General features: G+C 40.5%; 2 protein-coding genes and 1 long non-coding RNA gene across 12 annotated transcripts in view; all 3 read left to right on the top strand.

The window, feature by feature from the left end:
* LRRC8D (leucine rich repeat containing 8 VRAC subunit D) overlaps positions 1–39411 on the top strand; it is a 55060-nt gene extending 15649 nt beyond the window's left edge. For 7 of the 9 annotated variants that reach the window (XM_054211829.1, XM_054211832.1, XM_054211830.1 and 4 more), the window contains one exon: positions 33612–39411. In XM_054211829.1, the coding sequence (XP_054067804.1) occupies positions 33614–36184 (2571 nt within the window). In that variant the 5' untranslated portion in view covers positions 33612–33613 and the 3' untranslated portion in view covers positions 36185–39411. Of the gene's footprint in view, positions 1–11073; positions 11186–23026; positions 23545–33611 lie in introns of those variants that run through there. The other 2 variants (XM_054211835.1, XM_054211837.1) reach the window with 2 other exon arrangements.
* Positions 39412–58492: 19081 nt separating this feature from the next.
* ZNF326 (zinc finger protein 326) lies at positions 58493–87951 on the top strand. 2 transcript variants are annotated; one of them, XM_054211331.1, is made up of 13 exons: positions 58493–58649; positions 59126–59200; positions 65367–65487; positions 67553–67958; positions 70707–70905; positions 72935–72969; positions 73915–74002; positions 76238–76352; positions 77164–77311; positions 77643–77742; positions 79116–79246; positions 80338–80433; positions 87218–87951. In XM_054211331.1, exons 1-13 carry the CDS (start codon positions 58634–58636, stop codon positions 87380–87382), a joined length of 1695 nt encoding a protein of 564 aa, XP_054067306.1. In that variant the 5' UTR covers positions 58493–58633; the 3' UTR covers positions 87383–87951. The 2 variants fall into 2 exon arrangements, with proteins under 2 accessions (XP_054067306.1, XP_054067307.1); XM_054211332.1 differs by lacking the exon at positions 59126–59200 and having other exon boundaries at positions 58497–58649.
* An 11180-nt stretch (positions 87952–99131) lies between these two features.
* Positions 99132–120223, top strand: LOC128913551 (uncharacterized). Its single transcript, XR_008468001.1, has 6 exons — positions 99132–99707; positions 99835–99901; positions 100256–100467; positions 103241–103294; positions 118801–118905; positions 119968–120223. It is a non-coding gene; the product is annotated as an uncharacterized LOC128913551 (long non-coding RNA).
* Positions 120224–144179: the final 23956 nt, after the last annotated feature.

Below are 144179 nucleotides of genomic sequence, written 5' to 3'. Positions count from 1 at the left end.
TTAATTGACAAATAATTTAAATTTATTTGAATTCCCCACAAACGGATAAACTGTTTTTTGCTTGCAACAATGTTATTGTCAAGGCTGCCTCAAGGCAGAAGTAAATTTTTCCTTAGGTGTAGATATGGATGTCATTTTGACAACTTCTCTGCAATGAAAAGGACTTCTGTGTATCTCGCTTCAGTGTTACAATTTTCATGTCAGGTTATCTTCTCTTTCCTCCTATCCTCCCAGCAGAATTTTCAGTGTTAACGTCAGACACGCAAACTGGAAAACAGCCCTACTGTGGTGGGTTTTCTACTGTTTTTGGTGCCGTGTTTTGCTGCCTGGGTGGGAGGCCTGTCTGTTACTGGTATCAGAAGCTGGTCCCCACAGCCACGTGGCCACGCGTCTGTGAGCTGAGCTGCCTCCCGCCAGCCTGTTCTCCTGCGAGCCTGGACCCAGCCCTGGTACCCACTGCAGCGCGGGGTGGGAAGGAGATGGCACTCATGGGCGTTCATCAGTGAACCTGCTGTAGCAGAGAACAATCTGAGCTGGGTCACAACGTGCTCTCTTTAAACCTTTGGCGGAGTAACGTCATGTTGCGCCTTTTTGTGGGTTTCCTGCTTGAGGTGTACCAAATTCAGTAGGCTGCAGTAATCTTAGCTGTGTTGTTTTGACACAACATGATGTTCTTTTGAAATATTTACCTGCTCTCAGTTCTCAACTGGAATCTCAGGAGGTGCATTTTGGGTAGATGGGAAGGGATTCTCGACATGTGGTCGCTGCCTCAAGCGTCGTCCCTTGTCTTTGGTAGGTGATGCTCTCTTGAGTGAAGGGAGCACCATCATAGCGTGCTTGTTCTCTTAGAGGCTGGCTGTGAATCCTGGAGCACCAAACCAGCATAGTGAGGTCCAGCAGCAAAGGGTGGGGTATGCCCATCCTTGGCCATACCTGATTAAGTTTCACAGGGAGGTGAAACGCTTTTAACAGTTGAGAAACCACAGAATGGATTGGGTGGGGAAAAGTTGGCCTTTCCAAAACCTGGTTTTCTTTGTGTTGGTGGGCCCAATGTTGTCTATTAATACTATATTTGCACCTTTTGATGGTGAAAAGGACATACTGTAAGAAGTTGGTGACATTATTGACTGGCGCCTCAGACAGTAAAGATGGGGGGAGAGAGGGAGATTTGCAAGGGAAAAAATGAACAAACAGCTCTTTGTTGCCCAATTATTTTAGTGCTGCTGTGGTTTAGCTGTAATATTGCGTTACTCTGTCCACAGCTTTTTATGGGCCTCTCTTAGAAAAATTTTAGATTTGAATTCAAGTGTTAGAGTTTGCTTGCAATTATAACATTCCACTGCCTCCAGTGATTGGATATATAAAATCCTGTCCTTTGTTTCTGAGCAATAAACTCACAAACTTTTCACTTATCTGACTTTGCATTTCATGAAGTAGCTCTTGCTCAGTGTTATTATTGGGAGCTGTGGAAAAGTTTTCTCTGCATAATTAGAATTGATTTGATCAATAAGGCAGCAGTCTCTTTCCCATTCAGTTAACTCTTTATGTTCTGCAGGAGGTGGGCAAAAAAAAGTAGGTTTTCTGCTCATAAACTGCATCTGCTACCTTTTGAAGTAGAATGTTTTTCCAGGCAGGCTGCAAAATAATTTTTATGGACATTTCAAGTAATTATGTAAGAAACTTTAATGATTGTTAACCTTTCTGATGTTTGAAATGTTGGGGGGGGGGAATTTCATGAAAAGAAATTTTGTGAAAAAGGAAACCCCAGACAGCCCCTGCCCACCAGCCCGACACCATGTGTTGTTTTGATGTCCTGTGGTAGTTAAGGAGAACACGCCCAAGGTTGGGTTTTTTTTTTTTTTCAATCTTTTCTATGGAGGAAGCGTGGTGCTTTGGGGCTTTAGAGGCAAAGCTCAACCACCACCACACCATCTCACCACCCTCAAAAAAAAAAAAAAAAGACAAGCAAAAAAACCCAGATTGTGGCTTGCACCAGAGCTACAGTTTGGGTCCGGCCATAGTTTCCGCTTGGATCTGGCAGTCTCACATGCCTTGCCTTTTTGGCAGGTCGTGCTGCGCGGTGACTTGCTGTCTCCCATCACACTGGGCTGGCTTGTTGGTAGTGCTGCTGTAGACTGGGGGTGGAGGTCATTCCTCTGGCACGGGGGAGGGCCGTAGACATAGGGATGTTGCATAGGATTTTCTTTAGATGCAAGAAGCAGTGGGCTGTGATAGAGCGAGACAGTCCCACATCAAGTTACCACCTTTAGGTTGATTGGTGGTAACCTGCAGTCAAGATCCACAGCAATGCCAGTATTTCATTTTCAGCTGAGGGAACGGGATGGGGAGCTGCAGGGAAGCTCTGCAGGATGTGGACGAGTGTTTGGGAAGGCAGAGGTAGGTGATGGTGGAGCAGGGAGGTATCAGAAGGGACAGCAGCATGGAGCAAAGAGCATGGGTAATGGTATGGGAATGTATTGGTCCATTCTGGCTTGTGCTGTCCTGGTATGTGTATTTAGACTGAGGCAATCCGGGCTAACTGGCTGCCAGCTTGGTAAAATAATCAGGTTGCCAAGAACTCCATCGTCTTGTTAAGCATCATTTCAGATTTATGGCATATTTGTCCATCTTTAATGCAGCTCATTTAAGATATGCAAATGTTTTTTTTAGCACTCTGTAGTTTCTCTCCCTACAGTTCGTGTAAATTTTTTTGTTTGTTTGGGTTTTTCACCGCTGCGCTCTCAACCAGGGTTCAGTCACAAGGCAAGAACTGAGAAACTCTTTCTTTCACTAAAGGGGTTTGTCTAGGTTGTAGAGGATGGGAAGATGAGAATTGGAGCTCTCATCCATAAACATTTACCAAAGCTTATTTCAACAGCCACTTCTGTCTTTGTTACAATAGCTGGAGCTATGCCAGTCTAAAAAGCCTAAAACCTGCTTTGCTTTGACATTTAGCTAGATCCTTATATATAATATCCTAGTGAGGGGTAGAGTTACTTCTGTTTTCCTTGCGTGTTGGATGGCACTTACATACAACTTTGGTAGAACTTGGGTGTGTTTTTTGCAGAGTCACTGAGTTTCTTTTGCTTGCGTGGGTTGCTCACATAGCTGTGTTAGCAGGAAGACAAACACTTGAAATAGAAAAATATGATGAGGTGGGGGCTGTCAAGTATTATGCATATATTCTGTACCTTGCATGCTGAGTCCCTGACCTACTTGAGGCCTCTAGGCACTTCTGCAATATAAGTGTTTAGCAATGATAAACTGCAATGTCTGGCAGAGGGATTCAGTGTGCAGGAACAACACCTGAAAAAACAACCTTTAATCCTTTCCCTGAAATAAGCCAGTTCCAAGGTTTCTGTTCTTTTGGGAGGGGTTGGACAGGGTGTTTCCATTCAGTGTATGCTGGCATGATATTCAGTGGCCAGCACCTTGTTTTAATACTTGTCAGCAAAGTAATATTGATAGAGCTGACTTATTTGACCTGTTTTTTTCCTGCATGTGTGCTGCAGTAATTCTTTAGTATTTTTTTTTTTTTCCCAGAAAGAGTCAGTATACCAGGAGAAGCCCCACTCACCAAAAACGTCTGAAAACAACCAAAAAGAGCAGAAGATCAGACAATCCCCAGATAGCCCCTAAACAACAATGAGCTGTAATGTGGTCAAGGAGAGAGCTGCTTGCAGCCAAGGGCACTTGCTAAGGTGGAGACAGGTTATGAAAACCTGACAGCTATCTTTGATTTTTGAACGAGGACAAAGGTAGTTGTGTTCTCCAAATAAATGCTCAGAGTGGCCATGTTAGTTAGTGTTCCATACAATATTAAATGGCTGAGTTTCACAGCTTGTCACAAAAGGCCTTGGAGCTTATTCTTGGCTTTCTGGATAGTCTGATCACAGATGATGGAACTAGGCAGGCTAAAGGGTCATGGCATTTTAGAAAGAGATTCTCTTAAAAATAACTCAATGACTTTTAGAGTTGGAGGTATGCCCAAGATAAGCTGTTTCTCATTGATCTGAGGCCAGGGATGTGAGTGTTTCCTCCTTATTAAAAGTATAAAACATGGGTAGATGTGTATAGGATTAAAAGGCTGTGTGGATCAGCACTGGTTTAAAATGTTTTATGAAGTTTGAATGGGTTAAACAGTGCTACTGACGTTTCTTGACACTTTTTGGGGAATATCGTCTACTGCACTAAAAGTATATTTAGGGGATGGACTTGTTTTCATTCTGTACAACCAGAGGGCACATAAGGAATGTGCATCTTGTTTTCAGAGCAGTCATAGACCAGTCCTCAGGAGCTGACTCACTGCTATTTTGTAAGCAGGGTTTGCCTTCCTTTCATGCGGTTCTGCATTTTTCCGTTCCCTAGTCCATGGTAATTTAGATCTTAAGTGTGCTGGTGTCAGAAAGCCTGCTTCCTAGAATAGTATCTTATCCCTGTGTGCCTGGTGTGTACTCGGCCTGATTTGATACTAGCAAACGTAATTATTGATTGTTTCATTTCTTTCTAGTTTGTTCTTCATCAAATTATGGTACAGAGGCACTTTCCCTGCAGCTAACACGATCATTAATACACGGTTATTAATCATTTGGGGGGGTATTGTATTTAGTCTGTTGTACTATCTCACTTGTATGGGTTTGTTTTCAATTTTTCCTACACAGTAGGTGAGACTTTCCCGAGTTTCAGATTAATTGACTTGTTCTGCTTGCATTTTAACTGAGCTTCACTATTGGGTTGCCATGGTAGGGTGAGACTGGGAAAAATGGGCCGCTGGAAAGAATCAGAGGGAAGGCCGTGGCTCCGTACAACTTGAGCATTCAAGTTACAATTTCTAGTATGTAGCATACCTTGAATTATGACACTGGGTTCCACTATTGACTTTCAAAATCACTTAAACTTACTCTCACGCCTTAGTAACACTTTATTCATGGCAGGTCAGGTGTTTTCACGTGATTGATAGTAAATTTTTATTACTTCCTTTTACTTGGATCAATTCATTTTTTAATTTTTTTTTTTTTTTTACTGGCAGCTTAGGAGGAGGTAAGGTGCCAGAAGTCTTCATCACTTCACTGTCATCGTTTTTATTTTTTAACTAAAAGCTTTTCTGAAAATAACCATGCACCAATGTGTAAATCAGTGTTCCAAGAGGTCTGCTACCTGTAATTTTTTTATAGCTTTGCTAGGTTAAAGTTGGAAGGTCTGATTTACTTTTTTTTTTGCAAAACTTGTGTGGCTGGAAAACTGACAAGAATCATGCGAATTTCACATTACTTCTGCATGATTAAAATCAAGGGCAGCAGTGTGGGCTGCCAATAGAAATATTCCCAGGAAAACCATATGGGGGGAGATAACCCATCAGAGGCTGCTTCTTCCTGTTCCTTCTCTTCCACTGTAGCTCCAAGGCTGAACATAGTAAATGGGAAAAATGGAAACCACTCTAATGGAGAAAGGGTGGAGTGATACCACTTTTCCTGATAGTAGCCAGAAGGCTGTGGAGAGGGGAGAAACAATAGGAAGCTTTTCGTTTCCTGGGTGGAGTTTCACATTTGACGCTGATAAGTGGGAGCCTGATAGACAAGGCACCGCACCAGGCTAGTAGAAAGGCAGCACCTTCCCTGGGAGCTGCTGGACTTCAGTCTGGGTGTTCCTGCAGGAAACTCCACCCTCTTGTCCTATCTCTGGTGCGTTTTCTAAGCCTTGATGTCGTCGTCTTGTTACTGCTGGCAAGAAGTTGCATGTGTGGGAGATATGCAAATGTGCTGCTATGTTCTGATACAATTTTAGCGCAGGAAAAGAGCAAGCTTTGTACATAGGTATCGCCAACTGAGCTCCAGTCTTGCAGCTTAGTTTATTTAATAGAGCTGTGAACTCTGAAAAGAGGTTTACATGGATGTGGGGTATAGGATCAAGTTGTTAATTTTGTAAGCTTAAAAAGCAACTCCTATCAAGCCATATTTCCATAAAACTAAATTCCTTTACAGACAGTAGGAACTGTCTGTATGAGTGTGAAAGAATTGGATTGTTTAATGGCATGATTATTGAGGATTTCTGATGATGTGAATTCTCTCATTGCTTGCAGTGTGTATCATCACTGGCAGAGCACTGGCTTTGCTATGAATAACTGAGGCGGACTTTATCTTTTCTTATTTCTCTCAATGTAAAAATTCTAAATACGTTTTGCCTTTTTTTTTTTTTTGTGTGTGATTTCCTTTTCAGGTTCCATGAGAACATGGTATTTTTGTGGGAGAGAGAAATGAAGCTACTAAAATCCTTTCTTATGTGCAGGGTTAAGTATTGCACTCAGGAGGGTAAAGCTCCAGTGGAATTCGCAGTCTTCTCATAACAATTTAGACTTTGGTAAAGAAAGTGGATGAGTCATTGCAGGGGTTTGATGGCTGAAAAGACTGATTAATAATTAATTTTAAAACAAGAAGCCCTCTACTCTGTGTCCCAGCTTTCAGCCATTCAAAAGATCATCAGATTCCCACATGTAGTTTAGCATTTGAGTACTATGGACATGTTTGTTTTATGTCTTTCCCTGAACTGCGAATGTTGCTTTTTCTTTGCTTTCGCTTACCCGTTATTTATAGACATAAATGTCAAATTTGGTTCGAGTGTTTTGATGAGGTTACAGCACTATGAAAGAGCCAAATGTTCCTATTATTTTGGTGTGAGTGTTAGGGTTAATTATACTTGCCTCATAACCTTTTCGAGTTGCACTGGTGTAGTAGGTGCTTAATGGGTAAAGGTTTTCCAGTTTTTCAGTGTTTGTATGCTCTTGCGTACAGGTTCATTTGCTTTTCCTCAACAGGTGTTTCTCACTCAAGGCCTTATATTTCTACAGGTTTGTGTTTGAGCTGGGTGTCTGTTATGGTTTGGAAAACCCATAACAATTTATTGTCGTTTAGACAATTATTTTATCGCCTGATGACCCCTCCCCACCTGGAAAGAGGAATTGGGCAAAGCAAGGAAACACGAGGGTTGAAATATAAATAGATTTAATAGGATAAGACTAAATAATTAACAATAACACTAAAGAACTAGTATTAATCCCAATACTAATATAAGATATACAACAATTATACTCAGCCAGTTATATCAGTAGGAAGCTTGGGTCAAATGCCTAGGCCTCACTCCTCATCCCTGCACCTGGCAGGGCTTGAAAATACTGAGGCCTTATGTCCCACGTAGCCTAGCTGGCTATAAAGTAAATGTTATTACGAATTCAAACACTAGAGTCTTCTAAAACTGCAGTCTTCCCCAGAAGATAAATTAGTCCTGTGTCACTCAACCCAGGACAGTGTCTAATGGGAAACCCTCGGTCCATGGTGCCGTTTTGCCTTTATGCTGGGGTAGTGGTAAAAGTGGAGAATGCCGCAGCGCGATCCTGAAGGGACGACTCAAAACTGGCCCTTTGAATTCAGTTAAATTGGCATAAATAATCTCTATTTGAGGAGTTTTTCAACTGCAGTAGGCTAAAGACCAGTTCATGAAAGGTGTGGAAGCTGCAGTGACCTTTTGAAATCCTTTAAGATGTAAATTGGTGCCCTCTGAGTGCTCCTGTCTGGAGAAGATCTTTGATACAAGGTAGGTCTTGTGGCTCTGATCCTAGAAGAGGTAATAAACTGGGTTTTGTCTTTTTATTAATTAAAACCATGTTGTGTGCAGTCCTGGGCATTTTTGGTACCAAATCTTGGATGTTTAGTGCATGGTGAATATACGTCAAGGCATTTGTTTGCTGACAGTGAACAAAAAGCCACTCTCCAACATTTCTTTCATTTTTATTTATAAGCATGAAAGGTGATGAAAACGTGTAATAATTTTACCTTGGGCTATCGCCATCATTCAATATAAACCTGAAATGCTTCACGTCTTCAGTTCAATAGTCTCCTTAGTTGTTAAATTCTGAATTATGGCTAGGCTATAGTCTTCTGACCAAGCTCTCTAATAAGAAGACGGCTGTTGGGTATTTGGCACTGAGATGTAGCTACAACCTTCTGGTGTTGGTGTTTGTGACATTGTATTTTGTCAGATACGTACAGTGCAGCAGCTGAACCTTGCACTTCTCAAGGCCTCAGTCTGTGAAGAGATGTCTAAATTTTCCAGCTTGCAGATAGCGATACACTTTGGCCTGCTTTAACCGTGAACTTTAATTTACCTTAGTCAGAAGTTAAGATTTAGTTGCACTGCTGTATAAATTCTTTATAAGATTTATCATGTGGTGCAGAGTTACCTTGAGTAGGGTTTTTAGAGTAGAAAAACAGAGCGTGCAGGGCTGCTTTGCAAGGATAGCACTGGAGTTAGACTCTAGTTACTTTTGTAAAAAGAGGTTGTTTCACCTTTGTAATAAAACAACTGTTTGCATTGGCACAAAATGTGGAAGGGAAAGCCTCTTTCTTTTCTTTCTTTTCTTTCTTTTCTTTCTTTTCTTTCTTTTCTTTCTTTCTTTCTTTTCTTTCTTTTCTTTCTTTTCTTTCTTTTCTTTCTTTTCTTTCTTTTCTTTCTTTTCTTTCTTTTCTTTCTTTTCTTTCTTTTCTTTCTTTTCTTTCTTTTCTTTCTTTTCTTTCTTTTCTTTCTTTTCTTTCTTTTCTTTCTTTTCTTTCTTTTCTTTCTTTTCTTTCTTTTCTTTCTTTTCTTTCTTTTCTTTCTTTTCTTTCTTTTCTTTCTTTTCTTTCTTTTCTTTCTTTTCTTTCTTTTCTTTCTTTTCTTTCTTTTCTTTCTTTTCTTTCTTTTCTTTCTTTTCTTTCTTTTCTTTCTTTTCTTTCTTTTCTTTCTTTTCTTTCTTTTCTTTCTTTTCTTTCTTTTCTTTCTTTTCGTGTTAAAAGGATTAAAAGAAGAAAATGTGAGGGTGATGAAGCAATTTTAGCTGCAGGGAAGGATATGCAATTTTACTTAGAAAACCAGACCTCCTCAAATGCTTGTTTTACTTCAGTACAACCTCCCTGGGTAAATGTCATGTGCAGGACAGAGTGGGTGTTCACCTGCTGGGTTGTAGAGAGAGGAGGACAGGAAAGCAGTTTGCTCTTGAGGGGTGCAGGGAAGAAGTGGATGATTTCATGGCTTCAAGTAGATAAAACTTGCTCTGGTGGCAGTATGGGCAGTGGAATTTGACGAGAAGTGGGAGGGGAGAAGGATATGTGTGACTAGGGTGATGTTTTGCGTTGTGGAAGGAAGAAGCAGGGTCTGGAATTCATAGTCTGACATTTTTGAATGTGTGAAGTAAGCCAAAGGAAGCTAGTGGGTGTTGGGACATAACTGATTCGCTCCAGTTAGTTGAGTAGGTGTGGACAGAAGGACAGCAAGAAATCACTGGGCTCTGTTTTAACCTAAGAGGCAAAAATTGTGCAACAGCACTGGTCAGAAGGAAATGTCCCAAGGCGCCTGGGGCTGCTCTAGGTCCTGGTGTGGGAACCTGGCAGTGCAGCTGTATTCAGTTCACAACTCCAGAGCTGCTTCTCTCTGGATTCCTGCCATTGGAAACCTCCTAATGCAGGGAAGGCCCTAAACAGAAGTAGTTGCAGTTACATTTGCTTTTCCTGTGGGATCACTGCAGAACCCCTGGACGGATGAGATAGGGTCAGAGATGACCTGTGTTTCCTCCAGACCTTAGTTTTTCCTACTTGCAGACTTGCCTGCGTAGAGAGATTTGTGGGTTGAGGAATGGTGCTGTGAGGGGATTCTGTGGCAGAGCGAATGGATCTGGCTGTTGAAACTTGCCCCAAGGAGCAGGGCTCACCGGGGCGGCTCATCTCATACACTTGGTCCAGAGCCTGTAAAGCAAGAGTTAACATACACAAAATATGTGGCTAGGCAATGCTTTTGCATTAAACCTTGGTACAGTGTATCTCCTGCTAATTATCTCACTGCAGAATAGGTGAGAAGTGAGATTGTTGGGGTTTTTTTCTTTTTGTTTAAGCTGAACTTGCCATAGTCCCTATAGGTTTTCAGGCTTGGCCACAAGAACATTACTTGTCATGAGGTGTCACATCAACTGAGAAATCCTCAGACAGTAAGTCTGCTCGGATTTTCTGACACTTGCCTTTTTCCTAGTCTTGTCGCAATTTTTCCATCATTCAAACTGACTTCTCTTGTATGTTTGGGTTATGGAGGGTGATAAAGCCTGTGAAACATGACTATCCATGAAAAATAATAGTCTGTAATATTCTTTCAGCTTTTCTAATGGGATAATTTTTCACGTGTACATTTGCATTAATAGCAGTCAGCTTCTAGTTAATAAATACAGTGTCCTGTGAAAATAATGGGTTATTAGGATTGGATGGGTTCCTATGGTGCCCTTCGTGCTGCAGCTTTCACTAGCTAGCCGTGCCTTTGCTTGTGTGCCCAGCAGAGTTGTTTACATGTTAGGAATATGCTGGAGGCAAGGAGAAAGGAACAGCTTTAATGTGATGCAGCTTAGATGCTCTGTGGGGGAGGCCTCAGAGCTGTTCATAACAGGATCAAATGTCGATCAATGTTTTAGAAAGAATAAAGTCACTGTTTATGAGAAAATTGAAGAATAGTATATTTCATGCTTTCCAGCCATCTTAAAGCCATCTATTTTTGATCCTGTCTAGGAAAATGTCCCTCTCCTGTGGTTCTTTTGAACCCTGTAGAGTATCAAGTGGTGCCTTATAGAAGCATCTATCCAAACCACTCCTGTTTGGCTCCAGCTGCTTCTCAGGGCTGCCTTCAGTAAGGAAACAAGATGCCAGCTTTTCTTTCAAGAAACGCCTGTTGATCTTGCTGTTGAGGGTGCTGCTGGAACATTGTGGCTACTATTAAATTTGTTTTAAAGGCAGATCTGGGGATTTACTTGCTCCACAGAGTAAGAAAACAGTTACTCTGACATCAACCCGTCAACATGAGAAGATGGCCTTATTGCAAGGTATAAAAGCTGGAAGGAGAGGATAAAGACAGAGGAAACGGCTAGAGAGGACTGGGGAAGAAAACAGCTGAAAACCTCCTCCTCTCCCTCCAGAGCTATTTTTTGTCAGTGACAGAGAGCTGTGGGATGAGCAAAGCTGATCTGTATCTGCAGCAGGCCATGGCTCTGATCTGAAAATGTATCCCCAGGAAAAAACAATGAGAGCCTAACTGCGGGGGAGAGAGCATCCGAAGTTGAGGCACCTCTCTGCTGGATCTGAACCTGCAATTCCTGCTCCAGGCTGCTTTGCATTGTATTCAGGTGATGCTTGAAATCTTACAGCAAGGGGCTGTCACATTTTGTGTTGGATTGTGCCCTGTGTGTCATCTGTCCGGGCAGCAGGTTTGGGAAAGAGCAGCTGGGGGATGCAGCTTGAGGGAAAGGGTAGGGACGGGGAGGGAGGGAATGGAGAGGAGTCTTGGAAAACTGTGTCAGAATAAAAGGCTTTTCAAACTAAGGCTAGGTGCCTGTTGGAAATGCTTCTCTAAAACAAACCTGGCAAATACACAGTCATGAATTTACCAGAATTCAAGCTTTTCTGATTGTGTGGTTTCTTGCATTCTTCTTAGAATGGTTTGGTGTTGAACCAGCATCCTGATGTGTTGTGTTGTCTGGGCCTGTCTCCCCGGGGAGATATTTTGGACAGTTACTCCTGAGTAAATCCCACGTGGTTCTGGAGTTAAGAGCTTGTCTTCACATGCCATTGAGAAATTATTTGAGTCAGCTGAAGGTGTGAATTTAAAGTTAATTGCTTCAACTGCCCTACCTTTCTGTGGCAGAGTAGTTGAGAGTAACTCTGATTCTGGAAAAGAGCATCTGAAGAGGGTCTCAAGCAGTTTAATCAATCAATTTTTTAATTTGTATGGGTTTTGTTTCTTAAGAAGTAATCCAAAGTGCCTTATGCAGACAAAGCCTCAAAGTGGATTATGTTATGTAGGAAGGCTGTTCTTAAGGACTTGGGAGGGTTTATGTGGACACAGATGTATTACTAGTCAGAAATAGCACTTGTATTTTAAAGTCACTCTGTACTTTCATCTGAATTTAATATTCAAGCAACTCCTTCAGACTCTGCTAACCTTAAGCAGAAATTATGAGAGGAATGTGAACTGACTTTAGTCTTTGCAATAGACCTTTGAAACACTGTTGTGGCATCTTAAAGCTGTCATTAACTGTGTGATGACTGAGAGTTTCCGTAGAAACTTCTAGATCACATATTTAATCCTTTGTAGTGAATGGTATGCACTTCTTAGGTGGGTAAAGCTGCTGATTTCTCATGAGATTTTCTAAGTTGATGGGGGGGAGGATGAAGGATGTTAGAGGAATACAAGCCCTCCCAGCAAATTTTGGACTTTCAGCCCAAACTGAGATTTCTTCCCATCCCATACAAAGCTTTTTTAGATATGTGTATGAAGCAGAGAACTTTGGTGAAACCTGCGTAGTAGAAAAAGGCTCAGTGTTTTAGTATCCGAGGCTTTTGGCAACCTGCATAGTTATGTTTACCTCAAGCCTGAGAGGAGGGAACAGAGGAATCCAGCACAGGGAGTGTATGCTTCAGACTGAACTGTCTGTGCAGATGGGTGGTTTTGAATATTTGCTGCCTAATTTAGGGGGAATTTTTTGCAGAAGGTATGGGTAGGGCTCTTCATTTTGCTTTTTAATGTACTGCTACAGTCTTTTTTTCCCCCCTCCTTCACATTCCTTCCTATTTTGCTGTTTTAATAGAAGAGGAATGACTGAACTACTGTATTTTTTTTTCCTTAGTCTGCAGTTGCAGTGGCTGATGTACAGCAAGAACCCAGGTTATTTCCTTTTCAGCTACTGAATTTAGACTCTTGCTAAACATCATAAAGAATTTCTACTGTAACTAAATGCATGCAAGTATGTGCTGCAGGAGCCATGTGGGACTCCGATAATGGGGAAAAGTCCATCGTGTGTGTTGAACTGCAGAATTACATCTGTAGACTGCTACCACCACGCTTCTAGGATACTTAACAGATCACTGTGTGTGAATAGTTAGCATATTTATTTAAATAAAGTTGTGAAACTGGAAGGCTCTGAATGTTTTTCCTACTATTGTGGCAATTACAAAACCAAATGTTGTGGTTTTCTTGCTGAATACATTAAGTTTTATTGCCCTGTGAGAGAATTGGTCCTAGAGGCTAAAGACTGATTCTGTACCAAAGTTTAATTGACTGCATGTGCAAATCCAGGTGCAGCATAGATGCTTCCACCTTGGGCAGGTAACGAATGTTGAAGCCACACTCACGAGTGTGGCTCACTGCCTTTCTTCTCTGCTGAGACTGCTGAGGAGCACTGCAGTTTCTGTGGTAGTGCCACCCTGGGATAGGACTGAGGTCAGTTCCTTTTGCCTTGTTCATCAAACAAGCAGCATATGGCTGCTATGGAGAAGCTATTAACCTGGGTGAGGGTCAGCCTGATGAGGAGGAGCCTGCATTATATGTTCATTGTCCAGTCTGGTTGACTCACCAGATGGGTGACTTTTTAAATGCCTTACCTTTACAATCAAGGAATAGGAGAAATTAATATAGATCTTTAAGTGATTTTTGGATCACTTTGGATTTTTGGAATCAGCAAACATGCAGTCTGTTAGATTTTGTTGCTTCCAAGGTGCTGAACATCCTGTTGGCATCATGGGAAGATGTTCAGTGCCCTGGAAATTCAGCCCATCGCAGGTCAGCTCCTGTTTCAGCTCTTCAGCTGAGACAGCTACTGTGGACTTTGGTATCACACAACTGGAAGTTGGTGGTTGCCATGGGACTATCAAGTGTGACCCAGTTACATACAGGGTGGACAAACAGAGAGCAGCCCCAAAGAAATTATACTTAATGCTTCAAAAGACCTTATCCGTCATCATGGAGAATTTGATGTTATTGTAGGAAGAAAAATGTGAATGGAGAGCAGAGATCTCTATAAGAAGATACTAAATAGCCCAAAGCTGAAATTCTGGTTTAAAGAAAAGAGACAACAACTACACTAACAGCCCTTTGGCTTCAGGACAAATCTAGAAATTTCAAAGCAAAATACAGCAATTAAGGGGACAATGGATACATGAGAATTAGTGTACATTAGAAGTCAGGATGTAAGTTAGAGAATTAACTCTGGGTATATTCTCCAACTGAAGTATGTTAGGAAATAAATAATTCCAGTTACTAGATGAACATAATAAAGTAGCTCATGCAAGAAAAGTAGAAATACTTGTTAATACGGTTCTGTATTTGGGAAGGTGCAGAATGTGATGCCATGAATGCCATTCCAACAGAGAATTAAGTCCATCTTAATGAATAAAGATTATTACCTTCTAGGGATAGATGTATGTAAATCAGCAGCACTATCGATTGCTTTGAAGAGTTTGCTGAAAAGTCTGCAGGCCTGCCGACAATTTTTAATAACTGTTGGTATTGAGGATCTTGAGATTAACTGTGCCAGAGTAGATGAGGGAATAGATGATTTAACCATATTCCAGCTAGCTTGACATTACTTCTCATCAAAATATTGGAAAATTTAATGCAATATTCAATTGATAAAATATTAGACAAACTAATATCAGTCTATATCACTTCAAGGGAAATGTGTCTTAGCAAACATGGTGACATGCTGGAAACTTAGGTTTTACTTGAGAGAGGGACATGCATGAGATGTAGTAAAGCTATGTCTTCTAAAGGGACCTGATGTAGGCGCAGGGAGATAGTCCAACCTTTGCGGTCCCCTACTACTCCCTGACTCCTTCCAAGTGCTTTCTCGGCACTTTCTCGGTTAGGTTTCCTAACCATGCCCCTTTCTCGGCAACAGCAGAGGTAGTCAGGTAAGACTTCGATATACCCCTTTGTGATTCCTGTCCTGACACGTTAGTGCTATGTGGTATTGCAAAAGTAAATGAAATAAGAACTGACTAACTGATACTTAAAAGTTAGTCACCGGTGGTGAATCATTATCAAATGGGAACGCTTCTAGAAATCTGTTTTAGGGATTGAGGTGAGGCCAGATTCCATTGAACCTTTTCATCAATTACCTGGAGACAAGGACAGGATCTGTACTGATACAACTGGCAGGCCATATCATGCTAGGCAGCGTGGTCAGTGAGGACAGGGCAGCTTCTACAGAGTAATCTGGGTATCCTGATAAGCTATTTCAATCATGAGTGCATTTTAACGTAGTTGGATGCAAGATCATGGATCCTGCCGGTGTTGTACTTCAACGTAGTGATAGAATAGGAGCTTGGGGAGAAAACTACTTGGGGGTCCAGTGAGTAAACAACTGGACATGACTGCCCTCTTGCAGAGCAGCAGAGGTGTTTTAAGTTTGGGTGATAGGTAGGAGGGACAGTGGGCAAAAGAAGGTGAATTGTGTATGACTCTGGGATTGTGAGCAGCCTGTTGAAAACAGGAGTGAGTTCAGGAAACAGTCAGAGGAGGTATTTGAAGTCTGGGTGGTGTTCAAGTACCGCAAGAAGAGCCTGAAAAAGCTCATTCTTTTGCTGGATCTGTTGTTTCTTGGTAGATAAACAGGGTGACTTGATAATTAGCGAGGAGCACGCTGGAGGCTAAAAGGCTAACAGAAACAGGCGTAACAGAACTGATGGCTGGGACCTGCAATCAGGCAATTAGAAATCAGACACGCATTTGTAATGATGGGAGAGCATAAGTGCTGGAACAAATAAATGACAAAGGAAAGTGGTGGATTCCACCCAAAATGTTCCAGGAATGAAAGCTTTTCTAGAAGTGTTATGTTAGGCAAGCAAACGTTTGGCTTAGTGTTACATGTGTTCCTCTGGGCTAAATACAGGAATAATTGACTATAGTGGTCTGTGGTATACCTCTGGCTTCAGTAATACATAGATGGGAATATACAAACCTGCAAAACAAAATGTTGCTCCTACGCTGATTAATTGAGCACCAGCTGGCCCCTCTGATACAAAGTATATATATTTTATGTATGTATACATACATACATGTGAGGCATATACATGGATGGTGCCTCTTGGCCTGAGATATGTAGTTCCTCTGTTGCATATTTCGAGAGCAACAGAAGAAACTGGAGTCCACAAGTGGTTGCTAGGAGTTTCCTCATCATGCATATGGTTCCTCGTGGACTCAAACCGCAAAATATAGGCGCATTTCCACTCTGCTTATGCTAGGAAGTAATTCCTCTCTGCAGGGTGGATTAGCTTGTGCATGGCACTGTCTGAACTCTGCTCTCCTCTCTCTGGAACTGATCTTTCTCACATATAACCAGTTTTGGAATCTTTGTGCTGCTCTTCTCTTGCAAAGTAGTAGCTCAGATCTTTCTGTTCCTCTTCTTGAAGGTGCATCTGAAGAAGTGACAAAGAAAATTAGAATGGAATGGAGTAAGTGCAGCAGGAGGCTCACAAGCAATGACTTTATAAGCAACATCTTTGGGGTTTCTTTGGGTGTTCTTTTTTCTTTTTATAGTGCACAATTAATCTCTGGAACTTGCTGCTGCATGATACGGTTATGGGTAAGAATCAATAAGACTCTAGGAAAGATTAGGCACCTCAGGGGATGAAATTATTCCATTTCATATAAATCTATAAAATCTCTTGTTCTAGGGTTTAAAACGTTTTGTAACAATGGGGTCTAACGTGGTGGGCAGATTATAATTGTTTACTAGGAAACTTCTTTTGCTGTAACATCTGTTTCTAGCTACTTCAACAACAGGAACTAGTGATTCAGAGGTCTGTTTCTAAATTTAATATGAGAAGGAGCGTAGTGCTGGCTGAAGGAACACTGAGGGTGTGTGTACGAAGGGGAGGTGGTGATAAAGGGAGAACGCACCCTGCGTGCTAGAATGTGTCACTGTGCCTCTGACTGTGGGGCATACGTGCTGATATACAAACAGAATATACATGGATCAGAGTAACAAACTGGTTTTGAGCATTCAGCTTTTCAGTCATCATACTTGTACTGTGTCCCTCCATTGTATTTAAAGTAATTGATCCGCAGAGAAAATGCATGGTCTTTATTGGAGGATTGATGTCTTTAGAAGTGGAGGGAGGAATGGGAATGAAGCAAGGAGATTTAAGATGTGGAAGGAAGAAGCCCTAGCAGTGTTTTTTATCAAGAAAACATCTCCAATTTCCTTTATTAACTACCTCCTGACACTTGTTTTGGAGAAAGCTTCTCTGCTCTTTGATGGAGAGTTACAAATGTTTCCATCTTCATTACTTTTTTCTTTCTTTTTTTTTTTTTTTTTTTCCCTTTTCCCCCTCCCAAGGCTACATGCAGGCACACCCGTGCACACCCGCAACTTTATTTGTGTATGACAATTGCCTCTGGTAGATACTAACGGACAGAAATTCATTGGTGGGGCAGTATAGGTACAGGCATAATAACTGTGAGGGTCGTTTCACTGCTTCTTCCCTTTGGTGGTCTCCAAGCACGGGGAGTAGCTGCTCAGCCTTGTTGGCAGTGTCTACCTCAATATGCTCCTGAGATGTCACTTGAAGAGCAGAGAGCTCTTCTGTGTTTGTCACTGTTTGTGTCCACACAGAAACACATGTACTTGCTCAAAGAAAACTAGTCAGCTCCTGGACGTGTCTTGTGACACACGTCTTTGCACTGTCCAAGAGTCTCGGTGGCAAAGAATCTGCAGAATTGCAAAGAGGGGGAGGGAAGTCTCAAAACAAGAATGGTAATACAATAAAAGTTTTGAAGCTTGAGCAAATGCAAAAGATCAAGCATTTTAGCATCTCTGTCTTTGTAGGTGGGAATGGTTATTTTGTGGTCATGCCATTCGTGGCCCAAAGATGGGACTTCCTTTGAAGCTCTGTGCGAGGATAAAAATAACAGCTCAGTCCTACCTCCCTGGGCTGCCAGTCTAATTTAATATAGCACTAATCTGGCAAAGAGTCAGGTAAGGATACTGGACCTTTGAAGAGAAGAAAATACATTGTTAAATTCATAGGTGCTGTGAATTAGCTCTTAAGAGCTGCATCAAGAAGCGCGGTTCATAAGTGTGATATTTTATGGCTTTTGTATGAATGCCATATTTTTCCCTGCATGCAGTCATTCCAACACAAGTTAAATTCTTTGTTGTAGAAAAACCTAAATATTTTGGAATGCTGAGTCTGAAACACAGATGATATACTGCAGCAAAAGACTCCCGTGGGATTTTTTTATGAGATGGATTTTATTTGTTAAATGAGTTTTCAGTAGTTCTTCAGTACATGCTATTGTATTGTTTGCGTGATGTCTTGCAGTGTCACTGGTCTGATCTGGACTGTGATGACTGAATAAATTGCATCACTTGCTAACTGTGGAAAGATGGCTTGATCTGTAAGACGCATTTGTGTATATGTGCATTTTGTAATGCAATTGTAAATCATAAATTAAAGATGTTCAGTTAATGACAAATACGAGCTGTGTCCATAGCTCTTGGTGTTCTTGCCTGCCCACAGGAGTTCCAAGAGTCAAAGGGAATCACAGAGGAAACTGAAGCTGCTTTTGTACTTTGTTGGGGGGAGGAATGAAATAAGTTATGTAGTCTAAGACATCTTGAAGATGGAGACTTTTAAGTGGTCTTTGGGCTTCTACCAAGGAACATGCTGCTGGCATTTTGGTTTTGTGTATTAGAGGAAAGAAAACACTAGAAATCCCTTGGCTTTCATCTACAGAGAAATAACTGCACTTTGCTGCTATGTTTTGGCCGTATTGGTTTTTGGCATTGGTTGCGGTAATTCATAGTTTTATATCCTGTGGGTTTTCAGTGACTTAAATTACTAAGAAGAAATAGTTTGTCCTGTGGTGGTTTGTGAGATGGTGTTACAGCTGGCAGGGGGACCTTGTCTAAGAGTTGGAGGATCAGACCTGTGGTCTGTTGCGGCTTTGACAGTGACAGCTATAGGAGAGACTTATAGTGCAGAAGACTATAAGAGAAGACTTATAGTGCAGAAGACTATAGGAGCTGGCTGTGGTGACACAACCTGGTTGATTGTTCCTTGCTGACCTTTGCCTTGGACTATAACAGTATAGAGGTCCTAATTAAAAAGCTTAAATGCAAGTCTAACCTGGAAAGTTTGAATAATTTCATGTTAATCTGCTTATGCTTTTGCCTATTCCTAGTAAACTTCCATTTTGAGTCTGCTATAGTCAGGGGGTAGAAAGATCTTTATTCACATCTCTGTTCAAATTGCAGCTATTCACAAACAGCAACTCGGAAGCAAGAAACCATTTTATGTAACTGGATAATTTCAAGCGTGCCATCATCACACAACTTTTTTTTTTTTTTTCCTGTTAACTGAAAGCAGTAAAGATTCCCTAATAAATGAGTCACGATAGCATTATTGCTCTTATTTATATAAGAGATCTTGTAGTCTAAGCCTGTTGGCCTCTACCTCCATGAGTGTTTTAATTATTGATGGGGGGTTTGTTTTTGTTTTAAGGCTACCTTGTGATTACTGATTTTGTTTGTGTTTTAGAATCATAGAATTATTTAGGTTGGAAAAGACCTTTATGATCATCAAATCTTGTACAGATACAGCCAGTTGTATCTTCTCCCTTTAGGGCTGGAAGTAAAGCTTTATTACAACTTGCTTCTCTTAATTTGACAAAGCAAGTGTCAGTGAATGTGTCCAGTTTCAGCAAGTAAGTCTATGCAGAGCACTAAGAAGCATTATCCCCAGATTAACTGTATGTGGAAACCTCAGCTACACTCCCTGAGGAAGAGTTATGATAACTGGTGAGAAACAGTTTTATTTGTGAATTGTACACCCACATGGAAATAGCAAAATTTCTTGGCAATTTATATGCTTCAATGATATCTTTGTTAAATCACTTTTCAGAATAGAGTCACGTATTAAGGAATAATTCCAACATGCTGCTAATACTTGCAAACTTTTTTAGGATGTCTTTACTTTGTGACTTTTTCCATGGTGAAAGTGTTGCTAACGTAGAAGATAAAAGGAGATTTATTCCCCTTTCTAGCCCACGGCATAGACTTAAAGGTTCTTCCTTTTATAACTGGTCAAGCTCGAAACTTTGCCTTCCTCAAACACTGTGCCGTGTTATACAGTATGAAATCTGATGCAATTCAACTGAATTTTTGGATGGTAATCTTTTTGAGACAGGATTACACAATGCATAATGCAGTAAGGCTTTGATACAGAGTACGAAATTGAACCTTTTATGCAATATAAATATCAAGTGATAGCAGTGTCTAGCTCTTTGTCCAAAAATCACTTTTTTGGGGGGGTGGGGGGAGGGGGTTTGTTTGAGTTTGAAGGAACTGTGACCAAGACCCGGGAGCTGAGCGCTACATGAGGAGCATAGAGCAAACAGTGCGAGTATTGTGAAAGGTAGCAGCATCTGATGCATGGCATGATGAGACAGGGAGGATGCCCCTAATGACTCAGGAGCAGGAGAGCAGGATTGCCGTAATGGTCCGTCATATTAAGAATGTCTTAACCCAACAGCAGCACTGACACTCGTAACAGAGCAAGCAGCACAATAAGCCATTAGCCCCATTTTGGGACAAGGCTGCAACCTTCCATCAAGCCTGAAGAACGATGTCTGTCTGACTGCCAGCCAGCTGTTGTACTGGCTTTTCCCTTTCTTGGCTTCAAACCCAAAGTAACAGCCATATCATGCCTGCGTATGTGTGGCAAGCGAGGATCCACCTTCAATAGTTCTGCAAAGGCTCTGTGACCCAGGGCCTCTTCATTGTCCATGTGGATGTGGCTTACAGCTGTAGCACATCACCTGCCTTCTTCAAGTCACTGTTTCAGGTCTGTCTTGCAAGGTCAATTGGTGCTGTGCGTGGATGTCCCAAGCTTTGTGATGGGGGTAAAGAACGGTCCTTCACTTTGGCTTCATAAAGCAAGTCTGTTCCTGAGAAATTGAAACTAGCAAAGGCTTAAAGGAATAATTTAATTAAGTTTTATTAATCCAAAGTCGCTTGGTGGTTTTATATCTACGAGAAAGGGTTTTTATTGTTAGCCTTTGAGGAACTTGAAACAGAGATTGGAATTGCTGATTAGCCTAACAGGGAACAAAAACTATGATAGAGTCCTGGGCCTTGATAACATTTATCTTATTTTTAAAAGTGTACTTGAGGCATAATTTGGCACGCAAAATTCTTGGTCAAATACGGGCTGTTACAAAACTTTATAATAAATGAAATGGATGGTTTTGTTCATGTTTCGGTCTGGCCATGACAAATCCTGAACTCTTAACTGACGGTTTATGGGAATGTAGTCATATGTATATTATTGCTGTACACCCACATGCACAGGCAGTAGTCCAAGTGTGCAGATGAGATAACAGGAAAGTATAAATAAAGTGGTTGGCTAGTTGTCCTAACATTCTTGTATAGATCCTTGTTAAAATAGTACCAGTCAAACTTATGAATAGATCTGGTGTATCGAAGACAACTTGCATTCGGCTATGACGTTGTACAGGTCACTGTGTGGGCAATTTGTGGGCAATTTTTTTTTTTGTTTTGTGTTGAGTCAACAACTTGAAATGCAAACTGAGAACTCGAGTAATGCCTGATAGTTGCAGGTTGCCTCCAGGCTACCCTGTTTCAAGTGAGAGGTGTGATTGCAAGCCCATAGGGCTGTGCCACCTGATCTCTTAGGAGTCTGAGGAGGTCTCTGCATGCCTGTGGGAGAGGAACACTGTAGTTGTCCTGTCTCCCACCACCACCACTGCACTGGAACTGGTGTTTTCTGGCACTGTTACAAGATAAAAGCAACATTTACTCCATTGTTCCTGCCTGCTTCATATATGCAAGTAGGCAATGCCCTGCCCATCACCCATACCTTAGAAATACTTCTGGAAATGAAGTTTGGGGTTTTTTTTAAAAATAAATCTTGGCATGGTGGAAGGGCTAGAAGATGATTTAGAAGGGACGGACCCTTCTCCCAGGTCAGTATGATGCTAGTGTTGCATGCTGAACTTGCCTTGCTGGTTACCCATGCTCGCACAGAGCTTCCTGGGGACTTGACTGGGGCGTACTGGAGGATGTGAAAATTACCTGGTTTGGCTGTGTATTGAAGCAATAGCAACTACAAAACCTGACTGTTTTGTTTTTCTCCAGTTAGAGGGCATCTCTCCTTTTATTTCCATAGCAGCTGGGGAGCGGCTGTTGTGCTGCTTTAAGTGATGAGTAACTTGCCAAAACAAGTTCAAATGGCGAGCACCTGGGGTAAGGAGAAGTGATGCCTACAGAATAAGAAAAGCTGCCTCCGGACTGACTTCCCCATTTGGCCATCCAAGCAGATAGCACGTTGGCTGAAGAAGTCAGACAGACAGTGACATGGTACATGACTGCATGACTGTGAAGCTGTCTGCCAAAAACGTTATTGCGAGTGCATGGGGAAGGCTGTAGTAATCACAGCAGGGTGGGAAGTCCTGGAGCAGGAGTGACATCTGTCTGTAGATGAGAGTGAATAAAATGTCTCCTTTTTTCTACATTTTTATTTTGTTTGAGTTGAAGTGAAGTACATGCTTGGAAAGCTTCATTGTCTGTTTTAAACCAGATTTGACTGGAAAGGAAAGCTTCATTGTTTGTTTTACTGGAAAGGTAGGATTCAAGAGCTGTTATGTTCAGTGCCTTATTTTTGAGATAGCATCACCCTCAAACCAGTGGGAAGGAGTACGGCTAAGTATATAGGAATGCTGTAACTGTAAACGGATTTATCTGGACATAATGTTAAGTCTTTTCAAAGACAACAGTGCATTAAAATGTTAAGTTTGATTATACTTTTAATCATACTGCTATCCCATTTTTTCTGTCTTTTTCTGGAAGCCCGATGGTTTTTGTTTTCTTGCTTCGAATTTTATGGCCACAAACATGCTTATCATTGCCTAACAAATAATCACTTTTAGATTGTAAGCCTTCAGGGGCAAGGGTTGTCTGCTTGCTCCCTGCTGGAGAGCCCTCAGTGCAGAGGTTACAATTCCAGCTGGAGCATTTGGGTCAAATCATAATATAAATTTAGCAATAGTAAATATTTAAATTGGAGGCTGTATGGATCTGTTAGTGCTGTGAATGGCAGCAAGCAACACAATTGAGCCTTACTGAACCTTTGTGCAGAGCTGGAAGCTTGCTTGTTAGAGCAGGAATGCCGCTGTCTCAGGGAAGACAGCAAGTCTTTTGGAACGTTTCTTTCTATTCTTAAGGCAACGTTTTTGAATGGGGTTTTGAGAAAATAGAGCATAAAAAGGAAGGAGGTGATCTGAACTCATCAGCAAAACTTCAACAGCCACCAAAATATGTGTTGTAGTGTAATTCCTTTTAATGCTTAAGTACTGAGATTGAAGTACACACCCTGAACCAAACAATTATGGGACTAGGTGGACTAAGTAAATAGCTTACCTCTTACAGAAAGCAGCTTAAGTTTAGAAAAGGAAAAAGAAATATAGTAAACTTAAATCCCTTTGAGGGTAAATGCTTCAGCTGCAGGCATTTTTCCTGGCATGAAACCCCTGGAGATTCAGCTATTGGAAGCTTGGCAGGAATGCAGTAACATTAATAAGTCATCCTTCATCTGTTGATGAGTGTTTTATGTGAGAAATCATTGTTGTTACCCATCTGGCAGGACATCCGAAGCACAGAAGATCTCTTTGCTTGATAAAGAGCAGGTAGGGTTGGGAGCAGGTTGTCGCCCGTTGTCTACCCAGGGTGGGGGGAGACAGGATGGTGGGAGGGGTGTCAGAGGCTGCTTGGCAATTATCTGGAGTAGTTTCAGTGACACAGCTTTACAGCTAGTCCTCGGCTCGAGCGAGGAAGTCTCCCCTTCTCCCTGGGGAGAGAAGAAGCTGCGTGACATTTAAGTAGTAATGCAGTTTGACTATTATCCCATCAAGAGTTGGTGAGACTGTGTATTTGAAAACTGAGGGTGCAGCCTATTTAATGAGCTGTAAACTTGCTGCCTCTTTTTTTTTCTTTTTTTTCTTTTTTTTTTTTTTTTTAAATCAAGGCAGCTCTATGTTGTCATAGTGGGTAAAATGAACGCTGGACTTTTTCATATCCTGATTCTCAGCTGCACTCCTAGTGCCATGGAGAAGAGCTTGGCAGAAATAGAGGAACTCTGATATGCGAGTAGGAGGCTGGTGTTTACATGTAGCTTCTTGTGTCGCTGTGTGCTTTTTGATGGTTTTGTGTGTGTGTGTTTTAATTTGCTTTTGTTGTTGTAATTTTTTAATTTTTGTGACCTTTCCTGGATATCTCTTAGCTAATGGATGTCATGGAACTGTCACTGCAGGTACTTGAAATGCAGTAGTTCATATGTGTGCAAATCTTATCTACGAAACTTCTGTTTAATGTGTAACCCAGTGAGAGTCGCTGTGTTTGCTGTTCTGTCTGAAGAGATGAACCAGCTCAGGTAGGGAACAATGGAGCCTGTTCTTTAGTTAAAGGAACTTTTTGCCTGCTCTTGGCTCTAGATCTCCATGAGGATGCTGTAAATGTTTCAGTGCAAGGTCACTGGCATGTACATTAAAAATAAAAAGAAGGAAAGTATTCATTGAAAATAACTTAGTTACTCATAAACCTGTGTCCATTCTGATGGGAATACAGTTTAGAAATTAAGTAAACCTAGACTTTAGTATCATGAGTTAGGGTGGAAGGGTCATTTTGCCCTTAAGAGGTACTATTAAAACCTAAAGCAATGTGAACTTCAGCGACACATTTCTTTTTCTTTGGTAGTCACTCCTTCCTATTCTTTAGATATGTTTCGGGTGTGTAGGTAAATGTACTAATATGTCCTGTAATAAGATTTGTATCTTTACAGTCTGTGGCTTAAAATCACCCAACTAGCAGCTCTATGCCAAGTTCAATTTCTTACTGCTTTTGAAGTTGCCCCAGTTCCAAGTGAATCCAGAACAAGATGAGACAGAGACTGGGAGTGTGTGTGGCTGCGGATCAGAAAGGAGTGTTTTTTAAAGGAATTGCGTGAATCACTGAGTGCCGTCTCTATCTGAGATCAAGCTATTTCATATAACAAACTTTGTAGCCATGTGGTCTTATTTATGTAAAAGCAAATTTAAATAACATCTCAGGGTCTAAGCCATTTTTAACGGTTCTGGTTTTTAGATTCCCAAACTAAAAAGGAAATACAATTTTGTTATATTTTTTTTCCTTTTTCTCTTCCAATCCTTTTAATTACTTCTTTTAAAATTGTATCACTGGCATTTTGTGAGTGATAAAAAGCAGCCTCTAGGGACTGGAGTTACCAGATGTGTTTTTATTTTGGTGCAGCCTGCTTTTGCATCTTGATAAATTCCAAAAGTGCTCTGGCCAGTAGAAGCACCAGATGTTTGCTGTGTGTTCCTGTACTTCTGATAGCGGTCATGAAAACACTGCAGAAACATCACTGGCTAAAAGATAGGGGAACAGCAGATTTTGAAATGGCGAAGGGATTAAAAGTTTACCACTTACGCGCCAGCAGCTATTAGAGTTTATTGGATGGTGTAATTCTTAATTGCATTGTATGTCCATGCCAGCATAGGTAAATCAACTGCAGCAACTTTCAGTTGTGTCTGTACTTGAGTAAAAGCACTGAGTGTGAAACTGGGGGTCTTGCACACACAAGTTAGGCCGTCTTTTCAAGATCACTGGTTTAGGTATGTTTTAGGAATTCTGTGAAATGAGATACAAAATGTCCGCTCACTGTTTTTGCTCTAGTCTGGCCAGATAAAACAGAAAATGCGATTGGAAATTTGATTGATGAGCCTTAGCGTCACTCCTACAAGCACTGGTGATGTGCTGCCCCACATAAAAGATGGGTGAATTGGTATTGCATAAATGACAGCAGTTGTAGCAGCACTGTAGGGTTTGGAATGCGTGTACCCGCGTACACCGCGGCATGTTCTTTGCCTTCATCTGCAAGGTCCTTGTTACGCTGCTGTAGGATTTCTGTTCAGGCAGTCGTGCTACGCAAGATTCCTGTTCTTCCTGAGAGAGATTGCCGGTCAAATGCCTGTGCATTCACGGACTCTTACTTACAGATATGAAAAGCATAAGTTCAGTGTTTACTCCTGCTGGGGTCTAGCCTCATTAGTCATCTCTCTTGGTTTCTTGCATGTTGCCTTGCTGGGTGGTTTGTTTTATAACTGTAAAATCACGTGTGGCAAACTGACTTGAACTGTAACACATATATCTATAATACTGAGCTCTTTACCAGCTACAGAGCGCTATGCAGAGGGATGCTCAAGGACCACTCTCCTCTCCACTCTTGTTTCCTTCTCCCATCTCTCGCCCTTTATGGTCTCCAGGGCTATAAACCTACACAAAGTGAGGACAGAACACAGTGTTGCTGCACATTCAGCTTAGGATCTCTTTGAGCTTTTCAAGGTAAAAAACTGACAAGTTGTATTCTGAAAGATACCACGTGCCTGCACTGAGCCCTGAAGCCTGGGGACAGATGGGAACAAAAACTGAAGCTTGTGCTTTTGGTCAAAGCAGTCCTCTCCTAAGAGGGTGTCTCAGGAGTACTGCAGTAGGCTAAGTGGGAAGTTGTTCATTTTCTGTGCTCTGTGGACACAGAACTCACATGTGGCAAACACAGAGTTAACTGTGTTATTCATCTTTGGGTACTTTGAGAACCTAGTCCGAAATACAACTCTGGGCTCCTGTCATGAAAGTAATCCTTAAACAGACTTCTCCGGTCATTTACAGCAGGCAGGAATGAGATATGGTTCTAGAGTTTATTGTTAGGGAAATTATGGCCACTAATACTGCTTTTTAAATATCACATTGATTACAAAACCATCTGTGTAGGAGTGGTGTATAGCACTAGACCTTCAAAGAGCTGGTAAACAAGGAAGATTCAGTGTAAACACTTAAATAGCAGGATCCAAAAGTAGGTTAGAGTGTTATACAACCTGAAAAAGCCCAGCTTTGAAGGGCAGAATTTTTGAAGATTTAAATAAAGAAAAAAGTTTTTTATAGATTTAATTTTTATAAATGAGTACTAATTTGGCATTGGTTATATAAATCAAGAATCTTATTTCTGTCTTCAGCTTACTGAAGCCTAATATTTCTCTATGCAGTCTGAGAGAAATTAAATTTTGGTAATTTTTTTGTTTACTGAATTACTGTCAGTCAGGTCAATGTTGTTCATAAAGATGACAATTGCTTAGATGGGGAATTGATTTACAGTCTCTATCAGAGATTATATATTCCCTTTGAGGGAAAGTCCAAAAATAATAGCTGTGCAATTTGGGCAGTGGTATGGGGGAGTTGGGGAGATGGGTTAGTTGTGGTGGTGGGTTTTTTGTTGTTTTTTCTCCCTCAAATAATGAGTTTATGAGTGGCGCTACTTAATCCTTCTTAATCATGTAAGTATGTTATCAAATAACAGTATCATATTTTTCCATATATATTTATATAATGAGATTTAGTTATACTTAAAAGCTATTGTGGAACTCTTGTTCTTTAGTTGGAATGTTTTTCTCTACAGGAAATCTTCTTTCAGGTTTGTGTTTGTTGCTTTCTCCTTATTCAGTTATCATCCATTACACCCACAGAGCATCTTGTGGTACACCATCTCTAAAATACTACCTTCAGTGTGACATGCAATTAATTTTAAGAAAGTCAGGTCGTACAGATAAATATCCTATCCCATAGAAATTTGCTTAGCCTGAAATATCCAATAGGCCAAACCAATAACAGTTTGCTCAGTCAAGGGGTAGCCAAACAAAAATAAACTCACTCAGATCTTGCAGATTGATCTAAAACTGGTAGATCTGTTCACTGTCCGATGTTTAAGGAAGAAATAGTGAGTGGGAATTCTTGTAATTCTAACTCGGTGGAAAAAAGTAATGGAAATCTTCTTCCATGCAGGTTATGTTAAATCTGTTTCTGATCTTCTGAGACAAAAGCGCTAATCAGGAAGTATCTGATACCATAAGCAGCACTGTAGCCCTTGCATTCTCGTGTTAACGTTCTGCAAGACCTTCCGTCGCTGAAGAAGTAGAAAAACATTTCATATAGTAGAAAAACACACCTTTACAAATACCTATGTTGTATTTTATTGTGGAATGTTTCCTGGGCTTTTCAGGCAATAGGGATATTCAATGCACAAATCCACGCTTAGCTGAATTTGGAGGTTTCATTTGCAGGATGTTTGAGAAGAGAAGCTGTGGTCACAGTTGTACCTTAAACTGGTTTCGTAACTTGAGTTGGATCAGGTAGAGCAGAGCACAATAATTTCCAGTGGAATAAGGCAGCAGAGAGTTAACTCCCCCTTTTCAAATGGGCTGCTGCTTCTCTACAGCTATCCAGAGGCAGTGCCTCAGCCAACATACTTGGACGTGCAAACCAGGCTTGGAATAGCTGCAATATTCCCAGCTACAGCAGCAGGGACAATTTCCCTCTGTTACTATATCCCAAAGCCTATTGGTGTTTTGGTTAAACCTCCTTCAGTTTGTTTTAAACTTCTCTTAATCTCAGAAACTGAACAACTAATGAAGGTGATGAATGTGTCTGTATGCTCAGAATGCATAAATTCGTTCATAGGCTCTTTTCTGAATGTCTTTATGCATTATTTTACAAGGGCTCTGGGGCTCCTTATACTTGGTTCTGTGGGGAAGGGGAAAAAAAAAGGATGGTGCCATATCTTTGATCTTTGCAGATTGTCTGTGCAAGAATTGGTATTTGCAGCATCCTGGCTAGGAGGAATCTCATAATCCGTTCATATCACATTAAGGTCTAATTGCAGATATTGCAGATAGGATGTTGCAGCAGTAGAAAAACAAAGCAAGCAGAAACGGTTGGTGGAAAGAGAGAGTAAAATATACAGTGGAAATAAATTTAAACCTATGATCACTTCATCAAAAGCAAGCTTGCAAAGCCCTTTAGTTATGGGAAAACTTTTCTTCTCCTTAATTTCCTGTGGGAAGGGAGAAAACAATTTGTTCATGGTTGCACTTTTTCTTTTCAACTAGAAATGGGGTTTTTTTTAGGAAATGCTTGACCAGTTGTGGTGACAAGGCTAACTCAAGAATCTTTTTGTTTCCCGAAACAAAGTGGGCTTGTTCAGAGTCTTGGGAACCTGAAAGTAAAATGAGAGGTTCATGTGCTACGATTCTGTTTTTATTTGTTTGTTTTAACTTTGAATTTGCTTTAACTTTAAATATGCTTTTGAAACAGGAGAGCCAGTGAATTACAGGGGCAGACAGATGAAGTTTTTATCAGTAAGTACAGGAAGAAGTAGGATGTAAATAAACATTAGTGACATACCAATCTGTTGCATCCTTTTCCTCTAACTTCTGTATTTAAGCCTGAACAGTTTCTTAGGAAATGACCCCAATATGTCCACTTTGTATTTCAGCATTTATAGTCTGAAATTTGCCAGAAAAATTCACCAGGATAATCACATTCTGAGCTGTTTCTATTACAGCTTTTCTTTAAGACTAATGAAAGGATTAGTTGCTAAAATTAAAGGTCTTCCTTATTTTGTGTAGCTGTGCAGCCCTAAATATCATACTGTAATAAGCTTGAATTAAAATCCGTGCTTATTAAAACTGAACTAAAATATGCTATTATAAAAAGGAGACTATGTCCTGAAATTCCATATTGGGAATTAAAAATTACTTCTCTTCAAAAACCACAGGTTTCTAGTTTGGGTCTAGATCTCAGTGTGTCAAAACCCCATGTTCTGCTCAGCTTCAAGGTCCATTAGGTGCCTTGAGAGGCCTGAAAAAGGCTGAAAGAAACGCATGTTTTCACCATGAGAAATCAGAGGTTTTGGCTTTTCAGCTGCATAGTACTTTGTTCTTCAGTTTGAGCTACCTGCATACAGGCTCTTTTTTTGCACCAGGTTGTGAATAGGACATGGACTGGTCTTGAGGGGAGACCGCCTATGGCAGGGAGCTGCAGGCTCTGCCTGCCAGACACAGAATGACATTTACATCTCTTTTTTTTCTTTCTCTTTTTCTTTCCTTTTGTCCTTACTACAGTGTCATTTCTGCAGTTTATCATGAAACTCCACCCCAATCTGGTACCCTTAAAAGGAGGTGAAAATTAGTGATGAAAATACTGTCTACTTACTCCAAGTCGTATTGTGGACTTTAAAAGCAGGTGTTGAAAGCTTCAAATAGTCTAAATTTAACCTTGCAGTAAAGAAAACCCCAAAACATTACAATACTGTAGAGACCTGTTGTTCTGAGTACCTCTTAATAGTTTGACTTCTAAGTATCTGCAAAAATAAAATAAAAGTGAATTTCTATGGTTATTAGTTTAGTAAAATCAAACACCAATAGATGTAATGAAGGATTTAAGGGAGAAAATATCACATTTTTTCGCAGCTTGTCAGTCACAATGCGTCTTATACTGTGTGTAGGCTTATAGTTTTTCATTTTGTTTTTTAAGACTGGGAGCATTTAAATATTTCAGGCATATGAGGACAGAAACCTGTTTTCGTCTCCTGGAATTGAGTTTTTCTAGCTAGAAAAAGGTCTGCCTCTCTTTTATGAGACTCAGTATTAGACAGTAATGCCACAGAGGGGTTTTTTTTTGTGTGTTTTATAACTGCTAATCTCTGCCAAAACAGCAGTTCTTCTGTGAGTATCAGTAACTTGAAAGAAAAGGCATGTTCAGAGCGTTGAATGTGGTACTTCTCGGTGTAAAGCTCCTGTTACGCCACCCTGCCTACAGCCTCACAAAGAGGATTACACAGGCTCTGTTGTGTCTCTTAACCTTTCTTTAAATCATTTTGTGTGCGTGCAAGACAGAGGTCTCATGGAAGTGATTTTTAGCTTTGAATTTTTTTTATTGTTCTTTCTAAGTCTCTGGCTGGAACCACTTTGTGCTCTCTCATTTCTTTTCCATTATTTCCGTTGCTTAGAGCAGCCATGTCTGCAGCGCTTGGGTTTTGGTGCTTTATCCACGTGTTCTCATGGCAGAAGCACAAAAATCACCTTCATTCTGTGAAAGGAATTCTGCATGTGGTGCCCCAAACCGCAATGAAGTAACTTCCCATGTAATTAGCTAGTACAAAGTTGAGGGAAAGGCTAGCCCCAGAGGAACAAGCAGTAGCAGCTCCCCATGTTTGTTACGGCAGTCACCTCGTTCCTCCTTCCCATCCCGCTTGCCTCCTTCTCCCAGCGGATCGCAGAGCTCTGTGTGCAGCGGTACAGCTGTAGTAAGCGTGCACTTGTCCTTGCTAAGTGTTTGGCTCTGTGCTCTCCTGTCCAACTATTGCACTGGTAACCTAGTGGGGGAGAAGTTCTTGTGGGCGAGACCACAGGGAAAACAGCCTGGAGATGTGGGAGAGCATCCCTTCCAAACAGCTTCCAAGAAAGGGGGAAAAAAAAAAAAAATCCATGCAGGAAAAAACCAACCAACCACTGACCAACCAACTCTGCGGCTGTTTTTGTGGTTCTGCTGTCCTGGGCAGGTGGCAGTTGTACTTAGGAGTAAGGAGGGTCCTTCTATATCTATCTGTTCACATTAGTACAAATGACTAATGCTATTCTTTTGCACAGGGTTGTTATTTAAATGTCAAAGGTAGCAGTTCTAGGGCAGGCAGTCAGGCTGTGACTCAGTCTAGGTACGCACAGGGAGACATTAAAGAAAATGGGATTTTGTTGCTAACTTCGAGTTTAGCACTGTGAGGGTTTGATAGCTGCGGGGCGTGGAACTGGTCCCCGTCCTTCAGCGCTTCCCACAGCAGCGACAGCCCTGGGGAGGCGTGTGAGGAAAGGCTCCGGAACCGTGCTGCCGGGAGGAGGCTCCTGTGGAGCTGAGAGAACTGTAAGACCCCCCACAGCTTGTGTTACTGATGATGGTGGAGTATTTGATGATTGTCCACTGGAAAATATAGAAAGTGAGAGCTGGGAGGTCCTGTCCATTCCCTGAGTAACTGAGCCTTAACTTTTACATTTTGGCAACTGTGCAAAGAGCACCAACGGAGAGGAGTGCTGCACTGAGATAAAGCCTTCTCCTCTCTGGCTGCCTTCACCAAATCCCAGGCTAGGTATGCAAAACCGGTAAGAGCTCCTGGGAGGAGAGTGTGGGAGGCCAGGGGCTGCATCCCTCCCTCCCTGTGGTTGGAGAGACACTTTCATTGTGAGCTCTGTGCCGGGCTCTGCAATGGTGACCCCTGGCCTTCCCCACAGATGGAGATGATGGGGGCTGCTTGCGCTGGTGTGGGGAAGGAGAGGGGTTAATGCATGCCTTTGACCATATAGGCAGCAGCTGATACTTGAGTTCTGGGTATAGAAATGTCTGTTATCTTCTTCAGAGAAATGTGGCTAGAAATGATCAAGTGATCGTGTTGTATATTCATGGCCTGTGACACTGTCCTCTCGGATTTGTAAGGTGTAGGTCTATACGAATTTGTATGCTACAAGTAAAAAGTAATAAATCTGATGCGTCTTTATACTGTCTGCTTTGGTCTCCTTCTGCTCTGCTAAGCCATTCTTCTCCCAACCAAGGGGAGACACGCTCTGTGTGGTAATATACATCCCGTCTCTTTCCCCTCTCCATGTGTGCACACAAGCTGCATATTTTACTTCAGAAACGGCAAATTTTGGTCACAAGTTCAGCATCTAAAATGATGATTTTACCACATCCTGCTTGCACAGGAAGCTTATTTTTTAAAAAGCCGATAAGTTGAGCCCTCTAGATTTTGTCAAGACAAAAAGCAAAGCAAGCTATTCAAAGCTGCAAAGAGGTTTGGATTCTCACATGATCAGTTTGCCACTTTGTCTGGCAGTGAATATGTTTAAGTTGAAGTGAAAGCCTCGCTGCCTGCTCCTGTGCTACCTGGACTAACCAGCTTCCTGTCATCATCAGGCTGTGATGATAATATGAAAAAATATTTTCTCCATTATGCTAAGAGAGTTGTGTTTTTTTTTTTTTTCTTGGTTAGCTGAGTTGTATTTTTCTGAGGAAGGATTATTTCTTCATTAATTGGGGAAAAAAATTATACAGTACCATTTGGTCCAATAAATAGGTAATAACTATTTCTCACTGTAAAACATCAAAACACATTTAAAAAAATTGTGCCCAATATTCACATAGTAACAGCAAGACTTTCACTTGTGCAGTGGTACTTAAGGTAAAGGAGCCAATCAATCTGGCAAGCGATGTGGATGCTCAGTAGCAAGGAGTGGGAGACATTGATTGTTATTGTGTTAGATGAAAAAAAATGAGAGAACTTGCTCATAATGTAACAAGAGACCTAAAATGTGCTGTGCGAGTCATGAGGAAGGTGCAAAGCATTTAACAAATGCTATTTTGTTTAAATGCAAGGTACTACAAAATAATGTTAGTGCTGGATTTCATGTGTTCGGACTGAAGCAGTTATTCTTACAGAATCGGATTTTGTGCAGCGTACTCAATTGTTGCTATTCGTGTTATTAATACAATCAGCTACAGCACTTTACCTTTCAGATATTTCAGTTGCACAGAGCAGGCCTTAGTGCTTGCACTGTGAAGTGGCAAAGATACATAAATATGATGTGAGATGAAGTGAGAAGACTTCTGTTTTGATGCTGGAGTAATGCATCATTTCAGAACATATCCTTTGAGATGAGGATTGAGTTGAGTGAAATGATGGACAATGTGTGACAGGCAACAAAACATAAGGAAAACTGGAACCTGCTGAGGATCTGTATGTCACGGTGTGATTGTTAAAAAAACGGTAAAATAACCTGCTTACCAGTCAACAATACTGATTTTTGTCTTTGTTTTCTTGTAGGAATGTTTACCCTTGCAGAAGTTGCATCGCTCAATGACATCCAGCCAACTTACCGTATCTTGAAACCATGGTGGGATGTATTTATGGATTATCTAGCTGTTGTGATGTTAATGGTTGCCATTTTTGCTGGAACCATGCAGCTGACCAAAGACCAGGTGGTCTGCTTGCCAGTTTTGCAGTCTACTGTAAATTCAAAAGCACAACCCAGCACATCAGGGAAGGCTGACTTTACCACTGTTGAAACAACCACTGGTCAAGGAGAAGAAGCATCAATGAGAACGGTTTCCTTTGGAAGTGCCCCTACTGTAACACCTGACATACCTCTGAGCAGAGCTACCTCTTCTCAGTATCAACCCACTGAATCAGGCCAGGAGCTGAAGAAGGAGCGGAAAGATTCTTCAGGCCGTAAAACAAATTTGGATTTTCAGCAATACGTGTTCATTAACCAGATGTGCTATCATTTGGCTCTTCCTTGGTATTCAAAGTATTTTCCCTATCTTGTTCTCATCCATACTATCATTTTAATAGTCAGTAGCAATTTTTGGTTCAAGTATCCCAAGACTTGCTCAAAAATTGAGCATTTTGTGTCTATATTAGGGAAGTGCTTTGAGTCCCCTTGGACTACAAAAGCATTGTCTGAAACGGCATGTGAGGACTCAGAGGAGAACAAACAGAGGTTAACTGGTGCCCAGTCCCTGCCCAAGTATGTTTCCACTAGCAGTGATGAAGGAAGCCCAAGTGCCAGCACTCCCATGATAACAAAGTCTGGCTTCAAATTTTCAGCTGACAAGCCGATGATCGAGGTTCCCAGCGTCACTATTTTAGATAAGAAAGATGGCGAACAAGCCAAAGCGCTGTTTGAGAAAGTCCGTAAGTTCCGGGCTCACGTGGAAGACAGCGATCTGATTTACAAGCTCTACGTTGGCCAGACTGTCATCAAGACTGTCAAGTTCATATTTATTCTCTGCTATACTGCAAACTTTGTCAACACCATTAGTTTTGAACACATCTGCAACCCGAAAGTGGAACACCTGATTGGCTACACACAGTTTGAATGTACGCACAACATGGCTTACATGTTGAAGAAGCTGCTTATCAGCTATATTTCCCTCATTTGTGTCTATGGTTTCATCTGCCTCTACACGCTTTTCTGGCTGTTCCGAATACCTTTAAAAGAATATTCCTTTGAAAAGGTCAGAGAAGAGAGTAGCTTCAGTGATATCCCTGATGTCAAAAATGATTTTGCATTTCTCCTGCATATGGTAGATCAGTACGACCAGCTGTATTCTAAGCGATTTGGTGTCTTTTTGTCAGAGGTAAGTGAGAACAAACTACGGGAAATTAGTTTAAACCATGAATGGACTTTTGAAAAGCTGCGGCAACACGTTTCCCGCAATGCCCAGGACAAGCAAGAATTGCATCTCTTTATGCTGTCGGGGGTCCCTGATGCAGTGTTTGATCTGACGGATCTGGAGGTGTTGAAGCTGGAGCTGATTCCTGAAGCGAAAATCCCAGCGAAAATTTCCCAGATGACGAATCTTCAGGAGCTTCATCTGTGCCACTGCCCTGCGAAGGTCGAGCAGACTGCCTTCAGCTTCCTCCGGGACCACTTGAGATGCCTTCATGTGAAATTCACAGATGTTGCAGAAATTCCTGCGTGGGTGTATTTGCTCAAAACCCTCCGTGAATTGTACTTGATAGGCAATTTGAACTCTGAAAACAATAAAATGATAGGGCTCGACTCTCTCAGAGAGTTGAGACACCTTAAGATTCTCCATGTGAAAAGCAATTTGACCAAAATTCCCCCCAATATCACAGATGTGGCACCACATCTGACAAAACTAGTCATTCATAATGATGGCACTAAGCTTGTGGTACTCAATAGCCTTAAGAAAATGACTAATGTTGCGGAGTTGGAACTGCAGAACTGTGAACTGGAGAGAATTCCCCACGCCATCTTCAGCCTCTCTAACTTACAGGAACTGGATTTAAAGTCAAATAGCATACGCACAATTGAAGAAATCATCAGTTTCCAGCACTTAAAAAGATTGACTTGTTTAAAGCTGTGGCACAATAAAATAGTCAACATTCCTTCCTCCATTACCCACATAAAGAATTTGGAGTCTCTTTATCTCTCCAATAACAAACTCGAGTCCTTACCTGCCGCAGTGTTCAGTTTACAGAAACTTAGGTGTTTAGATGTAAGCTACAACTCAATCGCATTGATTCCAGTGGAAATAGGTTTGCTTCAAAATCTGCAGCATTTTCACATCACGGGAAACAAAGTCGACGTTTTGCCAAAACAGTTGTTTAAATGTGTTAAATTGAGGACTTTGTGTCTGGGACAAAACTGTATTACCTCAATCCCAGATAAAGTTAGTCAACTGTTGCAGCTGACTCATCTGGAACTGAAGGGAAACTGCTTGGACCGTCTGCCAGCCACACTGGGGCAGTGTCAGCTTCTCAGGAAAAACGGGCTCTTGGTGGAAGATCACCTCTTTGATGCTTTGCCCCCAGAAGTTAAAGAGGTGTTGAATCAAGACACAAGCATTCCCTTTGCTAACGGGATTTAGGCTGAGGTGGAATGTTCTGGTAGCTGACTTCCAAACAGCAAATGCTAAAAAGTATGGCAATTGTGAGACCATGCATTTTAGAAAGCAGAATTCCTTGGAAGGCAGGACTACTAGCAGGATTAGAAGAGGTGTAACCGAGTGTTCAATGTTTGCAGTGTTTTAAAAGATTCTTTCCAAAATTTTCGAGAGGATAAAGAACCTTAATAATCTCAATTCTTTTTTCCTTAAATTGTTTGTAACTTGGATGCTGCCGCTTTTGAATGTTTACAAATTTGCTTGCCTGCTTAAAGTAAATGATTAAATTGATGACCTTTTCTTACTATGCAAGTTATTCTTTAAGGTCTGGATTTACTTTAGTGCATTACGGGGGGTGGGGGGGAAAGCAAGGTTAAATGTTGTATATGGTATGGTTCTAACAGCACTAGAAACACATGTGGATGTGTGTTAGCGTTCAGCCATCCTCAGCAAACGAAACCAGTTTGGCTGTGCTTTGAACTGCACCAGAACCACCATTTTCCTGCATTTAAGGTATGTGGTTTGCATCAGGCCAAGTGTGTTTGCCTTCATCCTTCATCCTCAAGGCCTCATGGTTTTGGGTGAGACTTTTTCTGTGGTTTAGTGTGCTACTCCTTCACACTGGCAAAGACTGGTCACATTCCCGCAGCTAGTCTCTCCCCCAGCTTCCTCTGTCCCACGCAGCAGTGGGTGGTAAAAGGGAGAATACTGCCACTTGGCTTTCAAGTGGGGGATATTGGAACTGTTTTGCAAGATGACTTTGAAAGCCATTAAACACCAAGTGACTTTACTGCTCATGTTTTGTTCCTCTTCCCAGTTTTCATCTGGGAAACTCAAGGCATTTTACAAGTTGGTGATTGTTTTGTTTCACAGCCCTTGCTTAGGGACTATGGTGTCTGCTCCATTTTCTAGACTAATGACACAGACATAAGAGTTATGATTTACCCAAATGTAATGTAGCTTTATCGCCTGTTGTGGTGTGTCTTCCACACCTGGACTTTAACCATAGGACCATCCTTCTCCCCCACCCCAGTCCAAACAATTTGATGTTTTTGAACACTTACGCACTGTTAGAGAACCCTAACCGTGTGCCAGATAAATCATCAAATAAAGAAAAAAGCAGACAGTAGTGAGCGTGGGATTTATTTTTTTTTGGTGGTGTTTTTTTAACTGAATTTGCATTGCCAGAACCATTAAAGAAATACAATCCATTAAATCTGCGAAATCATCAGTTGTAAATCTTGGCCATTTACATTCCATATGTGCAGAAAAGAAGTACTATGCTGGGAGATGATTACATGATTACTCATGGTTTAAACACAATTCCCTATTGTAGTGCGGTCAGGACTGAACTAGTCTGTCGTTCAAGGGACTGTTCTCACACAGAAATCCTCATGCACAGCGATTTCTACTGTAACTTCACCAGAGCTGCCCTGACTTACACCACTATTAATGAGGGGATAGTTTAGGCCTAGGGGCATTGAGCAGTCGGGAACATTTCAAATACTGCTCTTACGAATCTTGCACATTTTATTGTTAATCATTTACTGTTAGTCGTGCTGGGAGGACTGTTCTCAGCTGTAGGTAGCAGTCTCTGAATACATACCTGCACCGTGTGGCATGTATTTCAGAAGACCGGTTTATGAATAGTGGTTTTCCTGCTTCTTTGGGGGATATAGTCTGTTTGCTACTTGCCAGCAGGTAGTAAACTTGGGATGTTGACAGTTCTGCAACACCAAGTCACAGGTCTGGCAGAATACTTGCAGTTACTGATCTGTCCTCCACTGGGAAATTTAGTGCTAATCCTCAGAAAAATTTTTTTAAGTAGAATTTAAGGCTGCAGCGGATTTTTTTTTTTTTTTTTAAGAAACTCCTTCATGTGTTTATTTTTTGCACATAGATCACTTTAAAATTGCTGGACTATTGACTCTTTAGAAAAACTGTGGAATATACTATTGATGTATACTTTGTATTTGCTGTTGAGTGTTATTTCAGCTTCCAAGAAATTGTGTGTAGGAGGGAGGAAGAGTTGGAGGATGACAGTAATTAAAATATTTAGAAAAATAGTTCTATTTTTCATCTTTTTTTCTTATTTTAATAGCAGAGTCGCACAGAATGCGGCTGTGGGTTGATCCAGCTTTTAAAAGCTTTTTTTGGTGTTTCCGATTCTCCTACTGTCCCTACTGATGTTCAAAAAATAAACCCATGTCCACTTCATATGAGTATGGTATACATAATTTAGACCACTGTTTTGACTAGTTATTAGCCAATTGTACTTCTTTAGACGACTTCCTCCAAAATAAGTACGTGTTAAAGTTAATTTCAGGCTTGTGATGCTTGCTTAGCATAAACTCCATTCTTGTTTTTAGGAGAGCTTTCTCAGAGTGGGGAGGAATTGCCCATCGTCCCCATGTCACCTCCCCCTAAGTCCTTCCTTCTCTTTGTGACTGTTTATAATGTTCCTATTTCCTGTGTGTCAACTGACACAGTCTTGCTTTAAAGTCTTGGAAGTTCATCTCTTTTCCATGTAAGGCATGTGAAGTATATTTTGCATTTCTATTTGATTTAATAAATAAGATGTTTATATCTTCCTCTAATCTATTTTTTTTTAAAGGGGGGGAAAAGTGTGTTTGCATAGTAAAATCTCTGATTTCAAGTATTTTGCGCCGAACTTGTTCTGTAATGCCTATAATAAGGAAGAGGTATGAGTTGCTGTTCTGCGTCCTGTAGGTATGGTTCCTAACTAGAATACAGTACTTCAGGATAAGGTTTTTTCTTTTTTTTTTTTTTTTCTAATTTACGTAATCTAAATGACCTGCCACTGGGGTGGCAGTTTTTATTTGGCTAATGGAGTTTTGCAGAATATATGCAGGGTCCCAGAAGAGAAATGATTGTATTCATTCAAATGAAAGGAAGTAGGAAATTGCCCATTCTGTTTGCTCCTGTCACTGTAACATATTTCTGCAAAGATCCTTTAATTTCCCAATAAATTGGAAGATGCCTTTTGGAAGATGCTTCCTGTGATGCAAGTACAGCTGTGGCTGTCCTGAGCAGCCATCAGGTCTCTTGGTGCAAGGGAGGTTGCTGACACTCATGAAAGGCTCTCTGCCGCTAAGTAAATGGCTTTGCAGTCCTGAGGTGCCCTCCCTGGTAGCAAATGGGGAAGCCCGGGCACTGTAAGTCACGTCTGGTTATGGGGGATTCACTTTGTGGACTGTATTTTTAATAAAAATCTTACAGAAATAGCTGTTCTGTATATTGTGTTTCCATGAATGTGCACAGAAATTAGTGGTGTACGGTTATGTGAAGGCAATGGGCTGGACTCTGATTCTTTTACCTAAAGTCAGGTCAAACAAATGAGGTGTTCCTACAGCTGTGGTGTTGACCATCATCCTGACATCTTGCAGGAGCAGACTTTGGCTTTCAGACCTCTTGGTTGGCAAGACAGGGAGCTGTGCAGGAACCTGACAGTCCTGAGGGTAACTCTTCTGCAGCTCGTTGTGGACATCAAAGATGAGACTTCTGTCAGGTCTGTGGGATGTGAACCCGTGAGGGTGCTAAAGATGAGAACAAAAACCTCAAATTTGCCGAGGCATCCCATTGTTGATGGCGGAGCAGTTGGGCACAGTGGCAGTGGGTTGAGAGTAGTTTATCTGGGCTGCTGTTGCCCAGTGCGATGGGATTATTGCTTGTGCCACCACTGGCCTTGAAGATGACATGGAGCATGGCATTGCTCTTCAGTCCAAAGCAAGGAGGGAGGCTGAATCCGTGACTTGAGACCTACTTTTGGTTTTGGCACAGCCTTCTCCTCACCTGGGGAAAAGGGGATTAAAAAGATTTAAATTTCCTGTCTATAAGCTGGGGATTCTTTAATGAAGGTAAAATGCATGAATGATTGTGAAAAACACAAATCCGGTGGAAACGAGGTCATGTAGAAAGATTCAAGAGGCACAGGCAGTCTTGTCATTAGCTGCATGGCTGAGCCCTATCAACGCGTTTCTAATATGTGATCCCAGAACGATTTGATCCAGCAAACTATCATAGGCAGGACTAGAAGATGCCTCAAAATGTCTTTAAGCCTGCCACCCTGCCCCATGCAAAATAAGGTTCCCTAATTTGTTCCTGCCAGATGTTTGGTAAAATGTAGGAACGGGTTACACAGTGGTGGAGATTCCAGCTTCTTTAGGCAGGCTGTTTCCTTAATCATCTTCCCTGTTGAAGAAACACAGCTAGAACCTTAGCCTGGCAGCAACTGCTGATGCTCAGTTTAGGCCAAACTAAATGCTTAGAACCGTATTAATGTATTTGCGTGCAGAAGTACAGACTGAGACAGACTTCTGCACGGGCACATTGCGTCCCAAGCAGCTTGGGAGCACTGAAGTTTGGAATTCCTTTGAAAAGAGCTCTGAGGGGCAGGTAGCATCAGTCTAGTTACAGATAGAATGCAAAACGTTGCATTCTCCAATGATGGCAGGGCCATCTGCAACCATGGTGCAATGCATTTATGGCTGGTCTGCCTCAGCTTTGGCTGGTGGTTGACATCCTTACCCTTGCAGAGCCTGGGTGGTCTCTTTGTTCAGAAAGACATTTTGTGAAGGCATTTAAATAAAATGTTTTCTCAAGCAAGTTTGGTGTAGGAACATGCAAGGTGATCCTTAAGATGACCAGTATTGAAAGAATTGAAACAAATTCTGTAGTGTTTGTAACCTTGGCATTAACCCCTTGCCTCTGACTGTGAATTGATGAAATTGCTGCACGAACTACTGATTAGCTTGCAGGGTTCCCTGAATGATTGGCAATTTTAGCACTGCAGAAGAGTTGCCGGTTCAGACTGTCCACTTGTGCTTGTACAGTGTGTTCAGCGCTTAAAACTGAAGACATCAAACACTGATGTTGCAAAACCCTGCGGGCTTATGCTGTGACCAATTTCCCAGGACGGCAAATCATTCCCAATGCTGCTAAAGGGAGGGAAAGCTGTATTACTGAGTACAGTTGTTTCTGTAGCAAAGACGAGGCTTTAGAATTAAGCTCAGAAACAGATTTTCCAAGCTGATTACAAACACGCACCCTTTCCACTATAAAAGTCATGAGAGATGTCACTTCTGGCAGAGAGAGGCTGAAAATAGTTCCTGTAACTCGGCCAGGCATGGGTGCAGAAGTGGCAGCTCTTTAACGCTGCACATCAACACAATGCAACTCAAGTGAGGATCTTTAAAACCACAGGCACTGGAGTTTGGCCAGGCTGCATCTCCCTCCCTCCCTTCCCTGAAGAGAACAGCCCCTAAGCCCTTTTGCAGTTACTAGAGCCAGGACCTTTGTTCTGTCTTGCCTCCGACAGCACGTTGCCCCTTGATGCTGGAGGTAACGTAGGGTTATTGGTTTAATAATGACTGTTTGGGAAGAATGCCATCTTCTAAATTAACACCATGGTCGCTTGCAGGAAGTCTGCCAGCACAGAGCAGGTCTGTTTCCATAAAATGAACATGTTGTGCCCATAAACAACAAAATCTTGAATTGGGATTGGGTTGCATAGGCCATTAGGAATAAATGCATGAACACGTTGCGGTTCTGCTAACCAGTTCTGGGTAGTTTTGCTGCTTCAGGTGGTTGTAAAAGTTGATTTCAAGACCTTTTCCCTAACACCATCCTGCAGTGTCTCACGAGCCAGCGCTGCTGTCCTGGGGCAGGCTGGCTTGTCCAGAGGGTGCTGCTGGAGCTGAGGTGGGAGAAGGCCTGGGTGCCGTGGCCTCTGCCAGCATGCCGTGGAGGCTCCCCTCTGCTGGGGCAGATGGATTTATCTTGCTCCTCCTGAGGCATCGTGCATGGAAGATGCAGCACGACATCGTGTCCTTAGCTACTAAATAAAGGGAATGCTGTTGACTGTGACCTATTGCCAAGTGACGCGTCTGAAAGATGGGGAACATGATAATAGGAGGAAATGCAGAATAAGGCGGGGAAAGAAAAGGAATAAATAGTCCTGAGAGGAGGTAGAATCCCCCACCCCCAGCTCAGAATTTCATAAGTTTTAGAAAGGTGGTGTAAAATCTGGAGTGCAACTTACAGCTGCTCCTGCCCAGAGGCAAGCTCAGACCTTCAGGTCACCCTAGGACTTTTTGACTCCTTTTTTTTTTTTTTTCTTCCCTTTACTTCTCTCCCCGCTGTCTCTCAGACAGGGCCATGGGTGCCTGCACGGCTGCTGCTTGTGTGCTCTCCTTCCCCTCCTGCTCCCATGCAAGTATCCGCGATAAGCTCATCCCTACAGAGCTGTTAATGCTTATCCCAGCACAGCCATACCCGGGGCTGCCCCCCTCCCTGGCTGCATGCAGCAGCGCTCTGCAGGGAAAGCCTGGGCCCTATCGAGGGACGGAGTCTAATCTTGGAGCTGCAGCTTCCCCTCCTGAAGGGATTCCCCCTCCTCTGGCTGGCAGGCGATACCCGAGCGGGGCAGAGCCCTGCCAGCACCAGGAGGCTGAAGCTCCCTCCCGGCTCCCAGCTTCCCGCTGTGGGGCTGCTGTGTGCAAGTGCTGCAGATGGGGCTGGTGGGGGTCTCGCTGGGATGTGGGACCTGGGCTGAGGCCTCCCAGCGTAGAGCCGCTGAGCCTTGGGTCCTACAGCCAGAATGAGACTCCTCAGGGGCAGTGTCTTCACGCTGTGCTCCTGGGTTGCCCAACCGGCCTACCCCTGAGCGGGTGGCCCTGCAGAAAGCCTGGCCGCACCGACTTCCCGGCATCCTCCACAGGAAGGAAATTCAGATGCGGTTTGCAAGGCGACTTTGGTCTGATGGCTGAGCAGGGGAGAGCGGCAGGGTGTCGCACAGCCTCAGCGTGCCTCTGCGCAGGGCCAGGTGACTCTGCTGCTCTCCTTTGCTCTTTGGCTTCTCTGAGGTCCATGGGATATACCTGAAGGTGGTGGCAGCTGGTCTTCAAGCCCTCCAGGCTCTTACCTATCATGAGATTTTTATCATGGACTTCTTCACGCTCTGTAGCTGCAAGGACATCCTACGGATGTAAAATGCTGGGCAAGTGGAGACTCCGGGTACGTGCCCAGGTCTGTAGGGCTGTAATGTGTAACAGAGCTGGAAACCGGATGCCTCTCAGGACTTCAAGTATTAACCTATTAAAATTGGGAAACGTGCTCTAACGAAAGGCAAAGGCCAGCTGGGTTGTAAATTGATCCCTGTCAGTATTGATGTTTATGTGTATTTGAGACCTAGAAAATGCCGGCATGATCTGACCCAGGAGAATCAGATACGCTTCCAGGCTGTCTTTGTTCTAAAATCTAGTTAATTGGCTTTAAATCTGAGTGTATTAAAAGGGTGTGAGGTGGGACTGTCCCTGCGAGCCAGCCCTAGTGCGGGCGAATAATGCACACGCTTAGTACTTGGAAAAGTTCCTCGCACCTTCAAAGCTATTTTTGCTTATGTGATGTCTGAGTCTGTGTGTGCCTCTCACCGCAAACTTCCGCCCGCACACAGAGCATGGGTGTTTTCCTCAGGTGCTGGTGGTCTGAAAGCACAGTGACGCAGTGCCATTCCTGCTAGACAGAGGGGAACTCCAGGAGTCCCCACAGGCATCGCATAAGGAGCCTTAGTGCATCCTCTCTCAGGGACCGCTCTTCTTTCAGTTGCGGACCAGTAAGGCTGACAGGCTGCAGTTTGGAACTAGAACTGTACAGAAGAGGCCTTAATTAAACCATTTTTTCTGAATTAATTAAAAGACTGCAAAACGGTCACGTAGACAGCAGCGCTGCATCACAGTTTGAAACCTGCCTTTTTCCTCCCCACCAGGCGGTCAAGCTAAGCTTGGCCACCTCTTCCCCAGCAGAACAGGTACGATCCCAGCTGGGGGGTCTCTGCAGGAGCTACCCCTCAGAAGCGCACCCACAGTGAAAGGTAAGTGCATCTCTTCCAGGTTACCATCCCACATAGATGAGGTCCTTGTGCCTGTGGCGCTTTGTTTATCTTTGTGCTTGTGTTGAGCAGCCTCAGCAACATGTTTAACTCTGAATATATTCGTTTAATTAAATGCTTTTAACATTCATTACGGGGCTGCTAATTGCTGACTCCCCCAGCAGCAGAAGGCATGGGGTGTGAAACACCGGTGAACAGCCCGGGTGGGACCACTCAGTGGGTCCCAAAATGAGCGTTTTAGCCTTACAATCTGCCGCTCGCACCTCACCCGACTGAGAAAGGGTTTGCTTGAAGGAGACCTGAGAGACCCAGTGTTGCCGCAGTTGTGCTGGGCTGCAATCAGTGCTCCTGAAAGCCTGGAGGGCTGCTGCTATTATTAGCAAAATGTTGGCAGCGTGATTAGCTCTGTGCAAGACTCAAAGAAGCTTAAAGGATGAACGGAGAGATGCAGACTGGACTTAGGCACTGCCTATTATAAAACGGTGGCAGCCCTATGTGAGTGGAAAAAGGTGTGTAGACACTGGTTCTCTACTCGTTATCCTGCCGGCCACAGCACTTCCAGGGATTGGCAGCTAACGGGCCTCGGTGCGAGCTGCTGCTCCTTGCTGTAGGAGAGTGGAGCTGGCTGGGGCGGGCAGGAAGGATTCCCCACGCTGGGATGTGCAGCGGGGCTGGGCAGGTTTACGAGGACGTGGGGTGAAAACGCCTGAGCCTCGAGGCCATGGGCTGTCAGCAGCCCCGCTGCCTGCAGGGCTGGCTCAGTTCCTCGTAGTAGCTGTGGATTACGCATCTTGGGAAAGGAAAAACAACCCTAAACACTTGGTTTAGTACAAAAGTATTTTGGTGTGGTGCTGTTTTGGAGGTTCGCAGCCGCGAAACTCCTGCTACAGGATATTGAGGATGTTATGAGTTTTCATAGTCTCAAGAGGATGTGTTGTGGTTTGGGCTGTTTGTTTTAGAGAGTTCAGTTAGTTAGAAGAGGCTTAGCTGAAAAGTAAAATTACTGAAAAGAAAATTGGTTCTGTTTTACCTCAAAGCAGGACAGGATGCAAAGGAAGTTCATGGGAGAGAACTCCAGGGAGGATTAGTGAATACATGGAAACCACCATGGCATGGCCCTGGCTTTTGCCCTGATTTTCCTATTATCTGCAGCACCTCCTGTGGCTGCTGTCAGAACAGGAGGCTCTCCGAGAGCATGCCCTGGTGGAGAGCAAAGAGCGGCTGTGTGCTGCGCAAGCCTCCTTCCTCCCCTCCGGATGCACCACAACTACAGCATCTGCTCATGGCCCGTGGCACGGCAGCGTGGCTGCTGGCCACGGGAATGGCTTCAATTCCTCCATCATGACAGCTTTATTACAGGCTGCTTGGGATAACTCTCTGTGAGAGAAAACCTAATTTCTCTGTCCTTCTCTGCCTCGCTTTGGTCCATCCTCCACGGCACATACCCCTTTTGCTTTTTCCAGACCAGGCTGTGGTGGGCGCAGAGGCACCATCTGCTTGAAGGGAAGAGGCGTTACTCCTCGGTGTAAGCTACAGCCTTTGATTGATAGATACTTCCTTGGTTGTGTGACACAAACAGGGCCAGACCGCGGTATGTGCCCCAGCTGCTCGCCTTTGTCCTTCTTGGGGGGCTCCTCGCTGGCAGTGGCCCCTCTCCTTCCCACCCCATGCAAGATGGACCGTTGTTTCCTGGTTCCTGAGCGGTCTGGGCTTGCACAGCCTTCAGAGGCTGGCCACAGCATGGGCTGCTGCACAGGAGACAGGGAAGGAGCTTCAGGCTCTGCTAGCAGAAGATACTTGAGTCCCACACGTGCTCACACAGGGGAATGAGGGACTGACAGATATCCCCCCGTCCTCCCCGATTTGTGCCAAAGAGAGGGGTATGCTCCTGCCGCGACACCCAGAGGAGAGGAAGGAATGAACGGTTGGTGCTTGGCTTTTGCTGATTTTGTGTCTCTCCAGACCACAAAAGGACCCAGATGGGGCTCCTGCCCCTCGCCTGCATGCTGGGGGTTGCTGGGGGGTGTGCTGCATTTCGGGCACAGTAAGCCAGGCATTTTGGAGCTCTTTGGAGCTGAGTTTTAAATGCAAGCGTGTTTCCAGCCTGAGCAGAGCAGGGTGGCTCTCGCTCTCTCCTGGAGCAGTCGCCATGTTTGGAGGTGCAGTTCTTGGTTCCTTCTATGAGTTCTCAGGCAGTGAGAACACTTCTAGAGGTGGCTAAATGGCTGTTAAAGGCCGGGCTGGTGGAAATCTCCTGTCTCAAACATTGCGGGGTTGAAATCAGGCACAGCTTGTGAGATTAATGCGATGATTACGAGGAGTTTGGAACTGGTCCCAACGCATCACAAAAAGCAAAGAAATGCTGCGGCTCAGCGTGCTGACTGTTCGCAGGGCTGTGCTGCCTCTCCACTGCTCAGCATCCGTAGCTCAGCCGTATAAAGGGCAGGGTTAAAAGAACTCCAGTTAAACCATCCTCCAAAAAAACTGGGATGCTTCTCAGAGCTTGATCACTTGCTGGGATAGAGGTGAAGTCTTTCTGTCCTGCCCGCTCTTAATGGACTTTTTTCTGTTCCCAAAACATTTATTCTCAATTCCTTTGGCTTCACATCCAAAACAATTCCAAGCTTGTTTTTTCTAGATGCCTCTTTTGAGAATTGCACACTCGAGCCATTGTGCAGGGCAGCTCCAATTACAACCTGCTAAAAGTTTGACAACAATCTCTGCAGTCTTTATTTTCTCTTCCCTGTGGCCTGGGTTTTGTTTGGTTTTTGAGGTTTTTGTTCTGGCAGAAACTTCTTTGTCACAGTTGGGCTGACAGTGGCCTACAACATCATTGTTGGATTAAAGGACATAGGGCATTTGGAGTGGTCTTTTATATGTTTCTGAATCTCAATTATTTCCCTGTAAGAAACTACAGGCTGTCCCAGAGCTGCTGAAATGAATCACTCGGGTGAACGCTTTTTCTTCTTTTTTGCTGCCAATTTGAAACAGTAAAAAGTCTGGCTAAATTCTTCCTCCCTCCCTAATAAAATCTGATGCAAAACTTCCATTTGTTTGGAAGAATCATTCTACTGCAGCACCCAGCAGTACGTGGGGACCATTTTCTTTCTGAAAGGGTTTTACTGCACATTTATGCTAACTTTATCAGAAAAAGGCACCCTCTAAAATTCAGGGCTGAGACCTGAGCCGTTTTGGAGATGCTGCCGTCCTTCATTAACTAATTTGATGGTTTATTGAAACCACAGACTTGTGGGGAGCATTTCTGTGCCAGACTTTCTCAATGAGCCAGTTGTGCAGGTGAGTGCTGTAAGGGTTGCACAATCCAGCCCTTCAGCTTCCATAAGAATATCTTTTTACAAGCTCTAAGATCAGGAGGAGCACCCGCGATATTTTTACTTTGGTGCAGTCCTCTTCAGCAATGAAGGACTGTGTGTCTGGGATGTTTACTGGGCAAACACCACAGCTTTAAACTCCTGCAAGTGAAACTGCCTTTATTGATTTTCACTGTCCGAGGCATGCCAAGAGCAAATATAGATACAGTATAGAATGTGGATCTTCAGGTGCCATTTGGGGATAAATGTTTACAAGGACATGAGTAACAGCGAAAGAAACGTGCTTGTGGCTGAAAAATTTCCAAGCTTTATGTTGTCCCTGTCTTTGCCGATCTGGCTCAGCCAGGGAAATAGCAGGGAGCGCCTGGCTGGTCAGCCCTGCCCCGGTGCCCGGATCCAGAAGCAGGCAGGGAGCAGGCGTAAAGCTGAGAAGGCGGGTCGCTCCTTGGATCTGCTCTGTGTGTTTTGCTGAAGCCTCAAGAGGAGAGCCAGCCAGTGCTATTCCTGCTGGTGGCGTTGAGAAGTGGACACCAGCCTGCTGGGAAAATATCCAAGACCATCAATTCATTTTCATTTCCCATGCAGCAGTTAGATGGTGACAGCATCGATTTAATCCGAGAGCTGGAATTGACAAACTCTATCCATGGTTGCTGATACATAGCTTTGCTTTTCTTGTGACTTAGAGCATCTGGGAAGTGGCTTTAAATGGACAGCTGGTGTGTCGCTTTGAGGAGGGAAATGGTGAAGGTCCACATAGAGGCAGCTGCTGTGGCACAGCCCTCGCTAGGCCAGATGGATCCTGGGCAGGTGGGACGCTACCTTGGTTGTTGTACTCAGCTTAAAAGTTTCTTTAATTTGCTGAAGGAATCAGGCCTGACAGGACTTCATAAACAACTTTCTTTTTCCCTTTCCTTAGTCAGATCCCAGGGTGAACATAATCTGTGGAGACATGAAGCTCTGATGCAAAACGCCACATCCTACAGCTGACGTCCTAAGTGACCCTGTCCCACGTTTAACAGCAGTCTAGTTTCTGTGTTTTAAATAAACATGTGGGGATCTCTGACCTTTTCACTTGAGGTACGCGTATATGCCAAGGGAGGGTATGATCACAGCGCAGGGTGATGTTCCAGTGCTGCCTTTAATTTGGCTGGTCTGACTAGCAGTGGCACAGATGTCACCAAGGGGTGTTGAGACTCTACTTCAAGTGTCTGTAAAAATACTTTCCCTAACGTTGCTGGCACAGCCCTGACTGTGCGCACACAGGAGCCCCACCTTCACTTGGTAGCAGGTGGCTCTAATTCCCCATGCGTCTGGTGCCAAGAAATTTTGCAATTTTTTTGTGTAATGGATGGAAAGTGGTATTTTGGGGTTTTTTTCTGTGATTGCTGCTTTTGCTCTCCTTCCCCTGGTATATGTCTTGGAGAGTTTATACATCTTAATGTAATTATGCAAAGGGAAGGCGTTGCCCAGAGGAAAGGAGAAAGTGGAAAAAAATCATATAAGCTTCCAGAAATAACATGGAAACCGTTTTATTTTTCTGTAGTACTGAAAGCCTATTGTAGAAGAGTAAATTAATATTGTTTGCAGTCATACACGGAAAAGACTATATGAGTGTATGAGCATCTGCTAGGAATGGCCTGCCTGAGTGGGACCCCAACCTGTACCAGCCCTGCCGCCAGAGTTTCACTGGCGTAGCCAGGGGTTTTCCAGGGGACAGGCGCTGGGATGGCCCCTTGTAAATGCCATCTGATGAATCACGCTTTTCTGAGGCAGTTGTGGAGCAATCTTTGGCTCCACATCTGAATTCCACTGAACAAGCACAACACAGGAAAAATTCCTTATACATAACACGAGGAGAAAGCTAGAGCTGGTCTAGCCCGTGTCAGTTCCTGGGGCAACCGTCTCACACGAGGTCTCTGAACCACACGGAGCTTGAGCTGGCTGTCGTACGTGGGTGTGAGCTGGGCAACCACAGCGCTTGGGGCCAGTTTCAGGCTTTACCCATTTCCAAACCCTGGTATTTTGCGTGCAGGAACGCGGCAGGAGGCAAGGCAGACCGATTGCTTCATGGGGCGCTAATCCTGGTGCTTGGAAGCTGGCCCTGGGTATCTGGGCCTAACGTTATGCTAGACCTATATGTTTGCATTTGATTTTTGATTTGCATTTGCATTTGATCATGGGAAAATACGTAAGCACACATCCCTCACACTGCTGGCTCTCTGATAGCTTGCTTGTAGTTGCTGGAGCCATAAGTAGGAAAGGAGAGAGGGAAAGGCAGGCATACCTCAGCCTCAGGAAAGATTTGTGTCAGAGCCCATAACAAAGCCAGTTCACCAGTGCCCGTGGCTGGAGGTGACTGGGCTGGGTGGTAAATGCTGGCAGGAAGAAGGAACGTATGTACTTCTTTTTTGTTTGAATCCTGATTTGACCTTTCTGTCCTGGAATGCTTAATGTACTCCACTTAGAAGGGGAAAAATACAAATTTTCACAGCTCCCTCCCATAGCTCCCTACGATACTTCTGGGCTTTGGGGGGGGGAATCTCAGCAGTGAAGGGGTGATTCCATTAACCTGGTGGGAGCTGAGGTTACATGTACCTTGGCAGCAAAAACAGGTGACAAAACTGCCTTTGATGCCCCTGTCTCCCCCTGATGCTCACTCCTGCCCCTCCTCAGAAGGTCCTTTCAGGAGAGCTGATTCAGCTGTTTGTGTGGCTGCACATAAACTGGATGAAAGGATGACATTTGAAAAAGCCCTCAGAAAGGGGGAGGTGTGCACCTGTGCAGAAATCCCATGGTGTACATCTGTATTAAGATCCATAATCACAGATAGATGAGGTTATCTGCACCTAAAGTGCTGCTGGATGGGAAGCACAGATGATGAGGCAGTCGGGAATCGTGTGCCCGGGAGGTATGCGACCCTGGAGCACGGAGTTGAGTGAAATCCACATTTCACTGGGATGTTTGAGAGGCAGTCAGCGCTGCTTTCAAAGTGCTCTCAAGTATTGTGGAGGAAATCTTGACAGAGTCTGCAATCCTTGCACTGATAAATGTGCTCAAGCTGCGGAAAGCATCTCTACGTTCATGTCAGGACTTGAGACCCAGAGTAACAAGTGCAAACAAAGAGGAGGAGGAGCAGGAGGAAGCAAAGCTGATACTGAGCAGATGCTTTCTGTCCTTTTCGGGATGAGCTGCTCTGGGCTCAGCAGAAGCAGCTGTCTCCCGGCGAGGCTGAGCCACACTGCGGAGTGGAGCAGGCAGAGTTACCAGGGCAGAAGTCATTTTTCAGACCTCGGAGTGAAGCTTCCCAGGGCAGAGCTGGGGGGATGCGAGATGTCCCTTGGCGCAGAGCCACGTCTCCCTGCCGCGCTGGGAGCTGCTGCCCTGGCTGCTGACACCTGTGGGAGGGTGGGTGACGCAGCACCCACCTTTTGCAGTGAGTAAACTTACCCCCTGTCTCCAGAGCAAGGCTCCAAAGCGGGTTAAAAGCACAATTATTGAGCTAACAGAGTGTGTAATCATCAGATGTTTCACATTAACCAGAATGTTTGGATGTGAGGCTCCTCAGTGCAGATTAATTCAAAGCACCACAAATGGAAAGCACACAGAGAAGCATTATTTTCAGCATTAAATTTCTAGATTGTACTAAACACACACTACATGCACGAACCTTATCCAGAAACATGTGAGCATATGCCGGCTTTATGAGCCTTGAATGGTAAAATATTTGCTGAAATTTCTGCCATCCCTGAAGTGCATGGGAATTAGCACGCATGCAGGGTGAGAAAGAGGCTGGAGCTATTATTTTATTCTCTTATATGTTTTAACGGATTCTGCACGTGTTCCTTGTTTTCATGGAACTATGCAGCAATTCCCCTATAAAATGTCGTAACCTGGTAATAAACTGTTAGATGAAAGGTTGACTGTGTGCCATGGTGTGCACACTATACCATAAATCCAGCAAAATCAGATGGCAATTTTCCCTTCCTGCGCTATAGGAAAATACCTTCTGCAGACCAGCTCCTTTGGTAATACTCACCAACATAACACAATTTAAGGAAAAAAGTGCTGATCACTCTCGTGGCAAGACGTATTGGGCCACATGGAAATTGTTCCTGGAATGAGCTACTTTGGAAATGCAGGAAAAAAATATCTGAAATGTTATGTCAACCCATATGTTGATATTCTGGTGATTTTATCACAAATCTTGTTAACAGCTAGTGTTTGCTGTACACCTCTGCAGCCTGACTCAAGAGAGCATGGAAACCTGAGCTTTAAATAACAATAAAAACAATAAATTACAAATGAGAAAAAACGTTGCTCAGCGTCACACTGAAAAGTTCAAGAATAAAGCCCCAGACAAAAGGCTCAGAAAGCACAAATAAATATACCCTCAACTTCCCCCTCCCTCCCCTTTTTTAACTTATTTTTAAACTTCGTGTGAGTCCATGGCAGTTTTGAGGAGGGAGGCAGAAGAGCATGGGTAGCCTCCTACCTCTGTGAACATTTCCTGTAGGAAGCCCACCATCCTAAACTCTTCTAAGCTTACTGCAGCATGGAAGAAATGGAGACATGCCGCCTTCTACCCGTTTCCCTACAAAAACCGTGTCCTGCAAACTATACAGAGAGAGAAGGCCAGACGACAGTGTGGACACAGCAGCCTGCTGTGCGTTTTCTTCTGCTCCTACAGCAGGGATGAGTTTCCTGTTTCTGAAGAGCCCCCTTCCTGGGGGGTGCCCGGAGTAGGTCCCTTCCCAGCTGGGACTCTCCTCTTCAGGCTTCTCTTTCTCTTTCTGTAGCAAGCCCATGGATTTGTCTATGCAAACCATAGTCACAAGGAGGACTAGAGACCAAGACCTTTGGCCTTAAAAGTCCTCAGCCACTTGAGCTGTATGAAAAAAATCACCCAGTTATTTATTTTTTCCCTAGAAGATGACATGCTTTTTCATATGTCTCTTGTTTGGCATTCTTGTCTTCAACCACAGTCACAGTATCCTAGTTAATGGTGAGTTTTATTTTAAAGGGGCATGTACATAAACATGCCTTTATACTCTGAGATAAGTTGTCTGACTGCTGCTGTGTACTGCAAGTGTTATTTATCTTCATGGTTTTTATCTTGGAACCTCATGGTTTCTCATACATGCTGCTTCTATCTAAAAAGTGTTTCAAACGTACATGCACTGGCCAAACTTTCTAGGAAAACTGTGAATAAACCCTTGCTGTGAATGGCACCTTGCTATTTCAGCTACTCTGTATGTGTGAAAGAGGGCATGTGCAAAAAATAAAATCTACTTAAATGAGAAGTTTCTTGTGAGGGAACTGGCTTTGTGCCCTTTCTGATACGTGAGTACCTATAAAGAAAGGTCAAAAAATATAAAATATTGGTAACGAATATGTATGTTTGTGTTAGTTATATGCCTTATTTGGCTTTTTTTTTTTTTTTTAGGACAGGGAAAGTTAGGGGGTATGGCACAGACATCTCTAACATGGGAGCAAATGGGCACGTAAGAGGCAACTGAAAGAAGTGCTTCAGGACATCAGTGGGCTGACTGACGGTGAAAGGACAAGTCCAGTTCTGTCTTTGCTTAGGGCACTTACGCAGCTCTCACTTGCCCAGTGTGGAGGCTATAGGGCAAACAGCCCAGCCAGAGCCCAGCACACCTCCAGCAGCACTTTCCCGCAAGATTAGATAATAACTAGAACTGCCCTCCAAGGAGTGTAAAGTAAAACTAAGCTGTAAATCTAAAAAGCATAAGCATAATTGCTCATAAGTATTTGCATGCAAGAAGAGTAAGGCACTTCACTGATAATTTGCCAATTACTAATAAGTTGCTCTGTAAAGATTCTTTTTTCCTCTAGGGATGTGTGATAATGAAGCTGATATCCTCTCTCTATTCCAAACCAACCAGAAGTTGGAAATCATGCCAAAACCAAACTAAAGCCTGAAATATGTTCTGCTACCCTCACTTCTGTGTTCCACCGTGACACAAAAGTTATTGCAATTACTCTTTCTGTTGAGTGCCCACTGCTGCTTGTGGAATGCTGATGGGGCTCCAGCAGGTCTGTGCTATGGCACATTAGAAAGCTCCCAGTCTTTCCTCTAAAGGGGCTACATGAAGAAGTTTGTTAAGTTTGGTTGACTTTTAATCTATATTCTGAGCCTCTGTTGCTTGGTTTTTTTGTTTGTTTTTTTTCCATAGGAAAGGATAACATGGTTAGTATGTTTCTGCATTAGCACATTTCCACCCCCTTCTGCTGAATTTTAGGGCATTTTTAATGTACGATATATACGTACAGAGGGCACAATAGTTCAGCTTTGGAAATACCATATTATGGCTCTGATTTATGCTGTGATGACAGACATAAGAGCCCACTGAAATCAGCGTGGCTCTGCATGGTTACCATGGCTCTTCTGCAAGGCTCAGATGGAAGGATCTGCTTCTATGTTAATATCTAAGAAGAAACAAAGGGAATTAAATTTCATGTTCTAGAAAGAATCAATGCAATTTTCATGTCCCCGACCCACTCCCCATCATACTAAAATGCAAAGAAAGCCACTTCTTGAAAATGTCAAGTGTCAGTGGAGATGTATGTTAAAAATTAAAGTATGCGTATATATATTCCTCTGCTGTGAATGCTGTTTTAACAGATTTGTGTCAATCACACCTGCTCTAAACAGAGTTAAGAGACAGAGAGCTTTCATCAAAGGCCAGAAGACACCCCCCCCTCTTATTATTGATGAGATTTAGGTCAACTCCACTGCAATGAAATACAGAGGATTTGTTAGCGTTAGGCCTCCACGATTGCTAGTAACTGGTTGCTAACCACTGTTAGCAGCAACTGATAGTCATTTTACAGAATTTCTTCAGGTTTTAGACAATGCTTAAAATGAAAGGGTAGAAGAAAACACAGCACTTGGAAAGAGGAGGAGAGGGTGTGGGTAGTTACAGTACTGAACTACAGAAGTGCTGTATTTCACAATAACCATGCTGCTGTGTGTGCTTGGAGAAATCACTGATTGTTCTCTTATCCCTGTACTGGTCTGAAGAATTTACAAAAAAACCCCAAGAAAACAAACCCAAGGAAGCAGCAGAACATGAATTCAAGAGCAGAACAGGATCACACAGGGAGATTCTACACTGAACTGGAACATTCATGTTTTGGATCATTGAGAACGAATGTACAATACTGGTCTGTTCCCTTTCTCTTCTTATGTCTCCATTTTGTTTTGCTTTGCTTAGCTTAGATTTTTCCCTTTTTGGAGTCCTGCAGGGAGGAAAGAAGGAGCCTTTGTTTTAAAAAGCCTGAAACCAACAGTGGCCCATTGATCATAATTAAGTCTAAAATAATACGCTTTTGCTGACCTGTTTGTATTGAATCCAAAAAATTGTATGTTATACCTGCTGTAGCCTTCGTCTGCCCCTAGATCCAGTTTCTTCTCCCCGCGCTTCTGGTTCTAGGACAATAACTTTAAAAGCCCAAAGATACCTGTGTGTTTGCATGGCTGCATGTGAAAGCACCTCCTCTTCTGTCTAGTGCCTGAAGTGCTTGTTGGTATGAGAACGAATTTTTCATAATCAGATGTTCTCTTTGTCACATACCCTGTTTTCTTTTACAGACTGCTGTCCCCGTAACAACCACCTCTGTTGTCAATAACTTCCTCAGATGGTGAAACACCACACAGGATAGCAGTGATTCTCATAATAACTCTGGGGGTTGCATACAAATTACAAGTAACCTTGCCATGATGTGCATGGGCCCAACTCAGAGCTTCCTGAAGTCTGTATGAATCTCTCTGTTGATATCAATGATCGTTGGTTTCTTCAGGGGCTGCTTCTAACCTTTTGAAGTCAGATTTTTAATATGACGAGATAAAGAGGCTTAACCCTGTGACTCTTGGTAGTCTAGTATGCTCTGAGTAAATACGCTGATGGATTAGTCACAGAATGTATGTGCTTTAGGAAAGTAGTACAGAGATTCACAAAAAAGATGCTTTTTTTTGGCATCGAGTCCTTTACCCAACAAATGGGAGAGTTAGGTGCCTTGGTCCTGCTTCTGCCCCTTCTCAGTCTGGGTCTTTACAGAGACCCACACCACACACCCAGGCAGTGTGCACAGCCCCATCCTGGTTCTAAGGATGTGTGCTCAGGGAAACCTCCCCTTCGTAGGTTTCCCTAGTACCTGTCTCCCAGGCTGCTCGTTCCACTCACCAACTGGTCTGGCTTGGAGGTCATGAGCAGATCACTTGCACAGACACAGAAGAGAGAACATGATCACATGGGAAACAGTTAAAAACAGAATTTAAAAAGAAGATAGGACACACAGTGGCAATCAGTCCCAGGGCTCAGCCACACAAACATACTGACCAGCAGCCTGCTTACATGCAAACGGTCCTTTTCATTCCCCTTTTCCAATCCACCTCCATCTTTTTTGTTCTTCCCTGACCTACCTTTGCTCCTCCCTTTCTTGACTTTGGCCTTTTCCCCAGACATCTCATAATAATCCTGTATCATCTTAACGGTCTCCTGTTCAGTCCCGGTGTTTCCCTCTCAGACACCTCATTATAAATCCTGTTCTCCTTTATGCAATAGTCCCTTTAGGTTGCACAGCCTACCAGAGAGTTTCATTTGTTGAATCCCTCAGTAGGTTTTGCACCAGGGCAACAGCTAAATCATTCACCTTTGATAGTCTTAGGAGCAGCTGATTCAGATGTTTTGCACCAGGGCAACAGCTAAAACATTCACCTTTGGTAGTCTTAGGGGCAGCTGATTCAGATGAATCAGGTTTTCTTGATCTTTGTGTTTATTTTGAATAACCATTAGCCAGATATTCTTACAGTAATCACAAATCTATCTATTCTGCGTGATTTCCTCCCTTCAGAGCTGCTTATTCAATAGCATTTTCACTAGCTGTCTCATTTGGCCCAGCCAGATGCATTGGAAAGGGGTGAGAATCCACTTAGTGCATTCCTCAGCAATTCATCCTGCAGCATGCATTGAATTTCTCAAGCAAAGATGATAATTTACAGTTTTGACTGCTGCATGTTTCAGGCCACCTGGGAAAATCAGTTTATTCCCACTACATTCGTATTGAATTGTTACCTAGGATAGCCTTTGGATTCTCTGCACGTACATGCTATTTTTTAATTCCTCACATTTTTTATTTTGCATGCAGCAAAATGCACAGAGCTGTGCCCGTGCCTTTTCTTGCATGGGGGAAAAAAATCTTCAAATACGTTTCTTTTTTTCTTGAGAAGAGACAACATCTGTGCCAAGTTGTGGTGAAGGGGTGGGCTGGCCCGAGGCAGGCTTGCCGAGGCAGCTGGCCCATGGCACTCGTGATGGTTGCCTTCTAGCAGGAGCCTCTCTTGACTGTACAGCCCACATGCCGGTCTGCTCCCATCTGCGGGGCAGCGTGATGCTGCTGCTTGCTCCAGTTCGTAAGCATGAGATTACAAGTCAGGTTGAGCAGCGCTGCACCCAGCAGTGCAAAAAAAGGCTGCAGAGAAGCAGCTGCTATGGTGCAAACATGAGGCATACAGCCCTGAATGTATAGGAAAACACCTATTGTATAAATCTCATGTTCAATGCAAGAAACTTGTCTGGTCGGCACAAGGGTGCATGTGCAAAGGGATGGGTGCACAAACAAGTCTGCATGCAGATTATTTGGACCTTGAAACCACCGCTCTGCCCAAGCATAACACATCTTTGGCTGAGAAGTCAGTGGTGAAGCCGAAGGAAAGATTCCCTTTTGCGGGGAATAACCGTTTTCTCTGCATGTATTTCTCCTGCGATGCTGGGGAGAGAAGGCAGCTGAGAGCTACCAGAGGAGGGAAAAGCTTTCCATCAGGGAAAGCTGCTGGCTGTGGTCCTCTTTGCTCCGCTGTAGCAGAAGTCTGCCGTTCAAGTACATTCGCATCTGCTGCCATCCAGAGCTCGGGGAGGGAAACTGTCTGACTGCTCGGCCAGACTTAGGTTTTAGTTTGATTCAAAACTTGGACTCTGGACCTGGGCGAGTCAAATCTTCCTTTCCTGCAATGAGGCTGTTATTACTTTTCAGATGTGGATAAATTGGAAGTTTTTGATGCCATCCTGTCAGCCACCCAAGACCGAAAGAAGCCCTGTTTCCCCGACAAAAACAAGCCTCAGGAGAGAGTGGCTTTGCCGGCCCTTACAGCCTGAAGGTTCACCCATGGCTGGTCCTCAGAGACATATTCCTAGGTTTCCTATACCAGATATGCTCATCACCATCTCCCTCACGTTCAAAACTGTAAGGAATTTAATACTTCTCCGCATATGATCTTCACACAGGGCTTTGGGGTTTTTTTTTGCACAATGATCTATCTGGGGCGAAGTCTGTTTCTTCCTCAAATCTTTGGTTGCACAGAGCACAGTGGTATCTCACGACTAACTTAAGATGGAAGACTGTGTTTATTGTTGGCCTGTTTCAGTGCAGCCTGTTACAGACGCTGAAATACTTTGTCTTGGGATTGACAGATAAACCATTAATACGTTAGGTTCATATAAGGGGGCGATTACAGGGGTGGCATTGCTTAAGTAGATGGGGTTTTTTCCAAAACCATTTGGTTTGCACAATGCAGCAGCAGCCCCTATTGGGAGCTGGCAGGGCCACGGGACGGGGCTCCTCAGGCCCGGGGCTGTGGAGCTGCAGGGAAACCACCTAGGGCTTGCTCCCGCCAGGCACTGCCCGACTTCCAGCTCTGCATAAGGGCAGATTTTGGTATTGGTACACAGAGGGAAGTGTTTTCTGCAGCGGCCACATCACCAGGGCCCAAGGGGGTGTGTGCGGGAGGGTAAAGGCGTGGATGTTTCGCTACTGCTAATCGCGTAGCGGCTGCAAGCGGGACAGGGCCCGGCGCCAGAACGCAAAATGACGGCTGCCAGGGCCCAACATGGCCGCCGCGCAGCCTCCCTCGTGACCCAGCCGATCCGGGCACCCTGCGCCCACTCTTCACGCGGCGTCACCGCCGATCCTGGGCCCCCTCTCCTTGCAGGTCGGCCTGCTCACGTGACGTCGCTCACGGGCCAATCGCCGCTCGCCGTGGCCCCGCTGCTGCGCGCAGGTCCCGCCTCCCCTCGTTGTGGTGGAAGGCGCCATTGAGTATAGCCGGAGCTGCCGCCGGGCTGCCGCGGCCGTCAGCCGTTCAGGGGAGCAGGGCTTGCCGCCGCCGCCGCCATGGACTACGGGGAAGGTGAGGGCGCACCCTCAGAGTAAGGGTAGGGCCTGGCCGCCGCCACCGCTGCCGCCGCGGGGCCCGGCCGCGTCTCAAAATGGCAGCGGCCGCTTTGTTCCGCGCAGGACGGAGCTCCTTCCCTCATCCACCTCCTCGCCGCTTCTCCCGGGTCGGGGGAGCTGCGGCGGCGGCCGGCGGCGGGAGGGCTGCGCGGGAGGAGGGGCGGCGTGGGCGGGCGGGCGGCGCGGGCGGGGGCGGCCCTCCGCGGGGCGAGGCGCCCTGGGGCGCGGGGCGAGCGGGGGGCGAGGGGGAGGCGGCGGGCGGGGGCGGCGGGGGCAGAAACGGGGGGAGCTCGGGGCGAGCTCCGTGAGGGGGTCGTGTCAGGAGACTGGAGATCCGACAGGAGAGAGAGCCGCCTCTTGTTGCGGCTCCCTGTCTCTCCCCTCCGGCTCTTGCTAAGCACTAAGTCATTCTCACTGACCCATCCTCTCCAGCTGAAGACAGAGATTGGAGATTCCCAGATACCCCCATGCATTGTGGTGTGAACATGCCCAGTGGGTCAGTCTCAGGTATGAGCTATAAATACGTCTAACCTGTAAAAAGCGTTGGGGCTGAACAGTCAGTGTTGACAAAAACAAAAAGCAAACGGGTTATTAAAAGTACGTAACATGGTTTGACTGCACATGTTTTCTGGAGGAGTTGTAACTGGCTGGGAATGAGACTTGATTTTCATCTTGGGCATGTCAACATGAACTCCTGCACGTTACAAATCAAAATTGTGAGCTCAAGGAGTGGGGATGGGGGGGAGTAGAAACTTTTCATACGATGATGCTTTTTTACATAAATCAATATTTCATTTTCATACGGACTACTGTATTTGATTCTTACTACTTCTACTGAAAAGAAAGAGGATGTTTCCCCCTTTTATACAGACATGGAAAAAACAGAACCTGGACCTGCTTGATTTTTATTTTTGTTATTTATTTTTTTTTTAAGTTTAAGAGTTTGGGAAGGAATACAGAAAACCTATAAATTAAATGTGATACAGCAAAAGCTAACACTTGTTTTTATACTGTGAAAAATATCACATAGATACAACAAAAAGGAATGCACATATTTTTGTAAGATGAATAAGTTTATGAGTTTAGTAAGACTCAAGAAATGATTTGACATCTCTTGCCAGCATGCAAGCAAGTACTAAAAGGATGTTAATATAAAAACTACCATAAACTGTACCCAGGCTTCATTTACAGATGTCATCACGTAAGTGTTTGCTGTTGGATCTCTTGATACTCTTGCATTGAAACAGACCCATCTCAGGTTGCAGTATGATCATTTTTATGATACATTCCTTGAGTCTTTGCTTTTTTGCAAGTGATATTGTTTTGCATTTATCTTTCTTCATAGTAAAAGAAATAAATTAAAGCCATGGCCCTGTTTTTTAATCTTCTGTATTGATTCCTAATTAAATATCCTTTAGTTTTTTAGTAGAAAAGGTTTTTCTTAAGTAGCAGTTTTAAGTATCTTATTGGAATGTTCACTGTAATGATTAACCAAACCTGCTTTTCTGAGATCTTATGAGAGTAGTATTAAAGCAAATCCAGGGTCATGCTGTGGGAAGTAACCAATCAAATGTATGTTGTACAGTTAAATCGTTCCTTTCATGTACCTCTGTAATAATAGTTTTCGTTGTGATAATTAAATTTTCTATTATTCATAATTATAAACCAAGTTTAATTATGATGTATACAGCTTGAAACACTTAACATTAATGTTCGTGCATTGTATCTACATTAGTAAGGCATGAATAAAGCTTTGTCTTACCCCGGTTCTGTATAGTGGGCTAAAGGCTATTTTATAGGGGTCCAGTAGATGGCAATAGAGGATGGATGTGGAGAGTTTTCATCTTTGCCCAGTTTTCATTTGAGTTCTTGGCAAAGTTCTTCCTGATGGAAACTTTTAGCCAGTGTGAAGCACTTTTCGTTGGATGGCTGATGACTGCTGTAATTCCACCATTGTCCCTTGCTTTGAGACAGAGATGACATGGCCTGTAGAATAAATTGTTAGTGTTATTAACAGAAATACTATTAACTATTCATGTTAATATTTTAATTATTGTAACTATTGTCCTTTTCATGTGGAAGGGGAAATGGCTTTTGCTTCTACTCCTAAAATTCATCTTATTTTTTGCATGGCACTCGGTGATGTATTCAAATTTCTGTACGTAATGACAAGGTTGTGATCTTAAAGCAGGGATGGTGTTATCAAAAGAGTAATGTGCCTGGGAAAAATGTTGCTTACTCTTGCACAATGGATTCTTAAGCTTCTTGTAGTCATTGTGGATTATGAATTTATAATGCAGGGGAATTTAGCTTGTTTCAAGCTGATACTTCTGTTTCTTTTTATTGTTTAAAGGTTATTTTTATTTTACTGACACTTGTTTTTTTCATTTATTATTGATTACTGCAAAATCTTTCACCTTCCTCTCATCTTCCTAGCTTTCTCATATGCTCCACATCAAGAACACTATTGAAAATTATTTTCTTTGTGCTGTGAATATGATTCCAATGTTCTCTGATCTTAAGCTTTTTCTTCTAGATGGAGTCCTTTGTACCAAGGGATTCTGAGTCTTATCTAGCTCATGTTTAACTTCTTCGTTCTCTTCCTAAGGAAAATTTGCTTTTTCTTTACTGGCTATTGAGATTTATTTTGCAGCTATGTTAAATGATCACTCCACCAGATACAGCTTCTTTTTATTTTTTTCTTTAATCTGAAGGAATACATAAACATTAATATTTTAATTTGTAAATTGATCTTGAATTGATCTTGTCTTTTAGTGTCCCATTCTTTTTTATTTTGGAGTTAATATATTCTTTTTCCCCTTTGGCATAACTCCTTTCCCCTCTCTCCTACCTAGTAGGCTTTAAGCATGATCTAGAAATGAAAAATGAGATTGTTCTTTGCAGTTCTGTTTCTGTACTTTAGTTCAGCAGCTTATTCATCTGCATTGCATTTATGCAAGAGGCTGCAGATGCCAAAAACTCATTTACTCCTTCAACAAACTCTTTGTTTCACATACATTGTCAGTGCCTTCATCAGTTTGGAGATTCACCCTTTCATTTTTAAACTTTAGGAGCAAATATGAATCACTTCTCTTTTGTTCTTTTTTCTTCTCTTTTTCATGCATAGTATTTGCAGATATACAGATATAATATTCTTCAAAGGTTTTGTTGATAAAGAGTTACTATTTAAACTTAAATGAAGTACTACACTTTTGAATTTTCAGTTTGAGACACTGCAGTACAGTTCCTGGTGGTTTTTCTCTAGTGCTTAAGGACATGTTCTCTCAGCGTGTTAAATAATTTTACATTGAGTCTGAGTAGTTTGCACAGATAGGCAACTTCTGTGTACCTCCACCAGTGGTGACAGCCAGAACCAAGATAACAGTGAATGGGGAGCAGGCTACAGGTAGAGGAAATTGTACTGCATGGATACAACTTTTTTTAATGCTCCCAGTCCGTTTATCTTGCTTTAGTAAGTAGAAGAAGAATCAAGTGTGAAAGAGGCTGGTGCAAATGGATTTTGATGTCTGTGATTGTGAGGTTTGTCAGTTAATAAGCTATTTACCTTGAGATTGTAATAATTAAAGCCGTATGAGTGATTGTTATTCAGCTACTAAATTCAGAAATTGAAATCCTTTTATTTTGGTTCACCTAAGTGAATATTTACTGGCTTCTTGTATGTTTTGCCCCTTTTTAGGATAAAGGCTTAATGCCTGAAGAAATACTGCGCTGCTTAATTTGAATGCAGTATCTTGGTCAAGCCCTGGGCATGAATGTAAAATCTATAAATCTTTGGTAAAGTTTGCAGCTGACAAAATAACTGAACCAGGAGGCCAGTGGTTGAAATGATAGGTTAACTGCTTACCATTTTGGAACAGTTAATGAAGTAGTCAGAAGGAGATCATAAGATCACCTTCATTAGCTCAGATGAAACATATGTCTGTCCCACCTCACCAATATCACTGTCCATTTGGAGGTGTGGAAGGAATAGCAGAAGTACTCCTTCGGTGTATTTATATGCCTTCACTGGTTTGCAGCCTGGGGACTTTAAGAACCAGAGACATAGTCTTTGTGTTCGACATCCTTTGTATTTCTCATCAGTGGATTTAACCAATTTCTTTCTTAAATCGATGTAAATCTTAGTAACTTCTTGTCACAGAGCAATTCCAAGACTTAAGTATCTGTTTTGTGAAAAAGGATAAAGTTAATTTTTTAGCTTGTTATTTTTAAGTTTCATTTGCTACCTCCAGTTTTTTGTAGCAGAAAATCATGCAAGTGATCATCCCTCTTCATTTTTTACCCTTTGTATCCTCTGTTAAACCTTTTTAAACATAAGTGTATTATAATGTAGGTAAATGCAGTGCAGTGAGTCTGGAAAGGATGAGTAAGTTGTTCACTGTTAGGGAGGAGATGGTGATGTCCTAAAGGCAGTGATTTGAGTATTTAGGGACTGGTATAGCTCCACAGCAAGACTGATGATGTTAGATAACCTGAACCTTAGATGAGTAAGGAGGGTATTGAGCAGAAATGGACGTCAGAAGTTATCCTGTGATTGTAAAATATATTTTAGTATTTTCTTTCATGCTGAGAATGTTAGACCGAAAATTTGCTTCAAAACTGCTTCAAACCAATTTTCGGAAGAGTTCTGTTGTGTGTGAAAGCTTTTGTGTTTTTCCCACTGGTGAACTTCTGGTAACACTGGTCGCTACTTACTACACTGTAATAGAATTGAATTGCAGTGGCAGGGATCTTGGCAGTATGCTGTGTTCTTCCTTGACTGATTTGATTCACCTCTTCAACTCTTAACCTAATTAATTTTTGCCATCTCTGGGTCTGTAAATGAATAGGGAGCAGGTGAAACTAAGGCAAATTATTCTGCACTTTGAAGTCGGATATTTCAGTTTTCAGAATGTCATTGTCTTTTGATTAGACGTACTGTATTTAAAAAATACCTTGGATCTGAGATTCACCATGGGATCATATAACCTTAATTTCTGTGAAACTGGAATTATTTTATTAATTGCCTTACTCTTTTTACTGGCCTGCATCTTTATGTAGGCAGTCTTGAGGGTATTCCACTGGGTTAGGTGGTAGATCATTCAGTCACACCAGAGAAGAATATTAGATGCTTCTATTAGAAGGCTCAGCTATTTCTTTAAAGAGTAACTTTTTACAGTTTAAGTTGATGCTCTGTGGTGCTACATGATTAGTATTTTGAAAAGCTGTTCTTCTGCTTTGCTGCAGAATTTTTATTGTATGTTTGGATTAAGGAAAGGTGCAGCGTGATGTCCGTGTTCAAAGTTCATTGTTTCAGAAGTATCCTCTTTATTTTTTTTTTTTAGAAGGTACCTATGATTGTTAAAATAAAAAAAAAAAAAATCAGCAGGAGGTCTTTGTTGGAGTCTCCATTCAGGCATGTTAAGAACATCTGTGTAAAGGTGATACACTCAGTTCAATACCATTTGCAGAATTCTTGTTGACATATGTAAATTACGATGACTGCCTGGTGCTAATAAGAAGCAAGTAGAAACAGGAAATAGAATGTATACTTATTTTCATCACTACTGTTATTTTCATGAAACAATATGTGTGCAGAACTAAGTTTCTGTTTTTCTTTAAACAGGGAAATTTCTTATGACTTCAAGTGAGCTTATTGTTTGGTTATCTTCTAGAAAAGTCAATGGTTTTACACTTTGAGAATTTGAAATGTATAAAACACTCTCTCTTGTCAGAGTGGACAAGTCTCTGTGTGGTCTTATTTTTATTCTTCCTGTGTTCACTGTGTTTTCCTTCTCTATGTTACCTTTTCTGTGAGGCTTGATTTGCCAGGCTTTCTTTGTATTATCCAAAAGTTAGTGTTGGTTGGCACTGGGAAGCAGTTTTGGTCACTAGAATGTCAGTGAAGTGCAAATTGTGCACGCTACAGGAAGACAGTGGATCATACTTGTTATGTGGATCTACAAAACTGTTTTAGTGCTTTGAATTTGAGTGTTTATTTAACCAGAACTTTAATATATAACTTCCAATGTTGAGGAGGAAGTTGGTTGTTTTGCCAGACTTCATTACAAGATATAAAGATGTCATGAAATGATATCGGTTCAGCTATGAAATACCAAGATCTTTGTGCAGTTAGTGAATTGGAATCCCACTGATTTGCGTAGATTTTTGTTTGTGCTATGTTGGAGAAAATTGTCTTGTTTGACTGTAGCCTATATGCAGTCTGCACTGCAGCATGGCAGCTTGTAACCTTGGCCCGAGGTGTCTGTAAATGTGAGTGAAGGTTTCTTGTGGCGTTGGATAGAGAAAGCAGAGGCCTGTGAGCTGTGTGTGTTATTAAAGGGTGGCAAGTGGTCTTAGTTCTCCACTAACTTCTGACATATTCTACATCAGGCTTCTTGATTTAATTCTCTTAATATAACTTGCGTCCGAATTCCAGCGGATGAAACAGTAATCCTGAGTTATCCACTACTGGGGAAAACATTTGAACTTGATTTCATTAAAGAGGTGCTCGGATGATGACAAAGACACATGGCTTCCCTAAGCACAGTGCCGGAATTGGTTTGCAACTGGCAGTTTTGTATTTTGTTTGTAAGCACTTAGGAATTTAAGATAGATTACTTACTAAGACTTCTTGCTTGCTTTCTTTATAAACATTTTTCTGCTCTTTTTTTAGACATGGACCGTGATTATGGGCATGGAGGCTATGGTGGCCCACGATCCATGGACTCTTACCTTAACCAATCCTATGGGATGGAGAGTCATGGAGGTGGAGGAGGTGGTGGTGGTGGTAACAGGTAAAATAATCCTTCAGTTGTCCCAAGAATTGATCAAATTCAATTTAAGTTTAAATCTTTCTGTCTTTTAACTTAAGTGTTCCTGAGGCATGTTGTTATGATTTTGTATGAACACTTTCATTCTAAGTCTTCATGTTTGATAAATACTGGCAAATACTAAACTGTAAGAGTTTTCTTGTAATAATCAGCATTTTTGTGGAAAAGTTTGACAGTGAAACCATGCGTCTTTGAATGAAAATGGAAAAAGTTGTATTTTTCGGTAATGGTTAGCAATTTGTAGCTGATTGGCCTGACATACCATTTCTGACATAGGAGACTAGACCTAACTGGTTTAGTGCCTTAGACTGAATCTATCAACATTCCGTTTTCAAGGAACATTTAGGGTATGTGTTCTTTGGTTTGAATGTGCAGTAATCAAATGATCTTGGTATTGAATCTGAAAGTCATGTCCAGATTATTTCATTGGCAGGTACTGATTACAGTCAAAACTGTGTGCATGTTCTGGGCTGCTTTGTAAGATGGATTGGTCTAAAAATAAAAATTCTGATGCAGTGGTCTTAAAGTTGTGTATTTAATGCTAGGATACTATTACTGTTGCTCTTTCAGATAAAAACAGTAGGGATCAGCTGATTTAATTTAGGTCTTATTCTCGTATTCAAAGAAGCGTGCTTTTCAGAGTAGTGATTCTATCTTGGAGGAAATAAAATGTGAAGAAAACTTAGATAATCTGATGGTTTTCTTGTGCGTGCCCTTGAATTCATGTCTGGCTGTAGCCAGACTACTGTATGATTCTTGTCTTGTAGTCACTGTGGTGCCACTGGGCAAGGACAGTACTAAGTAGGGAGGCTGGAGAAGTGTTGTGTTTTGCTGCACGGTTCTGTTAAACATTTTAGTGAAGTATAATATGTTTAATGATGAACATTAAGATTGACTTAAAAGTCCGAGCAGAGATTCAGGAATGAGCTGTACCTACCATATAGTAATCTGCATATGATTAAGGTTGAATGACTACTTGAACACCGAAATGTCACTTGCCATGTAATGTTAATATTGTGCATGGACTCTTTCTGTAGATAGTGTCATTTTCTGTGTAGCTTTGGGTCTTCTGAGACTAACATTTTAAAATGAAGGCATTCAGTTTACTATAGATACTGTTAGCAATTTGAGTCTCTTCTAGTTTATATTTTAGCAGTCAAGGGGTTGTCTTTCCCAACTCCTGCTGAATCTCCCTGTTATAACCCTGCAGGGACACTAATGTGTTTCCCTTCCAAGTGGTTACAAGTATTGATGATTTCTAGCTTGGTCTCCCACCCCAAGGCAAAGCAAGCTCTTGGGAAATAACTAAAGCTTTCAGTTCCTTGCTACTCTACTGTGAAATTCCAAGGACTGTTTTTGTGTCCACTGTGCATGTATTGGGATAGACTTTCAAAATGCCGAGTTGCTAGACTTAAACGGTCTGCAAGTGAAAGATGGGTACACTGAAGGTTGTGAAGTCTGATTGGGAGACTGAATTCTACAGGGAAGAAAATTTCCAGAAAGTACAAATATGAATGGAAGAGCACGTGTATTTCTCCTTTCAAATTAGAACTATGGGTGTTTAAAACTCACAACTGTACCACTAAAAAAAAAAAATATTTTTTTTTCCTCAGTTCAGAACTAAGCCGCCTTTTAACTGCTGTTTAACTGTTAGAATATGAGGGCATGATTTTGAAGAAAGGAGAGTTTGACTAGCCTATGAATGTCTGCAGGTGATTATTTTTGTGAGACTAGGGCTGGGCTCTAATAATGTTTTAGTAAATAAATGTTGCTGAAAATTTTAAGTTAACAAAGTTCAGGCTTACTGAACTTTAGAATTGTTTGTAGCAAAAATGGCTCAGATAGCTTTCTATCTGGTCATAGAGTGATTTGCCCAGCCCTAATCAAGATTAAACAATAACACAACTGTACGGACCAGTATAGTAATAAAATGATTTTAGTTGATAAATGTCAACTGATAACTTGTCTTTTGAAATGTATAACATTAGTAAGCTTACTTTTTTTTCTCCTCACTGTGCAACTCTTCCAGGTTTGGACCTTATGAGTCTTACGACTCCGGGTCTTCTCTGGGTGGGCGAGATCTGTACAGATCTGGCTATGGTTATAATGAACCCGAACAAAGCCGCTTCGGAGGTAGTTATGGTGGTCGATTTGACAACTCCTACCGGAATAGCCTTGACTCTTTCGGAGGTAGAAACCAGGGCGGGTCTAGCTGGGAAGCACCTTACTCCCGTTCAAAATTGAGGCCTGGGTTTATGGAGGACAGAGGAAGAGAGAGTTACTCTTCCTACAGCAGTTTTTCTTCACCCCATATGAAGCCTGCACCTGTAGGCTCTCGGGGGAGAGGAACGCCTGCTTATCCTGAAAGTGGATTTGGAAGCAGAAACTATGATGCTTTTGGAGGACCATCAACAGGCAGAGGCCGAGGCCGAGGAGTAAGTACAGAATCTTTTCAGATTCTTTTCACTAGACACTCTTTTAAACCCTTTCAAGACCACTGCTTTAAAACAAATGCACTGTTCAGTACAGTGTGGGTTTTTTGTCCAAGCAAACTATCATGGTTGACAATGTTGTTTACCCCCTTGAAGCTGTCTTCAAGTAGAACCTAGTCCCTCTTTCTTTTGAAAGTAATGAGTAATAGAAGACTAGTTGATAAGGTTTCTTAAATCTCTCCTTTTGTCTGAAAGGTGAAGATAAAAGTAATAGGTTTGGTCTAAAAGGGATTAAAAGGACTTGCATTTTTCCTTGTAAACACTAGCATCTTTGCTGCTGGTGGGGAAATTCTTGAATATTGTAAAAAGTTTAATTCAAAGACTTTGAAGTTTTGAGTAGGTTAAAGGTGCAATGTATAAGTAAAAAAATGAAACCCAGGTTGTGAATACTAGAGTAGTTTTTGTTTCCTGTAAAGGTGAAAGTTTAGCTAATACTTTAATATGTTGAACACATGCTTTATCAAACATCAAGTCGTCTTTTAAACCTAATTCTTACTCTGACTTGTGTATTGAAAGAGTGATGGGGAGGAAATGGCAAAGGTGGGTGGTTAGCAGTTACAGTGATTATTTTTCAAAATTAAAGCACGGTTAAAGGGGCATCATCAACTTGAAATGGGTCGTTTCACAGAATTAAGATTAATTTCCAGATAGCGTGCCTAGTCCTGATACATGCATTCATTTTGTTTTGAAGATTTATGTTCTAACTCATTTTCATTGGATTTCTTTCCAGTGTAGAACGTAAAAACTGTATGTCCAAGAAACAGCAAGGTTAACAGCACACAAAATAGTGGATTACAGTTTGGGGAAGTAATGCTTGATGTTAAATGAGCTAGAGGAAAAAAATACACAACAGAAGAGAACAAAAAAAGAATCCTGACAGGAGTACTAACTTTAAGTTGATGGTGTCCCTTTATCTTGGTTTTAAAATTCCAATTCTGATTATGGGGTTTTTTTTGAAGCACGAGGAGTTCAGTGAACACTTTTCTGCCTGTGCCTCTAGGTGTAACTTATCTTTTAAATTTCTTAAGCGTGCCATATTTCTTTGGGAAGCAATTCTTTAGTATTAAACCATACAACTTGTTTGTAGCTTGAAGTGTAGAATAAGATTCTTTTTTACTGGGTCTTTTAAATGCCTAATGGTGTGGTGGTTTTGTTCCAGAAAGTCTACTTTGCAGCATTCTTGAGTACTATAGTTGCCATATTCAAATTTTAGCTCAGATTTGCACATGGCTGCTGGCTAGCATGTAACATGGTATGAGAAAAAGATTCTAATCTTTTATGTTTCTCTGCTTGTGAAGCTGAAAGTGTTAGGTACTTAAGCTTGGATGCCATCCTTTCAGAACTCATTTAGATCTGAAAGTTTTGTGGAGAGTTACAGCCGAGTAGTCTTTTTTCTTTTTTTTTTTTTGTTTTGCTTTTGAAATTTATCTTTTTAGTCTTTTATGTAATAAAGGAGAATGTAAAGGCTAAACTACTTAACATATGTAAAATGCATTGCACCTTTAATAGATAGACTGTCTGTTTAAAAAAAAAAAGTACTTAAAATTATCCAAGTGCATACTTCATGTCAAATGTATGTGTACAGTGTAAATGTATATGATAGGTAGTTCTATAACTATCTCAACTAAATAAATTAACATGGAGATCTTGTGCATGGACGTCTTTCTAATAAAGAAAAGTGCCTGTTTTGGTACATTCTGTCTGTCATTTAAAATTTGCTTAAAAAGAAGTTATACTTTTCACGAAGTATGTTGAAGTTATTGTGTTCTTTTAACTTTGATAGCGTAATACTAATTCTCTGCCCATGGCAATACAAATATTTCTGCTTATCCAAGTCACTCATCCAGTCAGTGGGCTCTCTTCTGCCCTTTGTTAATCATATAATTGAATTAATATTAAGAAGTATGTTAGTGCTTTTGAAAATATTGCAGCTACCTAAATTCTCCCTCTTCAGATTACTCATGTATTCTATGCCTTCAGAGAGGTAACTGTCTCAAACAAGTGTCCACAAATGACTCTACAGCATTTTAGAAATTGTAGAAAGGTTTAATCTTTCAACTGAGTTTTCATTTCTATTGCTGCCATGTTTTTTATCGCTCCCTCAAGGCCCAACTTTTAAATTCCGAATTTAGTGAATTCAGTGGAAAGATAAGTTTAAAAAAAAAAAAAAAAGAATAAGCTTCCTTCAATTAATCACTGTTCCACACTGGACGACCATCTTTACTCAGTTTTCAAATCACTACTAATCATTTGGCATAAAGAAGCTGTGTGCTTTTTTTTTTTTTTTTTTTTTTTTTTTTTTTTTTTTTTTAAAATGACTGCTGACTTAAGTGTTGAAAACTGTGTTGGTTAGCTCTGTTTTTTCCCCAGAGGGAGATGTCATTCATTATCTAGAGAATCTGAAGAGAGGAGTCAAGATGTTAGGCTGAGATATGAACTCTGATGGACATGTTCATTGTCTGGACAATGGTTCTGAATAAGCAGAAACACAGTTTATACATACGTATTCGTTCTACTGGACAAACACCCACAAAGCCATTGCACAACACATCATCAAACTGGGAGCTTAAATTTCCCTTGCAGAAAGAATGCAGATTTTACTTAGTTGACAGTTTTATTGTACCAAGTAATTGTTTTATTTCTATTGATTTAATATACTAATACTTTTTTCTTGATTTCACAAATTTTCAGCATATGGGAGACTTTGGAGGAATGCACAGACCTGGAATTGTTGTTGACTATCATAACAAACCCAGTCCTGCAGCAGTTGCTGCAAGAGGAATAAAAAGAAAGATGATACCACAGCCATATAACAAACCTGGCGGTGCGTTTATCAAGAAACCCAAAATGACAAAACCTATTTTGAAGCTGAGCCAGAAAAAATCTCCTAGTAAGTAAAAAGTGCCAAAATTCTTAAGTTAAAATTTACTAATTGTTTAATTTATTATGAGTTATTTACTTTTAATATTCAGAAAGAAAGCTGTATGTGCTGTTTTGTAACACTTCATTTTCTACCCTTGAAGTACTCTGCAGCATTTTATGAATTTACTCTTCTAGCTCTTCTACTGCAAAGATAATTTTCTGAATGAAATTGCATTTTTTGATGTGTTTAAATATGTACTGCTGAAGACTATTTCATTGAGACTTTATAATAATACATCCTGGAGGCAAATTTTCACCACTGAAAATAATTTCAGATCTCAGGTTGCCTAAAGTGATAGTGCATGACAAATATTAAAATACGCGAAATACACCCTGCATTCTATGAGCCTGGGCACTGCTGCCCAAACCTTAAAATGTGCTCTCGAATGAGCTTGGGCACTGCTGTCCAAATACTTTGACAGATATAAAAAGTAGCGCATCAGCTGCAATTCAGCTAAAATAAAGGCATAAGATGTGGGTGAAAAGGAGAGGAAAAGGGAGGCAAACTGAGAAAACTGAAAATTGTTAGGGAATAATTTATGAAAGTCAGAGAGAGATTGCTCGTTCTTGTAAATGAAATTCCATAATGAGCAGAAGAACTGGAAATACGATAAATAACATAGAATATAAATTGCAAAGCGTTAGTAGTGCTTGGTTTGTTTAGCTTCCCTAAAGATGTCCTACAACTTCCTGTGCACCCCCAGCCTACTCACTGGCAGGCTGGTGTGAGGAGCAGAAAAGGCATTGACTGCTTAGCAGCAACCAAAAACATTAGTGCGCAACCAACACTATTCTCATCCCAAATCCAAAACATAGCAGTACACCAGCTACTAGCAAGAAAGTCAACCCTATCCCAGCCGAAACTATGGTAGACTCTTAATAATTTTGATACTGTAGGCAAAGCTGGAGAAAAAGATTCACTAATGAGGTTTGAATAAATTACTTGCTTTGAGGGAATGTAAACTTGAGTATTAAATATTATGAATGGCATGTACAGCAGTCAAATTTTAGTTTTTTATACTTGTAACTTCCTCGGTAATTTGGATCTGCAATGTTTTATACAGTTAGATTTCAGATCACCCCTGAAAAATGTTTAAAATTACTTTAGCTCAAAGCTTGCAAGGTAAACACACAGACTTGGGAAGAACTTCCACATGAAAATTTTATGTTTGACTTTGTAGTTCTAGTTAAACTACAGTATATTACAGAACTTAGCTTTGGCTTCAAGAGTGCTGTAAAAATTTCAGGCAGTGGGTGTGTAGAACACATTCCTCTACCTTTTGCACAGGGAACGTTACTGCTGGATTTACCAACTTTGTTTTGATGAAATGGGTCTGTAAAGTACACATCCAGGTCTATCAAAGACTTACATCTCAAAGGTCTCCCTCTTAGCTTCTTCTTTCAGCACTTTTGTAGGTTCTCCTTTTCTAAACTGCCTTCGGACAGAGCACTTCTAGCTTATTATCTGTTACCCCTCACTGACTGCCACGGTCCAAGGACTGATGTACTACATAATACTGAAGTTACTTTAAGAAGTTGAGGAGATAGCGCCTACTAGAACCCACTTTTAATCAGCCTGTCCTGTGGCTTTGAGGTTGGGGGGAAGAAACTATTGGGTGGCTTAATACAATTTTCTGAAACTTGAACTGAAAGGTGCTCTAAGCAGTATCATGTGAAGTGAGTGACAATTAACAGAAAATTGGTATACAGTATATGTATGAAAATATCTCAAAATTTTATTTCCTTTCAGTCTTGACTTTCTTGTTTTGTTGAGTTAGATGTAGGTGACTGCATCTAGAAGACTTTTTAGTTTATATTCCTAAGGATAACTGATTTTACATTTGTTATTATTACTAAAATATGATAAATTATAAACGTAGACTGTACTAGCTGCCTAACAAGCAGAATTTTTTTCATAACTATCTTATGCCTTGAAATAAACTGAGAGTGTTAGTGTTTCTTGCATTATTTATTTCTTTCTCATTTTATGTTTATAGACATGAAGACATCTTTCCAGGATTCTACTATAGAGGTAAAGATTCCCGGAATTGGAAAGTGTTTGTGATTGTTGCAGAAGTTTGCACAGTACACTTTAAGACGAGTAATTATTCAGCTAGAGTTAGGAAAACTAAGTACTACATAAGGTTTTCTAAATATGATTTTTATTTTTTCACTTTATCTAAAACTGTCCTGTCTTGGTGGCAGTCTGAAGTCCTTGCTGATTTAAAACGAAAGATGTAGCTTGTGCAGATAGTCTGGAAAATGAATTTTAAAGTGTATTTGTAGACTCTACTTATTCTTATAATGCACAGACAGCTGTCATGAACGCTTCTCATGTTGTCATAGGTAGTCAGCTTGAATTCATACACCTATGGCCTGCTTGGATGGGTTGAGAAATTAAGTACAAAATGACAGGGAGATTTCTAAACAGCAGTGAGGAAGAATGGATAAGACATAAGGCACATCAAGGAGAGAGGGTAAATAAAAAAAGAACCAGTCTTAATAGGTTTTCTCTGGTAGGGTACAAAGATTAATTCCCACCTACGGAAAGATCAGTTGCAACAATAAGTAAGAACGTGATTAGTGAGCTAAGCGTGTATGCATATGCTGGTTCCATGTTGAAAGACTGGAACGTTATTTTCCTTCTCTTTGAGTCGATGTATTAATATATTCTCAACTAAGCATTTAGAAGTCTGAATTAGAAGTCAGAGTACTTACACAGAAGACAGTGAGAATTTTGATTGTGAAACTAATTCACAAAGACTTCAAGATATTAAGGAGAAATGGATAGCTTGAAGTGTTTGTACACAGAGTCTAACTAGATACTCGATTTGCTTTCTTCTGTTGTCATATTTGGTAAAAATAGCAAGTAATAGATTAGTGGAGCTAAAGTAATTTCCACTGTCTCTTTCTGGATTTAGAATGATGTTTTGTTGTGGTTTTTTTCTTACAAAATTTATGGATTTGACTTTATTAGGAAATTGAAGTGGACACAAGTGGTGCAGTGGTTATATATGAAGACTTTACGAGAGATGCTTATGATCTTGGATATCAGACCTTTGGAGGTAAGTCTGTTTGCTTTGTCAGGTAAGGTATTGTATTTGTGTGACTTTGAGTCAATAGATTTAGCAAGCGTGTATGTATGACCTCTAATAGTTACTGAGTAGCATGACTACTTCTTTTTAAACAGTTATTAACTTAGGCCGTGAAGATTATTGTTTGTAACATCCATCCATTGCTTGTTTTGTTCTTTACATGCTTATTGTATCATCTCTGTATGTTGTTGTTGTTTGACTTGTTTTAATTTTTGTGAAATTAAACTAAATAGTCTTCTAATACTTACCGCCATTCCATTGCTTAAATGTTGTTATCCCACCAATTCCTTATCCATATCCTATTATTTATCCCACTAGCTGATCAACCTCACCCTTAAATCCTAGGTGAGTCGATTTATAAAAGTGGGTTTAGTTAACTCGGAGAGCTGCTCTCAAGAACATAGGTTCTATTTCATATGCAGTCTTAATGAAACAGGTTAATTATTAGATAACATAAAATCAGTTGAAGTGTATATTAACTGTAGTGATTTCAAACACGTACACAAAGAAATCCAGTGCTAAGGCTGAAACTATTTTTGGTCCTCTTTCCCTCCTGTGCTGCCCTATTGTGTATGTAGTCTAATCTGACGGTAAGGAGTGCTGGAAATTTGTAGCCAATTGATTAGAGTTTCTTTTCTTGAAGTAGTAGTAATGTTTTTTTTTAATTGTGTGGGTTTTTTAATTTTTAAAAGTTTTTTTTAATTGTGTGGGTTTTTTAATTTTTAAAAGTTTGCGTAAGTGCACTGAAGGAAGCACTTCCATTCCCCAGCTTCTAACAGGACAGGTGCTTGAATTTGTGAGCTTGAGGGGTAAGATATAGGCCATTTCACTGCACATAATGTCATACTAGATGATTTTTACAGCAGTAAAACAAATGATCCTTTGCACGTTTCCAGGGTTGGTGGTAAGGCACGAAGTGAAATGTAACTCCTGAGATTAGTAACAGGAATTGCGTCTGTGGGTGGGTGGTTGTTTTTTGTTTTCAAATAGAATTAAAAAAAAAAATCTTCTGGATGGGAGTAGTTCTCCTGTCTGGATCAGAGTAATTTTTGAAACTCTTTGCTACAAAATTAAAAACTTCAGGGTAATCAAGAATGAAGTGTATGCTGTTAGTGGAAATGTCTTCAATACTCGGTGACACTTCTAGAGTCACAGAGCTTTTTGCAGGTCCCCTATTTTTTTTTTCTTGCATTATGCTGCTGTACGTTCTTTTCTGTTGCTGTTTGCATGGAGGCAGAGAAAAACTAAGTGATCATCTTTTTCCTGCTCTAACACTACTCACTGAATAATATTCTAATTGTTTCACTTTGTCCGTAGGCTTTTAAAGCAGACATAAGAAAGGCAAACATAAGTACACTTATGCAGAAATTTCAGTGTCCTTAGAAGTCTTTAATGTTGCAGAACTAATTTCTAGTCATTTATTTGTTTGCACTCTTACTAACATGCCAGGCGATAATGTAATGGGGTTCTTTGAAGGTTTGCTTGGGTTTTTGTTGCCTGGTGTTTTGGTGTGTGGGGTTTTTTATTGGCCCCAGCTGGCTCTTCCGTCACTGGTTTACTTCCTCATCTGAAAATCTTTGGAACGTTTTTTCTGTGAAATCAAGTGAAGTTTAGTGGGGAAAAATAATAAAGTTGTTGAAGTTCAAGTTGGGTACCATACCTTAATGAAACACTACCTTGTGTCCTTTATTAGCACCTTTGCTTTTGGTCTTGGAAACTGCCTTCTCAGCAGAAGAGAATAGCTTTAGTTTTTATGTAGAGGGATTGTAGCAATGGTGTTCTGAACTCATGGAGAGTTTTAAATAATGTGTTTCTCCCCATGCACCCCAGTACCCTTGCCTGGTCACTTGAGGTCTTTAATAACTAGGCACAACAGGGTAGGGATTGCTTTAACTTTGAATTTCCTTATTTTTATAGTGTAATCTAGAGTGTAACCCTTTAACTACTTAGTTTGCATTGTTGAAAGCAAATATTTAAATTGGTTGTCTTTAGAGGAGGAAAACATAGCAAAACTTCCGTGGCATTCAAACAAGCCATGGAACTACTTTGGTATAGCATATTTCTCTGCATTTTGAGGTGTTTGTGGAGGAGAGAGGGAAGACAGATGCTTTATTGGGTTGGATTTTGTTGATGGTTTATTTTTGTTGATGGTTTGGTTTTTTTCCTGGAACATAACATTTAAAAGTCCTTCTATTGTATGTTAAGATGGTAAAGGAGAAGTTAAAAGTGAGGAAGAAGAAAAGCGGCGAATTGAGGCCAGAAGAGAGAAGCAAAGGCGTAGAAGGGAAAAAAACAGTGAAAAATATGGTGACGGATACAGGTTTGTGCAATAACTTCTGTCTTGTGTGCGGTGTTTTTCTTCCCCTTTATCCTAATTTCCTAACGCCTTCTTCCCCACATCAGTCCACACTTGAGAGGCAGCTTAGAATGGCACTGTTTTTGAAGTATATATTTCAGTTAAACATATATTCACGCTGACTTAAGCTGTTAGAAATTGACTTTATTCTGGTTTTATATGTATTGTGAGCTATTTTATATCAAAAACAAGTAGATAGTTCTGTAACTTTCCTTAGTCTTGCCACAGCCAGGTGGGCTAATGGCCAGCACTGTACAAAACTGTTCTGTGTCAGTGCAATATTTGGATCATAGCGTTAGTGCCTTCTCCTCATTGTACTTAGGAGGCCATGTTTCCTTATAAAGGTTATATAGTTTTTGTATGGAAAATGAGCTTTAAATGAATTCTTTTGACTATTTGTATTTACGAAATCATGGACTGGCCTGACTATGAGAAGTATTACAAAAGATGACACAAACTAGTGACCTTTGATAGATAATGTGGCTTTTAAATGGATAGCTTCTGATTTCAACAGTGTCCATCTTTTACATAGATAATTCATTACTCTGAGATAAGCCTGGTTTATATTTGGTTCTTGTAGCAGTTAACCTTCATAATGGTAAAATACTTGGTAAAATACTGGAAATTTTTTTTTTTTTCATTTTCACTTGGGCTTCTTTAAAGAACACTTTTCCTATTCCTTTCTGATTAGGTTTGTCAAATCGTTGTAGTTTTGAGGAGAGAGGGAAGAATGCTTCTTTAATAGTAATATTATTTAATATATTTCTTTTGATAGAATGGCGTTTACATGCTCATTCTGCAAATTTCGAACATTTGAAGAAAAAGAAATTGAGGCACATCTGGAGAGTGCAGCTCACCAGGAAACATTGGATCATATCCAGAAGCAAACCAAATTTGACAAAGTAGTGATGGAATTTCTTCATGTAAGACAACTGTTTTTTGATCTATATAATACTTTTATATTAAGTTGTAGTTACAATTTAACATTTATCTTCATAATATGCATAATTTAGCATCAATATTCGTTTTGCAGGCAACTTTTGGCACAGCATGTGTTACTAAGTTGACGCAAATTCAGAGTCTGTAAAATAGTGTTACTTTTACAATTAAAAGTAGATGCCTTTAGAAGTAACAGCATTGCTATTTATTACAGAGCTATTCTGACTAATATTTTAAGTATAGGTTCCTATTGGAATATAAACAATTGTACATCAAATATGTTACAATTGTATTTTATTTTCTGATTCTCTGTAGGAGTGTATGGTGAATAAATTCAAGAAGACAGCTATGCGTAAGCAACAGACAAGTAACCAAACAGAAAATGCTCAAGCTGCTGAAAAAGATATAATGGAAGGTGAGTAATACTTTTTATGTAAAAGTGCATACTGTGGAGCTCTGCTTGTCTTTTTCTTCCTTCATTCTTCGTTGAATTTGATAAAATGTTTGGATTGAAGTTACTCGTTTTCACGCCTTTTCTGTACCTGCCTGGGATTCCTTGCTTCATTTCTGATATAATGTGGAATGTAAGCACAGTGGGAGATAGCAAACGTTACTTATGTTTATGTCCGGGTAGTCTTGTCAGAAGGTAAGGTAGCATTGGGCTAGGTGCTTGACAAAAAGAATTATGTGGGCTTTGGCACAATCCTGTTCAGTATAGTGCATGAGGAGTGGCAACAGGTGCAAGCAGATAGATTGAAAGAGAGTGTGTAATAAAACAGTAAGGTGATAATGGTGACATATGATGGCAAGGATCTGCACAATGTAAGTGGGACAGTTGCTGTGGTTTTGAGGAACGCTGACAAAAGGAGGAGTTCGAGCACTTTCTTGGCTACCTGAGATGCATCTTGGCCTCAATTTTTTTCCCCTTGGCTGCCCTACAGGCAGTTATCTAGAGCAATTTTTGTCCCTGCCTTGCTGCACCGTACCCTTTCACTTTATCCTTTGCTTGAGGGCTTTCAAAAGATGTGCTAGAGTCAGAGGAGACATCTTTTGAGTACCGTTACTTTAGGCAGTGTTCAGGTATATGAATATTACCTTAATTCAATTTTAAATGCTAAAAGCTACTTAAAAACAGGTATAGCCAATAACTTAACAATCTCCCAAATTCTTTTTGTGTATTTTCCTTAAGTACTGGAGAGCTGTTTGCCTTTATGACTAGAATGTTCTGTTAGCAAGCTAATATTTAAACTTGCAAGAGGAGTTGGATTCATGTGCTTCTTCCTGGTGGTGAGGGGAGGCAAGGAAATAAATTAGTTCCTCTTAGGAGGGATAAAGTAAATCCAGCTGGTTTGGTGAAGCTTTGTTTGTTTGTTGTATCAAAATGTGTATTATTAAGGATATTAGTTATTGGTGGTTTTAAATAGACGGCACTTTTGTACATTAAATAGTTCAATTTGATTGTTGTGTCACTTTTATTTCCACTCTATTTGGGTAGGTAGGTGTTCATATATCATAACCTCAGACAGCAAACATAATTGTCTGGGTCTCATATGTAGTCTGCGGAGAGAAGGCGTTAGAGTATCCAAGTGAAAAACTTCCTCCTTCAATATTGCCTTCAGACAGCCTATTTTTGATGCCTGAATTTGGCTGAATATTCCCCTGGGGTTTAGTTTGACATGTTTAACAACTGAGATCTCTAATTTCGTGGCATAAAACAACCACTCCCCTCTTCCAGTTCTGTAGAATAACCCTTTTTTTGTTAATGATTTGTTGCATCTTCTTTGGCAGGGGTTACTGCTGATGACCACATGATGAAAGTTGAGACTGTTCACTGCAGTGCTTGTAGCGTGTACGTTCCAGCATTACACAGTTCTGTTCAGCAGCACTTAAAATCTCCTGATCACACAAAAGGAAAACAAGTAAGAGATGACATACTATTAAAAAAACAAAAAACAAACAAAACAAAACCAAAACCCAAACAACAGAAAACAAAGGCAAGCATGATTTAATAGTAGGTCAGAAATGTTGTGGTACCCAGTGCAAGTAATTTCTTAAGTTGTTGATGGTATTACTTGTTCTCAAGAAAGCTAGAATCTCCTTGTTACACTTTGTAAACCTAGTGTTTCATTAAGTAGCCAGTGCATAAGCACCCCCAGTTAATGAGATGTTTGTATGCTTACTAGCTGACAGTACTAAGTCACGAGAAGGTTACTAGGAATGATTTTTTAATTTTATGTGAATTTTTTTACTGCCATGAAGTGTTGGAAGTATTTTGTTATTCAAGTTGCAATACATATGTTTCCAGCAAGATAACAAACCTAGTGTCTTTTTTTTTTTACTTAGCTATTATCTTTTTAATTTGAAGGAGAGTAAGAGCAGTTTAGAACTAGCAGTAGTATGAAATTGGTCCCTGTTACAATTTATAATTATAATTAATAATAATTAATAAAATTATCATTATAAATTATAATTTATAATGATACACTTTTTTAGGTTGGTAGAAGTGTTGAAAGAGTAGTGTGAGTGGAAAAAATCAGTTACCACAGTAAGCAAGACTGCAAAGTAAGGTTTTGTCTATATATGAGCTTCTGTTAATATGGAATATCATGGAATCACAGAATGGTTTGGGTTGGAAGGGACCTTTTGAAGGTCATCTAGTCCAACCTTCCTACGGTGAGCAGGGACATCTTCAAGCATATTAGGTTGTGATGCAAAAGCATCCATGTTATCTCTAAATGAGAACAGGTAATTATTGTTGTAGAGAGGTGCGTGGTTGTAGTTTGTTATATAAGCAAGATGTGAATATATCTTTTGATCAACCTGAGCAACAAAGTGTAGACACAACCAAACTTAATTGAGCTTAAGTGGTTTGAACTTAAATGCTAAGAGTGAGCATTTCATGCTGCAATACAGTAATTTTTTTCCTTACAGAAACTGACCACGAATTCAAATTTGTGTGACAGTTGTGATAGGTATATGATAATGATTCACTGTAAAACTTGTTTCCTAGGCTTACAGAGAACAAATAAAAAGGGAGAGTGTTCTGACTGCCACCAGTATCTTGAATAATCCTATAGTCAAGGCACGATACGAGCTGTATGTGAAGGTAAGATGCAAACGGAAAAAAAAAAGTCACCTGTAACATTTGCTGTGCCAGTATTTCCTCCATGCTGATGGAGTTTAACCTCAGTGCTCTGTCTTCTGGTTCTGCCTTCTAGGTATCATGCAGATTGAATACACTTTTAAAGTATTTTGTCAGTCTCAGATAACTTCATTTGCAGAAAAAAAATGCCATCTCCAGATTTACCAGCTTTTGGTTTTGGTTTACCGTTTATATGGCTGTCTAGTCAATTTTTAATTAGATCCTCTTATAAAAAAATAATCAAGCTTTAAGAAAGCATCAGCAGTGTCTTTAACTCTATACATGATACTAACTGTAGAGCACAAAACGCTTTAGAAATGAGTCAATCTTTGTTTAGAAGCAAAGGCTTCAGCATGTGGCTTTGTACTAAACTATAGTGCACACACTACTCAGCTACTTTTTATTGCATGGAATTTCTGGCGTTCATGGTGACATACAATAAATGAAAGCTTACAACAGTAGTTGTCGTGATCAGAGAATTTAAAAGGCATGGCAGCCTATTTTGCAGATACGTGGCCTGGGAAACACGTGGACTAATTTTAGTAAAATGTGGGTTTTTTCCTTCTGGGCCAGCAAAGTGACTTTTTCTGTAGTACCATTGTTAGCTATTTCTGGTAGTTACTTTTAATTGGTTTATAATTTTGCCTGTGCCCAAACAATAGGCTCTTTCAGACAAAGCAATTATTGTGTTGCAGAAATATGACAAGGTATAAGCCAATGCAGAAGTTAATTGTGATTGAAAATGTCAAATTAGTCATGTCCTGCAAAATTATGTATGGTTGGGTGTGTGAATCAATTTAAGACAACTGTTCTATATCTGTTAAGAAAGGCAGCAAATGACCAGATAACCACAGCCTGGAATATCTGAATATATTTCTAGCTGTCTCTTCTGGTGCTCCTTGTGGCCTGGTATTCCTCTGCACTGTCCCGTACAGCCCCCTAGTGGGGGACTGGTAAAAAGGGGAATGGAAATTTGCTGTTAATCAGTTGGAAAACTGAGGAAGACAAAATTTGCAAGATTGTCTTCACAAGGAGACCACTTACATTTTCAGAATGCCTAGCACTGCTATTTCCTGGGGTGGATTGAACTTAATACTCTTTCAGCAGCACCTGCTTGGTGAGATACATCTGGCTTCTGGTTATGCAAATCCCTTTCGTCATTATCCAAATGTATAATCAGCTGCAGACTGAAGGAGTCCAGTTTTATTGTACAGCATGTGATGAATCGGAGCATGCGGTGCACGCATTTCGTTCCTGCAGTCTTCAGGAGAGTAGGAAGTCCTTGTTACAGCCAAAAATAACTTGCTTTGAGATGAAGGGCAGATGGGCTTGGGGAACACCCCTCCCCACCCCCAATCAAAAATCCCTGAAATTCCAAACAAAGGGGAAAAAAAAAAAAAACCAAAAAACAAACAAACAAACCGAAAAAAACCCACCAAAACCCCCCAAACCTATCATTCTGGAAAGTGTTGTCTATTTTGCAAATGCAGCGTGGAAGGAGGAAATTCGGAGCAGGGAAGACCTGCAAGGCCGTTGCATAGATTTGTACCAAGTTGCAAAAGCAGGTCATCAACATCACAAATATCTTTGACAAAATGAGAACAAAATTGCAGGTCAGCAGCTGCTGGTTTTTATGCATCCCTCTTGATACAGTCTGACATGAGCAAAAAGATAAAGTTGAATTAGGGAAAGTTATTTTTCTGTTGAGGTCAGTACTAGAACCACACCCTGCTGAAAGTAGTAGTCACCCATCTCTTTACCACAACCAGTACGTGGGACCCGCCTTCCCCCATTGTGGTTTTGTGTGAAACATTCTCCTTAAGCCATTTCGATTGCTCCATGGAGCTACTGAGTAACTCCTTGGAGGATGACAATTGAATGTAATTTGGGTTGATTTGCTGGCTGACACCTGGCAGCAGGTGACCAATTTGGAGGATATTTGCTATGTGTTACATTGTCTAAGACTTTTCAAGGCTGAAGGCTCTGGCGAATGTTTGACTGAAAATGAGGGAGTGGATCATGACTTCTGGTCTGGAGTAAGCTAATTGACAAGCAATAACAACTGCTGTCTTAGTTGAGAAACCTTGGCCACTTCTTTTGAGTAAAATGTTATTCTGTCTGACTTATTCCTCTACCCAGTGCTTGATGGAAAATCTCTTTTGCCCTTTGATTTAATCTTCTCTCCAACTAGGGACCGCTCCACATGTTGTTTGCTGTATGTGCAAAAGGAAAAAATGCAAACAGATGCATCCATTTTAAACAAACTTACAGTTTCAAATGTGTTGTTCTACAAACACTCCAGTTTAGTTTTTCTTTAACTGTATGTTTCTAATTTGCACTGTGGAGAGGAAAGCAGAAAGAAAATTTTTTTGCTGATAAACATTTTCAATTTTATATTTAAGCATTTAATTATGAAGTCAGTTTCAGACTTCGATTTCACTGCAAAATCTTTTTTTAAGAAATAAATGTGAAGCTGGTGGTACTTACCTGTACATGCTAAATAAATACACATACTTGAATCTTTCAGCTAGTTCTGTAAGCTTGGACACATCAGCTGTAGCAAAAGGATAAAGGTTAAATTACCCCTGGTAATTTTCACTGAGTTAAGCTATTTTTTTAATTTCTAATTTTTTTTAAACATGGTAAAGGTGCCTGTGGTGTCCACTGAAAATGGAAGGGTCTATATGGAGTTGGCCTAAAATGCCTCATGTGTTGTGTGTGGGATTTTTGTTTGTTTCAAGCCACTTGCAATTAACGTCCCAGCTCCACAGAAGACAACTTCCGTAAATTAGGTGTTGTGGCTTTAGAAGAGCTCATGGTGTTTATTATAAAGGCTCTGATCTTTGTTATGCTTCCGGTCAGTGACAAGAGTAATGAATGGAAAGGAAAAAAAAAAAACCAACCAGAGTTCCAGGTAGGGCCAGTGGTATGAGCATCAAGAATCATAATGGTGGAGAATAGCCTTTTTTTTAAAGGTGTCCTTCTTAATTTACTAATACATCTTCCTTGGGTCTGTTAGTATTGGAATAACTTGGTCCTGTGTACTGTTCTTACAGTCTTCTGCTGGCGCCCACTGTGAGGACTGTCATTTTCTGTATGTTGTCTTCTGTCTGGAAATGCTGTTTCTGTTTCCTGTACTGCTGCTGCTTTAGAGCTGGTGTCTGCGTTGTCGAAAATTTTGATGGAATTGTTCCATTGTTGGAAATTTCTCTATTCAGTTTCCAGAAAACTGCTGTACCAGAACTGAGGTTTCCAATTGTCAAAACTTGCATGTTACTTACCTTCATGATCCTAATGGTGCTGGTGACCATCCTTTACACTGTTGTATTCCATTATTATTGTTTTTTTCAGTTCCTATATTTGAAAATCCAATTCAGTGCTTAAATTAACAGCATATTACTTGCGTGCTGTCCTTCCTATGCAAGGAACCCTTCCACTTAATCTCTTGCTTGATACCTTCATCATAGATCTTTTAATCAAAGAACCTTGAAAGGATTGTTTCTTACCTTGTCTGTTCTTCTTTCCCCAGTGTTGGTCTTGTGTGATACCCTTTTATGCTTCACATGTATTCTTTGTATGCTTTTTTTAAAGTTCTTAATATCTCCTTATTCTCCTACATCCATATTGTAAAGAGAGGGGCAGGGAGGGAAATCCACCACAACCCACCCACTCGCCACTCTAAAACAATCATATTAGAAGTTTTATGAACCTGTAGCAAGTCCCTTTATTATAAAGAGGGAGAAAAAAGACAATCTTGTTTCTCAGGCAAGAAGTTACCACTTGATGAAGTCATGTAAGTCTCTAATTTTGGACCATTTAGAACTTCCTAGATGGAATGATGTCTATGATAAGCTGCTTGGATGTTGCTCAAGAGAAGCATCATAGAGCGTGACATTTTCTGTTACTATATCCCAGGACTGTTTGATCATGTGTATTAGTGAAGGCATTCTAAAGTTTACCAGTTAGGTAGGCAGACTTTGGTATCTTTTTGGGTCAGGTTTGTGAGACCTGTTATAAATAGATCTAGAGAGTGGTTTCTGGGGACATTTAAATCCCAAAGCTTTGGTTGTAAATACCAGTTCACAGTCTTAAGCTTTCTCTGCAATTTAAATATTCCAGAGACAAGGAACCCAAAGAATGCATCTCTTGGGAATAAACTGCTTATCTACTTGTGTTTTTATGCTCTGTAGGAATCAAAGTTTTTCTGCAGCAGTTCAGTGGTGTGTCTGTGTTCTTGTTTTCTGTGTGGTTTTTTTGTTTTGTTTTTTAAAACCATCTGGGAAGATGGGACCAGTGTGGCTGTCAAAATCAACTAGCTTCAAAATTGGCACTGCATGCTGTCCTGGATGCCTCTGATGCAACATCACTGGAAAAGAGTGCAGTCGTTAGGATCTTCCCCTTGAGGGCAGTAACTTTTTCCTTAGTCTGAGAACTTGAAAAGTGCATTTTTCTCTGAAAAAAAACAGTTGGGGAAAGCAGCTTTTTTTTGTTGTTGTATAAAGATGTGTTCAGCCAGAAGTAGTGTGCTGAATCCAGTTCTGCTAGGTTAACCAGAAGGAACATACTGTCTCCACAGGAACCAAGTGTAACAATTTTCTGTAGCTTCTCCCCAAGAGTCAGGGACAGTCAGAAGTTGCCTGCAGGAGTGTGGGAAGTAGTCCCTTTTAGAAGTGCATTTTTTAGCTACAATTCATCATTATGCCTAGCCTAGAAGTGAGAGGATTTTAATCTTTCCTTTTGTATCAGATCTATAAAAGGGCTTCTGATATCCTTGTGAAACTTTTACAGAGAAAGGCCACGTTTTGTTTTCTTTTGCTAGGAAACAATGCTCTCTATTAGGCCATATGAAACACTTCGTATACCTGTCTTCCCTCTGTAATATCTACTGATGAGCATGTATTTGAAGCAAGGCAGGTGAAGTATTCTTAACTCAGTAATTAGCTTATTTCTGTCTCTGGAAATCCTTGTTCCTGTGCCCAGGTGTGATTGAAGATACTTGGCTAAACACAAGGAAAATGGCACTAGAAGCTTTGCAGTCAGGAGGTCTTTCGCACTTCTGTCCAAAATGGAGTGTAGATGAGTACAATTTTGTGGAGTTGCACTAATCTTTATTGAATTAAGGTTTGGATGATTAGTCTCTTATTTCAGAATGCTTTTCATTGATGTTGGAATTGAATTGGTTTGGGCACTCACGTATGTTGGGGTTTTTTTGTGAAAAAGTTTACTGAGTTAATAAATATTTTTAGTATTTCAATGTTGGACACTTACCTGCTCAGTGAAATACCCCTTGATGTTCTGTAGCCATGCGGTGCTTGACAGTGATAGTGGACCATGTAGAAGTGGCATGGGTTTTAATTGAGATGGGGGGTTTTCTTTTTTTCATAGGGCTCAGATAAGTTATGATACCAGCTTTCTGTGTACTTAACCCTTATGAGAATCTACTTCTAAAAAAGCCAAACTTAGTATCTTAAAGAAGTTTAAATACTGCCTTATTCATGGGGTTTGTATGTGGCAGGTATGTCTTTGATCAGGCTGAGTTGATTGGGCTCAAAGTACCATTTCAGTGCTGTAGTCTGGCCATTACAAAGTATGTGCATAAAATTATCCTGGGACTTGGAATAACATGGTCTTGAAGGATTCTGCTCTCTTTGGGTTACTCTTTAAATCTGAATTTATGATTTTTCTTGATTTTAGAATAACAACAAAGCCAAGTTTTTGTTTAGTGGTATTTGCTAAATGTTTTTGCAGCTTTCTAATTTTTCAGTGATTTGTAGGCCACCTGGAAGACCCTACCTGAAAAATGTAACTGAATTAAAAATACTGATGTTAAGCAAAAAACGACAAGGGGTCTAGTACTCAATTTTTCTTTTGGATCATCTTTTAAATAATATTCTTGAAATCCCAATCCTAGTGTAGTTAGTGATTGGTGTCATACGTTCAGATCAGACTTGCTCTGTCAGGTGCTTGAATGTGAAAGGAGCTTTAGTGAATAAACTCCTAAAACTTCATGTTGTTATTCTTTATTGTTTATTGATTATTCATAGTTCTTAAATATCTGAAACAAGTGAAAGCTGAGGTATGCCTTGTACTGAATTATTGTATGAAACAGAGAAATGTGATACTAGAATGCCAACATATTTAAAATACTGTCTGAGAAATCTGCTTGATAATTTTTCTAGATCAGCAATGGGATGAATTTCAGGATAGTCAATGTAATTAATTCTAGATATTAGATAATTAATTTACTTACAGATAATTTAGATTTCTTTTTCATTTACTGAAGAGTTTGCCTTTTTGATAGAATTATTCAGAGTAAATAAAGACTGTAAATAAGAAAAAGCAGAAGGAAACTCTTCTGTTCAGATTCAGTTTTGATTGGGGAGAAAGAGGAAGCAGCTGTAGTTCTTAAAAACGTGTTGAAACTTTACCATGTAACTTTCATTTACTGAATGTTGAAGTTAAACTGAAGTTTGTGTGCCGCATACTTTGCCTTTTTCTCAATGCCATTTCTACTTTCATTAAAACAGTTTATTGGGATCCCAGTTTCCAGTGTGCATAAAAATGAGGTGTTGCTAATTTTAAATCAAATCTGTTCTGATTTTCTTGAAAAAAATCTTATTAAAAAGCTCTACAAAATACCATAGCATTTCTTAGTCACTGCCCTTCTAATTCACTGAAATTTTAAGTATTCTTTAATTTTATGTTTGAAATAAATATCTAAGTGTTTGTTTTCAATCTTCTGTTTCAGGGTGAAAATCCATTTGAAATTAACGATCAGGCTCAGGAGCAGCAGACGGAAGAAGAGGACAAAGCCGATGAGCCAGCTGAGGGGGAGGAAGAAGAGGAGGAAGAGGAGGAGGAAGAAACTGAAGAACAAACTGACTTCACTTTAGACCACACTGAAGATAACTAAGTGCAAGAAAATGAAAATATATTGGGGGGGAAAAACAGCTTTTTATTTCTGCTCTAAAGTGGCTAAGACTCTTTCATAGTCTCAAATGAAGTTGTTGAAGATTCCCCACCGTATGCATGCATTCCATTCCGTGGAGAACTTGTTTATATAATTCCTCTGTGTTCCTTATTTTGTTTAAAATGAAATTAAGACTATTTTAGTTGAGCTTTTTATAGCAAACTGACTGTTAAAGCTGATTAAAACATTGTGTTGTATATTTTTTTAAGCATCCTATTTTTTTGATGTGTGTATTGAAAGTTGGATATAATAATAATTCTGGTCTAATCAGTTGAAAAGAAAGGCGGGTCTGTGGGGTAAATATATTAAATGCTGTATGGCATAAGCTTATCATATTTACCTCTTAGTACAGAATGAGTAACTTCAAAAATTGTGCTGTTGAGTGTGGCTGTTTTGGGGACTGCATTGCACTCTGTATAATAGAGTATGTGTTATAATATGCCTTGTAGCTTTTTGTGATAAGATGTACCAGTTTGTAGCAATAAAACACTTAAGAAATGTTGCTGTTTAAAGTGTCCAGAGTTAAGTATTTCAAGTATTTCCCCCAGCTGACTACCACGTTGGTTTCAGGTCAAATTGTGATTGATACTATGATTGAAATTATCTAAAATTTGTAGTTGCATCTTAGTGACTCATGTTATTTATTGCTGATTTTTGATGTATTAAGACTCCACCTACCAGAAGAGATAAACATTTTAGCCTTCATAGTGTGCCATGGGGAAGCATGCTTTCGGTATACTTTCATGCTGTGCGCTGTTGTCTATCTTAGAAATTATATGTAAGTATGTTTGTTTTTTTTTTTCCCCACAGCTCCTTCTAATCTAGTTTTGTGTAATGAGTACTGGAAAGGTCTGATTTAACATGTATAAGTACAGTTAAGTAATTTGCATCATGTTTCCCTAAATGTGGTAACTTAACATAAGTAACCGTACAATCTCTTGTGATCATCATGGGAAATTTTTTTCAAAATCTCATCACATCTGTAATTTGTGCACCTTTCTTTTGGAGAACCTTTGTGTTAATTTGTAGCCATTGCTGTATACAGGTGGTGTAAGCAGAGAGTGGACAGAGGTTAGATAGAATTAAAATACTTCTAACCTCAGATGCGGACCAATTTGCTTTTTCAGTGATCTTTTCTAGAATTGGGGAAAATGTGCAAGTATTATGGGGGAATACTTGATTTGGATATTAGGCCACCAGAAAGTTTTGTAGCAGTCAACTCCAAGGAATGCTGTGTATTGTAGTCACTTAACTGTTGCCTTTTAGTGTAGAAAATGTAACATTGTGAGGAAAGAGAGAGGAAACTGAGTTTGGTGCCTTTACCTCTTGTTCTCTATATGGCTTATATTTTTCCATTTAAAAAAAATCACCATGAAGTAGCCTTGATTGTTGTAGCTGTAAGTGGGTTAGCTTGGAATTAAAAGTTAGCATGGGTTGGTTGAAAGATGTGTGAAGCCTGCAGCTGTTGAACAATATCTCTTTTGTATATGTAAGCATAAAATAACAAAGTACTTCCTAGATCTCCAAATACTCATTCTCCTGTTCTCCGTCTTACGGTTAGGATTAAAATTAATATTTGCATTACTTTTAAGACGTAATCTGCCCTTCTGTCTTACAAGTGGGTCACTCAACTATTATGTGTTCTATTTGTAGATCTCTTACCCTGCAAGAGGAAGATGCTGATCTCTTCCCAGGCAGTAGGGACTGTATCAGTGTTCTAGAAACTGGCGAGAGCTTTAGCATGAGAACTTGTTTGCAGTAGTTAAAAAAGCCTGAGATGCTGCCCAAATTTCTGCAAGTGGTGGGTTTTTTGTCTTTGTCTATAGCTCCTCTACTAGTTGGAGAGAATTAAATCGCTTCTAAGCAGCCACAAAATAAGCCCTTGTACCTAAGATCTCAATACTTTATTTCCATTGCTGTAGTAATTTTACTAACTATGACCTCGGGATCTTTGAACTCTAAGCATTCTTGCCTTCACTGGTAATTGATTTCTTATGTATACTGTTCTCACAGTTCTTACCTATAAAGTGTGTTAAGTGATAGCTTAAACTTAGATGATATATTTTTGGGAGGGAGAGGGGAGGCAATGTGGTTATAATGGGCAAAATTACTTTTTTCTATAGGCTTAGAAGGAACTTAATGGAGTCCCTGGGTTCCTTTTATAACTAATGTTTAATCAAATTAAATTAATTTCCTACATCAGTGACAAAATATGGAAATAATTTCAGAGGGAGCGATGGCTGCCCATTCCAGATGACATGGATTCCTGGTAAGCTCTGTGTGTCGTCCCCCCTTCCCCCCAAGTTATTACAAACTGAGTGTAGATTGCATTTGGTTGTTTCAGAATCTCAGAAATACAGTCTACAGTTGTAGGCAGTTCTGGATGACGGTGCCTGCTGGAATATACAGGTATATTTATTTACACATCCCTGCTAAGACACCTTTCCAGTTTACTTTGCATTCACCAAAGGACTACTACGTGCTGTCAGCTTCCCGACTGTTTGTGAGTGTTGGTTGCAGTGACATAGGCCTTTCCTTAGATCTTTTTCTAAAGAACCTTGGAATGTTGACTACCCCAAGTGATAAACTTTATAAAACCACGAACAATTTGGCAGCATAATTGTATCACCCATCCCTAAAGACCAGGTTAACTAAATGAAAGATCAGTGGAAAACTGGACTTGAAATGTAGTTGTTGTTGTCTCACACTCCAGGTGATGACTGGTTATTAGTGGTGTTTCTTGGAGAGTCAGTTGTTTAGGGAAAAGCAATCGGATGCAGTTTAGGCAGCTGGTCCTGTCCTGGAACCAATATTGAGAGGTTTGATAAGGAATTTTGAGGTTGGTAAAAAGTGACATCAGGTGATGTTAAGTATTTCAGGATGTTCAAAAACATCTGCTAGGGAATAAAAGTGGTTGTCCTTGATTACAGGCAAGATCTTTCTCTAATCCTGTTCCAGTGCGTGAGCTGTAGAACGTTTTAGTGTCTTGAGTGTGAGAAGGTGTCGTACCTCCGATCTGTGTAGCTAAAACTGCATAGAATGTTTCAGGTGAGGATTTACTTTTGCACAAGAACTGCAAGGATTTGACTTGCACAGTGATACTAATGCTATTTTATTTCTCTTGGAGACACCTCGCTGCATCCTTAATCTTTTACGGGACGTTGCTTAATGGTGTCTTGGTTCATAGTTGTGCTGAAGAACTACACGCAACTCGTCTCATGGTTTAACTACCTCTTTCTGGAGCTAGAACTTAAATCTTCTTGCTCTGGGACATGTTGAGAAAATACTCTGTGGTTTTTTGTTTGTGTGGGTGTTTTCATTTGTTTAGGGTTGAACTTGCAAGGTAGAAAGTACAGTAGAAAGAAATACGATGCTTGCCACTTATGCATAGTGAATAACTACCCTGCGTGTTCTCATGTGTATTGCAGCCCACACGCAGTAGACTTTTTGTATGCATGTGTATACAGTCATTTTTTTGCTACACAGTATAACTGGAGAACAATCAGCATCACACACATGTAACATTTGGCTTGTTTTCATGCTGTGCAAAGGATTGAAATCTTGAAATGAGCCTGTAGATTCTTTTGCTTTAGCTTTTCCTGTAGTTAAGCACAATTTAAATCAGAATAAATTAACTCAGTTTTCAGCTTGTGGAAATATTAACTATAGATTTTCTTGCTATCTTCCGCCAACAGACTTCTACAAAAGTAATCAAGCTTTTCTTTCAATGCCAGTCTAATCTTCCAATAGTTTTCAGATGCTGGAATGCCTCCTGTTCTTTCTAAGCAGCACTTAAATAAAGGATCCAGAGCTTTTCTTCAGTTGGTTATCCTTCAGTAAATGAAGTCCTCGCCCACTTGGCTTTTAGGATGGTAGGGAGAAACTTTATTGTAAGGAGTTCCCGTAAGCATCAGAGAGTTGAGTCTCACCTAGATGCTTCCTCCCGACTTAAGGCAAGGAAAGACTTGGTGAGTCCCACATACTCTTGGGTGTAAAGCCTGCACTGAAGTCCCTCAAATCATGTAAGGGGATGGAAATTTTACATCATGTTTGTTAGCGGTGAAGATCTGTTCTGAGTTAAGTATAAAAATGAATAACATCATCTGTTCAATTTGTTTGTAAGTTTCTAAAATTGTCCTAAGTTTTTAGGATTACAATACTGTACTTGCTTTTAAAATAACTATAACTATAGCAAGTCCTGCAGCTCCATTCAGCTGTCTAAACAGATTTGGCTGGTTTTAAATACAGCTAGCCAATGAATAAGCCTTTCTGTAGAAATAAAAATGTGTATAAACCAAAGTCCAACATCTAAAACAAAAGAGCTTCTGATCTCTTCTACAAATCTAAGCCTTCCTCATCCCATCCTTTGGAACTTCAAAGCTGATGCCCACAGGAAAAGGAATAAATACCTAGAGGGTGAACTGGAGCATCAAAATCTGCTGAGGCAAATACATAAAAGAGAAGGCTGCTTAACAAGACCCCCAAGACCCCCCACTATCCTGTGATTCTGATTTAAAACAAAGTTCTGCCTGTATTCAGAAGTGTGGCTGGTTTTTTTTGGTGTGTGGGTTTTTGTTTTTGTTTTTTTTTCAGGATTGAAGAATACCAAGTGTTATGGGAGAACAAGGAATAAATAACCTGTTTGCCTTTGTGGTCCCCTGCAGGTCAAATATTTGCGTCTTCATACCAAATGTGCCTGTTCTTTTATGGAGACTTGCCATCTTCATTCCTCTTTACCCCATACGTCTTCCCAACGGTCTCTAGAACACACATATTCTGAACTATTTCTGTGTTTGTAGGGTTCTCTGTATACCCAAAGCTATGAAGGTAAGTCAAGAACGTTGGGAACTTCTGCAGGGTACCAGGAAAGCTAAGAATGGATAATGTGGTGGCAGGAAGGATGCGTATATTGTGATGTTGCAGGCATCCATCTGGAAGCTGATTACTCTGAGGGAGGGGATTGTGGTGGCAGGTCAGCAATTTGTTTAGCATGCAGTCCCTGTTTACCTGGAGTACAGTGGCATACTCTGTGAAGGGCATAGATTTATAAGGCTGGGAGGACTGCTCTTGTGTAGCTATTCTGGGTAATGTTAACTGTCTTTTGCTTGCTGATCAAAAGTCTTTTAATTGAGCTAGAATATATGTTTTAGAAAGCTAACTCATTTTAACTGTGATTATTAGATGAGGGCGAATCTTACACAATCTCACTACATTTCATTTTAAAAGCCTAAATAGTTATTTCATCAGTGTGGGGCTCCATATGGCATTGCCCTCTTTTTCAGCCTTTGTGTCTATCGTTGTAACTTTTTGTTTCTGTTAGCGATAAATAAATCACTTGTTAAATGCCACAGTGAACAACTTAAAAAAAAAAATGGGGGAGCAGGGAAGGAAGAATCCTATTGACTACTGAGCAATCTCTGATGCTACCTGGGCATCTCCTCCCTCAAAAGGTTGGCAAAATTATAAAGTTGTGTGAGCCAAGTTCTCCGCCAGGCTCAACCATAGGGTTTCCCACCCTGTGCCTCTCTTATGTGTTTTCTTTTGGAAAACGTGAGTAGTCAGCTCAGGTGTAAGGCTAAGTCAATGTTCAAGAAGTGCAGTTGACTCAGTGGAGGGAAAGAGCTTTCCCATTTAATTATTGGTAGGGTTGATTACAGTAGAGTTCAGCATTGGACAGGTGGAGTTGCCTTCCTGAGCTGTGAAGGTTTGGCTAGCAAGGAGTATCGTGCCCTTCCCAGAGGGAGGGATACTTGGTATTGTGTTGTGCCAGTTCTCTATGTGGAAATGCACAGAACGTGATGTGGGGTCAAGCAGGGATGTAGGTTTTAATGTGTTACTCCTTAGAGGTTCTTGTTCATTCCTGCCCTTCATAGGTATCACGGGGACTACTAGAGTCATTGGGATGGAGTAATCCCTATGGTCTGTCCCTCCTCTTGCCCTGCAGACATCTGCTGAGTGTTTAGAGCATGTGGGCAGATTTTGTATTTCTCCCTGGGTTTCTTTAGGACTACGTATAGGAGTTAGGGTCCGGTCAGGTTGCAGGCCAATATTGTAGCAGTTCCTAGTAAACGGACTATGCAGGGTCTCCAGAGTGTCCCAGTTCTGAATCTGACTGACTGAACACCCTTTTGGTAAAACAAGATTGTCGTGTGAAGTGGGTATATATAAAGGATGTTAGCCTTTCTACTTGTGTGCCCAGTCCTTAAATACTATGTTACAAATGCTTTTCAGTGAAGGGTTTATTTCTGCCACTGAAATTCCTTTGTGCCTTTTGAAGATTGTCAGTAGCATGATGCTAAATAATGTCATAAGTGTTTGTGTACAGCAGTTATAATTTTAAAAATATACTTCATTCCATCTACTGCTTGTCTGAAGGTAAAACCTTCTGTAGACGGTACCGTTACAGTGTGCAGCAGTCCTAACGCTGGAGTTCTCAACCCACCGCGTACCAAGGGGTTAATTTGTTTCCATCACTGGGGATTTGAATTGCTCGTCAGTGCTGAGGTCACTGTCACTGTTAAATGACAGATGTCTTTCTGAAAATCCCTTGCATCTTTCCTTGTGATGTAAAGTTCAGTGACTGCAATAACAGGGTGTTGTTCTTTAATAACTGTTAAATTTATTCTTTAGAGAATTTACAAAGATGTCCTATTGCTCTGGGAGAGCTCCCTTGACGCTGAACTCTGCATTTTCTTTTTGCATAATGCCTACAGATTTAGAGCCACTGTACTCCCAGTTGTATAGCTTCTGTATCCCTGGTTCAGTGCTGCTGAAATACTCGTAAATCTCCTTTCTTCTAGTGGCTTTGTGCGGCAGCTGGGGTATGACAATAAGGTCCCTGATCTATAATTCCAGACAGCCCCTGAGGGTGAACAGATCGACCAATCCTCATCCCCAACGTAAGCCCGGGGAACTCGCTGTCCCTGGGAGGTAGTCCTCTAATGCTTTCTATTTGTATTCTGCATGAAACTCTTCTTGAAGCTGGACCGTTGTTCACTTAGAGAATTATTCAGTGCACAGTATATAAACTCCCACTAGAGATTGAATGCATGTAAATAAAGCATGCCTTAAGTCTAGCATAATGTAACTTTAAGTGAGAAGAAATAGACTCAATCTAAGCACCTTGTAAGGCTGCATTCACTGCTCAGATCTGCACAATGCAGTCACAATCTGCATTTCTATGTCACATGGATAAGAGGTAAGGAGGACAGCTGTATAGGTTTTCTAATTCCAGGGATTTCCTGGCTTTTTATTGAATTTGGTGAGAATACAACACTGACTTTTTAAAATAACAGCTGTTTTTGAAATAGTCTGGTGAAATAGCAACATTCACATTGTAACAGAAAGAGACATAGTTTGAAAAATGTGATTGATTGATTGATTGACCTTTATGCTACACATGCCTCACGAAAATGGTACTTTATACTGGGTGTTTTCACACCACCCAAAAGCCTGGGAGGCATTTCAGAGCACAGACAGAAGATGATCCCTGCCCTACAGACGTTGCGGTCTCCTTGTAATCTCTAGCTATGTTCGCTTCAGCTGTATTATTTTTGCAACTTTCGTGTATGTATAGCAGCATTGACATGTATTTTAACTATAAATTATTTAGAAAGGATCTGCTTGAAAGCTAGTACTCGTTTTCTCATAAACCTCCGTCATCTGTTTTAAACCTTGAGATTAATGAAGTGTAAAGGGCTATTTTTAAATGCAAGGTGTTACACTCATGCTATCAGCCTTTGATTACACTCGGCTTATCCAAGCAGTTTTAATGCTGACACAATTGTCAGACTAACTTTATTTTCTGCAGCAGCTTTAAATGAGATTAAACTGCTTCAGTTTAGTGATTTGCCATTTGCCAGAAAAATGTATTCAGTATACGGAAAACAAGTTGCATGCTTGATAGAAGTAGGATGTTCTGTGCAAAGTCCCCAGTGCATCGAGGCCAGTGGCAAAGTTTCCACTGACAGCAGCACAGCCAGGGCAGCACCAGCCTCTTTGAGTAAGATCAGGTGGTGGACACTTTATCAACACTACTCTTGCAAAACTGACGCTTCTTCTGATATTATAGAAATACAATTCCATACATGCTCGGTGAAAGCTGATCCATAAAAAAAAAAAGTGGAAACCTTAATGGAATAAAACTATTTTACTTTTAATCTGTATTTTCACATTAGTTTATGGAGCATATGTTTAAGAACTGATAGTCATCTGTCCAACTTCTCCAGAAAGGTAAGGGGGCACTAGTCTGTCAGAAGAAACAGGAATAGCTTACTAACAGAGTACAAAGGAATGGAAATTTGAAGTCATATTTGACTTGTATTTCATTCTCCTTTGTGAAGTTATCTACACTTATGGCCTTTAGCCTGTCCTTCCTCGGATGGGAATTCAGGAAGGCAGAGAGAAAATCCTGTTTAAAGCTTACGTGTCTGTGTCCATAGAGACTCTTTTTTTTTAATTTTAAACAAAGGATTCAGTTGCCAAAATTGAATATGGAAGAGTGTAAATTCATCCCTAATAAACTTGGATTTGTAATGAAAGAGTTAAAGATTATTAAACTGTAGCAGGCTGTTTGAATTTAGGTGGGTTTTGTTACAGATGATCTAAATAAGGGATATTTCAAGCTCTGAAAGTAAACACAAAGTAATAATTGTCTCTTTAGTTTTGCTTAAGTGCAGCAGAAGTCGATAAGCACAAAGTCCTAGTGACTGTAGGAACGTGTACATAAAATAATATTCAGAGCATGCAATGTTTTGTGCCAGAGTGCTGAGGTTTGCTAATTACTCTTACATGAGAGCCAAGCAGTGTGCTTGTTGAGAGGGGGGACCTAAGTAAGCGTATGACGTCATTAACGTAGTTTTGGTTACCTAAAATGAACTTCACATCAACATTAATTTGTATTTGTTTTATCCTTACTGCTCTCGAGATTTCTTTTAGCTGGAGATTCATGACAATATGACTTTTGGGATGTTGAACGTGGCCAAAATAAGGAAAGACCTTCTGCAAACAGAACTGGGTTGCTTCCGTTTCACAGACTTTTCAGACAATCAGATTTTCATTTTGTGTTTCTTACAAAAAATGCTCACAAAGACTTTATCAAACTAGTGGAATGGTGTCCTAAACATTTTTCGTTATGGTTCAGAATGGTTTTCAAAAAACTCAACAAGCATTTTAAAATGAGAAGATGTTTAAAACGTAGAAGATACCAGTTAACACAGGAAGTTTTAAATGCAGCAGGAATTCTTGTGAAAGCTTTATAGTTGCAAAGAGGTGTTACTTCAAGCAGAAACCAACAACTTCCTGCGTTGCAGAAGTTGTGCCTGTCAGATTGTGGATTCTGCCTGATACATTTTTCACTGTAGCCTTTACTTCTTTCTCTCGTCCATAAATATTTACTTAATTTCCATGGAAGTACACTGAGGGAACATGGCAAAATCAGAGGCAGCCAAATTCTACATCTTTGATAGAATACTGTCTTTTCACTTCCTCTTTTGCTCTATTCTGGTTGTCTTTTGTTCTATTCAGAACCTTTTGTGGGTCAAGCCTGAGGAGGGTGCTATAATGGTTCCCCTATTGTGGTAATTGTTATTTCTACCTATTAACTGTGTTAACCAAATGTTAATTCTTAGGTTGATGTCAGTATTGTAGATCAAGATTGACTTATTTTCCCTTCTGTCTTTCTGGTTCCTTCTTCCTCTGTAACATTTGTTTTACCACTCATGATCTCCGATTTGTTACCGAAGTGGTAAGGATATTTTATACAGGACTTGATTCCTTCTCCCCCTCGCCCCAAGTTGTTCATTCACTATTTTTTCCAACTTTTGAATCAATGATAAACGTTGCTGGAAGGCAAGTATTAACCTCTGAAAGAACATGCAAAAGGAGTTACCCATTCTTCAGCTCCCTAAACTTTTTTCCTAGTATTTTTAATGTAGAAACTGTATTTAAATCCAGATGCAATTTTAGCATGGAACACTTAAGTCTAGACAGATCCAACTTCAGTGTACCTTCAGTATACCTTTATTATAGAAAATAAATTGCCTGAGATGTTAAGCGACTAAAGACACTAAAAATGCAAAACATGAATGCAAGGTTGCAGGAGCACTTTCATTTTATTTCAGACCTCTGCTCACTTACCTGTAAGAGATTTTTAACTGTTTAGTTCCTGGGACCCATATTTTCTTTTCAAATGGAACTTGGCCATGTTTCTTTGTTTTGGTTTGGTTTTTTTGTCCCCCTCCCCCCCAGATTATTGTAGAGTTATTTTTCCTAACTTAAGAAAAATAATCCTAATTATAAGGGGCTTGATTTTTATTCTTTCCCAAGATTAAGTCAATGTCCATCCTTTGTAAAGTTCTTTTAGACTTTATTGGCAGACTGTCATAAAACTAAGCTGATCAGCCTTTCCTGACCTTACAGTTTAAAGTATACAAATGCAGAACGTTTGTAAGATGTTTCTCTAGTGATACTCCCCAGCAATATTATATTTCTACTTTTAGTTTTGTTGAGCTTGGCATGGTGGCATACAGTTGTGATGCTACTACTTAACTGTGCTCATAAAACTTCTTAGATTTGTTCCTTTCCTCTGAGTGGGTCAGAAAACATCATAAGCCCTTCAGAGAAGAGCAGAGTTCAGTTTGCTCCGATCCTATCCATGAAGATAAAATACTTTCCTAAAAATCATGGGGGTTACGTCCTTTACATTGACCTCTCAGTTTGGAGAGCTTCTACGGGTTGGGAAAGGATTGCTTCAAAGAGTTTGTGTTTCTTTCTTATTTGTTTGACTGCTATTTGGGAGCACTGATGGTTAACAAAACCAAACAAAATAAACACAAACCAAAGCAAAACTCAAAAAAATCCTTGAATATATGGTGGTATGAGAGGGAAGTATTGCTTCAGAAGTAACTGAATAGGGGTCAAAAGTTCTCTGCTGCTATTTAGCTCTTCCGAAGACTTCTGATGTCTTGCAGAAATTCATTTAGTAATGGTTAAGCATCTCACTTGGATAAGGGAATTATAAAAGTTCATAAAACAGTATTTTGAGATTTCAAGACAGAGAGAGCCTACCACAGAATCACATCTTTTGTTGCTGCCATGACTTAATAACCTCAGGACTTCCGCTTAAGTAAAATGCCTACTTTGTACCTGGGTTCTTTTGTTGAAGAAGATGCTTTCATTTAACTCCTTTTCCATGAGCAAAAGAGGGGCTCGGCTCCTTCAGTGTTTCAGTCCTTGTATTTCCAAAGCAGCTCTCCATGGTTTCGTTCAAAAAAGGTTATTTTGTTGCATGTGAAACTCATCTGGTTTTCAGTTCCTTGCTTTTTTTGTTTTGTTTGTTTGTTCTCCCTGCGAAGTTCAGAAAAAAGGAGTTGTTTTGTTGTCTAAAACAAACTCAAGATTTGAAAAAACCCAAAACAACGAACAAACAAACAAAAAAACCCCAAAAAAATCCACCACAAATGAACAAAGTCCAAATTGCTGAGGCTGGCTGGCTGAAGGCTTTATAACGGAGCCCACTGGTGTAGTTTCTGTGCAGCAGTGTGGTTAATAAAATGAGATCCCAAGTGAACTTCTTGGAGGCTTTTTATCCTCTGTGGTGGTAGGCAGCAGAGCCCGGTGTAATCCTGAGATGATCAGTGTTGATTTGTTAGCTTTGCCTGACAGTAGAACCGAGGCCGTCACCAAGAAAAGGCCTCCTCGCTCCCTCTCGCTCTCCGGGTAGCGTGTGCTCTGCTTACATCTTCATAAGCTGTCCAGAGTAGCAGCTGTCTCTCCTCAGAAGTCTTTCTTCTCGGAAGTTTTGCTATTAACCTTATTGAAAGATAACTTTTTCTCTCTGTGCAGTTTCCTTGATTTTTAGTAACAGTTGGATCTGAAGGGTTGTTAATGTTACTGGAATAAAACATGTTGGAACAACCATCAATGGGAGCTCATTCTGTGTGAAGGAGGGCTTTTCTCTGACGAGAGGGGTAAATCAGTGGTATTTGTAAAAAGGTATACTCGCCTTGTTTCTTTCATACTGGCTTTCAAAATCAGAGTAGAATTAACAAATTGGATCTTGCTTGTGTGTTTATATTCCCTAGGAGCAAGCACTTCATAATGTTCTAACGCTAATGACATGCTCTAGATGTTTGACCTGGTGTGCTGTAGTGTGCGCTACAAGTAGCCCGAGTAATCGGTCTTACTTTCGGACTTCATTAAAACGCAGTGGACCTTCATTGTGCCCCATGAATTCCTGCTTTTGGCTGATGGCTTCAGTTACCAAAAGGTGAGGTCGAAGGGGTTAGAAAGTGTCTCCTTAGCTTTTAATTTCATATAAGCAGAAGTTGGTTTATCCTGTTTGCTTTTAACCGTCGTGATATTAAGGACATTGTCTCGGTCTCCCTATTTTGTAGAACTAACTGAGGACATGGGAAGTATTCATTGGAAGCTCCACCACTGTTCAGTGAGAGGGTAAGACAGGTAGGCTATTGGGGTTTCAAAGAGGGTTTTTTTTCCTCTGGTGTTTTAATCAAGTGGGCATTAGGAGAAACCAATGAACAACCTACAGGTTTAAAAGGGAGGGGTAAAACTCTGTTGCCACCTAAATACAGTGTGTGACTTGAGTGCTGTAATGATTGTGCTGATCCTGTAGTCGCCACGAGTGGTTAGCACAAAGGCAGCTTCGGTTTCTGATGGAAGGAAAGTAAGGAAGAGAGGGTTTTCTTCTTTTGTTTCAGTGATTGCAATCATGGATGTTCATCACACTTCAGTGCAACAGAAAGAAAATCATCTGAAGCAGAGGCTCAGACTGATTCCTTCTAATTTCTTTCGTAGGTCTTGCCCTTCATAACAGCGGAAAACAAACACAGAGTGTTTGAAGAATATGGCCTGTAGAAGGAAAGGGGCTGTTGTACCCCTGTGAGAGAAAGCAGAGGTAGAAACATGGCTGTTGTCATGCACTGGATGCTACTGAACAGAAAAGAAACAAAGTGGCTTTAGCCTGAGGGATGCCGTGCTGGTAGCCCCAGAAATGCATGATTAAATAAGTGAGTGATTTTGGGGCAGTGACTTTCAAATGACTATAATTAAAAGCCTTTAGAAACTGTTCTTCCCATAGTGGTTGTGCACTCCACGCTTAATCATAAGCAAAAGAGCTGGTTGGCCAGGTGGTTGGTGTGTGTGTGTTTGTTTTTTTATTTTCCAAATAGTTTTATAGCATTCCCTCACTTAAACCCAATAAACGGGGACAACAATTGTGACTTTGATTTTCTGCTTGATCAAGACAGATTACGTAATTGTAGCTGAATTCTGAGCACTTTAGTGTTCTGTGAAAAGTCTGGGACTATGACCATAGTTCTGATTTTTCTGTCTTCTCCCACAGTCTGGAAATTGACAAGTAGAGGGCAGCAAAGTTCTATTTTTTTTAAGTAAAGTTCAAACCATTTTTTATTCAAGTCTTTTTTTTTATCAAGCTAAAGAATGTATTTGTCTGTTTGATGCACTGGTTGATGCTCTTTCTTAATGATTCAAAATTAATATAGAATTTTCAACTAAGAAAAAAATATGTACTAAAATACAAATAAATTTAAAAGAAGCTTGCCTGCAGTCTGGTTAAACTGGTTGTGAAGTAGCTGCAGTACAGGGAAAAAAAATCACTGCAGAAAAATTGAAGGACAGCTTTTCAACATCAATAGTGAGAAACTTGTGCTGGTTTGTGCCAAAATCTATAATTACAGACCGCATGCTGAATTGTATAAATTGAAACAAAATGAAATTGCACACAGATCTCTCCCACTTCACTTAAGGAAGAAAAAATGAAAGGGAGTCTTGCCTGCGGCTCTGGATTGATTTTTGGATAAATGCCCCATCTTTGCCTCATTTATCTTGCAATGTGAAATTATTCATATTACTCAGTGGTGACACTCTATTCCCCTGTGATTCCTTAAGTGTAGTTATGAAATGTTGGCATTGAGTTTGAAATCAGTTACTCCTCCAGCATCAGCTGTAAACAGTTCACAAGAGGAACACGAAAAGTATTAAAGCAAAAATGCAAATATAAGTGGAAGTTAATTATTATGAATTCATCCAAAAGGAAATACCCCATGCAGTACTTTAGCCATTAATAATGAATGTTGATCATTAGTGCAGAAAGTAGAATTTACTTCCTTAAATACATTGGAACATATATTTTATCTTTTAGTGATTATAATGTTGTACTGTTTAGCTAGTAATGCTGCCTGGTACTAGTGTTGCCTGTTACTCTACAATGAGTATGCAATGAGTTTAGGGGATGGTTTGAGCTCAAAGCTGATAATGAAGATCAGGGTCTGAAGCTGGCAACAGTCATGCTTTACTCTGGTGTTCTGTACTGAAACATATCTGCCAAACAAACCCAAATCCCTCTATTTAAATGTTCTGACCCGTTTTCAGAGTTAACTTTGATGTCATGTAGATTTGCCGAAGATGGGGAATTGCCTAAGTACGTAAGCACTTGTGGTGGCTCACCAGCTCTGAAATGTTGAGATTTTGGACAGCCCGATTGAAGCTGTCAGGTTAGGGGTAGTTCCTCTGACTTGGCCTGTTAGCCCCCTCTATGCATCCTTGAAACCCCCACTTTCAACCAGGTGCAGGTTTCTTTCAGTTACACCTCAGGTAGCTGTTAATTTGGCTTCTTTGTTCATAGTGGATTAATAAAATGTGGGGAGAAAGCTTACACAAAATGAAAAAATCCTGTAAGTTTGAAGGTAGTAAACACAAAGATGCTGTCTGTCCTTTGACTGCTTAGTTCAGAGATGGAAAATATTTTCCAAGTTTAACTTGGGAGACAATATTAAGATTCCTCTTAATTTTTAATATTTTTTTCTTATTTTTGCAGGTTTCTGTCAAAGTACTAACACTGTTTTAAACATATTGCATTCATTTTATCTCATGTATGTACTGGGGTGTTCACTGCTGTCAACAGGTGCCCTTTTTGAATGCCATGGAAAGCACATTTTGGCTTCCACATTTTTAGTCTTATTGTGCTTTAGCATTTGGATTGTGTTTTGTTTTCCCTCTTGTTACTTGGTCATTCATTACCTTAGATCTCCATTGTCCTTCCTTTGTATATCATTCCTCTTGCATCTCTCCCAGACAAAATCTTGAAATGCTTAATCTGTCTGAAACTGTGACCCCAAATTATTGCAGGCACTTTGAAATATCTCCTGCTCTATCTAAATCAAGTTTTCAGGTGTGTTACCTTGGACCCCGTCACATCTGGATAAATGAGTCTTAAGTTGTGTCTAGTTAACATTTTTATTTTAGGTTTTAAAGACTCATTGTTTATTTATGGGAACAACTTCGTATAAATAAAAATTTTTTGATAATAAAAATTTTTTGATAATTTTTTATCAAAAATATATACACATGTAAATGCTGTATTGTCACCTGATGATTTACGTGTTAGAGTAGTAAGTATTCAAGTATTGGAATAGGAATAGTGAGTATTTAAGTATTAAAATGTTTATTGCATGTTAACTCCTCGTATAAGTGACAAATATTTGGATCTGCAAAAGAAATCATAAGAAATGTAGTAATTTTGTACATAATGCAGTTATTAAAAAAAAAAACAAATAAAATTCATAAATCAGAAAAATAACAATACCTAATGGGTTTCATTGTAGTATGAAGTTACGGATATCCAAAACTGTAACAGCATAAAGCAGCTCTAAGCCAAATTGGCCATTTTAATTTCTGCATTGTTAACATTTAGGAAATATGATTAACGAATTTTTAATGCATATGTTGTTTATGTTTTGGGTGGATTTCTTTTTTTTCCAGAAGACAGCGAGAAGGTTAAAGCAAGACGTAAAGCATTGCTGCTTTGCATCCAAGGTAGGTCTGAGACACACGTTTTTGTGATCAAATTGTATCATCTAAAAATACGCTGAATTGAAAGGCCGAAACATCCTTTACTATGTAGCATCACAAGAGCATAGCTACTATAATGTGCAAAATATTGCATTTTTCATTGGCAAGCTAAGTCTGTAGTGCTGCTGGTAAAAAACAGATTGACACTTGGTCATTATTTCTTATCAAGGGTGTTTTACTTGTAATGCTATTTGACAGCTATATTCTAGGTCTGACAGCATTGAACCAGCTTAATTCCCACTGAACTGCTCTAAATACGTGGTATTGCAATCAGTTTAACAACCCCTGGAGGCAATAAAATCTCTCCTTTGAACACACACAAGGGGAAGAAATCTAAGATTTATAAAGGGCAGCGAGTATTCAAGATAGGGGCAAAGTTTATGTGTGAGCCTATAATTGATGTTTCCTTTGTTGGAAAAGAAAGCTTGAGGATACTTTAAGAATTAATCTTTAACAAGTTCTAATCTGCACTAACAAGATCTGCTCAAGATGAGTGAGAGAGAGGTATGATACCAAGAGTTTTGTCAGATTCAGCCAACGATGAAAATTCAAAGGTGCTGTGTAGTTCAGGAACACTTTTGAGCAGGTAAGGAAACTTCACAATTAGATGTGAAATCTGCTAGAGCTCTCTGCCGCAGGTGGGTGAGCGCAGAACTTGTAACCTGGGCTGCTTGTTCTCTACCACCTGTCCACGTGAGCGTTCCTATGGCTGCAAGCACTTCCCATTATCTACCGAACATACAGGATAGGTGGGAAGGTACTTTAAGTTTCTCTGCTCCTTTTGCTCTTGCAACATGTAGTTCGGCAGATCAGGCAGTGACAAAATAAGGGTAGATGCTGATGGGCATATTAAATAGTATCTTACCTTCCAAGGGATACCCAGTGCTTTAAAAAAATACTGTATTGGGTATCACCCATCAATAAAATGTGGCTGCCTCTAGGATGAAGGCTGGTGTCTCTCTAAGAGGATACACTGACAGTCAGGATTTAGGAATAGAACATATAAAAAAAATATTACTTAATCATGTTTGGCAAATATCTGTTATATCTTTTACGTTCTACTTTATGTCCAAAAGATATCATGAGGAATTTCTTAAAAGGCAAGTTGCAGAAAGATGATGGCCTTCTCTGGATTAACCAATACTTCTTTCACTGTCCCCTGGGACACAGAGGCCTCTCGTGTCATCATTGCTCCCCTTGGTCTGTTTAATTTATAAGATCTGAAGCAAGGTGTCAGGGTGAAGGCCTGATTGTGGTCCTTGCATAAAGGAAAGGAGTGATTGGGCCAGTGGAGGACACTGACAGGGAAAGAATATGGATTTCTGTACTTCAGTAACTCTCGCAGTCCATCCAGAGTACCGTGCAAAAATATAAACCCTGCCATCATGTAATTTTAGTAAGATACTGTTAACGCCATAGGAATACTTCATTAAGATGTACACAGGAATCTTTTCCTTACGTATGTAGAAAGAGTATTATGGAAAAGGTTTTCAGAGTGTCCCTGGCTTACGTTTGCAGAGCTATACAGTGCGGGGTTAAAGCATAATCGTCTAAGAGAAGTCTCTGTGTTCCAGGTAACCACCTGACCGCTGCTTTTGTACCTGTAAAGCATCAATCGATATGGGGAGCTTGGGAATAGCCTTCCTAGTGAAGGGGTGAAATAGCCGTGTTACCAAAAAGGGCAGGAAATCTCACATTAAGCCTAGTTTGTGAGAAGAGCTCTAAATATGGAGAAAATGAGCACGTTTTCTCTGATACCAGAAAAAGTGGATACTGTCATAACATCGGACTGCGGAATTGTATGTGAGGTGGTATCCACTATTGCTGTACAGGTGGCGGAAACTGGAATGGGTGGCTGTCAGACTTCCCAGGCAAAGATTCAAGCAGTGTGCCGTGGTCCGCGGACAGTGTTCCAGCAGGGACAGCCAGTTCCTGAACGTGCCGATTCCCTGGTACAGTGCTGCCATGGATTGATGCAGACAAGATGAAGTTCTAGTAATTTTCCATCTGATTTTTTTTTTTTTCCCAGAGGTTACAGAAAACTTATCTGAAATAATTTGTCTGTCAAAAATGTTTCCTTCTAGCTCTGGTGTAGAGATGGTCTTGTCTAAGTAATCATGTCCTGTAGCGTTTTTGTTGCAACGGTTGAGATTTGGGGCTGTCAGTCTGCCTCACTACCGATTCATTTTCCTCCAGAAATGAAGGTCGCCTTCTTTTTAAGGGTTATATTAGCTGGCACTCGGATTCCTATACAAATTCAGTCGAGTATTTGTAACGGCAGGACAGATGGTTGCAGGTCTGATGCTGTAATTGTTTGCATTTAATTTTTCTTAATCAGCTATAAGTCTAATAGTCCAGAGAAAGGGCCCTTACAGTGCTACAGAGAGAGGCCACTTCAGTATGTGAGCGATAGCTTCTCTTCTTATCTGGGAAAGGGGAAGAAGCAAAATCCCTCTTGCCTGTGGTGAATAGGTAATTACAAGGCAGTGTTTCTCTATAATTAAACGATATTACAAAGTGCTAGTAAGATGCTACAAACAGCTGGGCATACCTTCTAGGAATATGAAAATTACCTGCGCTCCAGCTAATGTCAATAGAACTCTGAGAGTTTTCGTCAGATGAGAAACTATCAGGTAGGTGTTGATATCTTTTCATGTTCAGTTATGTTTAACAGGTATTGTCAGAAAGTATTGCATTCAAAGGTTTGACTGCATTCCAGCATGCCCTTAGCCACTGTACGGCTTCCATTGGAAAAACCTTCATTTCCTCTACTATAGTTTTTGGTTAGTTAGGGGAGTGCTTTCATTTGGCTCAATGACCCGTTGCTGGGTGTAAGGCTCCCATGTAAGTCCAGCTGTAGAACAGTCCTGATCAAATCATTACCATGATTATCAAATACAGTCCGTAACACAGCTAATTTCATTTGGCAAAACAGGCTACCTATTTGTTTTTGACTCCTTTTTTTTAGTGCTCATATTCTACGTTCTGTGAAGAATTTAGCAGTGTAGTTCTATTCATAAGCCCATTCATTATTATAGAATTTGTGAGATTATTTTCTGCTCTTTATGAAGCATTGCAGATAATAAATAATTGACACCTAGGTGAATCTGTCTTCCATCAAGTGCAGTGCCTTTGCTTTTCAAGTTGTTTTTCTAGTGAAAAAAAAAAAACAAACAACAAAACCAAGAACCCAACAACAAAGACCTTTTAAAATTGGTTGACTCGGTGTTTATTGCCAATAGAGACAAACTTTAAAACTCCTGCCAAACAGGATAGTTTTAAAGACAGAAACTTCACTGTCCCCTTCTCTAATGTTACAGCAGGAGCACGGTTGTCCCTTTCATGCCCAATAGTTTTGCTTTATCCACGCAGCCTACAGGAACAGACTGTCCCTTTCTGCTTGACAGCAAACTGTATGGGCAAAGAGCAACTGTGGTACTGATGTAAAATTTATGGTAAGGTACTTATTTTTATAATGCAACACTTGTGTTATTCCAAAAGATTTTGTAATCTTTTGCTTCGTGCTACTTACGTAGTCAAAAAATGGTGTAAAAAAAAAAAAAAAAAAAAAAAAAAAAAAAGTAGATTTTGAACAGGCTCTTTACTCAATGTGAAGAAGGAAGGTTCTTTCCTGAGTAATTAAAAACAAATTAAGTAGAGGCAATAAATCTTTGTCTCGTACATGAAGGTTTCAGTACAGTGAAATTGCATTTCATTGGTCACAGAATGAATTATAAATGAGACAGTGAATCTAGTGGATCATTTCAAATGACTAATCTTAGTCAACCAGGTAAGCGAAGATGGCTATAAATTGGGTTAATTACTGTAGCTTGAGTTTTAGCTCAACAGCTCTTAATTTCAACTTTCAAAGGCTACACAAACCAATTTTGTACTCTTAGATTATAATGAGCAGTCTTTATTCTTTAATCAGTTCATCCAGTATCTGGCTGTCTACTGTAACATTCCTTTGAAGTCTAGAAAGATCTAACATAATTGAAGAAATGTCGAACTACTTGACTCTCTCTTTTTTTTAATATAAAGGAATTAAACATTAATCAGACTTGTGCATCTCAATTAAGCCAATTAAAATTATCACAGAATGTAGTGCACAGAGCAATAGGTAGCTTTAATGTTTGAATACATTATCAACTTTTACCTAATGTTCCTTATTTAAGATATTTGTTACTCAAAAAGGAAACGCATGCAACCCATTAAAGAATGCTACCATTGTTTAAAAAGTTTGACTAACTTCATTCGCTTAGTGTAATTGCCTACATTTATGCACAAGATATGCTAGAATTTGTTGCATTTAGTTAAAAGTAATACCATGGATTACTTCAGGTCTTCCTACGCCAATCTTATTTCCATATTTTTTTGGTGCTGATTGGGGTTTTTTTGTAAGAAAAATATTATACGCTGTATCTGAATTAATTTCTGTCACAGGGAAGTATGGCTTAGTCTTTACTGGCTGAAGTATATACGCAAAGTCCATATAATTACTAATAATTTGTAACAAGTGTTAATTGATAAACAACTCCCTCTGGTAGCTTAATTAAAGCTGTAGGATAGCAAGGCGATTTACAACTGGGATTGATCTCAATTAGTCAACAAAATCTGTGTAGTCTGTTCAAAGAAGAAGGAGGAAATTTAGCCTAGCGAGGCTTTGGGGATTTTGTCTTGTAGTCTTTTTTTTTTTTTTTTTTTAACAAGAGAAATAAAAATCACAAAGTATAGTAATGTTTTCTGCGGTGATCTATCTACTGTATACTATGCTTATCTTTTACGCAACCCAGCATTTGTTCTCTCATTTGTTTGTTCGTTGTCAGGTTACAGAACAATATTCAAACATTTCTTTTCATTATACACAATGCGATAAAAAAGTCATTTCATACAGAGATGTACATTTTAGAATAACACCCCTAGGAGACCAGAAACGAGAGAATGAAAAACATTTAAAATATGTCAGTTTTTGATCTTACTTAGAGATTTGTTTATAAACTGGCATTATGCAGCCTTAATTAAAAGATAACACAGGAAAGATGGCATTGGGGAATAACTGGGTCTGTGGAAGCACACTGATCTTATAAAGTCAGCTGTGCTGTTTCAGGATTCGCTACTCTTTTATCATTTGGACTGATAGTAAGAATATAATCTATGAGTACTTGAAATTGCCCCTGTGGAATAAAAAAAGTGTCATCTCTGTTTAAACTAGATCACAGACTGGCTGCAAACAGCTGCTGAAACATTAATTAATTTGTTTGCAAATAAATCATGGATATGTACTAGCTGAAAATACTGATATAAACAAGCATGAATGCTGTGCATCTTAGATTACCTATGGATCCCTGGTTTGCCTTTGTGTTTTAAGACAACTTTATATGCACCAGCAAAACCAACACAGAGACCAAATAATCTGGAAGAGCCGAGCCTTCTTATTAAAGTTGTCCTATAGATATATCGATGTGCTGAAATGCAAATCAGTTTCAGTGCTTTAAAAAACACACATCCATTTTACATTTGTGTAGGACTGAACCTCATTTAAGAAAGATTTGTTAATCAAAGAGAATGAAATATTTTGGTGGCGGCAAACGAATGTGGGTTTAACAAGTTTGCAGCTAAAAATACGGCTTGATGATTTCAGCGGTGCAATTCATGTTCCTCTGGATCTCAAATGCTCTTTTGTTGCTGTGCAGCGTTCCTCTATCAATTCTGCTTTACCTGTTATGAAAAACACCTGCTTTTCATATACCATCAAGGATGCTGTTTAATGTCTATGGTTTGTTTAAAGAAACAGGCTAAGCGCTAGCTGTGTAGCTTCACTGACCTGGAGCCCAGGCACGTGTGCCCAAACTTGCACTCGTGACAACACGCGTGCATCCTTGGGGCTGGCCTCATAGCAGTTACGGTGCTTCTCGTTGTAAGGGCAAATCCTTGACTCTTCCCAGCGCTGCCCTGGGCTCTGTGGGCGATAGGCAGAGAGGAGGAAGACGACACCGCAGGCCTTGCCCTCTTGACATGAGCTTTATTTTCAAGAGTGGAAAAAATAAAGGTTAGATTCTGCCAAAGGATGAGACTTGCATATGTAACGTGAACCGTGCAGGGGGGGCCTTCGGATACTAATAACTGACTTCCAAGTGGCAGGCTGCTCTGTTCAAAACAGACGTGTTTGTGGAGGTTGGAGGACACGGCCTGGGAAGACTTCGTGGCCTGAATTCTGCGTCCTCAGAGAATGTTGTCTGCATCACAGAGCTGCTGGGGCTGGCTGTTTTACGTACGTAGCTTTTTCTCTGCTTTTTTAAAAGGTTTTGTTTCGAATCTTTTCTAATGTGGCAGGTTTCTTTTTTAGTCTTTGGAAAACTTAAGTGTTTGCTAACAAGAAAAGCCACACTCTAACATGAAAAAATAGAAAACCTGGGGAAAAAGAAAAACTATTTTATAGAGGACCTAGTGTTGTGACTTGATGGTGGTATGAATTTGATTTCCCTCCTCCTTCTAGGGTCTATATTTTTTGTGCACTAGCTGAATTGTCATCTAAAGGATTCTATTCCAAGGCAGATCCCACTATCCAGATGCTCTTGACAGTGGAGGGATAGGCTTTCCTAAGTTTGGCTGATAATTGTTTGAGCAGTATTGATCTTTGGGTAATGATGCTACATCATGCCTAAAGATCACCTCCTCTGCAGACAGTGCAAGCTCTAGCGTTGGTTCCAAGAGCAGTCTTTGACTTCAGAGAAGGTATTCCTGTAAAGCACTCGGAGCGTACCGTTAGCACCCGGATACCTGCTTCATGCCTACTCTCACCCTTCAAGCTTCAGGTCATTTAGTCTTTGTACTTAACAACGTTTTTGCCCTTTGCTTGGGCTCTCAGAAAGCACTGGGTAGGGCATGAGTTCTTTCCAAGTTCGAAGCCCATTAGGGTTTTTCAGAGGCTAATGTGACCACTCCAGAAAGTATCAGTCATGTTTGTTTACCACCCGTGCCCCAGGGTTCACCCACCAGCTGCTCCAATTTAAGCTCTTCAGCTTCTTGTATTTCCACTAGCCTGGCTCTTCAGTGATAGAGTCTGTCTGGAAGCTTGACTTTCACATGTTTCAGGAAAGAAGGAGAAACTTTTACGTTATTTCCACCATAATACCAGCTTAGCTCTCTTTCCGTGCAAGAGCGGAACTGTTGTATTTTATTTTGTGGAGTGAGGGAGGAAGTGTTCATCCGAATATGCAGGCAGTAACTGCATTGCCTGCAGGCCACTTACCTGAGGCTAGCTCTGTGCTCTTACGAGTTACGTTTTTACATGGAGGATGGTGATGGCTTGGGAAGCCAATTTGAGGTCCTTGGCCTAACTGTTCTGTTAGAGCAGGCATGGAGTCTGTACAAAAAGGTTTCACTGATGGTGCTGTTAGGAGAGATTTTATTAATGCTTCCATATTTCCAACTGGAAACTCTAATGACAGTTGTAACCATCATAGTTTTTGATCAAATTAGGGAGGCATAGATTCTGAGAAAGGTCTTTGTTCCTGTATTCTTCAAGAAAGTTGAATTTTCCTTTTTTTATGGTCTACTTTTGAACTTCTATGTATATACAATCATTTCGGATAAACCTTAAGGCCATTTGTGCTCGTAACAGATAATGAAGTCAGGGGATGAGCAGGGTCTGCGGCACCACTAGCACAGAGAATTTTTACTTGCTTGTCTGGCATTCCTGTTTACCGTACACCATTATAGATTTTTGGTTGTTATGGTGACTGGATTCAGATTTAGTGTCTTCTAATCTAAATATAACATACTGTTTGTGTGATGCAAACTGTTGTGGGGGTGGAATTTTGCCATGTGTTTGTCATTTGAACTCTCCAAGCTCTCGGCCCACTTATAGGATGGGGTCCAACTGTTCAGTTTACCGCGTTATCTTGCCACAGTCCTGAATAAGGGTCCAATGTCTAGCTTACAGGAAGGAGGCTCTGTTTTTACTGTTTCAGATTTTAGCATTTAATGTAAACAAGAAACAGAAACAAGCTACAATATTTTGGGAAAGGACGATACCAGAGTAATAACCATGCAAAAATTCTGCTCACGGGAATGAGTATATCTTCCTTGAGTTCTTCTGGTGCTGAAGCTCCTAGTGCCGGTGGCACTCATTATTGAAGCTTCTTCCCACTCTTTGCTGAAGATGCTTATTGGGCTGCCATATCGTCTCATTCTCTGCAAGGTCATAATTTCAGTTGTGGCACATCTTGTTGTCTTGTCAGAATTGACCCCTCCGTGAGTCTCTCGAGGCTGGTTTGTATTTTGTTGTTTGGTTTTTTGGTTGTGGGTTGATTCTTGGTTCTCTCCCCCACCCCTAACCCCCCCTTATCCCCTTTCTCCTGTTTGAATTGCTATGTGTATGAATCGACTTAAGGAGACTTCAGGCAAAGCTGAAGCAAGAGTTGGGGGTTCTGCCTGGGGGCTTTTCAAGTTACTCTGTGCTGCTGGTTTCTTTGAGAGCTTGGTCACTTCTTTGATCAGCTTTAAAATGCTTTATTTATTTACGTACTTGTTTCCAACCGGTGTCCCCAGCTCTGCTCTCTTTTCCTTCAGGAGCGCAGGAGTCCCTCTGTCAGCACAACCCGCAAGCTGTCTGGGGGCAGGGGACAAGGCGAGGGCTCAGGAACGTGCTGCCAGACCATGAAGAACTGTACTTAGGACCCAAACACAGCCCTCCCTCTGGGTTTGGCTGCTCATTGCAGCTAATTATAATTGTAAATTTGCCCTTAAAATCAGATTCTGTTTAAAGAGCAACTTTTGCCTTGGGGCAGCCTTGTAAGCGGAAAATACTTATCCAAAAAGCAGTTTATTTGGCTTATGATTTCCTGTAATCCCTATATTGTTCTCTAAGATATTTGTATGAGAGTGAAGAGCTGCTTTCCACAGCCCAGCCTCTCCCCTCCTCTTTGTGCCTAATCTTGTGCAGAAACCATTGCCTTTTGTTTTATGGTATCACAGTCAGTTCCCATAGAAATGGCTGGATGCTCCCAACCTTTATGTCTCCGAGCAGAGTCTACCTTTCAAGCCACCACTTCCATAGAGGAGTGGTTGGCTCACATCTCCTCAGGAATTTAGGCTCTTGGTTCTTTCTGTCAGCGTAGGACGATTTAGATAAAATCACTTTGTCTGTGACTACAGCTTATTCTGGGCTAAACGATGAAACATTTTAACGTTGTGGCCGCGCTAGTCAACAAGTTGTTGTGAAGAAGCAAAGAACGGCATTGTGCTTTTAACTGAAGTGTGTCCTGATCACTTGACTGTCTGAAGTCTGGTTCACTATTTGAAATTGGGACAGGGTTATTCGCCCAGTGCTGTGAAGTCCTGTGCTTCTTTACGAGATTTAAATAAATCTGAATTACATGAAGCTATTTGTGTAAAATAGGCCATGGAATAATTGAGTACAGCAGGTGCAACCGCAAGTCCTCCAGCAGGTCTGGAAGACGGGGCTTGAAGCTGCATGGGTTCTAGCTGGGGAATGAGCCACGCAGCTATTGGCACTCATCAAGAGGAAGCAGGAGGAATAACTAAGCTTAGCTAACCCTCCTCATTATCCTATCTGTTCCCGATTCATAAAGAATGAGTTTCTGAATGTTTTGGTTTTTTTTTTTCCTTCAGTTTATATCTTCGGTTCTCCATTACTGAGGTAAAGATCCAACGAATGGTTTCAGGATCAGTCAGAAAAATGAAAGTGCTCAGATTCCAGCACAGGTAATTTGGTATCGGTTTAAGCGTGGTGGATTAAAATTTACGTAAGCTAAAATGAGAATTGCTTATGTAAGCGTGCAAATGGACATAGATGGCAGTTCAGTGCAAGACTTGGATGGAAGCAAACAGAAGAAGTAAAGAAAAACATAATTAAAAAATAAAAAGGCCCCCAGAATGCCTTTATGTTCCAAAATGCCATATGGTCAATTGCTTGGCATCATCTTCCCGAGCATGTTAGCAATACTCTACAGGTTGCTTCACATCAGTGCCCAGGCAGGAGGCAATGGCTGAAGTAGCGTGATGTGAAATAGGGAGCAGCTTGAATGCTTCCATCCACGTGTCAGCACTCAGGCAGCGATGGATTGTCATTGCTTCAGAATCAGGTGGTTGTCTTGGCTCTTGCCTTTCAGTAGGAATTGTTTGGATGTAAGTGATGGGACGATGTTTTAACACTGTCCGTCTTAGTGGGGGTGGCAGAATTTTGGGAAGCATCTGTTAAGGTTTCTTTTTGCTATCTCACTATGTATTTGCGTAATGAATAATTGCCATTCTTGTCACAGGGGCCAAAACATACCTCAAGCTACTTCAGGGTAAGGAGTAAACAAGACTCATAAGTTACGACACATACTCAGAATAATGCAGGGAAACAATGAGGGATATTACTGAAGCAAAACTAATTTTTGTTCTTGTATAACATTCTGACCAGAACAGTGAAGGACATCACAAATCCATTCATTTATTTCAAAATTTGCAAAACAAATCCCTTCTTACACGTAGTATTTGTACAACATGAAATTATTATTCAATAAGTTGACATTTTAAACCTATTACCGCCTAAACCCATCTATTACTGAGCTATTCAGAGCACTAAGTTAACATTTACTAGAACATTCATCCTCACATCATGGGGAGATCAAGCTCAAATCCTTTATTTCATATTCAGATCTTGTTGGGTCAGGATTGAAAACTGCTACCTTTCTGATACTTTACCGAAAAGCCACTCTGAAATCCACAAAAGAATTATTATCAAGTTACTGCAGTTATTCAGCTAGATGTTGACTTTGATATGTCAACTCTCTGATCTTTAATAGAAAATTGATGGTCTTGCCCTGAGGGTCAGTCATATGCATGACCAGGATAGGCCAAGGTTTGCATTAAATTACACCCAGCCTTGCATTCTCATTCTCTGGCAGGCAAAGTCAAACAAAGCCAAATGGATCCCTTGTTAGTTTTGTTTTCTTCATTGTTTTGTGTTGGCATACGGATTTAATTCTGTAATGGGTGACTGCTGGGCACAATCTGCTTTATTGATTTTTCTGGGGAAGGTTTTTGTGAGAGCACCCGGAAGTATAATAACATAAAAGCAACTGGTGCAATTTTTGTTCTTGTTGCAGTATGTGTCTATTATAGCACTTACTCCACAATTGACTGTGTCACAAGAAATCAGGTTAAATCTGTGTTTCCAGAACTTGCTTCCTCCAGCCATGGGCTGAAGTTGTCAATCCCACTGTGGCTTTTTTGGTTCCTATAAATTTTGTACCTGTGGTGACTGCAATGAATCATGCAAACTTTGGCCCTTTTCAGTGCTGTTGGTTGTCAGTTCATACAAAGTCGCATTTTTAACTTGTCAGAGGAAGGAGCGCTGTATGCAAAAACTAGGACATCCATGGTCTGGGACTGCGTTTCGGATCCCAGCTTCTAAAGTGTCGGCTGAAGCCACAGGGGGTTGGGTGAGCTACCGCTCCATGCATAATTTCTTTGATGGCTGCAGATGAATATGTTGTGTGGCAGCAACTAAAGGAAATGAGGGATATGGAATACATTTTCCAATAAAAAAAAAAATAATACCATTCTTCAACTTCTGTTTCCTGGAACTGCTATTACGTAAACACCACATCAAAAATGCCTACAGAGACTTGGATGGCACAGCAGCGTCTTCTGGTCTCTTCTGTAGCTTCCTGCAAGGCACTTAGGTTTACTGTTCAATTCACGCTGTTCAAAAGAATGACAGGTGATGAACATACTTCCTTTTATTTTCAGAATGAAGCAAAATTCTCATACCAAATCATCACAGAAGATGACGGATGAGTTTGGACATATGACTCTCTGGATAATGGCAGCAAAGAAAGTCCCATTCCTTTCTGAGTGGAAGTTGGACGATACAGCGGCCAATAAAGTGGGCTTTATCTGGGCTGCCACATGGGGCGTCTGTGCCTTAACTAGAGGGTCCCTTTCCTCATAGGAAACCTGGAGAGGGTCCTGGATAGAGAGCAATCTTTTTAGAGATCTTGTCATTTTCTAAGTAGGCTGATCACAGGAAGTCTCCATTTACACAACTTGTGTCTATTGTTTGCGCTAATTTGGTGGCAGGGTTGTTTGGTTGGCTGGATTTTTCAAAGCCTTAGCTGGGAGGCAGCCAGCTCTTGCTGAAACGCGATGGGACCCAACATTCAGAAAACCTAACTGATTTAGGAAGGCAAGTCTCATTGACTTTCGGTAGAACTTAAACATGTAAGTCTCTTAAATGCTTCTGAAAATGCCAACCTCGAATTCCAAATATACACGCTGAGCACTTTCACAGAAGCAAACTGTTCACAGTACGTGCTGCGCAACCGAGTTGTTTCACAACAGATGCATATAAGGCATTTAGCTGTTAGAAAAAGGGGTGTCAGACTTCGGATTTGAAGGAGAATGCACAGGCTAATGTGAGTATTAATGCAGCTCTTAATGCCAAGTTAAGAACGTGAGTGAATATATGGGAATGATTTTTAGGAATAGCCCTTGTTACTGCTTTGATGTGAATCTCCTTCATCAAACTCAGAATTAACTTTGCTGAAGTCAATACGCTTTTGCACCCTTGTAAGTGACTGCAGTCAGGCAACCCTCTAACTATATATGCTGTTATAGAGCAAAACATACAGATTATAAATAACATCAGAGGGAGACCGGGTCCACTTTATCTCTGCAGTAATTCTTCTGATATGCTTTGAGTTACATCAGGATAAATTTGGCCCACTGAGATTAGTATAAAAAAGCAGACAGTGTTTCTTAGCTAGAAAGGTGCATATAAATCCCTGTAACTCTAACTTTGATCAGCTTAACGCTCAGCTTTCTGTGCGAATCCTTTACCTTCTCTCTTATTTCAGAGCAGCTAATGCTGGCAAATGCCTATTGGACCTACAAAATTACAGTGCTGTGCAGTGCAGGTGCTGTGAAACTCCCAGAGCGTGGAAGTGATGCTCAGATCAAACTGTCTTTCTCCTCCTCCTCGTGTATGAAATTGTGCGGACGACTCCTTCAAATCTCTCTTTCATTTTAGAGCCTGATCCTGTGACCCACTGATCCCTCTCATCTCCCTTTAAAGCTAATGAGAGTCCAAAGTGCTCATCGCCATGCATGGTGCAGGATTAGGCCCTTAATTATCCTTCGAAATAGTCATTCCCTTCTGGGTGGTGAAACGGTGGCGTTATCAGCCTTACCTGGTGATGGTAATATCTCTTCATGTTTGTCTAAGAGGCCTAGCTATAGATCTCGCTTTGTCAAGACAAGGAAAATTTCTGTCCCCACACCCCACCCCCCCTGCCCCCGCAACATCGTACACATTATACAGCAACGTATGGCACCAGCCAGTTTTCGTTTTGTCCCTTAGGAAAGAAAAGATTGTATCCACTCTTTAAAATAGCTCATCATTTAATACTTTTCTGTATAATTAGGAAATGATGTTCATCTGACAAAGTACATTCATTAAATAATTTCAAAATAAGCCAGAGGCATTGTTTAAACCTAGTGTCAACATAAACTGTAAAAAAATGTGCAGAATAGTTAAATTTTAGCCAAAAGTGTGTGTTAATGGAGCAGGCACACTAAATGTTTTTTCTGCGTTTTAAGGCATCGAACTATCTTTTAGTGCAAGTTCTGCCTCACAGCCAGATCTGGCCCCTTCTTCACCCTAGCCCTTTCATCTCCCTTTGTTCCATGTCTATGCTGAGACTGAGATTTTCCCACCTCTCTCCGTCTTACTGTGGCTCTGAAAGATGATTGCCTTCCGGTGAAGCCCTTTCCCCTTCTTCTGTACCCAAGCTCCATGTTCAATGAACATCAAAAAGCCTTATCATACCCTGATGGTTTAAATCTTTAAACAGAGAGTAACAGCCTGAGTACATCCAGACCCCTCACATCCTATAGTCTTGTCACTATGTGTTCCTGCAACAATTACCAGGAGAGGGAGGCTGCGGAGTGAATCAAGTAGCGTGTGTTGTCTCCCTGGACTCCATGCTGATGCTCTGATCAGGACTTCAGCAAAATTCTGTTTGAAATGAGAATAGACTAATTTTCATCAGACTCTTCTCAGAGGAATCCCATGTGGGCTAGCATGCCAAGGGTCATCATTAGAAAACTGCCTTCAAAAGAGCTGAGGTTTCTTGTGGCAAAGCTTTCTCCCTTTACTAAATTTATAAACATTTATGTAAAAATGTATACATTAATTGTTCAGCTTCCTTGTATGCCTGCGAAGTAATGCCCAAAAACATACTCGAAGAAATACACTTGTAAAAATAGCCCAAGTAAGGACAAAAATGTCCTCATTTTGACTGAAAATTCAGAATACTGTGATCAAAGGATGCTGTAACTCCCAGCTGTTCAAAGGGACTTATATTAAAAAAAAATCAGATGTGACCAAGAATAGAAAATAACTCATTAAGAGCTTAACTAGATGATGACAGGTGAAGCCATCAGTTCCTTAAACAGTGTAACGTTTTTCTAAGCAGTTTCTGCTACTTTTCTTTTTTTTTTCCCCCTGGAATCAATTTATACTTTCTAGAAATAATTATGAGATCAAGTAAAGTTTGTCTGCCACGGAAAATAAACATACACAAGCCACTGGGCTGTGGAGTAATTAAGACATCACTTACTGCATTTGCATTTTTGTAAGCATAGAAAAAATATTGAATTTATTTTACACTTCCCATTTATCAGTTTTCTTCTGAAGTAGTTGCTGTTCTTAAAAGGCAAAAGAAAGGTAATGGGAACTCTATAAGAAGAAGAACGATCCCTGGAAGTTTAAGCCTTCAGACATAAAGAAAAGGTCTTTTCTCTGTCTTTTGAGACTTACAAGCAATGAATAGTAGGTGGATATGATTCTCTCCCCGTTTTTATAGCTATTGTTTAGCTACTACAGTGTTTGTAAAATACATTAAAAAATCTTTATAATTCTCTTAAGCATCTTAAATCCCTTTTCACTTTCCCCAGGCAAAACCTGATTCACTTGCATGTTTTTGGGCTCTGACCTTCACAATGCTGATCTCCCAACAGTAGTAGCCAGTTTCTTATTCTTTAAGTGCTGGAGGAATCATGAAAAATTCAGACACTGGGTTTCCCTGAGACCAATCTGGTGGCTTTGTCTTTGTGCTAACTGCTGCTTTCTATGCATCATTCAAAAGGTACATACTGTTGTCAGCCCCTGAACTGCTACTTGGTGTTAAACATGAATATTTGTAGCTTAGCAAGGGACTAAATTTAAAAAAATTAATATTTGACAACCTTTGAGAAGGCATTACTGGCATGAAACTATACGAATGAAAGACTGTATTTGTGAAAAATGAAAACTTTCTTCACTGGGGCAATTCTAAACATTATGAGATTTGTTTTGAAATAGCTCTGATTGCTGAACTTTCTTCTGGATACACAGATTATGATCGTACCGAAGAAAATACTACAGCAGAGTTGTTTTTTCCTGTGTACTGCAGGGGGAAAATTCATTCTGTGCATGTGCCACTAATCCTGGCTGACCAGAAAGCAGAGAAAGATGGTGTATGGCTTATTCCAGCTACACATCAGAGATACATCCAATGGTAAAATTGCCTTTTTCCACATTTCTTAATTAGAAATAGAATCGGCTGCAACTAATAGAATCTCTTATTAGTAACAGAAAGAATTGCTAGCTCTCTAGTTCAAGTGGCATATCTGCATAACTTATAGCCTTAAGAGCTTATAGAGTCACTCTCACTCCTGGCAGAATGCCTTTTACTCTCCCATATTAATGAGTTGTTCTAAATTTAGTCTACTGTGACAAACTAATATTAATACAGTATTTTATGGCCCAGAGCATTGTTAATGCATAAGAATGAAACACTAAATCAAAGGAAGGGGAAAGGAGGCAAGATTACTTAGTATGATTGTCAAGATATAAGATAATCCAACTATGTAGATATTAAGACTTAAATATAATACTCTGCTTATAGATTTATATTATGTGAAACATTTTCTATTATTTTAAATCCTTGCAGTATTAGTTTCCTATTTTCAAGGGTTTATAACTCGGCCATAAAAATTCGCTCTGGGCTGAAACTTGGCATACAAGGTCTTAACCTGGGAGCATTTTTTTAAGTAAATTTTCAAACAAATCTGTATTTGCCTTTGGTAAAAGTGGGACAACAGTCAACATACGGCTATGGGCTTTGAAAACTTTTATTTTCATGACAGGTCTCACAATAGAATGGGGAGTAATAAGCCAAGCAGCGAAGAGCCTGTGATGGCATTTAATTGCTCTTTTTGTGTTATTTTACTTTTTTTTTTTAATTGCAAAATATTAACAGAACAACATATTTGACAGGCAGTGGCTCTTAGATGTCAGAGCTTCTTCCACTGAAATCAAGGGGAGTTTTGTCATTGTTTGAAGGGGAAGTAGGATTGGGTACTTTGCTTGGTAGCTATTTTATAGCGATGATTTTGATATCTTAGTATTTACCTAAATAGGTATTTGTATGGCTATTATTTAGATATCCTTTTGCAGGAGATAAAGACTTTATGAGGGTTTTTTATATGACTTAAATAGCTGTGTATTATAAACACGCACATGTGTACGTATGTACAAATACATTTCATCCGCGCAACCTAAAGCCACGTCTGAATAGGGTTGATCCATATACATGTGTGAATTTAGAAGAAAAGCACGAGACCTGAACTGATGGGAGGAGCTGTGAACTGTGCCAAGCGTGTACGACGCCTGCCAGAATGCTGTCCGTTGTGAGGCGTATCACGGATTTCCATTGAAAACAGCAGGCAACAGACAGCAGCTGAGCAGATGTGGAAGCATCAGGTCAGCAATGAATTGTACAAAGCGCAAGTAGACATTTGCCATTACTGAAAATCCGCCATATATGAGGAGGAGTAATAAAGTCTTTTGGCTGGCTAATGGCTCAATGGATTTATTTTTTTTTCCCCAAACAAAACAAACTTTGGAAATGGTATACAAAAAGTAATTTTTGATTTATTTGATCTCTGACCCAAATATTTGGGAGATAGAATTTAACCCCTCATTTGACTCTTTGTTCTCAGATTCGCATGGATTAGGAAGTTTTATCTGTTGTGTTTACCGGAATGAACAGATTATTGAGGGACTCTTGAGTAGACTCAAAACTCGAAAGACCTGGGATGTGCAGTTCAGGTGCACAGCAGGTCTTGGAAGAAGACAGTTCTCTCAACCTCATCTGCGTCATGCTGCAGAGCTGACAGGATGGAAGTCGTCTTTGTGCGGTTGGAGAAATGTTCCATTTGACACTCTTCTCAAGGAAATGTTTAGAAAAAATGAATCTACTTTGTGGCCGCTGGTGTGAATTTAACCCCCTGTTTGTTAGACTGCGTCCCGTGCTGTTGTGAGCTGCTCCTTTGAAACATGCAAAGCACCTGAATGGTTGGTTGTGGGATAGGAACTTCTCTGTGAAGTCGATTAGTGTTTCTGTGAGTAGTGGCATAACTTGCAATTGGTGTCATTCAGAAAGAAGAAAATCTCTCTAACTCCAGTGAAGTTTCTGTGGATAGGGAGATTACGGAATCAGCAGGTGTCTAGCTAGCACAGAAGCCCAGCACAAACTAGGTTTTTAATTTTTGTGCCAGCCAGATAAGAAACAAAGTGTGCAGAGAAGAGCAGAGGAATGAGGAACCCGTGCTCTTCAGCTCTTTCTGCAGCTCTCCACGCTCTAGAAGGAGGGTGGGTATTGGAGTTGGGTGCGTGGTTCTGCCCAGGGCCCCGCTGTCAAACTAATGACAATAAGTTTCATGGTGGTGGCAGATCCATGCCTGGCTGGGCAGGGGGGACGGCAGAAGTGCAAGTTGCACAGCTCGGGTAACAGAGAGAGCAGTGGTAGGGGGCTGTAGCTCGCTGGAGGCAGATTTTAACGAGCTCCTTCACAAACTGGGCAGAATCATTTCCAGCACAGTGCTTGTTTCAGCACTGATTCAGTCTCCGTAAGACCCCTACATGTTCACAGAGAACCACAGGCTAGAATCTATCTAAAACTAATGTAATTTGGAATAAAATCACAGGAACTGGCACTAAGGGATTAGCTGCCTTGCATATCGTGTTGCTGAAGTTATAGCGAGCCACTAAGGTGGGTAAGATGCAGCCAGGGCTGGTTGCATCCCATCCCATAGCGTTGAGTCTTTCTGCAGCAGCAAAGCCCTGTTTATTCAGGTTTGCTTCATTGTGCAGGATGCCGGTACTTTCCATGTTACGCAAATTATGGAGTTCATTAATCTTCATATACCATAATTAAGTCTGTTTAAGTCTACAGTGTGTTCTATGGATTCCTGTTAGTGGGTGTTTGGGGAGCAATGGATCAGCGTTTTCCTTGCTCTCCCTGCCGGTACCAGGTCTTTACCAAGCAGAGCTAATGATCCATCCAGCCAACTTTGTCCCTTGAATCCTGGTCATGTACATGTTCGCTGGAGAGTGAGCAAACTGCCGTTTTGGGGATGGATTGTTACTGAAAACTGTCCTGTTGTATAGAAGTCAGGATGAAAGGAAGGCAAATACAATCTTTTGTCAGAACTGAAAATGATTCCTACACTTGCTTTGCACTCTTATAGAAACATAAAATAGATCATTGGCATTTTCTGTATTTGGATAGTATTTTGGTCTATCTTTTACCTCCTGCTGGCTTTAATTCCAGTCATGCAGCTGTGTTCCTGCATACTCGTGTGAAAAATCCTGTCAACGGAGTCATGTCAAATGTCTAAGGACTGAGTGGCCCGTCCGGGTTATGAGTGAGCAATCACTGTCAGTGAAGCATTTCTGCGTAGCACCTTTAACAGCTATTGATGTTATTGATGCATGATATAAAGCCCTGCTTGTGACACACCTAGAGGGTAATTTTACATGGTAGTGATTTATATTCTGCACAAAATAATCTCAACCAAAACTTAAATTTTCCATTTTCTTAAATATCATCCTCTCCCTTTTTCTCCCAGTTTTGGTGGTGTTTTTTTGTTGTGGTTTTTTGTTTGTTTGTTTTTGGTTTTTTTACCACTTCTGGCTTTTTTAGGTGTAGTTATGAAGATAAAACCAAAGGAGTCAGAGCAGCGGTTTAAAACGTGCTCTGGCACCATGCATCTCTGTTGCATAGTGTTTCATTTGAGAAACTTGAAAGGAGACTATTTTTTAAGAGGTAAGTGTTAAGCATGTTCTAAAAGTGAGGCTTCTCAAAGCTGTATGAGGGTAGCCACCCAGAACTGGATGCCCTTAGATTTGCAGGCTCTTGTGAAGTCTTGCCGTTCTTCGGCATTGTTTTCCTTTGCAGTGAAAATCTTCAGGCCTGTGGAAGAGCTCCCACTTCGGGTAGTGTAGAAGAAAAAAGAAAATCCAGCAGCTGTCAAGATCTGGCTATTTCCCATGCACAGAGTGCTGATACCTCCCATCTTACGAATCGATATGTTACTAAGATGGATTGAAGGATGAAGCCTCAAACTAATTCACATGACTGCCTACTCGCTGTAGTGGGCAGAATATCTATTTGGTAGCAGTAACTGTAAAAGTAATTTTTAATGCTTTATGTTTTATTTCATATACCTTTAATCAAACGTAAATGTTTTATTTTTCAAGAAAATACTGGGGGGCACAACCTTAAAGAAATGTTTCCTTATGACCCCGTTACACACAGCCTTTTGGACTGCAGTGATAAGTGGTGAGTTATTCTTTTATTGCTGAAAGAACTTGTTTAGCATATGCAATATGCAAAAGGAGGAAAGCTGAGCGTTAGAGCGAATTACCAGTGTGCACTTACAAGAAAATTATCCCATGAAAAACAAACCCCTCTACTTAAATGCTACTCATAAACTATAAGGCAACTAATTCTACCTTAATGGGTGAAATTGCTACTTGATGGAGAAATAAAACCAATACTATTAAAATATTGAGCCAGTGTAAACATTAACAGGTTAGAATCTATTAAATGCATGCTATTGTGGGAGCAGGAAACGCTTAGTTTGTGTTGGTTGTTTTAATTGTACCTGTGGTTTATGAGAATTTCCATGCTTTTTTTCCCCGAGTCTGTTTATCAGAGCGGCTCTTTCCATCAATGAGTAAGAAACAGGAGCTTAAATTTTGTGTAAGCAAGTGAAGCACGGGAGATATCCCTTTCATGGGAAAAGGAGAGAGAAGAGTATGAATCAAGCATGGTGGCAGACATTTTCCACTGCTCTCTTCATCCCTTACACACTTTGAGGTATTTATACAATGCCATTGAACTCTGTTACCTTGCAGGCTAATTTAACGTTCAGGAGTTAATTCCGAATAGGCTACCTGTATGATGATGGAGAGTCTCAAGAATGGTGAAACATATCATTAAAACTTGAGCATACAAAATTTGCATCTCTAATAGAGGTTTACAATATGGAAAGATGCTGGAGATGTGAAGGATATGGAATACATTGTAGTGACTAGATGGACTGAATTCAGACAGTTATAAAATGGTAGGGGGGGAAAACAGCACTGGCAAAAATACAACAACGTAAGAATTGCTACTAATGATCCAGACACCTCATTTGACTCCTTTGTCTCAGTTGGTATGTACCAATAGAGTCAAATCTGTTATTTTAGGTAAGTTTTTTGTTTAGACCATACAGCTCTTCTGGTCGGTGCATGTTCCTCGGAAAGCCGTCTGCTCACTAGAGGGCAGCATTTGATAAAATGTTTAAAAGCGGCCTTTTCCACAGAAGCGTAGAAAATGCATGCAGATCACTTCAATAACACTTTTAACAGTGTTCTTTGACATATGTTTCCAGTTCTGTTTGTAGGGCTAGAACCTGGAACATTGTTTGGCTCGATGAGACTTTCTGAAAGAGTTTTAAGCATTTATTCCACTAATAAATGTAACTTGGCTTTAGATGGATATATTATTTCAGGTTTGTAGAAATTACACCCTGCAGCCTCTGTCTTCTATCCTTACCCTTTTAAATGTACATAAATTAATATTTTAAATTCTTATATTATTGTAAAAGAATAAAACATGAATAGGTTCACTTGTCTATTAGCCCTTCTTTTTTATTTTTTTTTCTATTACTACTGCTTGTCAAGCAGTCCTGTCAGCGGTATTACTTTATTCAGCAAAAGTCTCAGTTGCTGCAGTCTCAGTAGGCCTGTATGGCCGGGCACCTGTGGAGTCCCATCATGGTACTAGAGGCAAAACCTTCTCTTATGCTGGTGTTGGTTGCTTGATGGTAGCTGGTTTTCAATGCCTTTCCAGGGTTTCCAGCCATCATGGACAGGCCAACAGCTCCACGCAGCCTCCTCGCGGCCAGGGATGCAGATGGCCAGGAGACAGCCCACCTGGCCTGATGGACCAGACAGGAACCCTTGAAGAGGTGTGATTTGGCATTTAGAGTTAGATAAGCAGGTATTTTCCGATTCGTCGCTACTAGCCAAGAAACGCCATTTTGCTTCTCTGAACTAGGTGCGTCAAATGAAAAGTGACTCCTGCCACCAAGCATTAAGGATCTATCTGAGGAGACTACGTCACCCTTGGCTTTCTCCCTCATTGTGGGGGAGGGAGAGATTGTTAAAAACGGCAGTTTAACTGACCTAAGATTTGAAATGCCTTCTGGAGGTGCACATCCTCTAAAGAAAGCATTTGAGTAATGAGACATCTAATTTGTATGTGTCTAAAACTAAGTGGCATAACCTGGACTCCACAGCCACGTGTGTCACTTTTAACAGTGATTCCAGTGCATTTCCCTGGCGCGTAAGAAGAAAATAGGACTAGGGTTTGTACTGGAACCATTACGTGTACTGGGAAACGCTCTGGTGGTTTAGCAGATTTCACTTTCTTACCAGGTTAAGCAGCGTTGACTTAGGTGAACTCTTTGTAAATGACATCTTTGCTGGGATTGCCAGCTGCGTGGGCAAGGTGAAAGCTGGATCTTGAGGATACGTGTACTCGTCCTGCAGCAAACATGCCAAGGACACACCCAGCTCGGAAGCTGAGCTGCGGTTAATCACGTTGCACCTCTCTTAGTTCAGACACTGGCTGCCAAATGGGTGAAATCCTTATTTCCTATTTTGAGCTGTTAGCCTCCAGTACTGACTGCGGCTTTATGGCTAAGGATATTCCTGCGTAGTTAGCAAAACAGAAGGATTAATTTGGATGACAGGAGATGTATAAATGGAACATCTTTATCATTATCTTTAGAATTACATCTTTCACATGTCAGGTAAATCCAGGAGGCAGTTAAACATTTTCCCTCTGTGACATTATCGCAAATGTCATTTGGTGCTTCAAGACTATTTAAGCAAAATAAATCCACCAGCCAAGCTGGAGAGTGATGTTTGTATCATCGTATATATGTTATTTTTTGCTGGAATAGATTGTCACAAGCTAAACTTTATTCAGGCCTCCAAGGCAAATCAATCAGTATGTTTTTGGTTTTGTTTTTCTAATTGTTGTTCAATCTCTCTCTTAATGTGTGCCTGTTTGTCTTGAAGCTTTGCAGGTGTGTGAGCTGACAACTGGTTTGAATATGTTTGGGGAACTCTCCTGATTTACGCACAGTGTAGGATACCTGCTTCTTCTGTCCTAATTGCATGTTTCTATCTAGTGAAGTGATGCCTTTGCTCAAGACACGCTGCTATAAAGGAAGAGGAAGGAACCATCTGTGACAGCCCTGGTAACTATAACTTCCTGGGATCATTCAACAAAACCTTCAGTCCCTTTTTGTATGTCCTGACTGGTTAAACTATTGCTGGCTGGCGAGTGAAACACTGCAGCGCCACTGAAGAGCACAGTCAACTCTGTATGGTCTTCATCCAACAGTAGAAAGAAAACAAACCATTTGCTCTACACTTTAATCTCGGTAAGAGCGTACAAGAATGACTGTTTCATGGTGCTAGGAGAGATCAGTTTCTACATAGACGGCAAAGGCACAGACATGCAGCCCCGTGCCTTCATGTCATTAAATGGTTCATGTAGCTCGCTCTGAAGCCTGAAGTTGAACCTCCACAAAGATCAGTGCTTACTGATGAGGTACGGGGCAGAGCTGCTCTAATAACAGAGGAAGACTGAAGTTTTATGCCATCTTATCTGCAATGCTTCCTGAAAAACACTATGCCCTCTCTGTGAATGCTACTGAAATGAACTGTACTAAAATACAACCAGCTCATGGTACTGATGCTAGCACAGTTGGTTGGTGTAACTGAAAGAGCAGGCTGGCCAAAGGAAACCCTTTCTGGGGAAAAAGAGCTAGAGCCAGGTCTCTTGGCACCAATGATGTTGTGAACTAAATAGTAATACTTAGTGGTACTTCTTGGGCAGAGATTTATTGAATGATAGCTGCATCTGACTGAGGAGTGAAAACACTTAGTTTCATTCCCAGTAACATCATCCTGTTCGTAGGCCTTTGGTGCCCTGGAAGGGTATAAATGTAGCTTCTCCTTTCTAGAGCCAACACAAGAGATTCTTCAAGACTGATGTTCCCTGTGCATGTTCAAGAAAATTCAGCTAGTCCTTTAAGCTACCTCCAGTGAAAGTTGCATGTTACCAAATAACTCAGGCCAAGAGCTTCCCATCCTGTTGTAAATTACACAGGTGATGTGCCCTGCTGCAGTGTGAGTGTGGTCAGCAATTATATCTCATCAACAAAGCAAAGAGAATAGAGTCCTGGTCTCTTCACCAACGTGAGATACCTGGAAGGAGGTTAATACAAGCATCCTGCTCCTGCCATGTCTACCATGATACCTTTATACCAGCCTTGAGTGCTGGTGATCCCTGTAATTGGTTGCCTCTGTACCCTAGAAAGCAGGAAGCCATAGCATCCCCTCAGTCTCACCTTCACGTTGCATCCCTTATGGCCTCCTTTCTTTCTCCTGGACTATGAGGTAAATGCACTTGCCAGGAGTGCAGGCCCCCTTGCCTTGCAAGCAGCAAAAAAGGGAGTAGCCCCTAGTGCTTGTTCCCACCTGCTTGGATGGGGAGCCAGCCCACCTCCCTCCTCCCCAGCCACAGAGAGCACTGCTGAGGCTGCTGGCAGGGACCGGCAGCTCCTGGGCTTACTATCCATGGCATGACTCATGGCAAACTGCTTGCTCAGGACTGTGAGCCCAGGCTCTGGCAGGGATTACGGTGGTAGTTATAAGCGGTGAACGTGTTCCAGTTTGCTGTTGCTAGGGTGGAAATTGGAAATAATCTTAAAATGGAAATTGTTGTAATCACATGCCTTCAGTAGAGAGGTCTTTCTGTACTGGCCCATGCTCTCCATGCCTTGATTACATCCATATTGTTCAGCTTTAAAACAAACAAACAAACCAGACAAAAAACCCAAACAAAGCCCAACATATGAGAGCAAAGGAGTCCCAAACAGCATCAAGTTTGGCACACTCTTGTTTTTTTTCCTTTGGCCTGTGGTATTTAATTCGGTCTTTTACTTAGATTGCAAATTCGGCTGTACCAAGAATATACAACAGTCGTTTCTCCCCTTTTTATTACTTGTCACTCTGTTTTCTGCAATCATGTTCCTCTTGTTGCTGACAGGATGACACTAGGCTTAATAAACTCTCAAACACATGAAAAAGCTCATTTGAATAGGTATTATAATTCTGTAATTTCACAGCTTTTTACAGGGCATCACTGACCCCTGGGAAGAGAAGTATGCAGAGGTAACGTTGACAGACTTTGGCCTGTTATTGGGAAATTCTTGGTGAGTAAATCTGTGATTATGCTGGTAGGACGAGGCCTGAACACCTCTTCTTCTCGGGCAGCCTTTTCACTACTGAAGCGGATTAACAAAAGAGGCAGATGCCAGTGACAAAGTGCCAATATTTGTTAACAGATGTGATCCTTGTAATGTAGCATGTGTTCTTAATTTGGCACTGCTTGACACCAGGAGGATCTCTGTAAATAAGGTGTCATTAGCTACATCCAATAGGCTTTCCTCCTAAACTGGTCTTTGGTTAGTATCCATACTCTAGTTGAAACTGGCATTCTACCTTGTAAATGGGCACTATGCCACTCTGACAGATGGGCAGGACCGTAGACCAGCCAGGGAAACATTAAACTCGTCCAAGTTGAGTATTAGGGGCCTAACAGTCTATCCACAAATACAACACGGGCAGATTTGTCTTATTGTAATTGGTGAAGTGGATGTACTGTCGCTACCTGAGCTCATCATAGATGATTAAACTTTCACAGTCTCGTACTTCGCTTTAGTTGCTTCCAGATTTTGGTTCTAGAAGAATGAAGATGACTGCTGGAAAAAAAAAGTCTGGGAAAGAATTTGCTTTTTGAAAGAAACTTCCGTGTTTAGTGAAGAAAATATCAAGTGAGCCAGACGTGATTCCTGTTAAGTGGGTTGATGCCAGTCTTCTATTTATGTTGACTTCCAATTAACTATTTAGGTGAAAATGTTTCACACAGTATTTCCTTTCTCCAGTTTAAAAATTAAAAAATGTTGAATAGGATATTTTTCTGTCTGCAAATCTCTGGAGCAAAAGCGAGTTCTGTTGCGTCAGTGAGAAGTCAACTGAGTTACTTGAGGAATTACTTGCTCTGATGTTTTTAAGAGGGGAAAACATAGATGCTTAAGTAATGTATATTTAAAGATTTAAAAATCTAAAAAGATAGTTGTTATAAGAATGTAGGGGTTTTCTCTGTAAAAACATGCTATCACAATTGCTGCTCATATAATTCCTCTTACCACTTATTTGCAGATAAAATTGGTTTATTGTTTTAGTTAGGAAAAAATATTAACTTTGATTTAAAAGTGAGAAGAGTTCTGAAATATTTTTGCAGACACTTTAATGCTTTGTATTGAGTAGAAATTGTAGTAGGCATGACTTGGACCTTGAACTCCTTTCTGCAACTAAACAGAGTTTCTTGTGATTTGTAACAATGCATTATATGAAGAAACCTCCTGTAAATGAGAGAGAGGAGACCCTACTCTCTAACACGATCATTGCAATTCTGGTATCTTTGTAAGACTAGAGTGTGTTTTTAGTGCAGTTTTGCAATATCCGCATATCAGCAGAGACTGATCAGTCGGATCTGTTTGAGAAAAAATGCTGAAAAATATCTCTGCCTTGGTGGAAAACACAGGTGGTTGTGCTTCCCATCTGAGAGATGAGGCTGCGGCAGGAGCAGTGGTCAGTGAACCCGTGGAGGGCTACCTTTGCTCGCTATCAGAGGCTGTAAGCATAACACATATACAGACTGCTCTTGTCACCCAAACTCTGCAGTATGGGCACGTTTTCCTACCCTGGAGAATTCATGAGCTTCTGTAGCCTTTGATACAGATGCATACGGTAACTTGTTGCCAATTTTGTGCAATTAAGGCATACAAAATGGTTTCCCTGTTAGGAATGTTGCATGTGCTACGACACTAATTAGGGGTTTCTCTCCTTTACATGCATGCCTATCTGCCATTAATATTAATGGCAATTTTGCCCAAGCACAGGGGAAGACAAGACCCGTGTAACTGTGACTTAAACTTTTGTCTCGGAAATTCCCTGTATAGGAGATCTTCGAACCTGCTGGCTTGCAATTTACTAAACCTAAAGTGGTAGTGTGTAGCTGATACAGTTATCTTTTTAAGTGGGTATTTTTATTAACTCTTCTATGGCTTTTTCCCTCTGGGTCTCATTGGTTTGTCCCTGTGGTTACATTACAAGCTTTTCCAGCTATTAAAAAAGACACATTTTTTGCATATTTAATCAGGTTTTTTCCTATCATGAAGCTTTTATTATAAATTAAAAAAACCCACCTTCAGTGGTTATACACTTACTCCATGTTTTTGTAAGGAGGTGCATCATGCTAGCTCCTAATAGATAAAATGAAAGAAATGCATCTGTTACTATTTTCAGAGGAGAGATATAGGCTATGGGGCTTTAAAACTCTGCTGAAATTTTGGATTTAGTGCAGATTAAGGCAAAACCACTGCAGCCATGCAGTGCTCTGTGAAGGCACCCTAGCAAGCCACGTCCAAGGAGTGAAAATGAAGGAGGAGAGCGAGCTTTGGGCCTCCAGCTTACTGCCGGATGATTGCAGGGGTGAGCAGAGTGAAGCAGCAAGGCACAGGGTGGTGCAAAGCCATTCTTAGGAAGAGACAGCTTCTCCAGAAAATGGGAAGGCACTCAGACAGTGGTCACTTCTGCTAAAAAGACACTTGAAATGGTCATTAAGGTGCTGATTAATAGGATCAGTGATGTAGGCTGGGACAAGATCAGTCTCTGTCTCCTAGCAAAGACCACCAACAAAGAAGTGGCATGTATGTCAAGGACAGCGAATGATGAGGATGATTTACAGCTTGTGCTTTCATCTCATGAACCTACAATAAAAGGAGATATTTTTTTTGAACAATCCATGCTTCTAGTTGCACATGCATTCCAATAGCTAGAGACGATTGTACAGATTTACTTTTAGGTGTAGATACACTGAACTCTTTGTTTCAATTTAGCTTTGGGGGTACTTGAGCAAACAGTGCTCTAAATTGGTGAGGCCATGAGTGAATTATTCCAACTTCACAAGTCCTTTTCCCACACAGCTGATTTAGAGGAGCTGAGAGGAGATCAACCATATAAGCTAAAAAGCAGGGCTGAAGTGAAATGAAGATCTACAGGGCTGTGGATGTCAATAGAAGACGAAAGATGTGTGTGGCGTCATATCTTTGTTCAGGGAGATCAAGGTCTGTGCCTTTTATGCAACTTAATATCTGTGAATTTCTTTCCTGACTGAGCAAATCATAGGCTGAAGTATCTAAAGGGGTACACTTTTTTTGATTATATCGACAAAACCATTTCAAATTCTGAGTAGTAAATTCCCCCAAATTTCTGGCATAAAGAATGAGCACAACTGTGCCAGCAGCTGGCTCCACCTGGAAGACAAGATCTACTGCAACAAAATAACTGTAGAAATAATTGCCGTTGCTCCTCAGAGGAAGGGTTTAAAATTATTAACATCAAGATATTCTCTGAAATTTCTCAGTGCTTCATTAATTCTTGAGGCTGTGAAGGCTGAAAAAGGAAAGAACATCTGCATTAAATGAGAGTTTGTATAAATTACCTCTAAAATGCACCTAAAAATGTAGTTGGAGGCATAGATCCCAAGGCCAGTTTGCTTTCCTCTTAATTTCTCTTCAATTATCTTGTCTCAGAATTGTACAAAATTTAATTGGACCAGTAAATGTCTCTTATCAATATATTTAGAGGGAAAAAAAAACACCAAGAAAATCTAGCTGAGAGAGACAAAGAAGAGTATGTGCTGTGGAACCCAAAAATGCAGAAGACAGGCTAGTGGTGGCATCCCAGAAATGTCATGAGAAATGGGCACAGATGTGAGACTCTGAGGGAGGAGGTTTATAACGAGATTAAATGGCTTGAGCAGCTTCTCATCACAAATCTCACGACCACCTGATTGATTGATATATTATTGTTATTGGATACATATCCATGTATATGGATTGATATATTATTGTTACTTTCTTCTTGTAAAGGATGCATGTCAATCGTGGTCTTACACCTTTCGCACAAAGACTGTGGTTAACTTGTGTCCCAGTGTCAAGGAAGAGATCAAAGCATTTACATTTGCTCATTTGCCCCAGAGAAATGGTAGTTTTCAAATGTATATGAGCCTTTCCTACAGTCATGTTTCTCACAAAGCTGTTACTGAACTGCGTATCACAACCTTTGGCAGAGTGAAGTTTTACAAGATGACTGGAGCTGCAAGAAGGTTGAGCTTCTTGCCTCAGCCATCCCCAGGGAGGGTTTCACAAACAGGAGTCTATTTCCTAACACCACTGGTAGCAGTGCCAGGAAGGCAGGATAGATTCTTGTCCTGTTCCAAACAGTAGTGAAAGTCCATTGTCTGCTTCAGGCATCTCTTTGAGAAAGTAAAAGCTTGATTCTGCATCCCTTTACACCTTGCCTTTACACTGATGTGAAGTGGGCTACAAAACTGTGTGAAAAGCTTTTTCCTCAATTTTACCGTGCTGACTTAAAGAAGATCCAGGGCACTACAGAACCAGGGATGCTGTGTGTCTTCCCTCCACAAAAGCTGGCCCTTGTTCATTTTTTTTCCCCACTGCACCAAGTGTGTCTACACAGTTGATGCAGGGACGGTGGCAGGGCAGCGGGCGGTTACCGTGCCTAACAACTGACTGCAGTGAAGATGGGGTGCCACTACGTTTCAGTGTGAATTGCAAAAGCCCACGGGGACCCTGGATTGGTCTTGGTTTGCTCATTGAGTCTTGTGCTACGATATAGTGTGGTGTTTTTTCAGTTGGCGATAATCTTGGTCTTGTTTTGGGGGTGTGTTTGGTAATAATCGGTCTTTCCAGACCAGGAAAAGAAGACCCAGGGTTGGGCAAACAAGGAAGCAAGTCACTTAATCCTGGTGTAAGTTTCTGAACAAATGCTATGGAGAAGGTAAATTGAGCTCAACAAAACATTAGATTAAACTCATTAGTAATTAAAAACAACAACAGCTGCAGTCTAAAGAAAAATGCTGGGGATCTGTAAAGCTTTGCCATTAAAATGTATATACACTGACCCTCTTTAAATTCATAGAGAATGCTCTTTACTTAGCTATAAAGGTTTAATGTAACTTAGCAGATCTGAGTTACTTCAGGAGAGCTTTAATGCTTGGCAGGTCTCTACATTTTATTTATGATATCAAAGCTGCAACTCAGATTTTTACTCAGTGGAAGACATAAAAGAGATTCAGAAGTCATCCAAATCATCTTGTAATTAATGTTACCATGCACGCCCAAGACATTAAAATGTTAACAGTGTTAGAATCGTGTGCTTTGGAATACAGAGTGAGGGCTTTATTAGAGAGAAATACACTGCAGATGTCATCCACCCTAATTGAGGACATTGGGTTGCCTGCTGCTTGTTCTTATCAGTGGTTCAGATTTTTTTTTTAATTTATTCATTTTCCTTACTGCTAGAATCTGCTCTCATTATTAGTCTATCTTGTCACTCATTTGCATTTCAAGTGCTGGGACTGTGGGGTACCAGCTAGCTGCCTTAGAAGAACACTTCAAGGGGTTACTCTATCAAATAGCAGCACAGTATCACAGTGAATTTGACATCTGGGTTATCTTATTCCCAGATGCTCCATGGTGTCATTAGCAGGATTAATCTTAGCTTTAATTTCATAATGATTCTTATTCTAATATATGTGAATGAACACAAAGTCTCTTGACTCATTATCACCAATTTACCCAAGATATGTAATCAGGCTCTTACATTCACCAACATTTATTTTTGCTAATACATCTAAAATTGTAGATTAAGCAAATACAGTTAGTTCCAGCTGAGTGAATGCCTAGTGAGGTAGCAATGTAGTATTTATGTTTTAATTAAAGTATATTAATGATAGTGTCTTTTAAATACATACTGACCAAAATCTTTCTGCTGAAAACAATACATTTATCATTCAAGTGATATCAGCTTGTAAATTTAATCACAGTCTCTGACCGTTTACTATTTTCGACTATTTAGAAATGATTCGGAAATCTCATTTTATAGTATAATTTTAACCTTTAGAGATCAGGGCAGAACATTTTATTCTTAAGAAAAGTCCCTTGACTTCCCAAAGCAAACAGAATTTAATTTTTTAAGTTAAATTAAAAATTAAACCCAAATACATTTTATACTGAAACTTTTGATTTTAATTCCTGTTCTAGGTTGAACTGTAATATAGAATGCGGTTTATTTTTACAGCTAAGCAGACACACAAGATTCACTTCCACATTATACAGAGTTTCAAACTCTATTGCATTTTTAAATTGCAAGGGGAAAGCGAAATGGGAAATTCCTATGCACTTTTTCACAGTGTTGGACTAAGTTTTTCATTTACCAGCTGTTGTAGCACAGCAGTAAGTAGTGGTTCATTATTGATGGATAAAATGTTCAAACATTTAAAGAAATGAAAGTCAGCTTTGAATTTTTAATTAATTAATTAAAAGTACTGCAAATGCCAGCTTGTTAATTGCTTTGCACCTGCAAGCCAACACAGGTTTTATGCACTCTTTCTTTGAATATTAATTTTTTTTGCATGTCTTCATAATGCTTGGAAAGTCTCCCCTGCAAACATATTAGTAAAGAGTAAATATTGAATCTAAGACAAAACTCACGGCTTCATCTTTCACTGTACACAGAATAGGATTTAAAGGAGGATTTAGATTTCCAAGGCTTCTAATTAAGTAGTGATAATCAGGCTTTCTGCTGAGGGTCACTTCCTGGGAGTAATTTGAGTTATTAAAATGCATGTTTTTATTTGTTCTGCTTTGCGAGCTAAAACTGATCCCTTTTAATATAGCAGCAAATATGCAAATTGGTGTTTCATTATATTATGCAATTTATGGCAATCTTCTCTAATTTACTGAAAGGGCAAGAGCCTGACCTTGTCATTCAACTTTTTTTTTTCCTGGTAAGCTAAACTAATTATGTGGATCTTTTTATGAAACTCTGAAAGTATGCAGCACGGTAAAAAATGTGACAAATTTACCTTGATTATTCATCAAGATGGCCTTCGATTTTGCTTGAATCTTCCTGCAGGGTGATGGATAATTTAAACTTACATATGGGAGCCAATTTGTTTCAAGGTTTGAAAATGGCTTCCTTTTTTTTCTTCACAGAAATCCTGGAAAGAGCATCTGAAATCATTGAAATAATAAATGTCAGGATTTGAGCTATGGACTAAAAAAAAAGTTCATTAAAAATACTTGCATGGTGTATTATAAATTGATACCATGATTTTTCTTTGTGCTATCCTTCCGTACAACTTTTCAGCCAGGTTTTTATTAGTGATATGATGTTCTGCATTTTCACTTTTCTTTTAATAACTTTTCTTTTTAGATTTAACAAACTCACCCTTCTTTAAGCTCCTTTTTGTCTCCTTCACCAAGAAGTGTGAAGGAAGTTCTCCTCTGACAAAGCCAGGAAAGCGTGGCTTAGTCTTCAGAGACTCTCAGGGAGGTTCTACAATTGCTGCTTTTTTGGTAAATACACCTTCCCTGCTGCCCCACAGGCTGGTCAGCCCTCTCAGTCCCAACAGCGTTCTTTTGACTCTTTCTGCTGCTCCGTAACAACCCAGAATCATGAGATCGTTTTGCCATGTTTTATACTTTGGCTGATGAGACTGGACCAGGAGGGATGCAGGAACATCGTAAATATTAAAATCCTGTAAGTATCTGAGTTAGAGTGGTCTTGTGAGAACAGCTGGTTAGTAACCCTGAGCTGAGGCAGGAACGGGAATACCTGTCTTGTTCCCAACGTGTGTTTACCCTATTTGTTCTTAAAAAAAAATTCAGTGAAGATTTTACATCTCTAATGCACACTCTTTATTCCCTAAACTTAGTTGGATTTTTTTTTTTTCTTTTCTACATTGCAAATCTGGCTGATTCCTTCCTTGAGATTCTGGAAAGACCAACTGACAGATTTCCTTACGCTGGGAGAAAATACCTATGGCGCAGAAGTAGAAAGTTGTTCTCCACCAGGGTTTAATCCATGAAGTTGAACACAATTTCCCCCTGACCACAATGACCACTATAACATTGCAGTCATCACTTCCGCTCATGTTTAAACACAACATGCATTTGTAATCCAGATGAGTCCTTAATAATATTATGTATCAGCTAGAAAACACAGGTTGTAATGCTGTGTTTGAACACGAATCCTTTGGCTATGGCTTGGACCGTAAGCTAAAGCAGCAATATGTCCATTGCCGTCAGTAGTTAAAGCTCGCTCTTTCTTTGGAACAATAATCTAGGTTCCGTAGGCAATATGTTCTAGGGTATGCCATGCGATCTGCACCGATGGTCAGTGAAATTAGTCATCAGGTTAAAAACAGATTCATCCTTTGCAGAGTGAGGAGCATCCAGAGCCTACTTTAATTATAGATTTGGCTTCTCCAGGTTTTGCGAATGTAGGTCTCTCTATTTAAGGGTACTCTAGAAGATCGGGCCTGTGTGTTTGCATCGGAGACCGATACGCAAGTTGTGACAGCAATTTTTTTATTTTTTTTTTCAAAGCAAAGGAGCTATGAAGCAATGTTTTCATGGATTTATTTATTTTTTTTTGCCTCTTGGAAATGAGGACAAACAATTGGCATCTTCTGGTGAGGTGGTGAATTTTGATGATGTCAGACCTGACTAGAGAGATGGAAATTCTTTATACTGTACAATAAATTAGTCTGTTAATTACTTAATTCCCAGGCACATAAAAGAGTCCTGCAAGGGTTGGCAGAGCAACTGAATAACTCCCAGGTTCAGGCTTTTTAGTACCATTATCTTATAATTGCTGATTGGCACCGGGTTCTGCTCACTGTTCCCAAGGGGGGTCAGCACTACGTGTGTCTGAGTGGTGAGGATTCCTAGGCAGCGATTTATGCAGTGGTTTTGATATATAGAAAAAGGCAGTAAGAGTTTATTAGCAGAGTATCATTGTTGGGGGGGAGGAAGGGGGCTGGAGCATGTGAATTCCCTTGCCGACAAATGAAAAGAATAAAACTGGAATAAGAAGGGCGGCAATTCAGAGACAATAATTTACTCTAGAAAGAAGGTGGAAATATTTGCTCATGTTTGGCAGGGTTCTCATTTTGCTCTTTTTTTGCTAGTGACTGTGTCAGGAGAAAGGCGGGTATCACTAACGAGAGGAGAAAATTAGCAGTGTATTTAAATGTTTCATTGTAATGTCCCTTCCTAAGTGAACCTCCATTTAATGTTTAAAGGGCTAAAAATGCTAAGTACGCATCAATAAAACAACATAGTTTTAACTTCTAATTAAGTTTTAACTCTGAATATACACAACTACTACTCAAAGCCACTAATTAGTGTCATTTTTTTGTTTGTGTGTTATTTAGCAATTAGCTAACTTATTTGTAACGAGTAATGAAGAGACTGAAAAAAAACAAAAGCCACCTACTGCCGGTACAAATCTTCTCGCTTGCCCCTCTGTCATGCTTTTTAAAAAAATAATTGATGTATTTATTTTAGTTTAATCTTGCTCCCCCAGTTCATTAGGAGGCTCCTAGAGGTTACAGAGTATAATGTTCTGAATGCTCATTACTCCCAGGCAGGCATGTTAAATCAGGTTAGTACAGAAGTTGTCTTGTCTCCTGCTCTGGGTAACCTGTATTAAGAAATTCAGGTTTATATTAAAACTGAACTGTCTATTGTCAAGGGCAATAATTATGAAACAGTTTGTTTTGCTGTTTGTGTTACTCTTTCTCTCCCTGAACTTATGTATTTTAATAATATTTTGGAAGCTACTAAAGTACTGGCAGAAGTCATATTAATATGTTGTTATTTAAAAAAGACAGACCTTTAATTGCAGGCAGTTAACGCAAAATCTGTTGGCAGTGTCTTGAACAGAATGATAGCATTTAATCATTTTTATCATTATAGTGATGTTGTTTGCAATGTTATTGCTGTGGAGTTGTCGTGTATTTTTTATGATAAATTCTTAATTTAAGGGTTTATAACTTTAATGTAAAAATACACTGCAGGCTGAAACATGCCATACAAATTCTGAATATGGAACTGAATGTTGTTTCTAGTTTTGAAACAAGCAAACAATAAAACAAGCTCCATGTGAGCATTAAATGGGTATGAACTGAAACTCCTGCCAGAAAATGAACTTTTCTGTGGAGGATCTTTTGTTATTTTCCTTGCTTAACAACCCAAAATGCACACTCCAGAACAAAGGGAAAAAAAAAAAGCTTAACTTAATGTTAAGCTTTCTGAGTGTGTTGCCTCTAAAACGGAGTGTTTCGGAGCTTTGCGAAGAGAAGTTTACAAAAGTCGAAGGGTGGGGATTGTTGCAAAGGAAGCTGCTTCTACTCTGAGCATTCCTCTGCAAATCAAGGAGTCTCTGTAGTATTAAAAAATTTACTGTAGACCCCTAAAAGGTGGAGCTATTTTACAGAACTGGGGGGGGGGGGGAAGGGCAAAACAGTATTTCTTGCCTATAAATCTAGAAGGCTCTCAGGAAAAACGAAAATCCCACAAATCCAATTAAATCCATCAGACTGATCTTGGTGCAACAGAGAAAAGAAGTTGGACTTGGTAAGAAAGAAAGTGTGACCTTACAGTCAAGAGCCACGTAGTCACCTGAGACCCTGGCACTCTGATTTCACAGGGCAAAGTGGCTTCTTAGTGAAATGACTTGTCTCTGTGTGGAGCCTTTTAACACACCAGTCAGTAAGGACTAGCGAGTGCTGATGTATCTTCCAGCTAACTTGTGCTCTTTATCAGTTAGCTTTGGTGAAAGCACCGCTACCTACAGAACACCAGATGAGTATAACTGGTGTTATACTGATGTGTGCTGTGGGTGCCCAGCGTGTGGTCATGCAACACAGAATATTGTTTTTTCTGTTTGATTTTGACAGTTTTCTCCACTTGTGAGCCAGCAGATGGAAGGGCAGGATCTGGCTATCTGCGTGATGTTAAAAGGTACAGGTGAAATGTAAAAGAACCATTTTACTGGAAAGTACGATGCATTGGAAACCAAACTGAAAGTATCTGTTCGTTGCTGTGGGACAGTAGAATTGAGGAGTGTGGACTTGTGAGTAGAGAGGACTGAAATCCAACTCTGAAATATGGTCCTCAGTTGATAGAAATTGGGTTTAATTCTTTCCCTGAAATTAGCAGTGTTTTGTAGACATCTGTGAGGTTCCACTGGTTAAAGGCCTTGGATGCATATGTTCTCAGGAAATCTCTTTCATATTTGAGCTAGCAGTATGTCCTGGTCTGGTATACACTTTGAGTTACCACCTTAAAAAGAAGAAAAAAAATACAGAATATAAACTTTGCTGCATGGTATTTGTATTCACAACTCTGGACTATTTTCTCATCAAGCAGTAAGGACAGGAAGCTTGTTTTTCTGGGAGCGGGGTGGGGAGAAGGGGGGGAGAATCTCGCTTGCTCATCCCCCATGGACCAGCCAGTGCTCTGCTCCTCTGAACATGCTCCATGCCTGCAGCCATCACTGAGGACTGCGGGATTGCCCCGTGGGAGAATGAAAGCAGCTTGCTGGGGGCTGCACTGCCCTTCTGTCGCCCGCAGAAGCGGCATCAAGAACTAGTCTCACCCACCGTGCTGCTCTGCAGGGTATTGTGGAAGGCTCATCAGCAGTGATTTCAGGCTGGGTTTCCAGCTGTGTGGATGTGATGCCAGCACGCAGCAACCATGTGTCCCAGCTCCTGCCTGGAATTGCCCAGGTACAAATATGTTGCCAAGGCTTCTAGACGGTGTGGAGCCTGCTGCGTATGCTCTGCCCAGGTGTGATGGACTAAAGGATGTATTTCACTTGTATGCTCTTCAAACTCTGGATAAGTTTACAAATTCCTTGAATTTCACTGGCGGAAGCTCCTGGGTCAAAGAAGATGCCCCAAAAGAAACCCAGGAGTAGGAGTACTTTCATCACATCCCTCCCAGAAATGTGCAGTTGGACACACCCTTTCTATTCTAGAGATGCTCCTCTTCTCTTTCCTCCCAGTGGCTTTCCCACCCCATCTTTTGTCTAGGTTGCTAAATGCTGTAAAGGTAGCATATTTCTCTGCTGAGCTGAATACTCTTTGTTAATCCAGGTCCAACATTTTAATTCTTGCTTCCCTGCTTTTATGTAAGGGATGAAAAAAGAGGTGGGGGTCTGTTGTGAAGTGACAAAGGATTCAAGACACAAAGTACCTCAAATTGAAACACATCTGGGAAGACTTTTTAAAAAAGAAGAGAGTAAAACAATCAATAAGGAAAAATGCAAGAAAGGACACATCCTAATAAAACTTAAGGTTCATACTGTTTTCTTTTTCCCACATTATACCTTGCTCTTTTGGGTGGTGGTGGGGAAGGTTTATTACATCTAGCATGCAGAGTGACAGTCCTGTAGCAAAGCGATTCAGTGCTAGAGAGTTTGCAGGCAGAATTCAATAGCACAAAGGTTTTCAGAAACTATTTTACTTCCTTTTTTTTTTTTTTTCTACAGCAACGATTCCTACCCATTCATCATAAAGCATTAAAAATCAAAGAGCAATATTCACGAGCCTCCTAGTACAGTATGTTAAACCCTGCTAACTGTCAGGAAGAGGCTGTCTGAAAGGGAAGAGCCAGGTAGCAGCACAGAAAACAAAAAACATGTTGGGAGAAAAAGAATAAAAGGAGAGAAAATGTGCTAAGCAAAGAGGGCCAAGCAGTACTCCTGTGTTATATTTGTCATGCTGCCATTTTGTTAACAAGAGAGATACATTACACCAGCGTAAAATGTTGTGAGTTCTGGAGTTCTGTCTGTTTTCAGAGAACCCTGGAGTGACCATGTATGCCAGTGGTAGACACTGTTCTTACAAATTGCTCTACAGGATCCAGAAATATGTTAGTTGGAATTTATTCAACTAATGTTTTATGCGAACATCTTTCAGCCTAGGGCTTGCCTGTGAACAGTGCTGTGAAGATTTGATAGTCAAAATATGAACTGTTTTCAGTAGATGCATAGGAAGTTCAGAATATGTCTCTGTTCTCTGTATGGAATATCCTAAGTCTTGGCATTGGATTTTGAGATGCATTCTCTCAGTTGTAAAATCAAAACTCCTGTTCAATAGACATTGTTATATTCTTGTAACACTACCCTTTGGTGAGAAGCTGTCATAGTACAGATCTAGAATATTTCGCAGTGGTAAGCAGGAAGCATGTCATTTTATTTTATTTTTTCCAATTTGATTGAATATTCATAAATCCTATTCAGTAGAATACTCCTGACTCCAGCCTTGGTACTGTTGAGGCTATATGGCTGGTAGCACGTTAAAGAGAACAGGGCTTCCCCATAGACCTCCCAGAAGAGCACATTTCTCATCTGCTTGATGGACTCCTGTGATGTCTCCATGTAGATGTAAGTCTTGCTATGCTTTTCCTTTTCTCTGTCCAATCCAATCTGAAGCTATTTCCAGTCATTTTCTCTATTTCAAGGGAAGATTATGAACAAATAAAATGCATGCATGCAAGAAAAACAGAGCTACCTTGACAAGTGCAAAATAAAAAATGACCATACCACAGTGCTTTGATAACGAGCAGAGATTTTGTTGATAAATAAAAATTGAATCCAGTGTTATAGGTAGTAAATTCTGCTGGGTTTTTTTGGATGTCCCGTAGTCACCAAAAATAGAGAGCAATGAAACATTTGGTCTCTAGAAATGCTTTCAGCTTTATGGTGCTCTCTGTAATTAAAAGTGCGTTAGGATATCCTCAACATATCGGTATTAATTATGGGAATTACTGTAATGATGAAGAGTTGTAGCCATTCCAGAAATTTGACATGCCCCTTCATAGGTGATATTCAGAGAACTTGCAAGAATAAGCCGGTTTTGATACCCTCTTGTCAGTCTAGATTCTTTCTATGTCCTAAGAGTCTAAGGATACTATTGCTTGGTGGGAGTGTTTTTGATTGATGCTTATTTTGATACTTAGCTTCTCCCATGTCCCTAGTCATCGCATATGTCAGTGTCTAGCTAGTTCAGAGAACATGTGAAAAGTTTCTTTCCAGCCTAGGATCATTTTATTTCTTAAACCAGCTAGTAGGAATTATCCTCTGCTTTTCTGGAAGATAATATTGCTTTTAAAACAAGCTCATCATCCACTAATCCATTTTCAAACCCTGTTAGGCAGTCTGGGTTAAGTAGAGTATAACAGAGTTATCCTGCTGGATTGATTGTGTAGAGTTAGATCTTTTACATGTGGGGAGCCCAAGACCCCAGGGTCTAATAGTAATATTGCCTTCTCCATGAATAATTTATTGCATCTGTAAAGACTGTGTTCTGCTACAAAATGTAGATTGGAGGGAGGGGGGTGTATTCTTTTTTTTTTTTTTTTTTTTTTAAGGTTCTGCAAAACTTTCACAGCCAAACCTGAAACATGACCAAACAGATGTTGGGAATGAAACTTATAAAGTTCATTTAAATCTGGAGTAAACTGGGCTTAGCTTTTCCATGGTTATTGTTCTCCAGGAGCTTTATGTAATGATAATTTATTCAGAAGCAGTCAAGTTCCTGGTCTTTTGCAAAGGTATCCAGTGCACACTTAGATTTTGTTGGTACCAAGCCGATATTTGAATCCCAGTTCTAGTTTGGTGTCATATCTCAAACTCAAACCTTGTGTAACCATTGTGCCCAGGGCTTCCTGCGTGTACAATTACTTGTATGTGCCTGTAGTAGCTCTTGAAGAATACCTAGAGTTCTTGTTTCTAAGTAAGAAAAATTCAGTTCATCTAGGTACTGAAGGTGTCTGAAAAGCCATTCTGTAAATTATAATATTTTTCTATTTCAGAAGAGCCGAATTTTCTCAACTCACACTAATAATCATGCAAGTAAGAATGAATACTCATGTTTCTTTTGCATTTTCTCTCTATCTAAAACAGGTGAATCTGGATGAATCAAAGAAAAAGACTAACATTTCAACTCCTGTATTCATAGTGTTTTAAACAATGCAGAAAACACGTTATTATTCTTTATGCTGTTTTGTTTGTCTTTCCCTGTTTCTAGGATTGTGAAAATTGTAAAATGAATGCAAGGATCCTGTTCTTTGTCTCCTACCATACTCCCTGTCTGCAGCCTTTTCCTTCCCTTCAAGACACCTCTGTTAGGTGTTTCTACGGCTCTCACTCTTGCAGATTCATCCAGGTAATATGAACAGCTGGATGGCAAATGCATTTCCCATTCTGCCTTTGGATGTCCCAAAACCTTAAAAAATGAAGAGGAGGAAAGAAGCTATTTTGCCAGGGCCTCTTCTGTGTCTCGTGTTAGTTTTTTAATCTCCAGTCTATTGGTTACTCTGGAATGCATCGCTGCCAGTCTTTCTCAGTGGGTCACTTGGCTTTATATAGTTAAATCTGTATGAAAACAGAAGCCTCAACTTTATTTTTGTGCTTCCCAAGCACAACTTGGCAAGAGGGTATTCTTGCATGCTCTTTCTGTCTGGATTTATCTAGAAACTCCCTTGTTGCTTCTGATCCTGATTATTTTATTTCTGCAAGATCCTGCTAAGACCACTATGTAAATTTTAAGCAGGTGCAGATGTGCTTCTCAGTGTCAGATACATGACCTCTTCAATTTCCTAACTTCTGGTGATGTATCCTGACCATGTCACAAAGAAACCTTGACCTCTTGCTTTAAATTTAGGTTTCCACTTCTGCACTCTGAAGAAGAGAACTGCTTAGTCTGAGTCTGGGTGTGTGAAGAGAAACAAGATTTGTTCATCAAAAATACTTTTCTTTATATTCCTTTTTAAAATATCATCTGCAAATATTCCTGTAACAACATGAGCAGTATATGAAACAGCTCTGCTTTTATCAAAGACAGAAATTGCAATGACTCCTGAAGAAAAAAAAAATTCCAAGATAATAGTAGAGTTATTGTATTCTCGAATCTCAACATCTCTCTCCTCCTTTAAAGAAAAAGTTCCTTGTTTTAAGAATTTCTTTTAAAATTTAATTGCAGATTTTATACATCATAATATGTGCAAGTATTCCATCCGTGAGTAATGTTACAGCCACTTTAGCTGTAGCTTCCCTCCATTTACACTTAGTTTTATGTCTTTTCCTGGTAGTGTTTTTAATTCATCTTATTCCTTCTCATTTTTGTTCTCAGAAGATGCAAGTGGGTTTTACTTAGGCTTTGCAATATACATGAAATGATAAACACTCAGCATTATTTCTAGGACTGTGTAGATGAAAAGTGTGGTTTGAGGTTCTGGGTTTTTCTCCTTTGAACAAGTAGAGGGATTGTTTTCTCCTTAATTCAGTAGTAACTTAAAGGTATTTTCTTAAACTTCCCAAAACAAGCAGATGAAGAAATTTTAAAAAATCATGCTTGGGCAAGAT

This window comes from Rissa tridactyla, chromosome 8, assembly GCF_028500815.1.
Source record: "Rissa tridactyla isolate bRisTri1 chromosome 8, bRisTri1.patW.cur.20221130, whole genome shotgun sequence".
Taxonomy (NCBI): domain Eukaryota; kingdom Metazoa; phylum Chordata; class Aves; order Charadriiformes; family Laridae; genus Rissa; species Rissa tridactyla.
The sequence above is the reverse complement of the archived record's forward strand: the minus strand, read 5'-3'. Positions and strand labels throughout refer to the sequence as shown.

Coding starts and splice junctions, on each gene's coding strand:
- ZNF326 (XM_054211331.1), top strand. Junction 72,970..73,914: donor TCCAGGATTCTACTATAGAG/GTAAAGATTCCC, acceptor TGACTTTATTAG/GAAATTGAAGTGGACACAAG. Junction 76,353..77,163: donor AAATATGGTGACGGATACAG/GTTTGTGCAATA, acceptor TTCTTTTGATAG/AATGGCGTTTACATGCTCAT.